At 39.7% G+C, this 121,896-nt stretch overlaps 1 protein-coding gene across 2 annotated transcripts; it reads left to right on the top strand.

The window, feature by feature from the left end:
• Positions 1-3,363: 3,363 nt before the first annotated feature.
• DISP1 (dispatched RND transporter family member 1) lies at positions 3,364-93,330 on the top strand. Of its 2 annotated transcripts, XM_058802206.1 has the most exons (9): positions 54,488-54,666; positions 61,836-62,372; positions 71,491-71,571; positions 77,233-77,262; positions 81,219-81,342; positions 82,320-82,447; positions 82,902-82,999; positions 85,069-85,166; positions 89,644-93,330. In XM_058802206.1, exons 1-9 carry the CDS (start codon positions 54,656-54,658, stop codon positions 93,289-93,291), a joined length of 4,755 nt encoding a protein of 1,584 aa, XP_058658189.1. In that variant the 5' UTR covers positions 54,488-54,655; the 3' UTR covers positions 93,292-93,330. The 2 variants fall into 2 exon arrangements, with proteins under 2 accessions (XP_058658188.1, XP_058658189.1); XM_058802205.1 differs by lacking the exons at positions 54,488-54,666; positions 71,491-71,571 and adding an exon at positions 3,364-3,440.
• The last annotated feature ends 28,566 nt before the right edge of the window (positions 93,331-121,896 follow it).

The following is a 121,896-nucleotide window of genomic DNA, read 5'->3' as shown; positions in this document are numbered from 1 at the left end:
GGTACAGCTCGACAGCCCACTCTCCAGGGCCGTTCGGGCCAATGACACACGCAGACATTGTTGTATTTGCTACCCACAATTAGCATCTTAATTTAGAATCTGAGATCTTCAAGGGGGGATTATCTGTACTGGCCATTAAGTGATTTCTCTGCAGTATTATGGGGAGGTGACATAACTCTGTCATGTGCATCTCTCAAGTATATGTGTTACAGTAAAAGACAGACAAGGGTGTTTTAAGGTTAAGAACTATTTCACTGGTGATGAGAATAATAACTAGCCATCACTGTAAAGAAAGGCATGAAGGGATAAAATACATAAACCTGAAGTTAGTTGATCTCTGGATAACCTTTCATCTTTTGTCTCTTCCTCAAAAATCACCTTGTTTCTTTTTGTAGATGGATAGAAAGACCTGTCACTCCAAGCCTTGCAAATTTACTTTGTAAATGAAATTGCCATTTGGCTTAGATCTGGGGAGCCACTCCTTTTCAGTAGAGCTGAAAATGAAGGTGATAAATTATTTCAGTGCTTTGTTTTTAATGAGACCACTATTTTACAAAACAGTCTAATTAATTACAGAGAACAGCATAGCCAAAAATAAATAACTGATATAACTACATATGTTTGATTTGCGAGTGCTATTGATTTTAATTTAATTATTGTAAAAGAGAGCTATGCCACAATTTAGTGCCATAAAAGAAAAAGATGAATTTGTATACTGCTAGATTTATATAGAAAAATATTATATTAATATACCTTCTACTGGTGCTATCTATCAATGCATTAATTATAGCAAATCGATCTGATGAGGAGAAATTCGATTAATTACACCATCTCTTCCATGAGTGGGCACTAGATGGCAGTAAAAGATAGGAGCTGGGGTGTGGAAATTTTCTTGATGTTCGTGCACTTCAGTGGAGGATCACTACATTAATATCCTGTAATCTATTCTTTGGAGGGGGGAGGAAGAAAGAAAGAGTCATAGGAATTACAAAAGCTTTATTGCATGACTCAGTTGTTTCTAGAATCTATGGAAGAAATTGGTACAATTAGAGGCAAAGTGGCAGAACATGATATTCAGTGACCAGGGCTGACAGCAAAGTCCTTTGCAGATGGGAGAAATGTAATTTTCTCTCTCTCTCTTGGTCATGTTGCTTCACAGAAAAATCTCCTCCAGAATTCATATGCTCCCTCCATGTCACCACAGCGCTCCTTGAGTGCAGTTCTAGTCCCAAACTTGATGGTGTTAAAAACATCAATTTTAACAACATTTTACACTCTGATTCTGACCCATCTGACCAAAGGCAAACCCTTGGGCTGGTGGAGGAGACACAGCAATGGTTGTGTTCAGGAGGAGGCCTGGGTCAGAACTGGAGATTACAACGAACCCTCAATAAAAACCACTCCAAATGAACCCCAGGGGGAGTATTAGCAGGGAAGGAGGGGATTGGAGTCTGACTCAGGCTGCAGACTCCAGCTCTCAAATCACTAGCAGCCTGACCCGGATATTTCACATGCTTCAGAAGGGTTTTTGGAGAGCCAATTACCCTCAGGACAGGATGAAAGTGAAACAGCTCATCATGTGCAAGGGATCACTGCAGATTATCCCATGTGTTACTATGTTTTTAAAAATTACAAAGACATACTTTTATTCCAACTACAAAAGGAAGCGCTCAAAGGTTAGGAAACTCTGCATCTGTGTTTTAGCCCATTCTGTGCACTAAATAAGACGCCCTTTGGGACAGAAAAGTATGCAACCACGTAATTAAAAATTGAGGCCTATGCACAAATTGGCACAACTCGTCTGGAGCAAGCTTTTCCTAGGAAGTCAGCACCAGGTTTATCCGTATAGATAATGTTGTTTGTGCAATTTTATGTGCAATATTGACATGCTTTTATACATGAAGAGTGTTATGAGTAAAAAGTTGTTCATATTTTTAAAAGTTGCAAAGTTCACAAGTTAAACCAATTGCTGCCAAGTTGGAGTTCTAACTATTTATTGTTGATAATTTCATGTTGTAATCTCCTGTTAACAGTTTCCTTTTATTACCAGTAGTGCCCCGAGCCGGCCCGCCGCTGCCTGCCCGCCCAGGAGCGGCGGGGCCCCGGCCCCACCTTTCGGCCCGTGCCGGGAGTAGCCCGGGGGTGCCGCGGGAGCGGCGGGGCGCCCGTCCCTGAGCGCGGGTCCCGGCCGTGCTGGGGGAGCCCCGTGCGTGGTGCCCCAGGGGTGCGGACCCTTCCCGAGAGCGGCGGGGCGCCCCCCGCTCAAGCGCGGTCCCAGCCGCGCCGGGGAAGCCCCGCGGGGGTGCCCCAGGAATGTCCCGGGAGCGGGGACCCGTCCCGGGAGCGGCGGGGCGCCCCCCTGCCTCGGCGCGGGTCCCGGCCGCGCTGGGGGGGCTCCGCAAAGACCGGTCCAGGTCGCCGTGTTCCGCAGGGGCAGCTGCTAGCCGGCGCCCTTAGCCGGGCGTCGCCCTGCTGCTTCTGGAAGATGGCATCCAGACGGTGAAGAGGAGGGGGCATCGAATCGGCATGCAAATGACATTGGATCCAGTATGAACGGGAGAAACCCCTCAGCAAACCTAGCCAAAGCCCCCTAAAAACAACGAGCAAACACAAAATTGACTAATCAAAGTGATGTCTCGACGTGAGGAACAGAACCTAGTATCCGCTAAGACCCTTTTTTACCCCTCACCCTAAATACAGATGTCGGCTAGACAGAGGACTCCGAATGTTGAACCATACGCAGGATATTTCCTGTGAGTTCGTGAGGACGTAAGCCCCAGCTCCCCACACAGACCAGCAGACAAAGCTGCGCTCTTCCTCGTCCCCCGAGTCACTTTTGGGAGCAGCGGCGGCACGAGCGAGGACCCGTCGGTTCTCCCCACTCGAGCTGATCCTTTGTAATAAAAGCAGCATTAACAAGGAGAAAAGTCTCCTGCCCGTGCCTATTTCAAAGAGTGGTCCATCGCATGGACTCTGATCTGTGTCACTGCCTGGGATGAAACTGTCTAGGGGTCACTGTGGCCCTTGTGGTGTAATCGCCTAAGAGTAAAGGGAAATCCTTTAAACCCCAGACACGACTTTCCGACAGTTTCGATACATTATTAAAAGTGTGTCTATTAGGCTGTGGCTCTTTGGGGAGATTTGGACATGCTCCATTCATCGCAGCCACTACCCCAGGAGCTGGGCAGGCTGCTAGAGGCGGAGCGGGTCTTCACGCCACGCTCAAGATGGCGGCCCGCGGGAGCCGGGCCGGGCCCCACGCCTTCTCCGCTCCGCCGGCTGCGACTTCCGGAGGGGGCGGGAGAGGGCGTCCGTCCCATGGTAACTGCGCCACGGTGGGGACGCTGCGGCCGCCTTTCGCTTCCTGCCGCCGTCCGGCCCGCGAAGACAGGCAGCCGCCGCCTCCGGGGTCGCGCTGCCGGCAGCCGCCAGGTCGCGAGGTGAGAGGAGCCCGCCAGGGCGGGCGGGTCGACCCCGCGGGGCGGTTTTTCCGCGCCGCCGAGGTACCAGGTCGGGCCGGCGGCGCCGGGGGAGAAGGAGGAGGTGGTGGCGGTGCTCGTGGCGGCCGCGGTGGTGGCGGCGGCCGCGGCCGCCCTGTGCTCGTGTAGCGGGAGAGGAAGCCCTGGTCCAGGGGCAGCGCCCCGGGGAGCCGCGCCCGCGGGACAGCGGCGGCCCCGCCGCGGGGAGAGCCCTGTTGGGGGCGGCGGTGCCCTTGTGTCGGCTGAGCCCTACCTTAAAATATCTTGTAAAAATGAATTAATTCTTCACCTTCACTTCTGAATCTTTTGTATTTATTTTACTGGGATCTGGAGCCTTTTTTTTCTCCTTTATTTAAAGGTGTTCAAGCACCTAACTTTTTTCGTTCACTACGGGCTGAGATGTGATCAGCCTTTCGCGTGCTCCTGTCCTGTCCTTTGTTCAGACACAAGGTGCTTGTAGTTGCCTATTTTATTTGTTAGGAGCAAAGACGCTTCAAGAGCAGGTATACAAGCAGTGGTTTCGAAAGGGAGCTCATATGGCACCTTTGTCTTGGGAAATAAGGATACGGTTATTCCCGACTTGTCGTCGTACAACCGATATTATAAGGTTACTCATTGCTTCCAGTGGCGGTGGAAAACGCTGGAGGTGTTGGAGAGACCATTAGGGCAGAGGTCTGTCCAGAGAGGTGTGGAAGCCTCTTCAATTTCTGGATTCAGTGCGAGCAGCCAGTTCCGATGTCTTTTGTGGAGTTGGCACCTGCAGCCAGTTCAGGAGCTCTCGCTGTACCCCACTTCCGGAATGGCTTAGTTGCTGCATCAGGGACAGCTCACCTGCTGGATCTTCACATCCTCATCCTGGGAGAGATTGAGAGGATACTAGAAGTTTAATGAAAAACTTTTCTGTGAGTAAGGCAATATGACACTCCATCTCTTTTTCTCAACCTCTGGAGGAGATGGAAAAATAGATTTTTGCAGTATGGTTGATGGTTCACGTTGCATGGATGTAAATGAGAACCAGCTTTTCAGGAAAGAGATGAAGAGCTGTAGAAACTCAAAGTGTGTCTGTAGCATGTGTGTGATTTAAATGAACAAAAGCTCTCTGATCAGACTTGCAAGTAGCTTGTTATAGAATATCTGGCATGGATAAGCTGTGAAGTAGTAACAAACATTTAGGGCAAGGCATCTGTGTTGTCAGTGAGTTTATAAAAGTGCTCAGCTTTAAGAGTGTCGACTGGTGGAGCTACAGGCAAAAATGGGTGCCAGGAAGCAGATGGCATGAATTGAGACTGGAAGGAATGAGGGATTTCTTAACTGAATAAATTAATAAGAGCCTGAAGCAAGCAGCCTGCAGGGATGGGCGTGGAAGAGATCTAGTGTCAAACAGCCAAGGTGGGGCCAGGGAAAAGTGCATTAGAAAAATATAAATATTTCAGACGTTGGCATGGCACTAAGGCTGCCAGAGTTCAAGTGTTTGGACAATGCTCTCAGACACACGGTGTGATTCTTGGGGCTGTCCCATGCAGGTGTTGGACTGGATGATTCCTGTGGTTCTGTTCCAACCCAGGAGATTCTGTGATTTGTAGTCTCTTGTGGCAGATATTTAAGCTTGTAATCAAACCTTCACGCTATATTAGAATGTATAAAACATTTACAGATTGTATTTATTTTACTCATGTTTATGTTTTTTTCTGAATATAAAATAAATTACTTGTGCTTCTTCAGTTTTTTAGTAGCTCCCAGAAACTAACTACTACTGGGGGACTGCTGTGCTGATTGCTGAATGCTTGTGTAAATTGAAACACAAAGAAGCAAACATCCAGGTGGGGGCTTTTTTTCTTAAGTAATTGTCTTTAAATGTTAAAGTAAGGAAACAAAACAGCCTTTGACACTCATGTCCTGTTTCAGAACAGTGGTTGAACTTTATCATTGTTGTAGAGTAGGATATTTTGGTGGTCATTAAATAGAAAGAAAAATCAGATTCCACAGGAAGATTTGTTTTCTCCTTTAGAATGAAGGGAGTGATATCCGGTAGTAATATCATAGCCTAGTTGGAGGACAGTTATTTTGAGATTAGAAGCTCAAATATGTATGTTGGTTAGAAGCAGATGAATGTTGAAGTGGGGACTTGACACTAGAGTGGTGCTAAGTATGGAAGAGTGCCTTAGGCACCTTGTGCCATCACTCAGGGGGGCTTTTCCCCCTTTTGGGGGACACAGTATATATGTAGGGAATAAAACTCAATGATTGGCTTTTTCCTTTTTTTTTTTTTTGGCCTGCTTTTGAGCTCACTGTAGCGAAGTTAAGGTTGTTTGCCGGTTATATGAAGTGATAAATAAGGCCACAGCCATGTCTGTTGGCCTTCAAGGCACCTGGGAGAGGGCAGTGTCAGTGGCTGGGCTTTCCTGTCTGTGGGAGCCAAAACTTTGCTTCAATGGATTTGCCTTCTCCAGGGCAGGGGCAGACACAACTTGAGGATGAAGCTTTCTTAGCAGAGTCTCAACATTGCTGAGAATGGGGTTTTTTTCTCTTCAATTTTTTTTTTCACTCCTTCTTTCCAAATACACTACCATCACACATTCCTGGCTCTGTTGGAGCATGCCATTTGAAGCTATTTTTGACTGCTCAGAGAATTACTGTAGCAGGAACAAAGGACAGTAATTGGGGCCTTGAGAAGAAGGTCCCAAGGGGCCTTGAGAAGAAAGAGATGGAATTCAGATTAGTAGCCTCCAAAAAAATCTTGCCGTAGAAGAGGTGAAAAGTAAGACTTTGAAAGAACAAAGGTAAAAACAACATGTGAAAACACTTAGTTCTCAAAATGTTACCCTTTCACATGAGGAGGCTTTTTGAATGGCTTTCATAGTAATGTTTCTCATATGTTGACCATAGATTTATTTGGACAGTATGCTTGACTTTTTCTCTCAGCCTTTAACAGAGATGATTGATTTATTGGCTTTGATAGAGGGATAGAATTACTTTCAAACTTCAAAATACATAAGAAGCACCTCAGGTAATTAACAAGCCTACATCTGTCTCTCTTTAAAGTGATCAATGGCATGAATTTGGTTTGGTAATCATGGCTATTTTCTTGTTCAGCAGCCATATGGTATTTCTGAGTTTAGTGTAATTTCCTGTACGTGGTTTTTTTACAGAGTCTACTGGGCTTTGGTGTGAAGTGCAGCAAAAATTAAATACTGTGGGAAGGTGTGAAAATGTTCTTATATTAAAAGAGAGAAAAAAAAATGTTGTTTTAACTTTGGGGTAAGAGTAGATTGTAACCTCTAAATCACACTTTCAGGGAGACTGTTATGTGAAAGCAGTACAAATTTGTAACTGCTGCTTGTATGACACTGAAGTTTTTAATGCAAATAATGATCAACAGACCAGTGTTTAGTTGTAAACAAAATACTTTTTAGCTTTTCTGTAAAAAGGAGACCCTTCTTTCAGTATTATATCCTTCTAAGGGGTTTTCTTCTTGAGGTGATACATTAATGCTGTTGTTAAATGTGTCATGACATTAATAGAACAGCCACAGGAAATTTCCATCTTTCTGATTTTTTGAGGCGTGCAGTAATGATAAAAGTGTGAATTGCATCTGTCACATGAGAAGTGGCTGAGGGTTGTTTAGTCTGGAGAAAAGGAGGCCCAGGAGGACCTTACTGCTTTTTACAACCACCTGAAAGGAGGTTGTTGACAGGTGGGAGTTGGTTCCTTCTCCCAGGTACCAAGTGATAGCACAAAATGAAACAGCCTCTGGTTGCTCCAGAGGAGGTTTAGATTGGATATTAGGAAAAATGTCTTAATTAAAAAGATGCGTCATGCATTGAAACAGTCTGCCCAGGGAAGTGATGGAGTCACCATCCCTAGAAGTGTTCAAAAAACACGCAGGTGTGGTGCTTACAGAGGGGATTTAGTGGTGGACTTGGCCAGTGTTTGTTTAATGGTCAGACTAGATGATCTTAGAGATCTTTTCCAACTGTAATGATTCTAAGAAACTTCTGAGAAACTTTCTGGGCATCAAGAAGCATAGTCCATCTGAGCTGAGCAAAGCTAGAATTACAGAGAAGTCTGGTTGGGAAGCTCAGAGCTGTTTCTGAAGCAGTTTTATAAAGGTGGAAAATCCTGGGTTTTTTTTAAGCTGACCTTTATGCTTATAAATAGCAGCTTAAATTTCTCTGTGGGAGATTCTCCAGCATGCAATATTAACAGAAATAAATCTGTCTGGGAGAGTTGTGGGAAGGGGAACCAGTGTCAGATGATGATCTTGGAAGGAGATCTGGAAGTGGAAGCATTTCAAGTAAGGGGAGTGGGGCAAAGAAAAGCAGCAAAAGTGGTATTGGGAAATGGAATGGGGCAAAGCCCGGGATCACAGAAGAGTAAAAGTTGCTAATGGTGTTGTAGACTAGTGTAGACCTTGTGAGCATAGTTTTCTGGTTAGTAAAGGTAGCATTGAGGAGAGACAGAGAAAGAAACTGCGTGGGATACAGTCAGGTAAGTGCCATTTAAAATTACGTAGAAATACATCTGAAAGGCACCAGAGAAAAAATTAGTGATTGTAAGGTGCATATTCTTGGAGTGTGTGGAAGGAAATGAGAATAAGGGCATCTGGAGCCAATTCCTATGAGGGGGGAGAACCTTACTGCAGAGGTGGGGAAGTAGAGGTCTTGTGATATGGAGACAGCCTAACACTTGCAGCCCCAAATGAGAGAAGCTGTATGGTAACCTAGGGGCATGTCAGTGTGCCATGCTGGGTGTTCTCATTGATGCAGAGGCCAGAGTGCTGCTCACAGTGTGTGCAGCTTATAGAAGCTGTGAAAGAAACATTCTGTCGCAGACATTTCTCCACAGAAATATTTTCTTTTGGATTTCTGTGTCTTCTGGAGGACAGAGGCCTCAGAAGACAAGGTAAACAATTATTATCAGATGCTGTGGAATGTAACAGAAGTTTCCTGATTGGCTCATTTTCTATGTTTATAATTAAGGGCCAATCACAAAGTGCAAGCCAGGGGACTGCGTCCTTGGCCACAGCTTTGTTTGAGATTCTTTGCTATCTATTCTTAGCTAGCCTAGCTGCTCTGCAAACCTCTCTCTATATTCTTATTAGTATAGTCCTAATGTATTATTATATAATATCTTAATAAAACAAGCCTTCTGAGTCAAGAAACAAGATTCACCGTCTCTCTCTCACCAGCTGCGACCCACTCAGGCGCAGTAATATCTGGTGACCCGACGTGTCAGAGCAGAAATTAATTTGATAAGACCAGAGGAGCAAAATTGCTGCACTGGGTAAAAATCCTGTATGTGTAGCATTTGATGGTTGCTTTGAAGTGACCACAGAAAGTGGATTCAAGCCAGGAGCTGAAGAACTGAAGATCCTGATTTGGACAGAGTTCACAGCCAAGGCTGACCACAAAGAGAATCTTCTGGAAAACCATCAGGAAAGATGATGGAAAAGAGCAGCAGACCTGTGGAGCTGGCCAGAGCAAGCTGGACTTTTGAAAAAGGTACTGTGGGCTTTTGTATCCCTGATGAACCAGCCCTTCGTAGCTTGTGGCTGTTCGTATGGCAGACACATGCCTTGCTGGAAGAGGTTCCTTTTACTCCTTCAGAGGAGAAACTTATTGCCCTCTGGAAATATTGGTGCAGAGAAGACGGTTGCTTTTTGTCAGAAACAGATATCTATAAATTCTTTAGATGGGCAAAGCTTTTTGGGTTCTTTACTGATGTCCTGTACGCTTTAGATGTTTTTGTCTGGGAGTGCATGGACTCGATTATCCAATGCGTCTACAGTCAGGGACGCATGTTGCCTTCTACCTACCCAGCATTTATAAAGCTCTTCCCAGTTTTGAAACGCAGAGCAGCGTCTTTTCAATGGATTTCTAATTGTTATGGCCAGGCTCCGTTTTACCCCCCCTTGGCAGAAGACGCGGTGGGGGAGGACATTTTTCTTCCCAGCCCCCCCTGCTTCACGGTGGGGGATGGCAAAATTTCGCTGGGCGAAGAAGTTTTTTTTACTCTTGCTCTGGAGCATGCTCAGATGGAGTTTTCTCCTTCCCCCCCTTCTCTCTCTCCGGGGGGATGGGAGTGGCCGCTCAAGCCACAGCCGGCCTCTCAGACTCTGCCTTCAGACATGGGGGCGGCACCGGTCTCTGAGGCTTCCTCCATGGCCCTGCTAGAGCCGTCACTCCAGGAGATCCCGCCCCCGCAAGAGCCTGTGTCGGAGAAGGCAGAAGAGACAGCACTTCCGGCGATTGACTTGTTGCTAAGCAACAGCGATGCTCCGCCGCTTCTCCTAGCTCCGCTGCTGCCTGTCTGCGCTGCGACAGAGACTGCGACTGTGCCTCCGCAGCGGACCCCGGGGACAGCGCCGGCCCCGTGCCGTGCCTGCCGCCGTTTTCAGGGCCGGGGGACGCGGCGGCGGCGTGTTCCTGCGCGTCCCCGCCGCCTCAAGCCGAGACAGTCCCAGAGTCAGTGGCAGAAAACGGTGTTGAGCCCGCGGGACTCTCGGAGCAGCCCACGGCTGATCTTACAATCAGCGTGGTTCCCTCCCCAGTTCCGGCTTCCCCCCCGATGCTTCCACCGGACGTCCCAGCGGCTTTGCCGTTGTCAGAGACTGCCATGTCACCGGCGGCTTGTTCGAGCCTGGGCCGTCCCGGGCCAGCTGCCCCAGCAGCCGCCCCGGCGGGGGGGTCTCTCCTTCAGTGGAGCGGGGGCTGCCCGCCAGCTGACTCTTGCGGCAGTCCAGCTGCCGGTTTTTAAGATCAGTGGCGGTTTGGGGGGTGGTGTTTCCGTTGCTGTCCCATGGCGGCTCCCATCTCTGCCGCCTCTCCTGCGTCCTAGTGGCATGGGGGGGCAGGTGGATCCTGAGAGCCCTGCCTCTGGTCCCCAGCCCGGGGGGTGGTGCCGTGTTGCTGTGGGAAACAAACATTCCCAGACCCGAGATGAAGATTCTCGGGGCAGCTTCTATTTCCCCACTGCTGGCATGCCTCAGTGGTTTTGGGGAAAGGAAGCGTCTCACTACCCGTGCTGCCATTGTACTGGCAGCAGGGTTCAGACCTGTGGAAATGCAGAGCCTGCTTCATCGGTTTGGCCTGGGCCGTTGGGCTCAGAAAGTTCCTGGGCTGGCCCCACTGCGTGGCCTCCTTATGTTTTTGGGGACTCTGGTTTCTCCTACCAGTCCTGGTCCCCCTTCGTGAGCCAGTTTTGGGGTTCCTGGTCCAGCATGGGCCAGGGCCCCCAGGGCCTTTCCTTCTCTGGCACTGCTCTGCTCGGGTGCTGCTCTTTTGCTTTTCAATTAAAAAAAAAAAAAAAAAAAAAATTAAATAAAAAATATTGAAAATAGCGGGCAGCAGCTCTGAAGCACTGAAGCACTGAAGGGCCAGAAAAGGACATTCTAAAAACTGTTTAAATTGTTTTAAATTGTTTAAAATTGTGTTATGCTGTTTCAGGACAAAAAGGACTCTCAGATGTCCAAAAGAAACAACTTCAGCTGATGGACTGTTCCTGAAACTCAGCTGCATGGACTTGAATTCTCTTTGCATTGTTTTTTGCAATTTTCTTAGATTGTAGGATTGTTTTAGTGATTTGTGAGTATTCTATATTTTATAGGTGAAGGAATTTCCTGTTCATTCCACATTAGCATTTTTCTTTTATTTTATACAATTTAGAAAGGTGAGATGTCCCAGACATTTCTCCACAGAAATCCTTTCTTTCGGATTTCTGTCCACTCAGGTGCAGTAATACATTCTTTTTGTTCTCTCTGTTCTTATTTCTCCCCCCATCTTTATCCTCTGTAGGAGACATAAAAAACTTGCTTTCATGGGTTGGTACAGTCAGCATATGACTGGAAATAACGTCTTTCTGCATCCAAATTTCTGAAGAAAGGTCTTGCTGTGTATCTTTTTGTATAGCATTGTTGTTTTTGTAGAAACAGATAAACACAGCGTGATAAACACATTCTTGTGCTGTCTATAGTACAACATAACTCTTGTGCTGTGTAACACAAATTAGTAAAAATTACTGAATTAAGCCATAACTAATAGCAGATGGAAACTGTGGTTTAGTCTTGTGTAATCTTTCCTTGTTAATGAACTTCACATGCAGATGAAATGGGAGGGAGATAGGCTTTAATAAGGGTAAATGTTTGCCGTGTCATCTGAAAACACTTATGCTCCTGGGTGAAGCTTGTGTGCTCAGCAGTACTCCTTTCTTGTGCAGAGCCAGAGTGTTTAGAAATTAAACTTGTTACTCCTGGGATGACAAGAATATATCCCTCTCCTAGAGCTTTAATTCTTATCTTTCCTCTTTATGTAACCTGGGTTGTTCAGGGGCTGTAAACAGCCTTGTTTTAGACTTTGTCATTGCCATCCTTGCATGTGATAAGGCGTGCCTGCTGGAGCTGAACCAGGAAGTCAGTCTCAAAGGCACTAAGGTTTATTGCCACAGCTAATACTGGGCTTGTGCCTTGCTTTTTTAAAAGCATCCTGTCTGCTGTTAACTGAGTGTTTGGAGAGAGTCTTGAGGAGAATTGTCTCAGGTTTCACAGTTTAGGTACAGCATCATCTTCCTGTGACTTGTACATGTTCTGGTCATGAATATGCTTGAAAAATATTTTAGATCTAAAGTGACTCACTTAAGAAATTGTTTCTTTGAATGCATCTCTCTTTAAGGCTTCTTTTCCAATACCTTGTTTATTTGTAACGTAATTTTTCTTTTCTTTAACTTATAGAAAATTCATCTGCTGATGAGCTGCCTTTTGTGAAGTGTTTGTGATTAAGTATTTATAGATAGGATTGAGCATCGGTAGTGAGATTTGAGAAGACGCATTTTGTAAACACAAAACCCATTCTACCTGGAATGTGAGTGGAATGGTACAGCTAAGATTACATTTGTGCTTTGGGGTAGTGTTGGAATTAAAGCTGGGAGTTTTGGAGCATGTTTGTTAGTTTTTTTGCAAAGCCTCAATTGTGGTCTTCTGCACTTTCTTATTACTTGTTGTAAGACCTAGAGGGTGCTTGATACTTACAAGCTTAGACTTAAAATGCTTTTAGACTTGATGTGAACTTAAAAGACTTTCTTAGGAATTTTCTCCCTGTTGTGTTTACTGAAAGTAGTTGCTATGCTCAGCAATACAGCTGATAAGATCCATTTCTAATTGTAAAAGTATTTAATATTGAAATACCCCTCTTGGGCAGCAGTTCTTGAAGTTGCATCAAAACTGGGTGATGTGGAGATATGTTTGGGTGGGAGGAAGGAAGAGGGGATTTTGAGAACTAGGTAATTAATTAAAGATTGCTGTGGTTATGATGTTTTAGGCTTAGAAAATTACAGAATGCTATGCCACATACTTTGAATATGCAAGTTAAAATATTTTCTTTAATACATATGCTGTTCTAAATAATTATATAAAGCTGAAGGGAATTTTTGCCTTGTGGAATAAACTTTACCCTAGTCTTAAACATATGTTCTCACTTATTGTTGATAGCTTCTTTACTACTATAAAAAACTACAGTAGGTATTGCAAGAATTCAGTAACTTAACCCTTTGAAGTTGAGTCCTGTGAAATGTATGTCATGCTGATAGCTTTATAAAAACATAATGCATTTAAAACCAAAATCCATTATTAAAGCTAAAAGTAAGATAATTTATATAGTTTAGAACTCACTTCTGTGGCAGTGAAGTCTAAGATCTTGAATAGTCCTGTACACTTTCTGGGCCTGAATTAGGCATCAGGTATTTTCTTTGACAGTGAAACTTTACAAACAAGATTTGCTTTAAGGGTTTTGAAAATGTCATTGTGTAATAATGTTTATGGACCATGACAGCTGAAGAAATTAGTTGTGGATGACTGTGAGCTGTAACTGGGGGGTTTTTGTGTTACTGCTTAACTGTTGCATCAGTAAACTGCTTTTCTTTGGTGTCAAACAAAGCCAGTTTGATCTGCTGCAAACTGAGTACTTTCGCAGCTTTTTCTCTGTTAAAAAAGTGATGGAGGTGGCATTAGTGGGAAAACAATTATTTGCTTTGTAAGTAGTGAAACTGAGTTATGACTAAGTGTACTGATTGGCCTGGCCAACACAAACTCCAGACAATTTTTTTTTATGGCCTTTCCATAAGAGGGTTACATGGTGGTTTGTTATTTCCCTGTACATGGCTGAATTTTACAAACCAAACCGCTTTCTGGAGAAATTGAAAGGGGGTGTGAATTTATTTTTTTAATAGATTTTGATCACTGATGTGTAGTGTTGAGTGGATTGGGGAAGGCTTGTGCCTCTCTTAGCTTCTGTTACTTTGCAAAGCTCTTTAACTTCTCCTCTTTTATGGCTTTACTAATTGCATACACAATAAAGAAGTTACTGACTTGCAAAAAGATAAGATTTTCTATTTTTGTTTTTACTATCTAGGTAGGAGAAATTGCATCTCTTTGCTTGTGCCAAACATGATTTTGTTTTTTCTTAAACTGGCATCTTATCCTCAAACCTCCAAAGGCAATTTGAATATGCTGTTAAGAGTTCTTAGCTGATTTTAGAACTTAGGATGCTGTGTATCTGTAGAATCTACAAGTTGAAGGCTGCTAAAACTTTAAAACCCACAAACAGAAGCCATTATAACAGGATTATGAGACTCTGAGATGAATTCTTCATTTTGAGTGCTCTCTCTTACCTGCTGTTCCTCTCATCATTGCCCTCTCTGGTTCAGGGAAGGCTTTGGTAGTCAGTGCCTTAGTGTAAAAGATGTAGTAGGTTAACATTTAGTTAACTGATAATAATGGGTCTGAATGATAGCTCAAAACAGTTTTACTATTTTACTCTTCAAGAAATAACACCAACCCTTCTGTCAGCCCCGTTAAGAGTGTGGGATCTCAGCACCTCAGGATGGAGGTGCAGAGAGGCCGAGACCACCCTTGGGGGGCTCGGGAGTCCTGGAATGCTGCCAGAAGTGTCTGGTGGCAGGGCTTTGATCCTACACAGGAGACGAGACCTGTATGAGGACTGGGAGGAATTCACTGGGTGTATGGTGAAGGGATAAGTTAGTTAAAGTGTAAAACACAGAGTTTAGGATTTTGGTACAGGGGGGTCTAAAGAAGTAAGATGGAGGAATTGGGGCGTGTCCTGTTCTTCTTCTTCTTCTTCTTGGCCTCCATCTTCTGTGGTGGTGGTGGCACTTTGGGATTGGTTATTACTAAAAGTGCACCAGTTAATAAGGGTAGAAGGTATTGGGGAGAAATGATAAATATTGTACACGTAACTTCGGGTATAAAGATAAGTGACCGCCCAGGGGCTTGCGGCACTGTGCCCATGGCTGACTTGCTGTGCAGACCTCTGTCGGGCTGAAAGAAAATCTTTTAGATAAACAATTAATAAACACCAAGACCGAGACAAGATCAGAAGTCTCTCCTCGTCCTTTGAAGCGCCGGGCTCTTCAAGGCCATCCCTGGGCCTTTCCAGGCCACCTAAACAGCACAGAAAACCTTACAAGTGGCGTCCCTGAGCTATCATCTCCGGTCGTAAATCAGCCGGGAGAAAAATGAAATTTACAAAGAGGATGTTCTGTGGTATCTTGTTTGTTTTTTCTGGAAATTTGTGTTTATATTTGTGTTGTGAATTTTCCCCATTGTATTACAGCTTTGAGCAGAATGACTGGAGCAGAGTAGAAAACTGAAATGCAGCAAGTGAAAAGTTTAAATAAAGTCAATATTTTGGTAGCTGTGAATTGGATGTCGTTATCTCTTCTGTGAGCTGTTTCTGGGTAGCCTTCCATTGCATGTGGCATGTAATAAACCATGGGCCAAAACAAGCACTTGTGGCTATTACACGGAGAAGGGCAGGTGCTTTGTTCCACTGCTTAAATTCTTCTTTTCTCACAGTTACCTCCTTCCAGTGAATTCAGACATGTACAGACAGTTTGCTGAGAGGCTGTCTATAATTTACAATATCAAGTAGTTTTAGGTGTAGCTGTGGCTGCTGTGTGCAGTAGCTGTGCTTCAGTGACGTGGTCATCCTTTGTCCTTGTGAGGTCCTGGCTGGAGGCTACGCAGAGCAAGCTCAAGGCATGGTGGGATGTAGGACAGGAGGCAAGAGACCTCAGTTAGCACCAAGGAGATGCTTGGTGGTCAGTGAGATCATTTACGTTTGCAACATAAGACTTTGTTTTCCCATTTTACCAAACTGGACTGTTGTTAACTTGAATGTGAAATACTGCTGGGTTTTATAAATCGGGATGCAGACAACTAATAAAAGACCTGAGTGGTGAAAATGTTCTAAAAAATCAATTGGTTGCAGCCTTTTTGGAAAAGGTTAAAATGAACTTTCTTCCCAGGAAAACATTTAAAAAATTCTAGACTATATGTTTAGTATACTTGTTTCAGATATATCTTTATTACAGGATAAGCTGTAGTTATACCTGATACAAGAAACAGAAGCATAGGAATTTTGCTTATATGAGGAAGATGATGAAGAACACTTACAAAAGGGGTAATTTGGAAAGCAGGTGAAACTTAAAGGATAATTTAAGGTTTACCTGCTTCCTGGTCACAGAATGATTATCAGTTACCATGTAGACAGATAAAATTCTTTAAGTGGGGAGACAAGCCAGGCTGAGCACCTGTATCTAAGTGGGTCAGGTAGAAAAGAAGCATAAGAGTTCTGGAGTCCACTTGCAGAAATATTGCAACAAATGTGAGCTATTGGATAAGTTTTTCAAGTAATAAATACAAAAAGTGTTAAATAAACATAAATGTGGATTTTCTCAAATCAAAATTCACAACCAGTCAAATCTCCTTTTATGGCATGGTATCCAGTCTTTTTTGGGAGGAACAAATGTGTTCTGAGTTTAGTTAGTTATTCTAATGGCTTTTTCTGTATTATAAGCAAGGACGTTTCTCTAAATACCATAAAGTTGGTGAAAAGCCTTAAATAGTTTCATGGATCACTGTCAGACCAGAGATTGTGGAGACTGAATGCTCTCTGCAGGGTTCTGTCACTAATTTTGACTTAAGTGAAATGTTAAGACTGTGCAGTATTAGCAGCAGATGGTATCAAACTTGGAATTGCTGTGAGTGTGTTGGAAAATGTGGATAGGGTTCAGAGGGACTTGAGGACAGAGAAGAAGCAGTCTGGAAGGGAAGAAACCATGCCTTTTGGATGAGGACAAGATTCAAGGTCCTCCATTTATCATCTTTCTACAGGAAGACCGTGGAGGAGTAGAATGAGTGTTGTGCAGAGTTCTGGGGATGATGCAGTTGAGAAACCAGATATGATTCTGTTAACACAGCTGCTGCAAACAGCTTGGATGTACTGTGACATGTAAGCAGGATGAGTTTCTACAAAGCACATAATTGTCCTTCGTGCCAGGCTTAAGCATTTCACCCCTTGATTACAAGACAGTGTAGAGGAAAGTAAAGAATGAAGTCTTGAAAATGTAATTATTTTATTCACAGAACGATTGAGAAGTGTTTCCCTTACAGAATGGCAGACTACAGAGGGAAGGAAGAGGTGAGGTATAAACACGGAGAGCATTTTTCAGTTTAGTCTCTCTGACAGCAGAACCACTGGTAACGTGCTTAAACTGCAACAGAGAGAGTGGAAATGGAGGCTAGAAAAGAACTGTGACCCACTGAGACAGATTGCTTGGGAAACCTGTGGAATTGCCATTTTTAGAGTGCGTTGTAAGGCACAGATTAACTCTGTCTAGATTGTGTTTTTCTCTCTCAGTCCTGAGAGGCAGGATTAGCTGATTTATTGAGCTGCTTTCTAACCATTAAAGTGTTAGGAAATCCTAGAAGGGTTTCTAGAAAGCAGGGACATTCAAAAAAAATTAGAAAGGTATCAAAGTGGTTAATAACACTGGATGCATGTTAATCACCTTCTCATTTTGTGATAGTGGGTCTTGCTGTCAAAATCACACCTCTGTGCTCCTGCATTTCCACTCCCTGCTCTTCAAAGAAAGTAATATTGCACTCGGGGAGAGGTGGAAAATATTTTTATAGATCTTCTGACTCACTTCCATTTCACATCTGTAAATATCTTCCAGTTAATACACGAAATGTATACTGATGGCTACAAATTTCCAGAATCATCTTTCTTCCCTAGCTGTGTGTAAAATTGCTTTGGGGATGAGGGAGAAATTAGACTCTTGAAACCCCATGGTAAGTTTGATATCAGATTCTAAGATTTCTGACTGCTTAGCTCATTCCTCTGAGTCAGAATTAAGATATAAAATAAACAATTCCCTCATTAGCAGATAACAGCCTTTATCTTGCATGCCTTTTTTTTTTTTTTTTCTCAATCTGGCAATTCAAATGCGTGAATAAGAGGCAGTGTATTCTGATAGCAGGAACTGGGGCCTGGGAGACAGAACTGTCAGTATCTTAATCTTAGCCATGTTGTTGAATTATGATTTGCTGAAAGGAATGTTTAATTCCTGGCCCTGTTTTCCACACACAGAATGTAATGCTGCAGGGATTAATTCTTGTCTGTAGCTGCAGAGTTAAAACTCTCAGACTTGTCTTCCCACATTAAAAGTTAGTATATAAGCCCAAGGTTCTCATTCATGAAATCCTAAGTTGTGTTTGAATTCTTCTGCTACAGTATCCTCAGGTTAAAGAACAATAATTTGAAATTCTGACAGGTTAAAAATATCTAACCTTGTGGTAATTTCCTTAGTTTTCAATATATGGAAAATACAATTTTTTTTCCTCTCCTTTTTTGGTTCCCTGCTGTTGTTGAAGACAGCTCCTTTTTCAAAGACTTCAGATGTATAGTGTGGGTTTTTACTTCATTCATGGTTTATAAGGATACAGAAAGATTGCAGAATTCAAATTTTACTGGAATCCCAGTCCTGTTATTTTCTAAGCATGGAGGCTGCATTGGTATAAGCTGGTTTGTCTTGGATCATTGATATAGCAATACAGCCAAAGGATTTTTTTAAGTTCCTGTAGAGGCTGAGGGCGATGCTGGATGATGTCATTCTGGTTCAACAGACCACCAGTGTTAAAGAGTGAGAGGGTGTGGGGAGTCTTCAAGGCAATGAAATACTTTTTCCAAGGCTTGTATCATCAGGTTGAATTCCCTGTGGGCTTCTTCCTGCAGGTTTTAAGTTAGGTCTGCGTGGACATTTAAATTTATTATTATGGTGTCACCATACAGGGTTTATTGTTCTTTCAGTGAATTCTTTGTAAAAGAGCTGGCATCATTTTTAAAAGGTGTGAAGGTCCGCCCAAAATGAACGGGTGACGAATGATTTTTGGGTGCAAAAATAACCAACACAAGGCACAGGGGTTTTGCAGCAACAAATCAACAAGGTGCAATTTTATTGATTATAACCACAGCTAAATATGCGTTTGGTTAAGGGATCCGGGGAAGAGAAGGGTAAGACAAGGAAAAAAGGAAGGAAAGGAGGTTAGGGAATGGAGTATAGCTACCAAAACGTGATGTCTTCGGGGTCCCGCCGCCGAAACTCGCTGGTACACGTCTTGGGGAGATCTCAGAGGACAGTCGGGCCGAACCCCAATATATATACTGTTCTTGGTTGGGGGAAGGTGACTGAAATTAGGTTTCCATGGAGGGGAGAAGTCCATTGTTTTCATGGCCGAATGCTCACAGGTACATTAAGTTTTCCCCCTCCCTGAATTGGGAGGGAGTATAGTCCCAGTCTCTGGAAGGAGGTTGCCCGGGGGGTGCCATGGGGGTGCCAAAGGGGTGCCAGAGGGGTTCTGGGTTCCTTGACGAGGGGATTCGCATCTCGGTTGGTCCATCACGGTGGTTGAAGACAGGCAGGAGGGGTCTTCTCATGGTGTGGGGGGGGGAGCCACCCCAGAGCTCAGTCCAGCCAGCTCAGGAGTTTGGAAGAAAGTCCAGTTCAATTGTCCAGAAAAGGGCAGCATGCCCCCTTCGAGTACAGCATGGCGTGTTCTGCAAGCATCACTTGTGAACACACTAGATAAGCAGGAGACTTTCTTTCCCAACTGGCTCAGCAGTTTTAACTCTTCGGTAGTCTTTTCTCATGACAATTGTGAGGCAAAAAATGAAGGATTTTCGGATGGACTTCTACAAAAGGTTATGTTGAATTCTCATTTCTTCAGCAAGTTGCCATGGATATGTCAGGTTCTTAATGTTTGTTTACAGAGGAATGAGGTAGAGAAAGTTTATGGTAGCTATTTTCAAATGCATGTTCTGCTTTCAAGTGATGCTGTTTTCACTGAAGCTAACTGGCCAATGAATGTGAATTCTGCTGTCTGCCTGCTTTGAGAAGAGTTAACATAGAGATGTTCATGTGTATATCCTTACTTGGCATTAACTTATCAGTTGTTCAGGTTGCTTTATTCCCACTGCAGTAAAAAGACCCTGCTGATTTTGTGTGCCCTGTGTTGTGTGTTGGTGTCCCTGTCAGTAAGCATTGAAATAGGAAGGCCGTGTGCACACCTAGAACTAAGGAACTGCTGCTGCAAAATGAGCTGCATCTCATACACCTGCACAAAGCAAAGAGGTCCTAGACCTGCTGTGATTGGGAAAAGGGGATGGTGAATTTTTTCTGGCTAAGAACAGGCATAACAAGGAAATCAAGACAAAACTCCAGCATGCATAGATGAAATGCCCACGAGAGAGCATTTGTATGTTGTATTACATAACACAACACGTGAAGTATGTCTCTGGTCTGTTCTCTGCCTTCCAAGTCATCTGCTTTGCTCCTTTGTAGCTGCACACTTACTTTTCTCCCCTTCCAAAATAAGCCCACAAAGATAAATGTGTTTATGTAATCTTTCAAGTCTTGATTCAGAAATACAAACTGCTAACTTTGGAGCCCATGCAAATAACCTGCACAGCACTAGATTCTGCTATCAAGTAACCACTAGAAAAAGTATGCAATTAAACCAGAAGTCAAACTTTAACTTGTTCTTTTCCCAGGTCACACTGGAAGAGGTGTGGGCAGGCGTGTTTGAAAGCTGAGGAAAATTAACCCTCTGTCTCAGCGAAGGTGTCATTAAGTGCTGCTCATGTCTCACTGTAAGCTGTGCAGCCCTTAAGGATGAGACAAACGACTGCTACAGGACACTTGTTTCAGTTTTGGGTCAAATAGCCAAAAGAGTAACAAAAAGTCAGGAGGCAGCATTGTGGAAAAGTATGAAAAGGTGAATATCCTGTTGTGGAAAGTGAAGGATGAGAGAGAAACACCTGTTAAAAAGCAGCTGCTAAAAATGGATGACCACTCTTAGTGGAGTAAAAGAATTAGCAGCAGCTTTCTTGGTAAAGTTGGTCCTTGTGTACGTTCTGTGATTAATTTAGTTGTGAAACTCCACGGCCACAATGACTCTGTTCCCTTCCACTCTGTAATCAAAGGTGGTTTCTTGAATGGGGGAGCATGCCTGGGCGTGGTCAGTCTGTGCCAGTCAGTTCCCATATAAGCTCTGCTGTCAACCTTTTAGAGTTACCTCACATGTAAAATTTATTAAAAGTATTTTGAGAAAAGTGTGATAGTCTTATGCCTTGTGTGTTCCAAAACCTTGAAATGTCTCTACAAAGAAGTGTCTTGCGCGTTTTTAAAGGTGTAAATGAAATACCCTCAGTGTGCTAATTTTAGTGCAGTAGGTCTGAATTTCCAGATGAAGGTGACAAGATGTTCTCTTGCTTCTCTGTTAGTATCCATAGCAATAGCCAGAGATGCCTTTGTGAAGTGACAGGTACAGAGATAGCCATGTTTGAAACTGTTTGTGTTTCACAGAAGAGCTCTTTCATTGCTTTTATAGATGGTAGTGCAAAATATCTTGAGTGGTTCATGTAAGCTAAATACCAGCCCCATTAACCATTGAATGCATGGAAAATGCATTTTCCATTCAGAATGAGCAATGTGGAGTCTGTACTTTCTGCACTTCTTTAGAGATAGAGTTTCATTCCCTGTAGCCAAACATCCAGTCAGGAGTGTGTGCAGGGAGGGAACCCTTACAGAGCAGTGAGACAAGCTGTAGTCTAGTTTCTTTCACATGAGTTCAGCTTCTTTGGGAAGAAGGTGGGCATGGATCTAAGACATGTCCAGGACTAAATGAAGTTGAGAGAATCTTTACTGGAATTGCCAAGAGAAGTGGATTTCTAGCTTCATGTTGTGAGGCCTGATGTGGTACTGGCTCCGCATGCTGCTCTAATATAGCCCATATCCTACAAGTGTACAAACTCAGCAAGATGCTAAAACATGACTGTGCTTGGGAATGAATGTCTTTTGCAGTCTGTGCTTATTTCATTTTATTAGATGTTGTCTTAACAATACTAATCTGTCTCTTCTGCTGATAATCACCAGAGACCAAATGCTTTTGGGTTAGAATGCTTTTATGGTAGCTCAAGCATAATTTCCAAGTAGATTTCTAGATAAAAAGCCACTATGGTTTTTTTTTCTGTGTTGGGGTTTTTTTTCAATCATCTCATATGTTGATTTTGCATACCTTGAGATTGTGCTGTACACAGAAAGGCCACTTGGTCCTAGTGACAGGGAAGAAAACCTAAAGTACTGTGTACATCTCTTCAGTTATCTCAGTTTTCATCAATCCTCATGGCCTGACCCAACAGCCAGCTTCCAAAGCTGACAGTACCAGCCATCAAGATCCTAATATTCACAGAGTAATCTCTATTAAATGCTTTTTGGTTAACACTTAATACACTTTGAGAAAATGCCCCAGATGCAGAATGTTGGGATTAAAAAAGAGATACTTAAATTTTTTTCTCTTATTCTAAAAGGTGTGACTGCTCCCACGAGTGTTTCAATGTGAAGGAAGCTGAGCAGCCACCTTGTTCTTAAGTGCTCCTTGCTTCCCTATTGCTCTTCTGGAACAGGTCATGTGGTTTGGGTTATGTTTGGAACTGAATTAGATGAGGCTTTAAAGTGAGAATGCTCAATATATGACAAGTGTCAAGTTCTGTTTTGCTGGAAAATATTTAGTATTTATCTGGTTTTTTCCTCAATGTGTTTTCACATAAAAGATCCCCTGTCGCGTGCAAGAACTGAAACTTGTTCTATGAGCCATAAAAATCAATCTTAATATTCTGAACTAACGAGACTTAATTCTTCAGTATTGCTGTTTCTTTGTAATCTGCTTTTAGTGTAATTATTTCCCTTTGAGAGAGAAATGATTGTGCATTACTCTGCTTAAAAGAGTCATATTTGAGAAGTTTGTCCCAAACCATAGGTTAGGTTTTAAAACTTAAAAGTTCCCTTTGTATGCAGATGGCATGTGGGAGTCTCATGAGAGTTCGTGATTTGTACTTCTATGCTGCTTTGTGCAAACAGTGCTCGATAGCAGGAACTTAGCTCCAACTGTGTTCCTGCAGGAATTTGTTTTTCTCAATCTCAGGGGGTAGTGCTTGTTTGATGCACATGCTCTTTATTAATCTTCTGTGCTGAAAGCCTGAGAGAAATTGTGATAGGCAGGTATGGTCAGCTTAATGAATGAAGGTATTGTTGTATCTATTTGAAACGTCTTAAGAGGACCTCTTTGCTGGCTGGGCCTGTGACTGTTCTGTTAGGGTCAAAAAAAATTCACACTGAGAAATGTTATTTTGGAGGTTCTTGAAGGGTGTGGTTGAATTCATACTTCTCTTATCCACACAAGAAAAATAATTGCACAAACAGTATGCCATGATTCTTTCTCAAAGTAGTAAAGAGCAGGTATGTGGATTTACAAAATAAAGGAATAAGAAATTATTCTCAGCTGGTTTTGCATTCTCATTTAAATAGCTGAACTATCTAATCTTATTTCCTGTTGCTTTTAGTGATAATTTAGCTGAAACTTGGAGAAGGGATTCTTTGCTTGTGGTGCTTTTGATGTGATGTCCATCATCTATAAAGTTGTGACCAGGTGAGAGACCTAAGGCCTTGGAAGACTTTTATGTTGCATTGGGTTTTTTTTTTTTTTAAACATAAGTATATTAATTTTAAGTATTCTTTTTTTTTTTCCTGTATTATTCCTTTCTTCTCCTTTTGGAATTAGCATTAGAGCAATTAAAAGCTACTTAGTATCAGAATTCTGTATTCTAATTTCTGGGGGAAAAAATCTCCTAAATAGGGAAATCCAATGAATTACTGTAAGAATGTGATTTTATTGAAACTCTGAATTAGGCATATAAAATGTCTCTCTTTTCAATGTCTTGCTGTGCTAGAAAGGAGGATTTTTACACAGGGAGAGTTATGCATACTTTTGAAAGCATGTCAAGAATGTCAGTGTTCAGAAGTAAAATGCACTTTCAAATATAGTGGCAACGCACTTAAAGTGGGTGTTATCAAGTTTACTCACTTGCTCATCAGTTATCTCTAACCTTTACTTTCTTGCTATATATCAGTCTTTACACATTTTCCAGAATAAAAAATTGATGATTTGAGATTCATTCATTTAAAATTTCTTTTTGGATTAGCATTTGTGCACTTGGTGTCACTTCTTGAGCAGGCTTTTTGCTCTGTTTTCTGTTTCTGGCTAAATAGGATAGGTGTGCATGTTAGGGATGTGTACTGGGAAGTCTCTGCTAAGGATTCCTTAGGTCTCTAAAACTCTGGAAGTGCACGGGCAGCCTGTTCACCCTCCTGGCCTAGAAGCAGTTGTTGCACAGAGGCACTGGCATTCCTGCAGACAGAAACACTAAGTTTTGAGTTATAGTGGTGGCGAAGGGAGTCTGAAAAGTGCAAATTCACATTACTGGAGTATTGTATGTGTTATAATGATTCATAGTTAGCAAAAGACCATGGCTTGCCTCAATCATGCATAGCTGGTGTTACACTTTTATTTGTTTTTCCTGATATTTTAGACTTTTTAGCAGTTGTCATTAATCATACAGTTGAACAGTGTGAGAGCTAGCTGGAAACAGGTGGTGCATGCTCCAAATATCTTGAGATACAAATGATGGTCAACAGTGTTGATACTGAAATGTCGATATTTGTGCCAGCTTGTGTTGGTTTTGCTTCAGCAGACCTTCTGTGTTCTTTGCTGTGGAGAAGTACGTACAAAGCGTTCAAAAATGAATGTAGGCATAAAATGTTACTGAAACATCAATTTATTTTGCATTGCTAAGGCTATACAAAACCAGCATAGAATTTGCTGGCTTTATTGTAGAAGGTATGGATTAAAGCAGCAGCAGAATGTCACAACTCTCAGCTGAAAGACAGCTTTGTATGGAGCATTTCATTTAGCTGCAATTCCCACCCCAAATATTCCCATGTCCAGTGAATGTGTGTGTAACTGGGAGATATCACTTGCATAGCACAGTGATATCTTTCACAAGGAGGTACTTTGGAAAGGCTCAAACTTCAGACAGGATCTGGTATTTTGTACCTTATTTAATTTGCAATCGTCTATCCTGTAGCACAACATTAGTTTTTTGTCTTAAATCTGTTTGCAAATGGAGCCTTGTAAAGTTGCAGCTAAAAGTACATAGTTTTGAGTGTTCTGTAATTGAAGACTTTAGAGAAGAAGAAAATTGAGGCAATTAATTGGAGCTCCTTAATTGAATCTGTGGCTGATAGACTCTAATTAAACCCTTTAAAAATATTATCCTGTGTTTCTGTACAATGTTGTTTTGCTATTCAAGTAAATGAGGGTTGATTCAGAGCTTTCTTTTAAACAAAGTCCCTAGACCATTAAGCTGGCTAAAATAAATGTAGACATTTGGTTTTCATTAGTGCTGTAACTGAAACAAAAACATTTTAATGACTGATCCCAGAGTGTTTTGAGGTTTGTGCAACTTTGTTAGGAAGGTATTTAAACTGTAGTATCAGTTGCAAGGTTGGCCGTAAGCCAGCGTTTCAAAGCTGTTTCAAAGCAAGATGTTGGGTTTCCAGAGTGTTACAAAACAGGAAAACTTTGAGAGGGGAGAAGTACTGGAAGGTAATCACAAGAAAATTTGCACTGAAATGAAATTATCTGCTAAAAGGAGACAGTGACGAGGTTCATGCTGTACTACAGCCTGCTGCTTTGTTAAAGAGTTGTTTCAATTATTTGGAAAGAAACATGATTTTGAGCTTTAATACTTACATTTACAAAGCATTGACTTTGCCCAAGAAATTATGTGCAGTTTTAGGTGGGCTTTTGGTATCTTAAACTTGCACAAAATGCGATCCTGCTTCTAAGGGAAAGAATTTAATATATTGCTTACAAGATCTAATTTTAAAAGTACTTTCTGGGAAAATATTTAGGTTGGTCTTGAAAAATTATGGCAGTGAAATTGGACAAACATTAGCATGTGGTATTGGACAAATAATCAATAGCTTTGCATTTGTGGGAGAAGCTGGGGATTGTTAAAGTGCTGTAAGATGAAGATTGCTTATTCTGTATCATGTAGTCACAATAATGTCTCGGGGCAAACCTGCAGAAATTGTTGAAATGTTCTGGATGATCAGGGGTCGATCAGGGCAGCAAGGACTGGATATCAAGAGCTTCATTGTGGCCAGACTGCATTCTTGTGGGTGCTGCTTGGCTTGGGTACCAAAAGTACTGTTTATCAGAACAGTCTTAGTTTTTTGGTGTTTCTGTTTTATTTTTTGTGCTCATGGTTGATTTTGGCCTAAGTGGCAATTAGAAAAAGACTTCTGATGACTTCATTTAAAATATTAGAAATGGGAGCTATTTGATCTAGGGAAAATGACCACTTCTAGCAAAAAACTCCAGAACTTCTCAGATGGAATTACAGAAAGGTTCATCTGAGCATGTTTGAATTCTGATGGGTTCTTTTGCATAGTTATAACCTTAGTGATTTGTCTGTAGTTGACAAAAACCAAGTGTTCTTACAAAAATCCCTCTATCTTAAGCAAGAAGCAGGGATCTGAGAGTTTCATCCCAGTTTTCCAGTTGTTATGTTTATACTCCACTTTATGTATTCACCTTCTAGGCATAGTGTTCTTACGTAGAGATTTTGCATATCATGAAGGTTTTATTTGAATGCCTGAATTAAAGATTTTTACAAATGTCAAATAATGAAAAGTTGCTGTCCTTCTGGGATGGATCAGAAAAGCAGTTTGCCTTTCCTCTTCTCCCATATTCTGTCTGCAGGATATTACTTTGGTGGTTTCACTGTTGGGATGTTCTAGCTGAATTGTCCCATCTCCTAAAGCTTGTGGAGAACATTGTGTGTTTACACCTTCATGTTCTGCAAATGGAAATAAAGGAACAGATGCAAATGAATGTTTACTTTGGTTCCTTTAGCTATAGGTTAGAAATATATTCACATTAAAGTTGGTTTTGCTAGGCCATGTAATAGTCATTTGACCACAAGATCATAATAGAGATAAAAAATTTTGCTAAAGATACCTTGCCTCAGCTGAAGATTTTGGTAGTACCAGTTTTGTGTTGTTCTACACCTGAGAAGGAACAATTTGTCATAATTCAGTTTAAGATAACTTCTTTTTGTGATCCTAAAATGCTAGAAGCTCATCTATAATTACACTCTTCTTTGAAACTACTTCAGTCAGTTTTCCTTTTTTTAATACCTTTCCCCATTCTAATAGTCATTAGAGGTTCTAAAAAATTATTACTTTCAAGTCTCATTTAAGAACTTAATTTCTTGAGAATGTTTAGTTGAGATTTACTACTATTTGGTAGCACCATAGTCTTGGTGTACTGAATGGAAATACTAACTTGGTGCTTGTACTAACATGAAGAGAAACATCTGATCTAGCCTAAGGCATTAAAAACCGTATTAGAAAGGGAAGAGCTGTTCAGTATCATTTCACTGTACCATTAATTCACTACTTTTTTTTGGTATTGTGGTAGTTTGAGGAGAGATGAGATGGAGATGGCAGAAGACTGAATAACTGTGAGAAGGCAGAAAGAAGCCAAATTCTTATTTGTACAAAGTCTGTCAGAGTGCTGGGTATGTATAGGAGCAGTGATGTTTTTTGCAAGTGTGGAGGAACAGAATAAGCAGGAGGAGAATGCACCATTATTAAGCTGGAGAAAAGGCAAGTTGAGGAAGAATGTGGAATCTTACTGTCTCAGAGCGTGTGAAGTTGTTTGACCAGAGGCATGAAAAGCTTAACATGTTAAACAGCAGATATTCACCTCTCTTCTAATAGTCCTTCGGTTGGCATTGATAGTTTAAGCAGCTAAAAGTTCCTGACAACCATAAAAATTTGCAGTGCACTAAACTGCCATATTCCATGGTTAGCATCACGTGGCAGGGAATTTTAAAGGCTGATTGATTTCAAAGACATTAAGGTGCCAAATTTAAATTTTTATTGAATGTTCTTTCGTTAGGAGCAGACAACTTGCTTTGCTTCTGTTGTATTTCTCTCCACTTTTAGTCTGCAACTGGGAGCAGTATTCTTTGTAACGAGACTCCTGAGCATGGAGTTGCAGTAAGAGCAGCAACATCTGCCTGTAATAAGGCTTTGTTCTCTTTCTTGCTTTGTTAGTTCCATATGCCAAATGCCTGGTGGCTTTATGCAGCTGAATCTTGCTCAAAGCATGTGAAGTATGGGGAAGAAAATGAAGGTGCTGTGTGCAAACCCAGGAGATGCAGGCAACTGAGGGGGGAAAGAATGTAAGGTGGGAATATAAATTGCAAGGTCAGGAATGTGTGAGGCTCCTAAGTCTTTGAGACTATGAGGACAGAATTTTCCCAGTTCTGATGAACCTCTCTGTGTGGTTATTCTCCATGTATCTTTTAGTAAGTAGTAGTAGTAAGCAGGGGAAATAAATTCTCTAAGTTCAGTGTCTTTTGATATGGATGGGCTTTTTTTCCACTCTATACTCAGGAAAGTCAGAATGACAGGAGTGTTGTTTTTACTATGGGAAATTAGGATGGAGGGCAGATGAAAATTCTGTGATTGGGAATTGGTTTCTTGATGCTAATGGAGAAGACAAGCAGGGACTTGGGGAAAGATGCTGCAGTACTGATAAGAATGCTTACTTAGAGAGAAGGACCAGAGGGATCAATCAAGAACAATGATGAAGAGGTCTTGGGTGGCAGTTGCATTAAAGGTAAATTTTTACAAATGCATTAACTGACTTTTAAATAACAACATTCAAATGAGCTATTATTATCTCTAAAGAACTGGAAACAGCAAAGTTGAATATATGGGATTTGAAAGCCTATTAAGTAACTGAGGAATCTTTTTACTGAATCTTTTTTTTTTTTTTTCATTGTTCTGCTTGTAATTATTGTCATGTCTGATTTGACTCTGTTAAAAAGCAGGTAGAACAATTAAATTATTTAAAATATAGTGCAGACATAAGTGCAGCCTGCTGGAGAAGTGCAGACCTAATGGATGTGCTTGGGTGGGATGGAAGCTGGGCACAGGCTGTGGAGGGTGAGCAGGGGAGGGTGTGCCACTAAAATTACATCAGTGCTTCACTTAAACATCGATCCTGTCAGTGGAAGCAAAACAATTTCTTTGTGATTCATGGAATTGTTGACTTGGTAGGATTTTTTCCTTTGGTTTACCTCATTGCTTGGGTGAGTAATTAACATGGCTGTAGGAGTACTTGAAATTTGGAATTAACCCTTTTTCATTTGATGGAAGAAGTACTTCGTCTGGGTGAAGATACTGGCATGGTTTCTCTGTAGAAACGGAAAATTTATAGTTTTTAGGCAACAGAACTGGGGGTGAAAGTTGCAAATAAAACTTGCATATGTGTGCTTTCCTGTTCCCATGTTTACATTACCCACTCAACATCTCTAAAAGGCCAGTGGCTGAAAATATTTACCTTCTACTTGTCCAAGCAGAACTGCACCTATATAATAATACCTAAATATTAGAGAGGTACTATGTGTTCATGTAAGCCTTGAGAGTTTTAGTCACTTAATTGCAAAGTAGTTCTATGACAGGGAAAGCAGCGTCCAGCATTAACTACTTCTATGAATTTATTTACTTTGTAGAAATGCAAAAATTGCGATTCTTTGTTTATAAGAGGCATAGTTTGTAGATCAGACAATTTGGTTTCATGGTGCAGAACTGATGATGCAGAAATAGGACCTCTGCCATGTCTGAAACCTACCTTAAAAACGTCATAGACTCCAAAAGTGAAACATTATTCAAGCATTATTTTTTAAAAAATCATAGTTATCGACTTACAGCTCAAATGACTCCTAGGGGAAGCATTCACTATAGAGTTGTCAATTTTGTGGTAATCATACTTTTATCTGAAGAATCAGATGTTTTGTTGGTTTTGAGGCTCATAAAGTTCTTATTTTGTAGATTGAGTCAGCACAATCATTCCTATATTTCAATCACAGAAATGTAAATACCTACAGTTGTTTACACTACAATGTGTAGTATTATAGCTGCTTTCGATGACAGACATGATTTCATGAGCTGCAGAAAGCAGGAATGCCTTTTCTATTCCATAAACAGATATGCTTCAGTATTACTAATGTTTTCTCCTAACCTGATAAATATTGGAGAGAACTCTGTATTGATTTACATGTGATTTCTCCTACTAAAGGTGCGTGCCTGTCTAAAAACATGCAAATGAAACTAACCTGTCTTTAAAATCCTCAAGAAAAGAGACTTCTGGCTCACTTTTCTCCAGCAAGGAGATTCTTAGTTTTCTTTTTCTTGTTGAGTGTTTTGTTTCACTGGCCCACTACTGCCACTGATGACATTCAAGATTCCAGAGGCAAAATTTTAACATGATTAAGCAGAGATTAGAGTTTCTTAAGCATTAATTAATCATGGAAAGTAGAGCAAATCAGCAGACTGTGAAATAGGAATTGGTTTGCCTTGAAGTTTTAAGCTGGAAGTAGGTGTGCTGGAATGACAGATTTCTGCCTCGTCCCCGACTTTTACTTTTTGAGACTTTGCACTGCACTTCTTCAAAAAAGGTCATGAGTAGGAACATAGTCCCCTGCTATTCCTGAGTGCTCTGAGTCTTCTCTGAGAGGAGAGTGAGTGGGGTGATAAACTGCTTTCTGTCTTTCCATTACCTCATCCTCCCACCTCCTTGTTTTTCCAGTATAAGCCAGTGTTGCAGACACTACTTTTTTTTTTCCATCCTCCTACAGTGACCTGATGGGCTGATTGCATGTTTTAATGGTTTGGTACAAAAAGACTAATTCTTGTTTGTGCTGTGCTGTAAAATAAAACTATGCACTTTGTGTTTCTGCTTAGTTTAGTGATTACAGGAGGAAGTGGTGTTTGTATTTTGTCTTTTCATCTCAGAGCTAGATGAGTATCTTTGCAGAGCTCATTTCAAGAGATGTGAGGTGGTTTGTCATTCCCCCTTCTACCTGCATCTACTTTCTGTCCCATCCAGCTCTGCTGCAGTCCATAAGAGCAGGTCCTGCCTAGGGAATGGAACAATTTCTCATATGCATTTTAGCTCTTTGAGTTTAGTGGCAACAGCTGCTTCCATCTGTGTCCATGTGCAAGAAGAGATGTTCAGCTGAACAGGCAGCTTGCCTTTTTATTGTAGTGTGTATAATGCTCACATATGGTCTCAGTTTGCAGAGCTGCAGAATATAACAGATTTTTTATAAAGCTCATTGAGAAAAATAGGACTGTAAGAGTGTGTATGTTTATATTTAAAAACTTTCTGTATTCCACCTTAAAAGTGAAATACTGTTTTCTGTCAAGGTCTCCAGAGAGGGAGCCAGGGCTTTTGGCCTGTATCCCCAGTATTGACAGTGTACACAGACTCTATTTGCGACTGGCTGATATCATCACAGGCAAAGTTTCTGTTCATTGAGTCTTTGCACCTTGGTCTATGAAATATATTTCTGATGCAATATATGTTTGGGCATTGGGATATATAGGAACTGTGGATTTAGTTATTAAAAAAAAAAAAAAAAAAAAGAAACCAAACCAGTAAACTGAGAAGTAGAAATTCTATTTTAGGATAAAGACAAGTGAATTTTCACTTTTCCTTCTAAAAAAATCTGGATATTGTGTAGCACATAAAGTCTTTTGCTTAAACAATGGATAGTTGCCCTACTACTTGTGTTAGCTCTTGCTTTGCAACATCAGCTAACTTGGAGCCCATCAGCCAATTATTTTCTCAAATACTGTGATTAAACACTTGTTTTACTTCTGCTTGCAGACAGAGGGGAAAGAATGGTGTAAGTCTTACTTCTCCATCAGACAGATTAATATACTGACAGTTTAGCTTTTGTGAAGAGGAGCTGTGATTTGGAAAGCTTTGCACTAGTTAGTTCCAACAGGACAGGCTGAGGTGTGATGCTGCCTTAGGTCAGCAAGAGGGAAGACAGACTGGATCTTCAGTCCCCTGCAGTGTACACAGAAGGGTTGAAGAAGCATGGCATAACTAAAGTTTAAAAGCACTCTAATTATGTTAAGGTATTTGGAGTTCTGATGCTTCCAAAGAAGCTTTTGATACAGACATAAGTAATGTTAGCTGAAAAAAATGAAAAGCAGACCTGCTCAGGTATTCTCTCAGTCTCTTATGTTTCCTGTAGAGTACAGATTTTTTAAAAATTAATGTTTTATTCAAATGTTGTTGGAAGTACTGGCTCCCTTTCTGCAGTACCGTATGTTTCAGTGATCAGTATACACATGTGCACTTTGAAGGGGTCTGTATCTAATTACTTTGTTGAAATTCTAAGCAGAGCTGCACTTAAAAATTTACACTGAGATCCCCTCACAAGGCTGATCAGTTCAGACTGTTTACTTTCAATCCAGGTACAACTGCTATTTCACTCTAAGAAAAATTTGATTTCTTAGAGAAACTATGTAGAAAGTGTGAAGTGGCATGGTATTCTGATAATGAGAAACTTTGTTCTGGTCTTTCTCATAATTATCCTTTGCAGAGATGTGATTTTCCTAAATGAGCACAAATACTTTGTACTAGTTTGTTTTCCACATCAAATAAAGAATAGATAAACAAGAGATCATATTCCTGATATTAATCAGGTATTAAGAGTATTAGAAATCTGCCATCAGTTGCACACCTTTTGATTGTTTCAATTACACAGATTTGATTACATTCTGGGTTTTGAGTAAGGTACTTTATATTCATGTAGTAGGCAAGATCAGCAAGATACTTCAGCCAAGGAATCAATCACATTTCCTTGCAAAGCTAATTCATGTGGCTTTCCACACCTAGGACAAACTGCATTGTAGAGGCCTTGACTGGAACATCCTTGGCAATCTTCTGCCCCAGTGATAATCTCTGAGGGGTGTTGAAATAATATCAGGTCATTTTTGAAGGCAAGTCTTCAAAAAGGCAACTATCCATCACTCCTGATGTTTCCAGTGAGTAAAACTTTTTACTCTCAGTTCTGAAATCAAGTTGTTTGTTCAATTTGCATGAGCAGTCAAAAAGTTGTCTGATAACATTTTTTTATGGATGCTGCCTGAAGCTGAGTATCAGCTAGCATGCTAGAGATCTTCCTCTCCTACTCCTAGTATCTAAGCTTTATAGTTATTTTCTTAACTATTTTGTGTGCATATATTTAGTGCTTTGGTATCTTTGTGAGTTCTCAATCCTTGTTTTCAAGTTAAGGCATTTAAAATTTTCTTTGTTTTTAATAGCTTTATGAATATTTAAATAGACACTTGTTGATAATTGTTTTGTTGGTAATGTCTAAACTCAAATATGGAGTGTAGATGTTGTCTGCTTTTACTGTGTTGTTTCAGACATGAAAATTTTTGCTTGAAGATAGTATAGATGAAATAATAAATCCATACCAGTTACTTTGTGGAGAGAATGAGATTGTGATGATAATTTCTATTAAACTTGCTGTCTGAAACATCTTAGTCTAGAAGTCCCAAGATAACATAGTTCTGACAAGAAGTCATCATCCAGAAAATGCAGGAATCAGACAAACCAAAACAGGGGGTCACTGGTGAAGCAATGCAAAAAGGGGAAAAAAGTCATTGTTAACCTTTTTGACAGAGGGGTATGCAGGGCAAATTTTAGGGAGTTGTACAGATATTGGGCTGGTAGTCATTGGACTCCCTGTGTAACGGCAGGATGAAACTTTGCCTATTGGTCAAACTTCGTTGGCTCAAAAAAATCTACAAAAATAAGTGTCAGAAAGCTGATAGATGTCTCTAGCTACCAGTAGTTCCAAGACAGACACCTGTTTTTCATAGTGTAAAATTTTCTGTCTTTTTTCAAGATTGACAGATGAGGAAATTGATGTGACTGTTACTTTCAGATAATGCAAATTATCCACACATCTTATCATTGTGACTTCTCCAAGACAGTCTTTTCTTCCATAACCTCCATGTTTTACAACCATTTCCTTGTCTGCTGCATCCCTACTGGTATGGATGTCACCAGCCAGTGCACATCTGTCCCATCTGTTGGGTGTTTCAGCTGACACTGTGCTGCTTTAATTTACAAAGCATCATCCAGATAGAATATTTGTACCTAGCAGTTTCCAAAGTTAAAGGTAGCTGAAGGGCCAAGACAGGCAAGCTACTGTTATCCACCAATTTAAATGGCAAATTTCATTCATGTTACTGCTGATCAAGAGAAAAAGGTACAAAAAAAGGAGTGGGGCCAAGAGCTGCTGTTGGGATTGGATGGAAATCAGTGAGTCCAAGGCAGGACATGCAGCTCTCCAAGCTCATGATGTAGCAGTACAGGGAAAGCAAGAGATATCCTTTGTTCCATCTTCTTTGGAGATTTAACTCCAAAGAAGATGGAACCAGTGTAGATAACTGGTATCTTGGATTATCAAAATTTTATGTGTCCATGCTTCTCTGGTCTGAGAGTGTATTAATAGGTTTGTTTCTCTTGTCTTCTCTTCCTCCCTGCTCCCTGACATGAGTTGTATGAGGAGAAGGGAGAATCTGCCCTGACCAAGGAATTTCTAAGCATCATCTTAAGCTTCTGTCAAGAGTGGGCAAAAGTTTCTGCCAACACAAACAAGATGATGAACTTGGATGCCCAACATTGCACGTGACAGCAATCTTTGCAGCACATGGATGAAAACAGTGAATCAGCAGTGCCCAGATAGCAGACAACAGCAGTCTTGTGGGATTTGTTAAAACTGCATGTCGTGCAACAGGATTTATGACTTAAAATATTTCAGTTCATTAGGGCTGGTTCTAATGTGCAAAAAAACATGCAAAGGTTTGCATGGTCAAGTGGTCAATAAGTTCTACTTGTTAATCATTCTCAAGACAGTGAAATTTTATGTACAGCAGTTGAGACACAATCTCATTCCATATTCTGATTTATCTTTCTGTTCTGGAAACTAAGAGCAATGTATTTGGATGGATGTCTGTGCTTCCTCTGCCTCGTGATGCATATAACTTTTCAAGTAAAATTTGTCCTGCTTATAACTTTTCAAGTAAAACAGATGTGACTGGCTAAAGACCCTTAATTTCTCTGCCTACTTGGAATCCATTTTGGATTGCCTGGGATATAGGAGGGGAAGCCAAATATTGCAAAACATTGTTTTAAGCTGTGACAGTCAGTGCCTGATTATCTTAAGTTTCCAATGAGTGAGTGTATTGATTGAACCAGCAAAATCCTTGCACAAATACTAGTTTCTCTCAAACTGATTAAAAAGTTAACTCAGACTCTTACCTGTTACAGGCTGCTTTGGGGATTTTGGCCTCTTTTTTGATTTTAGGGAGAGAAGTAAGTTTTGAGGATTTTATTTTTCTCTTAGGTTCCAACCTGATGATGACATGCATTCAGTCTCTTCTCTCGTGTTACTCTTGCTCCCAGACAGGTTCACCCCTTTCAAGTCCTTTAATTTTCTTCGCAGAAGGTTTGTCCAAAAGGCCAAAAGAATGGATTTTCAGATGTGTAAGACTTCTAGATGTACTTCCAGCGATGCTAGGTGTTTAGCCAAGGCCATCACATTAAGGACAAATTGAAATCCTGCTTTGCCATGAGTATTGTCATTTTTATTTTTCTGCTCTCTACCAGTTTCTCCTTATTCTTGTGGCTATGAGCTGTCCTTTAGTGGCTGTACCAGTTTGGGTTGTTCTCCTGCTGAGCTCCCATCACCAATTCACGGTGAATGTCTGAGCTTCTGGCTGGCAAGCTGTATTTTTGATATCCCCCTTGCTGTCTGTTTTGTGGGGAACTTCATTGAACCAGGTGCTCAGAATATGAGGTACTTGTGCACAAATAGTGGCTTGGGCCAAAATCCTCAAAGTATCTAAACATGGTGTAGTGAAAACATGTCTGTAGCTAAAATTGTACAATTCCTTCCTTGACAAGGATCTGTTTGAATCATATTCCTCTTTAGTTCTGTTGATATTTAGGATTTTTTTGTGTGTCAAAACAGTTCAATTAAACTTCAAACTCTCATTGTTCAGATTGTTTCTACCTGCCTGAGACCTATTACAGAATCCCAGATTCATTGGGGTTGGGAGGGACCTCTGGAGATCACCAGTCTAATCCCCTGCCAAGAGTCACCTGGAGCAGATGACACAGGAATGTGTCTAGGTGGGGTTTGAATGTCTCCAGAGAGAGAGACTCCATGACCTCCCTAGGCAGCTCTTCCAGTGCTATTGTGTTAAATATTTGAAGGAGGAACACTTTCTATGACGCTTTAAGGCAATGTTCTATTTGATTATGTACTGAAAGATCAAGAGAATTTGCTTATATTGTCAGTAATAATATTGATATATAAGTTTTGACATTTATTTTTTCAGTGGTAAATGCACTAAATGCTTTAAAAAGCTATTTCAGAATCATGTAGTGGAAAACTGCTGAAGACTTATCTATTGCCTTTTTTTTTTTTGTAACTTAGCTGTTGGAACCCAAAACACGTAGTTGGCCAAATAGCATTCCAGCATGACCTGCTAGCAGGCAGGAGGATTTCTGCTTCAGAACTGCAGTTCATTAAAGAGTTGTAAGCAGAAGTGCTGAAAAAGTTTCCTGTGGGAATGTGACGGGAGATTTCTGATAACCTCAAGGCTGCCTTCCAAATGATCTTATTAATTCTGTGAGTAATCTGGGGAAAACCAGTAGGGTTTCTTTGACTTTTGCCTTCAAAGGTTGCCGTTTATTCAGCTCAGAGCAGCTGTTAGTAACAATAACTCTTGAAGTGTGATTTAAGAAGCCCCCGGAAGTGTGTTCCTGTTTTTCTTTCCGGTACTCTTAGAACTGACAGCTCCTCTTCCTTTAGCCCCTAATTCAGTAGGCTGCTGTTCCTGGAAACTTGTTTGGAATGTTCTAATGAAGTTCTTCACTTGCCTGAAGTACATCAAATGTAACACATGAGTCTGATTCCCAGCAGAGACTTGAGTCTGTGTGCAGTCAGCTGCTTCTCAGGAGTCACTGTTGTGGCTGGGTATGGAAGGATGGGGTTGCTTTGTGCAGGCTCTGAGAAGTTCATGGTTTTAATTTTGCTGGATTAGGAAGGTGCTGTTAGAGTTGTCAGCTCACTTGTGTTCAGTCCAGAACCAGAAAGTGACTTCTTTGTTGCTTTTATTGAGGAGCATCAATGGGAATTTAGATTATAGGACATATGGACCTAGAATGTCATGGTCTGCATTGATGATCGGAAGAAAGGGCAATAAGTGTTTTCATCTCTTTTTGTGAACATGTTCTCTTTTTTATGTAGCTTGAGGTTAGATTTTTTTTCAGATTCCCTTTTTTCATTATCATTAAAATCTTCTATTGAAGAGTAACACAAAGAGCTGATTAAAATTGCTTTTTCTCCTTACACAGCAGCTTTCAGTGTGTTATCATCCCAACTAAAACTGGGCTGCTTCTTTCTAGGTGCCTTTTCTTCTCCTGTTCCCTTTTGCCTTTGCTCTCCAGAGTTGACATCATACATTCTGCATTGCAGAGGGCAAGATTCCTGAGAATAGCGCACTATTTGGAAAGAATTGTATCTGTGATGTGTTGTCTGATGTTATTTATTATGTATGCAGAACTGTTAACTCTCTCTCTAAACATTTCCCATTTTAAGACTGTTCCTTTCCATGCAGATTCACCTTGACTGCTCTTTAAAAGTGGTTTTCCAGCTGAAAATAGGACTCTCACCTTGCTGGTCAGCATTAGCAATGTATTTATTTGCTGCATATCCATGTAACTTTAATGCTATTACAGTTTCCTGTTCAGCTACCTGTCTTACCTCTCTGCTTTTAATTCAGTTTTGGGGAAAACATACGTTTTAAGTCAGATAAAAGGGAAAAGCAGAATAAAGATTATTAAAAAGTTTGGTCCAATCTTCAGTAGTGTTCAACTTTTGGTTACTGCAGTTGGGAGACTATGAAAAGTTTAGCTTTGTTTTCTGCCTAAGATTTTCCTCATAATTACTGGTTTTGAAGCCAGCAGCTGTGTTACTTAATGCATGAAACCCTAACTGTTCAGCTATGAGCTTTAAATGGGAGAGGTAAACAATTGTTTGTTTTTAAATGACTTCCAAGGCAACTGTTATGCCTATTAAAAAAAAAAAAAAGGTTAAGAAAAATACATGCCTACAATTTGTGGATATCCACTGTTATTTTCTGAAGTTCTATTTAAGGGTTTAAAGTTCCAGTGCTTGTTTTTAATATTTTCTAAAGATAGGAGCTTCTATGATAAGTAACTATTGCTTGTTCAGTGGTCTTTTGAGAATTTAAAGTAGTTGCCTGGCTTGATGTGAAATTGTTGAAATTTAACAGTATTGTACTTACCAGTTAAGTTAAAACCCTTTAGAAAGGGTTTTCTGAAGTATTTTTTTTAAGTCAGTCTGTAAAAACAAAGTTATTTTAATGAAGACTTTGAATATTACAGTTTCTCCCTAGTCTTATGAATAAAACTTCAGATTTTGTTTTTCAGCTTTTTCCCTTAAGGGTTAAATACCTTGGAAATAATCTTACCCTAAATTGGAGAACTCAAGGAAAGCCTAATGAAGGAGCATTATGGTGACTGGCACTTGAGTGTTCTGTGAGATGCAAGTGCAGAGTACAGGTCACTGCAATTATTAAAAGGTGAAAATGTTTAATGGGGTCTGTGGAGCCTGTGTGCCCACAGCAGCTCCTTGGTTATTTGTTCAAACTGTCCTGCACATCTGAATTGCTTGCAGTGATAAGTGGTGTTTATGCAGACAGGTATTCTACACAGGGAGATTGCCTGCAGGACAGAGGCAGATTTCTTCCTCTCTATCTAGACTGCTGCTTCTAGAAATTATTCATCAAAGTTTCTGATTCCTCTGATTTAGAAGGCTTTGTAATTAGGGAAATTCAGGACAAGAGGAGATAAAAACAGAAGCAGGAGATGAGAAAGAAACAAAGGTCCATGTAAAGTGAGGAGGAATGGGGCAGTACCAGGAGTATAAGGAGAGATTGCTTTTGATAGACTGGTGGAACTGTGTGAAGTGGGTTTGACAATAACAGCCATTCCTTTGAAATATTTTTGTCCTGTTTTTTTAAAAATGATGACTTGGTTTTTTTCCTGCCTTAGACTGAAAAGCAGATTGGGACAACCTCAGTTTTCTTCCCTCCTTTTTTGATTTGCCCATGTGTTCTGAGTCCCACTGCGCAAGAACCACTTTTATTTTAAGTTTCTTTACATTCCTCTGTCGATTACTATGCACTTGTATGGATTCTTAAGGAATTTTGTAATATGTAGAAACAATTATTTCATTTAGATTCTTATCCCCCAAGTTTTCAGCATCCATAAGGGGGCAAGATTCAACTTTATCAGATGGAATAGACACAAGGAAATGTTTACTTTGATAACAAAAGAGGCTCAGTGCTCACAAAGATTTTTCTGGAAGGATATTCTTTAGTTAGAGTGCATAATTTGACAACTTCAAAATAAAGAATACTATAATATATTTATACATTTATTCACATTTATTCAAAGCTTCAGCTAAAATGACACAATCAATGGCTTTAGCAAGTTTTTAACAGTCTTCTGTGTATCCTTAGCAACAGATTTCTGTTAAGTAGGAGAATATAACTTGGTGTGTGCTTAAAAAAATAGGAAAACTGCTTTTGTCTCAGATGACTCTGTAGTATCTTACATGTTTATATCTCCATTAGATTTACTGTAGCATGACTTTCTACACTATGGGGTTGATTTAATAAACAAACAGTATATGGAGCATTTCTCTTGTAGGTCACTTTGCTGGATTTGTGATGCCAGCAAAGACCAAGCTGACTTCCCTCTTTGATACCAAGGACTCAGTTGCTCCTATGGAGACTCCAAAAGATTCACTAGGCATAAAAATGCATTTTTCTTTTTCATGTTGTTTATGCTTGCATTTTTTTAGTACTGCCTTCACATTTTTGATTAAGCTTTTATTGAATCCTTATCTATAATGACAGTTTAACTTTTCAGAAGATAAATTGAGTGACGTATACAGAAAACTAATTTTTCAGTAGTGCTAAACATTTCCAGCTTTAGATGCAGTTTATTCATATCTACACTTTATGAAAAATGTACATCTGCAGTTCTCTAAGGAATGTTTCCTAATGCCTTTAATGTTTATCATTGTACATAGGGAAGATATACGTAATCCCTCTGTGTTAGAAAGACACCTCAGTTAAAATTTATTAAAGATTACTTTCCCCTGTCAGGAGCAAAGTGTCATCTAAATCCAGTTCCCTCCCATGAAAGCGTGAGAATTTCTGCACTGCTTGGGGTCTGTGCAAATCATCTGCACTACAAAAGAGCCCTGGCTTCTTCTATTTTGGGAATCTGGGAAGGGTAAATATTTAGAAGTGCTGGTGTGACAATAGCAGAAGTAGAAGGAAATTAAAGTGTAGGATCCAGTGCTGAGACACATTTGGCTTAAGTCTTGGGTGAAAAAAACATAAACTTTTTGGTAAATTGGTGAAACGTTACAATTTTCAACTTTGGAGTACAGAATCAGCAGGAACTGTTCTATGTAGAATAAAACACCCAGTTTTGAAAGTATGTCTTTTTGTTCTTATTTAGGTTTTTTGTTGTATTTTTTTTGTTTTGTTTTGTTTTGTTTTTGTCAGACCAGAGTGTGTTGCTGTTCAGTCCCTTTCTGACATGTTGCAGAGGCTAATATTTCACTGAGCAAATACTAGCACTGTTAAGGGAATGAGGCTCTTTATGGAAGACAGCTGCTGGTATGAGAACTTCTTTAATATAAAGCTCAGGGGCTGTAGGTTGAATGAATATATGCAGTAAACTGAAATTAAGGCCATGGCATAGAAATTGATTTCATTATAGAAGCTCTGGTGTTTAGGTTGCAAAGTAATTTGCTCTATAAAAGAGTTTTTGTAGAATCTCTTAGAGAGTTTTCAGCATCTGTTGTTTTCAACAGCTGTTCAATATTGAGCAGAAAGATTCATCTGTTCTCTGCATAGCAAGAAAAATGTATTCTTTATCTTGATAAATTCAATTGAGCTTGAGTAACTCTTTGGATATTAAAACCAGTTTTCCTGGTGTGTTTCACTTATCTTTGGGAGATTTTTGGCACCATGTTCAAATACCTGAATGTGTCCAAAGACTGAAGTCTGTTTCTGCCAGAATTTGCTATGTGACTTATGAGCCTATATAAAGACCGTTATAGTAACTTAAACTGATACTTGACTTGTATTTATGCAAGACGACTTCAAATAATCCTTTAACTTAATTTTGAGCTGTGTTTTTCAGAAAGATACTATATAGAGTTGGCTGGATAAAGAGAACTATACTTTTGGAAAGAACTTACGTATTTTGAAATTAGATTTATATTTTTCATCCAATTTAAAAGCTAAAATAAAAAAAAAAAAACTGTATTTCATTGTAGAAGGAAATAGAGTTTAACATCCACAGATAGAAGACTGCTTGGGTAGCTTTATCTGATGCCTCAGGGCTCTTAGCTCTCACTTGGCTTGCTTCAGGTTGTATAGGTCTTCAGAAAAGGTAGGTTTCCAGTCAGTTCTGTTGGAAAGTTGTCAAGGTTTACCATCACTGTTGTGTTTTAATAATATTTTTTTCATGTCCCTTCCTATAATTTTGATTTTTACGGTTTCCACATGGCAGAAAATTCAGCACAGCCCCTGACAGAGTTTGTTGAATTTTAGATCACCTAATGTCTGAAGGCTAGGAGAAGTTGCTCTGCAAGAGGACCTAGACTCCTGAAATACAATATAAAATAATATTTGGAGATAGTTTAGACCACTCCAAGACTTCAGTGGCTCAGTTTCCTTGCAGACTTTCTCATCATTTTGGTTACCTACTTTAATTAATACTGTTATCTCTAAGTTTCTTTAGCAGGATAAGAAACACTTCAATATTTGAATGCCTGTCCTTTCTTGGCTTATTCTTAATCATAGTATTTTGCAAATTCTGAATATTGAGAGTATTTTGCAGATTCTGAATTAGAACAATTCAAAGAAATTCTTATTCCTGTCAGGTCATTTGCCCAGCCTAGACACTGGAGAATGTATTTTTTTTCAATTTAGTCGCCCAGTGCCAAGAGGAAGTAGAATAGTACAGTCTTGCTGTCTACCACAAAGATATAGAGACTAGTGCAGCACAGAGCATATTTGCCTTCCTTGTTCAGAATCAGGTGTGTCCTATACAAAAGGTGATATTGAATCTTAGAGTTAATTAATCAAGCTCTTTTTCCAGCCTTTTGCATCTTTATCTTCTATGGCTATGTCTAGTTGTTCCATGAGATATATTAGTTATTAAAACAAAACCCCTTAGAATAGTAAGCAGAAAAAAGGAATTGCAAAGAGAACTGAGTTCTTATAAACTGAATTTAGACCAAGAAACCTGCACTCTATGGTAAGTTAGTCTCTTAATTGCAAATTAGTATCAGTCTGCTTCAAATTCAAGGTCTCTGGCAACTGTGGAATTTTGGTAATAGTTCCACGGAACTCTTGACCAGGGTCAGTGGGATTCGATGATCTTTGCATAACAGTGTTCTACTGGTAAAATAAATCACAACAGAGCACATTTTAAATCTATTTAAGGCTTGTGAGACTATAAGAAATCTGTTAGATTTCCGTTTAATACTAATAAACAGGGCTCAGTTGTGACAGGTGACCCTCATTTGGTGTAAGACTTACGAGGACTATTTCATGGAGTTTTCCATTTCTTCCCCAGTAATTCAGTTATAACCCCATTTTACCTATCAATTCCTTATGAACCAGTAGAATTCCAAGTGTTTGTTTTACACTGTGTAAAAACAGACATTTCAGAATGGATTTGGCTAGATTGGAATGACATTACTTCTGGGAGTTCTTGAAGTAACCTCTGACAAAGTAGATCAGAAGTTCAGAGGGACAGTGGGGATGAAGACTCTCACTGCTTGTGGGAGGAGTGGAGAGGTTGGTGTAAGCAAATGTGACATCCAGTCCCTCTGTGGTCCTAGCAGCCAGGCAAACTGGGTGTGCTGGGGAGCACACCTGTGCCCAGTGCTGCTCCTGCCAGCGCCCCAGTGTCCCAGCACCACACCAATGTCTGCACATGTCCTGCAAAGCTGGGATATAATTTCTGGGCAGCTGTGTGATAACCCTGAGATAGGGAAGTCTTGGATTTAATGCTGAAATCCTGCTGAAGGATTTCAAGCTGAGGTTTCTCACCAAGTAGTGGACTCTTCACTCCTCAGCTGTTTACTGGATTGGGATGAAAGGCATCCTTTGTACTCCTAGGAATGCAAAATTTATGGGACCAGAGCAACAGAGAGCACTAGTAAGAGAAACAGGACTTTATAATCTGGTGGTGAGGTCACTTCCTTAGAAGGGGAAAACGCAGGCTGGACTTTGAGAACTCTGTATGTACTTTACATGAAATGGTATACAGAGTTTATGAACTGTCTTAGAAGATTAAGCATAACTAAGTGTAACCTATAAAGTGGTGAATTGAACAATTTCTGTCTAAGGTGCTTCATCAATAATTGAGCAAAACTTCAAAATGGTGGTAGTAAACATAGAATGAAAGTAACGTTTTTGTACATGTGGTTTCTTTTTATTTTTTTCAGATTCTTAATATTGCAAAATTGATTCATTTCATAATAGAATTGTATGTGACAAAAGTTTTTTTTAATCCTATTTTAAACCTCTGCATAATCTTATTTTAAATGTGCTAACCAAGCTATGGTTTGTGTGCTTGCCAGAAAAATCATTCTTGATTTGTGTTATAGTTCAAAGAGATATAAGCATATTTAAAATCAACAGAAAGTCTACATCCACATCTGTGGATATAAAATGTTGATGTAATAGTGATGCATGTCAAAACTCTTCTATTTCTCAGTTTCTAACTTCAAAGTGAAGAAACGAAAATGTATTGTACTACAGTGCATGACTAGATTAGGGTATTAAAGCAGGTTCTTTATTATGTTTACTTATAATTTAGTTGCTTTCAAAAACTCAGTTGTTATTAGCTAAATTTACAGGGGCAGTTTTAGGTTTCTAGGAAGCTCCAGTGACCTCTGTAAAGAGGTAATTCGGTGAACCTGTCACTAATAATTTCATTCTGCAGCTAACAGTAATGGATTTAATCCAGAAATTATGAACTGGGCCACCCTTTCCTGAGGGAAATATTTCTTTCCACCTTTAAATATAAGGAGGAGTGAGCATAAGAAATAAAACAGAATCTGTGCTTTTATTTTTGCAGTTATGAGGCTTTTGTGAAGTACTGTGCAGAATCAGTAATGTGCAGCAGAGTTTTCCTTGAATGACCTCCTTCTGAAGGTTTCACTGCTGCCGTTTTAATGGAATACAGCTTTATCTGCTGTCACTCACATGTTTACATGAAAACTAGCTCCTGATGGCAATGGAGTCTTTGGGGTGTGTTCTGTGCACAAGAAGCCTGACTGCTCTCAGTCATACTCTGATGATCTGAAGAGCATCATGCTCCTGCTTAGTGTTTACAGTGGCCATGCAAGGAGCTTAGTACTGCAGCACTTGAGAGGAAAGTCATAGCAGATGATGATGTTGTTGAACTGTTAACTTCTTTTTTCTGAAAGAAAAAGTGCAGTCATTCAACAAGGAACCTGGGAAAATGCCCATCAGTGCCTTTACCAATTGTACCCCACTATGTTTTAGTATTGAATTAAAATGCTAATCACTGACTTGTTTTCCATCTTGTCCTAATGAAAGAAAGTCCTGTATGTAGGGAACTGGAGTTGCAGTTTTGCAACTGGAGTTGTCAGTGTTTGAACATGGCCCTTTGTTTCTGCTTTGTTATTTTGTGGGAATTCAAAACTAGTTCAGCAATAACTTTTTGTAAGAAAAATTAGAGGCGGAGATTGTGCTTATCCCTGTGATTTGCATTTCTGCCTTTTAGTTATATTCTATGTACTGCATGCTTTTCCTTAAGCATTTTTAAAAAGTTTGTCTTTAGTCCTGTAAAGGCTATTGCTTTTGCAGTTTGTACTCTAATATACACATTTTATGCTTGGGTTCTCCTAAGTGAACTTAAATCATCAGTGCCACTGAAAGAAATGCATTGCCTCCATCGGGTTATCCTTGCCTGCTGTAGCAACCATCCTTATGCCAGCAAACAAGCTTGTGCAAGTATGTGGGGAGTTGAATTTAGAAAATTTATTGGGATTAAAACCAATCTCTGAAGAGGAAGTGTGTGGATGAACATGATTGAGCACATGTTTGCATGATAGGCACTTCCCTCTTAAAATTGCCACCTGGCTCTGAAATTCTTTGTCCTCTGACCCTGGGTAAGCGTTCCAGGTTCCTTTCCCTCCCTTCTTCCCAGCCCCCTTCCCCTCGATATGTGTGAGCAGTTTACTCTCACCCCTGGTTTATAATGTGCCAGTAACCAAGGAGCTCAGGGTCACTCAATGTGCACCAAGTGTTGGTCCTGCCTGGCAGCTGACACTGAGCTGTACTGGAAAGGTGGAAGGAACGCTGGCTGGTGTTACAATCTCTACTAATGCCTAGCAATAACTCTGTGTGCCTTTGAGTACTGTGACCAGATCCATGTGATCGTTTTTTTTGTCCACTGTGAGGAAAAACATGGATGTGTCATACGAGTATGAACAAGTCATGCAAATCCCAAAGGGATGATTCCCTCAAGGTTAGATTATTTTTGGCTTTGTTTCTAAAGCAAACTCTTCGAGAAAGATTTTTTTGCTGGTAGATTTATACTTTACTTGTTTTGGAAAGGGCATATGCAAAGATTAATATCTTCTGACAAATGGAGCAACCTTACTGAGGCTGGTATTTTTTTTTTTTTTATAGCTGACCTGTGAGCTCTTGCTGGGAAGGTCAGTATATTTTGCATGCATTGCTCTTTAAAATGATATCTGCTGGTGATTGTTAAATCTGTAGACTAAACAAGGCTGTTCTGTGAAGTAAGATTTAAAATTATAAAAAGAATATTCAGGGTTTAATATCTGAATACTTGCTATAAAGGTTCAATGGCTTGGTAGTAAACAGATTTCTGAGGTTCATTCGAATTGCCAGTGCCCATGCCCTGGAACAAGTACATGATGCAATTGAGGGAGATGGAAGGGAGGGAATTGCAGAGGGACCAAACTTCCCTTGGAGGCATGGAATGGCTGTGCAGCTGCTGCTGCCTAGGGCTGCCAGGAATCTTCAACAGCTGCTGTTTGCTTGTCTCCATGTCTGATATGGAGGTGCTTTGTTGGTGTTAATTTTGTACAGCGCTGGTACTGCTGGCATATAGCCAGGCACTCCTCTTTGCCAGGATATTAAAAAAAAAACAACCAACAACTGCGCAGTTGTAGTCCCTAATGGCCAACACTGAGTAGTGTTCTCTCAATTCTCATAGCCTGGCTGCCTTTGCAGACTGCTATCAGTCTTGCTGCTTTTGAGTCCTGATCCTCAAATCCTGGGTATGGAAACATCCTGTACTCCTAAATACATTTCAGCAGCTGATCCTCTTTAGATTGCTTAATTCTTGTGTGCAGAGAGTTAACCTGATACTAGAGTTCATACAACCAGTAGAGAACCAAATCCTATTATAATGAAATTCCTAGAAACTGAGCATGTGAAGCCTGTATAGGAATTCAGTAAAATGGTAAAATCAGTATTGTCTGAATTTCTACATACATCACAGAATATATAAAGTAATCTAGTCAAAGTCTTCTCTTGAATTCCATCTTTAAGTAGATATACAGCTGTATTTATTGAATGTAAATCTCAAGAGGTACCCTTAAGCTTGAAAAGCACTCAAGTACCTTGCCTTAGATATTTTGGTCAATACTGGGTCATCTTCTGCATAAGAATCTGGTCTGTTAAATGGATCTCATGCAGAGAAGCAATTTATCTGGGTTTGTATTACAACTGTAATGCAGTGTTTCTGTACCGTGTGCTTTTCTAAAAGATTTTTTGAGTCAAGCATTGATCAGAAAGGTTTGCAATTGCAGTTTTGTACTGACAACACAAGTTTTGTACTGTACAGTCAGAACTGCATGGCTCCAGGGAACCTGTGCACAGTAGAAAACGCCAGATCAGTTTTTTGAGAAGACACCTCAGAACCTTTGGGCATAATACAAAAGGAATAGAGATAGCATAGAAAAATCCATAGGGAAATGTTACATAGGTGTTTTGTAGTTTAGACTTGTCTCATGGTTTTTCCCATAGATAGCAGATGAAACGGAAGCATATCAAGCTTGGTGAAGAGTTTTGGAAGTTATGTGACTTACATGATTGTCAATAACTGTATTTTAGTCAAAGTAGTGTGAAATCACAGGCTTCTGCAGAAATCTGACATCTCCTTCTAAAGCCACGGAGGCTGAGGCTCTGAACAGTCTGGTTCTTGATTTATCTGAATGTATGAAGAATTCCCAGGCTCACATCTGTTTGCTAGGAGACAGCCAGAAAAGATTGACTTCACATTGCAAGGGCTGTGTTTGGGTAAGCCTGTGGCAGGCAAGCAGCCTGGTGGGCAAACATTGAGGTTGTGCTCAAATACCATTTTCTCCTGCCTTGTTTGTCAGGCCTTTGTTAGTGTGTCAATAAAGCTCACTTCAAATAAAAGGTCCTCTCTGGGCTCTAGCAATGCTTGTTTACTTCAAACACTTAGATCTCTCTTTTTTTCTGGGAGAAAAAAAATATTAGCTCTGGTGCTTATTCCACTTTTCTGGTGAAGAAAGGTGAAGGTGTGATGTTGGTTGAGCACAAAAGGAGGGGGAGCTCTTTCATGTATTGTTTGAAGGTTTAGGCAGCAAATTTTGAAAATCTTTAGAGCAAAAATGCTGGTAGGGATTTCCTCTCCCATTAGTTTTACTAAGCCAAGGGAGCTAGGCTAAGCTGAAGGCAATAAGCTGAATGTGCAATAGGTACAAGAAATGTTCTAGAAGTGTTTCAGAATTGCCATTGTTACCCAGTTTACTCTTAAATGAATAGCAAGAACCTTCTACTTAGCTAAGTGAATGAATAGCAAAATGAATAGTTTTCTGATATCTGCAACATAAGAGTTTATTTTGCCCACAGATGTTAATATTGCATAGGCATTATATGGCAATACTTACACAGTTATGTTAAATATGGATTTTACCTTTTTAGTTTCCCTAAATTAATTTCAAAATACTTGTCCCTATCTTAAAAATAATTTATATATTTTGAAAGAATCCCATACATTGCAAGACTTTGCTGTTTCCTGAACTAAGAATATGAATCTGAAAAAAGTGACATTTCCTTCGCTTCCCTAAGTGAAATGGAAATAGTGGTACTTGTGGTTTCTAGACTGTTGCTATATGAATTTCTCCAAATGATGGGAGAAATACAGTTCTTTATTACTTCTTTGATTACAGACATGTTAATGCGGTGGTTATTAAAACAGTATTAGTAAAATACATTTCTCCTGTCTAGGAAAAAAAATTACACTGCAATAGTCGCTTTCACTGCCATCAGGCTAGTGGTTGTAATTTCAATGCTGGTGTTGTACAAGTGGTAGAATTACTGCTTTTTATGTCACTTGTTTATTTTATACTCAGATAAAGCATTCTGTTAGTTTTTCCCCCTGGTCAGTCTGGACTGTTTTACAAGTGACATTATATATGTGTGCACGTACATAAGATACATTTAAGTTTACTTACTTCATAGTGGAAAAGGTACACCTGTGAGAAGGGAATGTGAATGAGAAAATATAACCATGTGTAAACATGTTTATGCAGCTGCATTTTAATGTAACTTATTATTGGAGCACTCTGTTTAGAGAATGAAACTTTTACAGCTGAAGACAAGCTATTAAAAGTTCCTTCAAAATATTGTAAGCTGTAGATAAATCAAAAAGTATAGATGCTCAATTCTGCTTCCAGATTTATTTGGTTTTTTAACAAGTTTTCTTTGTATTAGTATTTGAAAACTATTTGAGATGCTAATAAAACTGTCTCATAAATTTTCCATATTAAAGCTTTTTTGCAGAGTATTAAATCTAATGTTTTCTTCTGGTTTTCATGGTTAATACACAACTTTCAGGGTTTTTTTAGAAATATAAATAGTTTCATCCAATGTGGGGAATTTTAAGACTTAATAGCTTTCCAAAGCTTATTGTGTGATGTGGGACTTGAGTTACTGTGGAACCTCAGATACGCATTTCAGTTCAGAGTACATGTCATTTGGAAACATGAAAAATAAAAGGTTTATGTCTGTTAGATGTCCACCAAAAAAAAAGTCATTAAATCTACATTAGTATTTTTGTTCTGTAAGTAGATAAAACAAGACAGTCTTATATGTCATAAAACTCAGCCTTCACATTTAAAAATCTCAGAAGCTCAATGAAAGAAAGTTAGGGAAATGCTGACAGTGACTTGTTTCAGTTGGGAGAAGAGGCAAGGCTGTAAAATGTCATTATGATACTTTGAGAGCTTTTTTAAAAAATCAATAAAGGCCAAAAATCAATAAAGGAAATAGTTTAGAATCAGGCTCTGTTTTTTGGGGATCCCAGTTGTCACTTTCTCTGGGTCTGGATTGAAGGCACTTGAGATGGTAGTTCATGTTTGGACTCAAGTGTTTATTATTTCATATCTGTAAAACAGTCTCATTACTGTGAGTTCAGCAGCTTTTCATTAGAAGGCACAAAATGGCCAACTATCTCTTGTTAGAAGGTCTTTTAAGACTAAACTGTCCAATTAAGAACTGACACCTAGATTACTTTCCCTTTTAACCCAATAACTGATCCCAAAGAGGCCACAATGCGGACTTTTCTGCCCAATTAGAAAATGCCACCCAAATCCAAGAAGAAGAAGGAAGAAGCAGCATGAAGAAGAAACGCAGGATGACACCCTGTGCCCTCCATCTTGCCTCCATCCACAACATACTAAAAAGCCCAAAACCTAAATTTCTCACCAAGTGATACACCTACATTACTCTCTATAATCTGTTTCACACTTTTGTGGATTGTAGTCTGTCTTGAAGTCTAGGAATCTTTCTCCATGAATGAGGGTCGAAGTCAGTGCTCCCCATGGGGGCCAGTGCACCCCAGAGCAGATAGAGAAATATTCCTGGTGCCTTAAATTTCCACAGTATTTGTTTGCAGATTCATATTGAACTAACTTTTTCATTACACTAGGGACTGAGAGGACATTGTTCTAGGCACTTTGTGAATAATGAAAGATCCTCTTTGCCCCAGAAATTTATTTCTGTGCTTTGACTTTGTGTTATTTAAGCTGATGTGGCCTTAAATGTCCAGTTTCCAGCATATTAAAAAAAGAATGGAAAGCTGGAGAAGGACCGTCAATGTACTTCATGTCCTCTATTGATCAGACAATATTTCATCTTTGTGGAGGCAGCAGTCTGTAAGTAGAGGAGTCTGTAAGTGTACTTAAGGCTTCTGCTTAGGGATATGATGATACTGAATCAGTTTTGCTTATATTATGACCTGTAATTATAAGAAGGTCTGTCTTGTACACTTCAAGGAGAAGAAAAAACTGTATAGAAGAATACCAGTGTAAGAGGATGCAGATTTTAATACTTTGAATTTCAATCACTGCATTTTCTTCATCCTGTATATCAAATATATATACCTACAGATTAAAGTGCCAGATTTTAGTTTCTGGCTACTTTTGTTTTTATATTTTGCAATATTCTCTTTCTTCTTTGGATAGATAACAGAGATTGTCAGTTAACTCCAATGTTCAGAGGCTTCCAAATGCCAATTTTTAGAGTTTCTGGCTTCATTTCCTTATGGACACAGGCATTCTCTTCTCAGGTTCAGTTTATGCTTAGGAGCAGACAGCTCACATTGGCATGTCTGCAGTCTCAAGTCATTTTGTGTCTGTGCCTCATATTTCTGGACCCAAGAACACTTGGTAACACCATGTAGGCTCTTGGATCTCTGCAGGTTGTCAGGGGTGAGGATCAGTGGCAGTAATGACCTTGTAATCTCTGATGGATCAAGCTGACTCAGTCCAATTCTCAGTGCAGTGCTGGCATGTCCTAAGTGCTGCTAGAAGCTCGAAGTTCCTGGTCTGTGCCCTGTGTGCCTCTGAGTAACGTTCTGTTACGTTTGTATTACCTCAAGCATTGCACAAAAATATACTTCAGTATGAAAGTAGTAAATGAATGGTTGGTTCCTACCAAACAATATTTTTCCTGCTATGTTGTTTATTTTAAAAGGCATTTGGTAAATTGCCTACTGTGAGTACTGTGCTATGGCATCTAAAAGGCAACAGAGACTTTTGCATCCAAGAAATAAAAAAAACCCACCAGCCAGGAAATTCTGGAGGTGGATAGGAATTGTAATAAAAATTCAATGTAGCTGTAATAAAATATGTGCAGAGTACATGTGCCACGTGCAGAACTCATTTTGTCATTTTAAACTCTAATTGGTTCTTTTATTCCATATACCCTTATTCTCCCCAGTTCATTAGCAGTTCATCAGAATTTCTACAGCACCTCTTGTGCCCTCTGTCTGGCTTTCAAAGATTTTTGAAGCCTCTGTACTTTTTTCCTGAGCACTTGCTGAGTCCTTCACCACCCATTTGACCCCAGAACACCCAAGACTTCCACTGGCTTTCTTATTAACATGCAATGTTCAAAGTCTTTCAGCGTATTCTGGATCTCTCTTTGGAAGAGTGACACTGTGACAAGAAGAACCTGTAATTAACGTCATATTAAGACAGGTGAGGGCATCCAGCCAGGAAAAGGTTCAAGATTTAGCTGCACTTCCTGTGATGCAAGGGTAGCATCTTAGTCATGGCTCTTGATCGTGGGCAGACGGAGGTCAGACAAGTGGCTGGCACTCAGTGGCATTGCCTGATGTCTTCAGTCTAGGAGAGGCTATGGAATGGTCATGGCCAAGTACTGCAGCTCTTTGTATCTTGTTTGAAGAGAGAAAACTTCATGCATTTCAACACTCTGTCCTGCTTTGTAAATACAAGCTTCAGTTTTTTAGGCTCATTTTCTTGCACAGACTATAGCTCCTTTGAGTCTCTACCATGGTTATCTTCATTATCTTTTTCTGAAGTATTGTATACATAAATCTGGGAACTACTACTTGATTTTATTCATGAAGTATACTGTGAAAAATGTTATTTTAAAATCTCAATTAAAAAAACACAACTTATGATAGAAAAAAAGTTATCATAAGAGATGCTTTTTCTAAGTTAAAGAGTTTTTCTTTGCCTGAACAATCAAAGTACTTGTAAAATGTATTGGCAGATCCGTATACCTATGGACAGAACTTCCTGATACATTGAGGATCATTTTGAATTAAACCAAGGCTGAATTAGTAGTGCAGATGTCCTCCAGATTCCCTGCATAGATGCATTTCCAGGCAGTGAATAGCACAGTTTATAGGATAAACTCATTTATCCTCTCGAGGCTTCCACAGATCAAATCTGACATTCCTGGTCTGCCTTGAATCATTCTAAGTTCTTCCATTCTTTTTCACTGGACCTGCATTCCATATGCTGTAGGGCTTAGTTGTATTTTTAATCACTTGCGAATAAAGAAGTCAGCATTTGTCTGCCATTGCTGAAGATGAATGGCAAGATAAGTAGCAACATTAGAAGTGATGCAGAGGGGGATGTTAAAGGGTGGATGATGGAAATGTCCAAACCAGGAATATGTTGGGGGACCCAAGGCAACCAAGGCTCTGCAGGGCCTAAGCATAGCATGGGGAAAAGGTTTTTCAGCACCTTTTTGAGTTTGGTTTTCAGATACTGTAAGGGCAATGGTCTACTACAAGGCTGTAATTCTAATATATTATACACTATTTAAATCCCATTTGGACAAATACTTTTATTAAGCATATCTCTGAACATACATTATACATTTGTTTTACTATCACCCTTGGGAACAAAGTATCTGCATTAAATTTATGTGCTTAGAAACTAACACTATTTTCTGCAGTACATATAATCTCAAGAGTCTTAATAGACTGTAATCCTTTAGATTTATGTAGTCCCTTTCCTCCTTGATATAAAAGTGGTGAGCAAATAGTATGTGCCTCTTGTCATTTCTTTGAGGTGATTAGCAAATACAAGGGACACAGTATCTGCAGTGAACTGATACACAGTAATACTGACACATTTCAGAAATACTTTTATTAGTAGATATGTCTTTCAAAAATGCATGGAGTTGTGTGACTTTGGAAAAGTAACTTTGAGATTATTCTTCTGGTGCTTCCAGGCTATATTATGTGTTTCAGATATTCAGAAAGTGAATACTGTATTGCCATCCTACTTTCATTTTGAATTATGGTTGAGCTGCCTGCTTTGTAATAGTGCTGTTTTGCTTAATAAATAGATTTGAGCAAAATACATTTCTGACATAAAATCTGTCCTCGATCGTTAACGCTGAATGGTTCTACCTTGGATAGAAAGCAGGTTTTCTGTCAGAGGATTCATTAATGTTAGAAAAATTATGTTCTAGATGGGATACTGATGTTGTGGGGGAGGTGGAGATGGTAGTTGATGCCAGTGAAATTTCCCAGTTTAAGCTCAGTGAGAAAGTCCAGGAAGACAGGTTTAACAAAAAAAGTTTCCCCTTAGAAGTGGGGAAGCAGCACAGTTTTTCACCATGTGTTAAAGACCAGATCCAATTAGCAGGAAAAGCTGCCTTGTGTGATACAAGCTGACTTGTATCACAATTGTAATGCATAATTCTAAGGTCACACTAAGGAAAATTGCGCTTCAGTGTTTCCTTTGGTTAAATCTTTTGCTTTACAAAGAGTAAAGGTGTTTATAGATGAGCAATTCATTTTGCTCCAACTAGTTCAACTTGACCCTGAAATGAGAACTCTCATATTTCAATAGAGAGTAAGGAGAGCACTTCTGAAAGCTAATCAGATGCCTGTGAATTGTGATCTACTTTGGATTTACAGAGACTGATTCACAAGATCTGCCCCAGGATGATACCAGTTCTGAGTTTTGTATCTGAGATATCCAGAGCTGAGGAAAAACCAGGAGTCAGCTCCCAAAACACAAGGCTTGTGAGCCTATGGGCTTTTGTAGTTAGTTTGAACGTAATATCCTAGTAAACCACATACTGAGACCTATTTGTAGCATTTCCTCTGGTAGGATTTTAAGCTCATAGAACACCTCTGCTAAGTGAGCGAGTACCATGTTCCCCACGTTAATACCTAGAACTGAGGTTTTAACTATCTCCAGACTTTGGTAATCTCTATTTTTTTCATTTTGAGTTGTGAACCATGAAGTTTTCAGTTTTTTTGCAGTAATAGTCTGTAATAATTATGTTTGTATTTATAAAGTCTTATAAAGAATTGTGATCTGAGATGTATGTGGAGATGAACTGCAGGTTTTCAAGTACTCCTCTGTGGGGGAAGCTTTTTTAGGTACAAATATCATAAAATCTGGTGGGGTGAAGGCCCTTAAATCCCAGTAGGTATTCTGTTGCTGGAGACCTGTTGGAGATTTGTAGCCACACACCAATATTTGACCTGACAACTAAAGGATGAAGTAAGAGCTTGGTGCTTGGGGGGAAAGAAGCCCTTGCTAGGAGCTAATGAGGGCTGAAGCGAGTTTGAAAGGCACTCTAGATGAGCCCCGGAGCTGTTTTCAGTCTCCCGCCTTCCTCGGCTCTTTCCCTTTGCGGCAGCCGGTGCCAAGGCAGTGCCACTCGTGTTCTCCATGTGGAGAGGCTGGCGCGGAGCCCGCTGTCTGCGCAGCCCCGGTGGGCGCGGGCAGGTGAGGCGGCAGTGCTCGGCTCGGCACCGCGTCCGAACCGGATCCGAGGGGGCCGGCACCGAGGGCGGGGAGCGGCCCGGGGCTCCCGCGGCAGCAGCAGGAGCAGGGAGGAGCCGCCAGGCGCTGCCAGAGCCCGGACCTGCCGCGGGGAGGGGCGGCCCTGGCTGCCGGCGCTCCCCGCTCGGGGCCAGTGTTGGGGCGAGCGGAGCAGCGGCTCCGGCTGCGCAGACAGCGGGCTCGGAGCCGGGGGATACCTGCATCGAGACCGGGCTGCCGCCTCCGTCCTGACCATCTGCCCTGATGTGCGGCTGGTGAGTGGCCAGAGCTGCGTCCCGTTGGGTCGCTTCGGACCTAGCCGTGCCTTCAGAAAGCGCGGGGATGGAGATTTAACTCTGCGCTATTTGCACTGCAATGCTACTTTGTAATGTAAGTGGGCTCCTGGGATTGTGAGAAGCCTTTCAGCTGCGTAGAAATGCCGGAGAGTTCAGCGGAGGACCCTGCCAGCGCTGAAGAGCCTGGTGAGAAAGCAAACTTCTCCCCCCCGCTCCGACTCGAGATCCGGCTCTTGGGGTAGATACGCTGTGATAAAAGTGCTGTACGAGGTTTATCACTGACCTTCAGAGCACGGCTCAGCGAATGGGAGACTTTAAACCCACTCAAGCTTGGGAAATGAAGCGGGGGGAGGGTGGGGGAACCAAACAACTCCCATGTTAATTTTTCGAAGAAAATTATTTTGGACTGATAGTGTAAAAGTGCTTTGCTGTGTTTTCTGTAGCCAAGTGCAAAAATGCTGTGTGTTTATCAAATAGGTGTGACTGCCAGTGTGTACCCTGCCTGATGTGTCCTGACGGTCTCACTGATTCTTTGCCTTATTTAATGTACTGTAGAGGGAGATTATATTAGTGCTCCTATTAAAATTGGAAGAAAAATGCTAATATTAGTAACAATTCTTATTATTGTGTTACTGTGCTCAAACATAGTTTTTAAATTTGGACAGAAAACAAATAGTCTGATTCTAAGAAAATGGTGGAGCGGTTTCTTAAGCTCTTACGTAACATTTATATAGCCAGGGTGCTGGTAGGTATTGCTGGGGTTGTAGCTTAAAGTGTTGCTTTTGTGTCCCTTTACAACTGTAGTAATTTCAGTGTTAGTCCCACAGCATAATGAAGTAAAAAACTGTGGAACTGTCAATGCAAGTAACTCTTCTTACACCCAGAAAGAGCCGTATTTTAATTTTTTCCTATCCTGTGTAAGCACATTAGAGCTTTTTGGATCAGAATATTTGCAATTACAAAAACTTTAAAGTCTTTCATATGGTAATGGAAAGTCAGTAAGTTGTGTAAATAAGATTTAGTGCAATGACAGTGTGGCAGTTGTAAGCAATGTTTGAGGTTCTTTAACGGCTTTCTGGGCTCTTAAACTCTGCTGAGGTATACACCTACTTTCCAGAACTATGCATATTTTTTCTTGAAGTAGAATGGTTCCAATAATTTCTGATTCTAGCTGTATCTCATTCCAAAACTCAGAGTATTTGAAGCTTTTTCAGACTTCAATATATTTTCTTCCATTTTCCCGACATAGATATGCTTTTTTCCTCTTTTTTTTCTAATTGAAACTTTAGAATTATACAAAACTTCTGGAAGAGAAGTCAGAGCTCCTTGTTGTTGCTTCTGTCCCTAGTCTGATTATATCTATTGTAAATTTTGACTTTGAAAAGACTTCGTAGTTAAAGCACTACCATTGATTTCTGTAGTTGAAGCCCTGCAAATGATTTCTGGAAATGGTCTGCTGTTGTTTGTTCTCTGTGCCAGAAGAAGTAACTTTACCTGAAAAGCAAAGGAAATCTGCTTCTGAGGGTCTGAAGAGGTTGGTTTTTCCCATCCTTTGCAGGCTTTCCCAGCTCTCTCACCCCACAGCTGTCTTTGGTGGGTTGGTTCTTGTGCCAGCTTGGCAACACTGGTTGCCAGTGCCCATCTGTACATGAGCCGTGGTGCTGGCATGGTGACATCTGGAAACTCCCTGTCACAGGAGTTGCGGTTCCCGAGCTAGCCTGCTACACAGGAAATGAACTCATGGAGTCTCAGGTTCAGAACAGGACAGCTTCAAAGCCTTGAAGGCTGTGGAGAGGGATGGCAGGGACAGCTGGCTCTCAGAACACTTGGAGGAGGGGAAATTTCCCCTCTACAAACCTCTTCTGCTTCATAATTGTCTGCTAACTACTACCTCACGGAACAAGGACTTAGATTGCTGAAAATTTGCTTGGTAATAGGGTGACATTAGTTGACAATATGGGTATTTATAGACTGTGCAGAAAACACACTGACCATGATGGCATTTCTCAAAAATAGGAGCTGTGTTGTACCATTTCACAAAGTGAAATGGCTGCATTAATAAATACATCAGTACATCAGGTAAATTTGCTCGTTGATGAAATAAGAATTTGAGACTTTCTGAAGCTGAAATGGTTATATTTAATGTACTTGAAATACCTGGGGAAAAAAATGAGAACACAGGGATGTCTCATTCTGGGAAGCACCTGTATTTTGTACAGAGAAAGCTTTTCAGGGAAGAAGTAGGGGTTAACAGCTGAAATGGAAGAGCAAGAATTGAGGTATTGAGCGAAACCAAGCACCAAGTATGACAGCATTGGAGTAAGAGCTGGAGAATTTGAAGAATGTCTAGCTGGGAGCCAGAATGGAGATCAACAACCGTGAAGCATTAAAAAGCAGCTTGACTTGATAAAGACCATTGCAGTGATAGATACGTAGACATCTCCCATGAAACCCAGTATCAAACACCGAGCACCACCTGTTACTTCTCTGGGCATGGAGAAAAAGCAAATATACAAAGAATTTTGGTAATGTGAAGGAGGAGCAAACCCTTCTTTAGAGTGGCTGTGCACTGGCTGACAGAGCAGACAAAGGCTGGAGAGGATTTAACTGAGTTTACAGACTGTAAGACTGTTGGCTACATTGGAAAACTTCATCATCTTGAAGGACTGCAAGGCCATTATGGTATTTCATCTGGAAGGAGTCGTACCAGTTAGCACTGGGATTGTTAAATGTTGCTTATTTTAGAAATGCACTGCTTCTAGAATACAGCTTGTTTAGATGAATTTTTACATTAAAAGACATTTTTGTTACTTTGGACATTATCTCAGAACTATGATGCTTTGTAGCTGACAGGTCTGTGAAGTCCATAAAGCCTGGGCTGGTTCAGCTGGCTGAGTGGTGCAATGCTGACTACACCGAAAAGCTTTAGATAACTTTGAAATGAAATTTGAATTCTTTCCTGCCTTAAATGAAAAATCTAAACTCTTACAACAGTTTAGTTTTGATTTTGTGCAAGTCACAGATTTGGAGTATTTTTTTTTTTCTTACATGGTTAAAAAAACCCTCAACACTTGGCTGTTCTCTCTGTTGTCTTCTAAAAATCTATAAATTATCTGTACTAATATATTAGGTTATACTAAATTTCCACTATGTCATTCCTTCTTGGATTTGCATTTCTATCATTCCCAATTGCAGGCATTGAGTCCAGATGGGATTTGTTGAACCAATGTTTTTTTAAGTCTGGTTGGGTTTTTTTGGTTGCCCTTTTTTTTTATTTTTAACTTTAAAGAAACTAAAATTAACAAAAAATTCTTTCAGTTGCAGCCAAAGGAGCAGGTGTGGGGAACACCAAATCCCACATAGTTGTACGGGATTACTTTGTTTCCCGAAGGGCTTGCAATGCTTGTCTACTGGGCTGAGGTCTGTTCCCTGTTAGCTCCACATATAATAGATGGATTACTCCATAAAATTGTTAAGAATGAATATCGCCACTGCAGACCATGGTACATTCCAGATACAATGCTCTTCCAGGAGTTGTTTTGAACTGCGTGGCTCAAGTCCTTTCTGAGCAGTTACTGCTATCAAGAGTGCAGTAATTAAAGACAATTCTGGTTTTCTTCCCTTATTAGTCCAACTGGCATAATTTCTACAGAGATGATCACATTTAAAATACCTCGTGTCCAGCCTGAGATGTGGAATATATTAAATGTATAGATTAACACTTTTTCTAATTGTATTTAATCTTCTATTAAGTAGAAGATTCTGCCTGCATTGGAACCTGTATTTTCTACCATCTAATTGTTCAGAGTACCTGTCCACTGCTTCAAAGCTTTCAGGTGTAAATTTTTATAAGTCTGAAACCCCCACTCTGCTGGAGAATGCCAGGTCCTAGAGCAGTCTGAGGAGTGCAGCAAAAATGAACTTCAACATTGAAGGAATTCAGAATTTTCAAAGACTGAATTTTCAAAGATTCCTATTTTTAGATTCTTTTTTTCATGGTCAGCATGTTCTTAGATTTCCCATTCCATGTCATCTTAAAAATCTTACTATGCTTTTACTTGTCACATCTTAATTGGCTTATTTATTAATCCTCTAAAGAAAAGACTCTCCGTTAACTATTTCATTGGGCCAGTTTTACATCTCTCTAAGTTCCCAGTCACTGCAATTATGGCAGAGGAGACAAAATGCAGTGGAGAGTTAAGAATATATTTTGGTGTGACAGCTGCAGGTGAAGTTTTGCTGTCAGTGGATTTACAGCCACTTGTGTAAAGAGGGACATAAATGAAGTACCATATTACAGAATTTTTAATCCTCTCAAACATGAATGAAACAAAACTCAGATGACATTAGCCTGGTCAAATTCAGTGACTCAAAAGAGAAAAGTTACCAAACCAAATGAAAATGTACAGCCCAGCTTACATTCTAGAGAACTGGTTTGAGTCCCAGTTCTTCATAGATGTGACTGAATAAAATATTTAATCAGATGGCTACCTTAGCATGCAAGGTACTCTTCCTTTAATGTGTTATTGGAAGAACTTCAAGGCAAGCAGGTGCTTCCATTGCCTTTCTAAGAGTCCATAAAAATGAACAGAACTCAAGAGTTCCTCAAGGCTTAAGAAAAAAGAATTAATTAGCTCTATCTGTTAAAATTTTAATGTTTGAAATGGTTCATTAATTGTTTGTTCAACAGGAGAACAAACGCAGAATTATATGTTGTGGTACTGAGGATCTTTTCTTTATTAAGTAGTTCTAAAACATTTCTGAACAAAAGGTGCACAGGTAGCTATTATATCTGTGGAAAATAAAGCCTTTATCTTTGATCGTATTAAATGGAGGCTGCTGAGCTGTCTGGACAAAAGTTACAATTGTCATGTCAGTGTTCTCAAGGGGCACAGATACACTGAAGGGCCAAGGCCTGTGTCTGTGGTGGGGTTGTCCAGCAGTTGCGGGCACGATGTTGGGCATCTGTGTTTGGCACAGAGATGTGTGGTTTCCTTCATGAAGTGGTTGAAAACAGCTACTAAAAATTAATGCTGTAAGTGTCCTGGGTTTAAAGCAAAAGAATGTGTGTCTCTCTTCCTGAAATATCAGATATTTGCAGTCTCTCTGTCCCTTCTGTTTGATTATTACAGTAGACAGTAATTTTGAGCAGTGTACAGCAGTTTCAAGTGATGATATGGATGGATCCAACTAACTTAGAAACTAATGGAGAAGCATCACTGTGCAGCCTATCTTTATGTGAGTGAATGTAAAAATAAGCAGCCAGAAATTCCAAAAATGCTGCCAGACACCTGGAGAGGAGCTTTGTCTGCCTCAGTGTCCAGCTCTCACTGTGTTCCCTGAGGTTTGATGTTGCCTGCAGTGTGAGAGAAAACCAGACTGCTGATACACAGTGGAATTTCACGTAACTGATACATCTCTTCTGACCAAACTGAAGTTTAGCCAGCCCCTTGAATTTGCTCTCTATGCTCAGCAGAAAGTCCTCCTTGGGCTTGACTTGCCTGGGCCAGGGGAGGGGGTACCTGGCAGGAATGTGTGGAATTGAAGGCTGGAAAAATCTGCTTGTCAAACAGCATATTCTCCTGTTCTGAGTGGGTATCTAAATAAAAGTGATTTCCCAGGGCATCTGGCTCTGCACATGGTCTAGAACAAATAGCAGAGGATTAATTTTCGTTTCAGAAGTTGGGGATTTAGCTCTGTCTCAGGGAGATGCTACGGGGGGGGGGGGGGGGGGGGGGGGAGGGCGGGGGCGGGGGGGGAACGGGACATTCCAGTCTGCAAAGCACTTTGCTCAGAATTAGCATACAGGCAATTATGCTCAGCTGGCTGGGCAGGCTTAGCTCTCTGAGCATTCAGCAAAGGTATCAGGGAAGAAAATGAGTTAGAAACTTCCTTGCTTATCTGCCTTAATCTATGTATGTTGTATCTCCCTGCAAAGTTCGGTTGTCTGTAATGCAAGCCTTGCAATTTGGACTTAAAATGATGCTAATTAAATTCGGTATTAAAAAGTCAAAGCAGTTGAAATTAAGTGATTCTATTTTTTCAGCAAGTGTTGATTTATTTTTCTAAGTAGCACATAATTAGTGTTGTTCATGCTCCCTCCTCCCTCCCCCAGGGTAGCAAACTCTTATCTGAGCGTGGTGTTTGACCTTTCATGTTATTTATCAAAATAATGATCTCCAATTTACCTTTTTATCTTATTAAAACAAAGTTATAGTTAAGATGGGAAAAATTGACTGCTGTAAGAACCTCACACAAGCTTTGATCTTGAGCTGTAGTCACTTCTACAATGTTAATAGTTCTCATTTATCTACATATTGCCTGAAAAACCTTAGGAGAAAATCTTTTCATATCCTTTATTTACGACACGTTACATTATTAGTGTACTCTATGCACTGCCTTTAGAGTACATGTTGCTGGGAAATGAAAGCTTCTCAATCAACAGTAATTCAATCCTGGGATTATTTTTTGTCAACCTGGTAAAAACATGTGGTTGTATTCTATCTTTTTAGTATTCACAACAGTTCATTTTGAGCTTCTGCTAAAGATCTAATCTACTATTCAGAAAATTTGATATATCTGCTGAAATAGCTTGATTTATTCAAATAAGGCATTTCAGAATTTCTTTATAAACATGAATATGCCTTGTTTTTAATAGAAATTGGAAAGGAGGTTACTGAAACCAGCACTTTATTGGTTATTAAATAATCTCTATTGTGTAGGCTTGTCTCCTGCAGTTTTTCAAAGCACACAGGTAAATTGCAGTGCAAGGTGTGGTGACATTGTTTATACCAAAATGTGTTTTTATAAATAGTGGCTGTTAGCTTAGTTTTGTGCACAATGATTTTGCTCTGTGCATGTCAGCCATTACTTGTTAGCTATGACACAGACACTGACAAATCTCTATTCATTTGATTTATAACTTGGTGTAATCACTGAAAATTGACATGATTTCACTCTTAACATTTTGTTGAACAAATTTAAGTACTTTAGGACATTCCTGGCAGTGTGCATGGCTCCTTTCCCTGTTTCCCTGTGTTGCAAAAGGTAAAGCTCAGAGCAAAGCTTTACTCATGTTAATTTAAAGTTAATTATGAGCATCTGAAAACACTGCAGCTCTCTAAACTACGCTTTATTTGTTTCCTCAGGAACATCACATGTCCACTGAGAACTCGGAGCATGGCTATGAGCAACACCACTGACTCTGTGGTCCTGAGCAATGGCAGCATCTTGTCAAATGCTGCTGGCCCAGGGGTTGTTGCAGTGAATGACAGAGACATCACGGTCCAACAACTCCCATCCAAGGAAACACCAAGATCAAAACCAAGTCTAAATGGCTGCCTGCAACTAAATGGAACAATCAAACCATCCTTTCTGCCTTTAGACAACCAAAGAACTCAGCAGATGTTGTCACAATGCTGCCACCCTTGTCCATACCATCATTCTTTAAGTAGCCATAATAGCAAGCAAGAATGTCATTCAGTGGTTGGCAGCTCAGCATCATCTCCTATGACCTCGTGTTGTATGCAGCCACACACTGAGTACTCAGCCTCTATTTGCCAAAACCACAGCCCTGTCTATCAGCCTGCCTGCTGTCTTCAGCCCTCCCCATCCTTCTGCCTTCACCATCAGTGGCCTGACCATTTCCAGCATCAGCCTGTGCAGCAACACCTAGCCAGAATCAGGTAAGCAGGTTGCATTATTTCTTAGTTCTCAGCATGGATAATCTTTCCCTGAACTATTTTGTTTTCTTACAGAAGTAGGAGATCTGAAAGGAAGATGAACCAAATTTCTTTCCCAGTGATTTTACAGATCAATTTTCAATGCATTACCAAGTCATTATTTCCAGGAGAAACCAAGTCAGGAGATTTGTTTTGCTGGGCTCCATGAATATACCTGAAGTGAAATAATTCTTTCTTGGGAGAAAAAAAGCACTGGTGTTTTTTTTTAATTCGTGGGGATTGTTTGTAAGCTTATTAGCTCTTTCAGAAGACACAGGGTACACCTCTATTGTGTAAAACAAACCAGCAGAGATAGCTAAGAATACACTGAAAGATCTGGTATGTCTGCACAGTCTAATCAAAATACATATTTCCTTAAAAAGATGCATTGAAAAATATTTTCAACAATTCTATTCTCAAATGTGCAGGGTGTTTTTTCTTTGTCAGGTCAGCTGGTTCAGTGGGTTGCCCTCATGTCTTTTCAGTGTAGGTTATCTGCTAAACTTCAAAATTGTGCTCAGATTGAGGAATTTGGGATTGTTCCAGGTTTTAGTCCTTTCTCTTTTCTATTTCATAAGAATCTGCCTCTTTGTATTTGTTAGCTTTGGAGTTCCAGAGCTTCAGGGAGCAACAAACACAAGAACAATCTTCTACAGCCTCCTGGTCCTGGGCAAAATCAGCCAATCTAAGAAGCAACTTCTAAAAAGCAAATTCCCATTGAAGGAAGACACTTTGAAGCTTTTAAGCAATGTTACTATTTTTTCTGAGTTGCAGTTGGGCTAAAAGGGGTGGATTTTCATGGGAGCATTAAAACTACCCTTCTCCCTGTTATCCAACATCTGCACCCATATTCAGGCACTTGGAGCTGTGAGTGTTTCTCAGTCAGTTACAATGATTTTGTCTTGATGAAATACATGCACTAATTTTAAACTCTTAAAATATCGGACGGGGAAAAACATGTAATGTGGAAAAACTCATAGTGAATAAAGCTTTTTTCCCCTAAGATAAAAACAGATGAAAATAGGGACGATAATACAGAGCACAAATCAGCTTTCTCCTGCCAGTTATTCCACTTAGAAATGGAAAAAATCTTAGTTGTCAAAACTGCTTATCAGAGCATGTATTTTCCACCCCATTCGTCAAGCAAAGATGTTGTATAATTTTGTATACAAAGGTATGCGGGAAGTTGAACTATTGTAGGATCAGTTGTACTTTTCAAACTGTTGGAATGGTTGCATTCATTTCACTGTTTTTCTCCCTGTGCCTCAGGGTTGTTAAACGTCATCTGTATTCCATAGTCATGAGGAAAGGAACAAATGCCATCCATAGTCTGGGTTTCTGGCTTTAGTCTAGAAATAAAAACAGTGAAAATTTCTTCTGGATATGATAAAATAATGTTTTCAGTCATGGTTCACAGATGCAAAAACTGTTTGAACTGCTCTGATCGGGCTCTTGAGCCAAGACACTGTTTTTTTCATCTTCCTTGCCATACCATACACTTCTACAAAAATGCACAGAAATTATGAACAATGATTTATGATAAATGGTTTGTTTTACTGCTAGCAGTCGAAAGATGCAATCCAACCTTTAAAGCACCTATACTTAATTAACCAGCTCTATCTGTTAGCATACCCTGCATATCCCTATCAAATGATTACTGTACTGCTTCCATGCCTTTTCACTCTGTAAACTGCCCATGGCTGCATTAATGGACATTGTATACTGATCTGACTATCACTCAGCATGGAACCAAAGACTTATTTTCTCTCTTCATACTCAGCAAGGTGTGTCTAAATACAATAGTCTGTCATTGCATTGTGAGGTTATCACCCAGAAAGGCCACTGTCAATGTAGACATGTGGGAGATGGTAAAAACTGGGAGCAGCTGGATGCAGTCTTGCTGGTGGATGGATGTGCACTGAGGAGGAAGCAAACTGCCTCATTTGTAGCTCCTTGGCAGGGCTGAAAAGAAGTGATAAATGTGCATTTATTTTTATGTGTTGGGGTCGCTTCCTGTAAACAGAAGACTAACACTTAGGTGTGTGATATTTGAATGTGATCATTGTTGCACACTCTTAATTTTTTTGCAGTTTGAGCTTATAATCTGCACAGCAGCTTCTTCTCTAGGTGTTTTTATTACAAGGTTCATTGGAAATCATCCAGCTTTATGAAATGTGCATGTTTCAACAGGGTTATTTAAAATGCAGGTTCTTATGCTCTACATTAGTTAAATTCAGTATGTAGTCAAACAACACTTAATTTATCTTCTTTCTTTAAAAACAAAAGCATTCAAATACTGTTATAATTTTAAGAAGGGGGAGAAGTTGTGATTAGATACAGGAGGGTGAACACTCTTTGCAGACTGTATCGCCTATGCTTACAGCTCTGGGTAGGTAACCAATTGTTTCAGCACAACAGGCTTTGTCAGGTTTTGAAGCCCAAGACTTAACATTTGCCAGTGACCTAATATTAAAGGAATGTGGCTCTGGTATATCACTGCAGATTGAAGTGAGTAAAGACAGATTGAAATAATGCCACACTTGTTCTATCCTCTTAAAGCTGGCTGGATCTGGAATTTTGAAGCATGGCACATTTAATTCTCTTCAGTATACTGTTGGATGTTTTTTTTGTTCCCCTATCCTGCCCTTTTGGAAAGCTCATGCTGAAGTATCCGTTTTTGTTGGAATGCACTTTATGTATCTCAAGAAACCTGGGAGCTTAGACACCCTGGAAGATATGAGTGACTGCCCCTCCTTTGCTGCTGCTTCTGTAGTCATCAGAAGCATTGAGTTAGGAGTCCCTAGGGAAAAGTAAAAATGTGCAGCCCAGTAGCATGCTTAGTGGGATGAAAGGAGGATGAAATAAATAATGAACATTTGCATAGTTCTCTGGAAGAACTGAATAGTAGCATTTTTAAAAAGCCAGAAAATAATTACAATCTTACAATCTCTTACAATCTTTACTGGTATTTTTCAAAACTGCTTCTTCATATAGAAATGTATGCATATCAGTAGGAGTGGCAGAGGAAGGATGTGCGCAGATCATTTAGGAAGTTGTCTCAGGATTGAGGAAGGCATGTAATAACGATTGTGATATCTCTGGTGCCAAATTGGATTGCTTCCTTCAGATATGTATGGGAAGTTTTTAGTGGGAAAACACCAGTTAAAAGCTACCTGTGTGCGTCTTAATCTTGATGTCAACTGCTGGAATCTCTCTGATGATAAAATTTAGAAAGCTTAGGTCTGTGGACTCAGAGATAAAACGTAGGGCAGAAGAGGTCAGGGAGCTGTGAATGAACTGCTGGTGCTGCTGCTAAGGAAAATGCTCTAGACTGCCAGTGTGTGCAGTGCTTGCACTTTCACAGCATCAATCCAATAAATTCAAACAAGCCCTCTTGGCTTAGGGTGAACCTGCTTTGTGTCACCCACTGTTTACTTCTTTAGACTATACTGTTGATGCTTTTGACTACAGCAGACAAGTAAGGAAAGCTGTTCTGAAAAGCATCTGAATTATCTGTGGTAAAAAAACAGGCTGAAAGGATATATGGGGTGATCTGCCCATGATCATGCAATCATCTCAAGCTGGAACAGGAAAATAAAATCTGTTTAAAGCCCCACAGAATCCTTACTTTGGATAAAATTTAAGAATTGCTCCTCATCCCCCAATAGCTTACTTTGGAGGTTTTAGCTCCTAAAGCTTAGTTAGTTTAAATTGCTGGATTCAAAGCTTTTGCTTGTTAGACCAATTTATATTCTGAAGAAGACAAAAGACAGCGTCAGGAAACTGGTAAAACATCCAGACTTTTTGTACATCTTGCTTTTAGTTTGATTTAAACCTTCTTTTGAAATGTTTTGGCATTGCAGATTTATGTGATGGTTCTTGGACTCTGGGTTCTGCTGTATCTCAGCATTCTGTACCACACACTGTTCAAACAGTACTGCAGACACAAGTGAATACTTACACTTTATTTAATACTTTAAAACAAATCTCTGTAGAAATGAAAAAGCTGTGAAGTGAGGATAGAACACTACAGCTGCCTCTTACCCATTTTAGATTTTTCCTTCTAGTTATTTGGCATAAAGATTAGAACTGGAAAAAATAAAATCTCCTCTGATTTTTCAAAAAGCAAGGGAATGTTTGTCAAATACCAATCTTAATAACAAGACTTCGTTATGAAACAGTTCCCTGCTTGATTCCAGGAAAAGGATAATGGTTATCTAGTACATTCTGCATGGCTTGCAGAGCTGATTTTGCATATACATGTGTATAAAATATTTTCAAATAGCCTCAGTTCAGGAACATGAACTGTTCACAAAAATTTTTCCACTGAGCTTTTTTAACAACCTATCCTATTTTGAAAGTTGTTAGCATCTGCTTATTTTGATGCATTAAAAGATATTTTAGTTTTCACTTTTTATATTAATTGTATACTAATGTCTTTTGTACAAAATACATGTGCATATAATGATTAAAAAATTAATAAAGGAACCTTTCTGCCTTCCCCTAAGATTAAAAACAGGAATCTTTAATAAGAAACCATTAGGTCAGATTTCTGAAGTGGGATTTCTGAAATGTTTTATCAACCTTTAGCAACCAAGAAGCAAAAGCTGTGACCATCATTTCATTCATTGTTCAGGGTGTTGCAAATCTTTTGGTTCATGTTACAGATCAGGAGTTCCTGAAATAATACAGATTATTTCTCTGTTCTCATTTAAGCCATTTTTTCTATGCCAGAGTAGGAGTTCTCCTTATTATGAAGCATTAACAACCCAACGGCATACTTGGGATTTTGATGTAGTTGAGAAAAAAGAAAAGGAATGTGAAGCCATCTCATGCATCCATCTGAGTCCATATGTGGGATTCTCTGTTGAGCACATGTGGAAAATTAGGTTTTCCCTGTGACCAAATGAACTGGATTTCTTTCTTTCTTTAAAATAATTTTTCATGTCAGTCTAATTTAAGCTGTGCTTCTTCATTTTCACACATTTTTATTTTAGTCTTGCATGATCTCTGAGTGTGATACCTTAAGAATTTTATTCTGGTTTTATTAATTCATTTACTCTTCCCATGATAAATATTGTGCATTGTTGGCTGTGCAAACAACTTGCTCCACTTTCTGGAACTGAAAGCAAAGAGCTGACACACAGAGACTAGAATGCAAATAAAAATGCCATTTATAATTTGGTGGCTGACCAAATTTAAAATAGCATGGCTAAGAAAATATTAAGTGCATTTAAAAAAAACCCCTGTCATTCTGAGCTGTCCAGGGGATTTTTGCAGGCTTTGGAATTGTACTACTTAAACATTAGTGTTTGTCTAGACTTCAGGTTGTTTGGAATCAATCAGTTTTGCCATGGGAAGGTGATGCTTGGTGCTTTGGTGTGAGTGCAGCTGAGGACCAGCCTGGTTGTATATTACTGTGTAGATTCTGCTCCTTAGGGAATTCAGGTCCTGTGTGTGCTTGAATTTCCTGTGCCCTGTATCCCTCACCTTTCCCTGAACAACAGAGGAGCTCACTCATAACTAGCAATCTGCTGGGCCTTTGAACTGCTGTCCTTAGAAGATGTAAAGCTGTGGGAAACTCAGCTTTATGGGAGGGAAACCATAAAAAAACATGGCTCCTTTCTTTTGTACTAAATTGACTGGAAAACCAGCATCAGCTGCGCTTGTTCTGGAAAAGGACTAATTGGCGTGGGGTTTGAGATGACTTTTAAAACTGACCATTTATATACACTTAGAAAAAGCCCACAACATCCAAAATTATGTCAGTTTGTTGGAATATTTTGATGATGTATGGTTGTTTTCATGTACTTTTAATTTAGTAGGAGGTTGTAGTAAATGTCTTGTTCAAATGTGAATAACACCAGACAACATTATTTCTGTCTCTAACTCCTTCTAAAATCACTTGTTCTTCCTCTCTGATAATTTCAATGTTGTCTTCATCTCCTGATGAATAATAATAGATGTCCACACTTTTAATTGGTCAGTGGTGCTTGAACAGCAAAACAAAACAAAACCCCTAAACACTGTGCAAGAGGGGAATTCAGAGGGTACCTGAGCAATTTGGCATTAATTTTGCTACACAAAAATTGCAATGATATTCTACTGAATAAAGAAATCTCTTAAAAAATGGACTATCAATAGAAATGAGGTGATACCACTGACAGATCAATGGAGGTAAGGGAAGTTACAACTAGAAATCCTGCTGATATTTCAGAGAGCTTAGTCTCACTACTGGCAAATTAGGATGTGTTTTGGTTATTTTCTAGTAAAATCATAAATAGATTTATGTACTGGACTGGAAAAGCTGATTTGCATCACTTCTTCCACTTCTCCCATATTTTCTAGCAAGTTAATAGGATCCCTTACCTCAAAATTCTTATGTTACCTTTCCAGTTTATAGGATGTTTAATTTATTCTGTCAAATGGATGAACTTTTGCAAACAGTTTGCTGAATATGGATTATGTTAAATCTGTTTTATAGTCTGTTCAACCTTAGAGCGCTTTTTGGGTGTTTTAGCTACAATACTGGATGTATTTAGCTCTTAAAGGTTTGGTAAATATTTCCTTTTTTTTTTTTTTTTTTGCTTGCTTGTTACTGAGCATACAAAACAAATTTCATGTCAGGAGATCTAAAAGATAATGTTGCATTATATATGTACAGGTTTTCATTAGCACTAGCAAAAGCTAGAGAGCCTTCTTTTTGCAATTACATATTAAATCCTTTTAAATATATTAATTGTGTTAAATAGACATTTGTTTTATGTCACTTAAAAGTGATATAAATGACTAAATTCACAGATATTGGAACAGGACTTCCACACTGAAGGGAAGTATTTGACTAAATTTAGAACAAAGATCTGAAGTAACAGTATTTTCATTTGCTGCAAGAGATTAAATGTGCAGAAAGGTAAAAACTGTTGTTTGTCCCCATGGTTAGATGAATAATCTGGAGAAATTATAAGTGCTTTTAGTCTATCTTTAGAAAAGCTCTCTGGACACAGAAGGTTTTCTGAGAGCAAAACTGAACTCTGTGGTGGCTTATGATCACAAAGTCTTATATCTGCACAGGAAGGAAGACTGAAGCATGTATCAGTTGAAGTGTGATTTATGACACTCCAGGTCTCCCTACTCCAGAGCTAAACTTCCATGTACCTAATGTCAGTCTTTAATACCTATAGGGACATGTACTTCAGCCTGCGTGGACAGATGCCATCATAAAAATAGGCACTCTTGGACATTTTCCTTCTTGGTGGTATCGTGAGATGGGGGTTTTCTTCTGTGTATGTTGTGATTCCTTGAGTCCTTGATTCCTGTTTGTTAGAGAAATCCAAGATGTGGCCGTGACCTTGTGTTGCTCCATTCAACTGGGAAGTGTGATAAAAACAGCTTTGAAATAAGGAACGGACTTTTTGCCAGTAAAAATGTTGAAAACTACTCTAGTCATCATTTAAATCCCAAAACATATCTATTAATTTCACTGTAATTACCAAGAAAAGAGAAAAGACTAATGGTTTTAGACTTGTGAAAGATCTTGAAATAATATTAGTCTGCTCCAAATTAGCTGTTGGCTTGTTTTCAAATAATGATTCATGGTGGTATTTTACTAAGCTTTTTTAAAATTCTCTTTAATAGATCAGAACTTTTGTTTAATTTGCCAGGCAGTGCTCTATGTAGTCCTGCATTCAGTGCTTCAAAAGTTTAAGGAATATATATATTGCTTCAATTAAACCTTTTGAAGAAGTATATACTTTAAATTGTGTATAAACTTTGCTGTTTAAAGTGGGGAAAATCCAGCTGAAGTATGCTTAATGGTAATCTTCTTATTGACAGTGTTGGAGCAGTGTTTAAAAGTGGCTCGTTGGAGAAAAGTTTAGGGAAAGAAGAATACAAGAAAAGTGTTTGGAGGGTGTGTATGACTTGTCTCCTTCATATGCTGTCAGATTTTCCTGCAGAGAAGATGATTTAATTCCTTTTCAAGACAGGTGAACCAAGTAGATGCTATAAAGGAAAAGAGACAGCTTTCCTAGGGGTTGATAATACTTAGTCAGTTGTTGAAGATAAAAGAAGAAAGACATTAGAAGTCAGTATTGCAAAAATGGGTTTCTAAAGAGCCTTTAAATGAAGATTTGGTCAGTAAATCCTGGCTCATATGTGGATACCATCCCTATAGAGCAGTGAGGAAAATGAGAGGGGGGAAAAACCCAACAATCCCCCCAGCCTTGGAAATGACTATAAAAGGATCATTTCAGTTTCAAATGTTATAAATTTATAGAAGTTTTAATTTTAGCATATAATGAATTATACGGGGTTAGAATAAAATAGACTGTTTCACTTGGGAGGGACCTGCAAGGACCACCTGACCCATTCAGGGTTGACCCAGTTAAAGCATCTTGTTAAGGACATTGTCCAAATGCCTCTTGAACACTGACAGGACTGGGACATCAGCACCTTCCTAAGAAGGTCTGGTCAGGTGTTTGACCACCTTCTAGATAAAGAAGTATCCAGTCTAAATATCCCCTGGCTCAGCTTTGAACCATTCCTGCATGTCCCAGCACTGGATTTCAGGGAGAAGAGATCACCTCTCCACTTACCTGCCTCAAGAAGCTGTAGAGAGCAATGAGGTTACTGCTCAGCTTCCTTTTCTCCAAATTAGACAAGTCCAAAGTCCTCAACCCATCTTCTTGGGACATTCCTCACAGTACTGTTACTAAACTTGCAAATGAGAATACATTTAGTTTCTTAATGGGATTGCAGTGACCTTTTCCATCTCTGGTGCCTTGATGGAAACATATTCCCCTGTTGTACTCTGGCATGAGCCAGAGTTTTGTCCATGGGAGGTGTCAAAACTCCCTGTTACTTTTGCAGAGTAGGTTAATAAAGTTTAATATTGATTTTATAGCACAAAGAGAGGGAGTGAAATGCTGGCTTAGTTAAGGATATAGGGTTTGCCTCACTCCATGGAGTTTTATCCAGTGGGCCTATTGTAGGTCAGTAAAGCTTAAATTTCTATGCTGAATTTAAATCAGTAAGAGCAAGAATCACTCAGACAATTATTTTATTGTTAACACCTTCCTTACAGTTGCTTTCTTCGCAGAAAGGCAATCTTATTTGCTCCTATTTGCTGTGAAAGTAGAGCAGATGCTCAGTTGGAACTGAAGAGGTAAGAACACAACAAGAAAAGCAGATGGGAACTTTTATAAAACTTGATGTCTCAACAGTAAAAATGTTAATTGACATCTGTAATACAGTTGCCAAATAGCATATCGATTTTTGGTCTGCTAAGTTGCATTTTGCTTAATTTTAAGCAAAAGAAGAGTCATGTGTACAACATTAAGAAAAGTTGCAACATTGACATTTTAATGGGATGAAATAGCAGTTAGTTTCAGATAATTTCACCCTGATAATTTAGACATTAAAAATATTAAATCCTTTTGGATTATTCCTTGATATTTTATGTGGGGAAAACCCATGAAAGTAAGTTGCATTCTTCCTTCTTTTAATAAAACCTTAAAAAAGCAACTTACCAAAAAATGGAATTCTCTGTCTCCTCTACAAGATCATTTTGCTGTGGGTTGTCCTGTTCCTTAGAGATCTAAACAAGTAAAACTAAGTGCAGACAAATACAATGAACACTGCATGTTTAAAAAAACCATCTAGATAGAATTCATTATTAAAATAATGGAGAACTGCTCATCATAGCAAAAAAATTAAATTGGGAGGCTTATAAAAACTTTTTTGGCAACCTAATCTGTTGGATTTGTTGTCTGAGTGATTGTTAAAATGATAAAGCACATAGGTGCTGCATTTTATATGACAGCGAAAGCTAACTTGATATTTAGGAGCAGTTCAAATTGGGTCAATGACATTCTGAAAACACAAGGATTTTCTTCCTGTGCAGGAATTTAGTTTGTATTGTATGTTCTGATGGAGAATGTACAATATGATCCATATCTCATTCTGTCCTGCAGGGATTTAGCTTATCCAGGAGTATAATAATGACCAAAAGCTATGTTTTATCACTTCTGGTAACCAGATCTACCAACAAAGGGAATAGTTTCCCTCTGGCAAAGTAAAGCATTGAGGTTGAACACCTCATAATCCTTGGACAGGAGAGTCTTTTTTTTTCAGTAAATACTGCTATTTATTGCAATGTACCATTTTTGTCTCCAGTGAATCTTTAAGTGAAAAGCAAGAGTGCAAAATGAATTTGTTGCCCTGTGTAGGGACAGGAGTTGGACTTCAGTGATCCTAATGGATTCCTTCCATCTGGGGATATTCTGTGATTCTGTATTGAGTAAATAATTTTATGATAAATATCAGTAAGCTGTGCATTTATTTTCAAAATTTTTTGCAGCTCAGCACCAAAATGACAATGCTGGATATCATTGCTGGGGGAGCAGCCTCTGCTTCCCTTAGTTCTTGTCTCCCAGAATGAAACAGAGGAGAAGCACCCACACTGACAGTCTCACATTTATCCAATGCTGTTTGTTGTTTCCTTACACCTAAAAATAAGGCACAACAATCACAGGCAGTGCCTTTGTGCTGCCCCATGTCAGGCTGGTAGGCATTAATTTCAGCTTGAAGTCTAACTTCTTGTTTAGGCTTATTGTTTCTCCAAGGAAAAAAGGAGGAAAAGTCTTTCTATATCCAAGTTCCAGTCTCTACATCTGCTCATGGTGAAATAGAAATTAATTGCAGCTAAGTGAAATGGCATGAATTAGAAATCGAGTGTTTAGCCAGGGCAATATCCAGAATTGTGATAGGAATTTTAGGAAGGTAATGTTTGGGTAAGTTAGTACAAAGTTATGATTTGGAATGTGTTGATGCTTTTTAACTGACTCAAAAAATGACTCCAGGTGACATTACTGTCAGTGTAAGCAGGAATGTTCCTATTTAAAATCATATTCATTTCTCTTTCAACCTCTTAGGTTATTGATAGCTGCCTTTTTAACGCTTCTTTGAAATGATGGGTGCTTCACAACAGCTAGAAAACTCTTCAAAGTATGCTTCAAAACACAGCCTGTTTTCCTAATTTTCTATTTCATGGCTACCTTCTGCAGGGTTTCTTGCACCCACTAAGGAAGCAGCAAGCATTAATTCTTTGGGGTGTGAGGCCAAGGGGTTGCTTACGTTGATACCTTTCTCACAACCGAGATTTGTGAAGAAAGCCTGAAAAAGAATGCCTTGGACTATCTAGATACTTTTGTTGTCTTCTGACACATTCAGGTTTGTATTTCCCTGAAATGCATTAGATTAATGAAGCACGCTGCATATGAAGTAAATCAGCCATAGTGTTATTATTAAGTCCCATGCTGTGGAACATGTTTTGAAATATTGCCTTGTGCCATGCGATGTCCAGGTGACATGAAGGTTATTAACTAGATTTAATAATAGAATTTCCAAAAGCTTGTTTTCCAGTGTGATAATTGAAATCAGGACCACGCTCTTCTCTCTGATGTACCCTATTAACTTCCATGAGAACTCATTCAGTGCTGTAATCAAAAGGAAGCTTTGGCTTCCCTGGGAACTCAAAGTCAGGATGTTGCCTCGTGGCACAGCATGTTCCCCTGCAGGAAGCTCAAGCATTGGTCATTATCTTTCTCAGATTGAAAACTATGCAAAGCAATCATATTTTTTATACCTGTGAACTGCCCCTATTCGAGTAGGTTTGTTCACAAAGAAACAAATTATTTCTACTACATCACTGTTCAAAATACCAGTAGAAACCCTGAGGTTAAGTGCTTATTTAGGCTGGAAAGGTGAATAATTGGAGCTGTAGTAGTCCAGTCCAAAGCTGATGAATCCTCCTGATACTCAGTTATTTCCTAGAATAAACTTACTAATATTACAGCAGCCCTTTTTAAAGACACAATTCCTCCCTTTCAGCATGTTACACAGTAGGATGCTGGGCATCCAAAATACATTTCATACTGAGAAACATCTGGGAGTTTCAACCAATCAATTTATCTTTTCTTTATGTATTTCTTAATTGTGTGATGTTCAGACAAAACTTGCCACTAGGAAAGAACAGAAGCAAAGTATGTGTTGAGCAGTGGCTGACACTCGCAGTAAATGGTGCTAGAACAGAGCCTGTCCTTTTCTTCCTCTTGCCCTTTTCCCCTCTTGTTGCAGAGTGTTTATTAGATTTTATCAGTGACTGCAGTTTGTGCAGTAACTTCCTTGTGCTGGTCTTGTCACCACCAACTGTGATTGTCACTTTCTGCTATCAGACTTGTGAGAACTAAGTACAAAGGTAATTTAATACACAGATCAACTTGGCTTTTGTCCCAGCAAAAGAGTGGAATTCAAGACTTCTTTCTCATGAAAACTGATGAGGACTCTCTTTGTCCACACTTTTTTTTGGAGGCTGATAGTGTTGTTTAAACTGGCTCAATGAAAATATAATACTTCAAAAATTAGATACAGCAACATTCATTAAGTGGGAAAGATCTGGTTTTGCCATGCATTTCTGTATTTTAGAGCATAACTAAAGAATTTTGGGGCATAGTTTTCAGGGATAACTTCTCCTATTGACCAGTATAATAAAGTCATCACAACAGCTGCAAGGGATTGGTTACACTGCTGGAATTTACCTGGGTGTACCCAGGTTTTTTCAGTGTATGCTTTTCAAAGCAAAACAGTTTGATAGCAGGTGTGACCTTTAACCCTGCCTAGCTTTGAAGAACTTAATCATCATCATTTGTTCAGCACTGAATATATTTTGCAGGTGCTGGAAACAGAGGGAAATGTAGTTTGGTTTTGATGAGACCAGGGGAGGATGAGGAATGACTGTGTTGGTATTTTTACCCACTTTGTGTAAACCAAATTAGACAGATTTAATTTTAAAGTAGCCCCCATGCAGAAGAAAACAATTTAATCTGCTGATATAAACTGGAATTGTCGTAGAAGCTTTTATAGAGGTCAGCATAAATACAAAGCCTGTACTAATCATTGTTGTTGGATGGCTCTGCTTGTGCCAAAGTGTTGCCTGATATTATTACTCGTGGCAGAGCCTATTATGGCACAGACAAAAACAAATGGCTGGATATATATGGAAATTCAGATCTTTACAAAAGAAAGATAGGAATTAGTGTTTGAATTACCTTACTAACAGTAAGTATGTCTGCTTATATTTTTCTCTCATCAAACCCAGGAGATTATGCTGCAGTTTAAAAAATTGTTATTCCCAACACTGTGACTTTGCCCCCTTTTCCATACAGTCTTGAAGGCACATTCAGCGTGTGCTCTGCCTTGGTGCAAGTTCATAAAAAGAAGTGTCTGTTTAAGCATTTCTCTTCATCCAGAGTCCTGTTACTGTTCACTTCAGATTCAAGTTGAGTGAGTTCTGACTTCAGTACCTGGTTTCTGATCCTCCAGTTTAGCCTGAGTTGGGAAAAGTTGATTTTGTGGTTGAGGCTGTAGATCAAACAGTAAGCAGTCCCCCAAGCCTGCCACAGCTTCTTTTCAGCCTTGGGTAATTTACTGTTCAAAGTAATTTCAGAACTCAGTTTAGTTGAGTTTCTCTACATTCTGGAAGCTGGTCAGTCTGTTGTAGTGGTACCAGCAGCTTTGAGCATCAGTTGGAAAATTGGGTATGTTCTGTACCTCTGGAAGTCAGATTTCTGCACCTAGTCTGAAGGTTGGTGGCACTTCATAAATTTAATCTTTTGTGTCTGCATTCAACTGAGAATCTTTGTCTATACCTTTCATTAATCTGTGAGTTACTCTGCAACTAGAGAATGGTGAATCTGCTTTTCTCCAATTTTCTTGTGGCTGAAAGGAGCAAATCTTAATCTTGTGTAGGAGTAAACAACTCTTACTACTTTGAAGAACAGCAAATTTCATTTCTATTTACTCGATTAAGTTTTCCTGAAAATCTCTGAGGAGCATGACCTGTTTATCTGTGTGTGAAAGCATGCAAATCTATGCTTTTGGCAACCTCATTGTGATGTTACTAAGTGATCTATATTATGCAGGTACCTGCTTCTTAACTCAGTGCTTTCCATACTTTTTAAAAGAAGTAATATTAAATATGTCTTTGGTGGTAAAACAAATCCATAACTTAACTGAAGCTTTTACATGGTTACAGCTTTGGAGGGATTTTATGTCACGTTCTTGAAATGACTTGCAGATTGTTTATGAAGATTTTTTTAAAGTGAAATTTATGTGAATCTTACTGGTCCAGTAGCTAAGAAATTGAAGTACATGCTGAACAGTGTTAGATAAGAATAATTTTCACTTGGGTTTGCTACCTCCTTGTCAAAATAATATACTTTATATTAGACATTTAAGAAGTAACAAAAACTTGGATAAAAATATTTTATAGAGGTATCCTATGGCATTCTACTTCCTGTATTATGGCAAGACAGAATTTATGGCCAAAATAATTTTTTGTAATGAAATTACAAAGGACAACTATGAAGTTTTCTGAATTACACTCAGAACATGGTCTTGTTGATGATTGTCTGTTTCCATCATATGCAAACTTTGTTATGATTTTCAACAGTATTGAATTTTTATCATATTAGTGTATTTGGTCTTTTGTTGAAAACTGGAAAAGCCTCAGGAATAGTGATCCCAAAAATCAGCTGCATAAATTCCATTTTTGAAAACCCAGCTGCCTGTAGCTGTAATTGTTCTCTGAACTACTTGTTTGCAAAGGCTCAATTGAATATGATTGTAGGCCTTTCAAAATAATTCATAGCCTAAAATATCTGATTTTTGTAATTTATTTTCTTACATATGAGAATAATTAAACTAATTGGTGTGTGCATGCATATTTCATGCATTCTCAATTACTCTCTTTTTTCTTTTCTTTCAGGCCAGCCAGACCATTGAAGTTACCAAAAAGGTAAGGTTCAGTGCTGTCACAGCTGCAGTTTGTGGAATTACAAAGGTGGTAGATGAGGTGCTGGCAAAACTGTTATACCCCATACAAAGGAAGAATAAGGAATATTCAAAGAAAAAATATAAGCATTCAAGTTAAATCAGACTTCAAAGTATTTCTTTAGGCAATTGGTAGTAAACTTCTGCAACTGCCGTGGGAAACCAGATACTATCAACAAGGTCAAACCACATTTAGAAGAAGAGGTTTGCAATGGGTCCCTAAATAAACTCTGAAACAAGGAGCCAGGGCCACGTTCTTTTACATCCCTAAAAACACATCTGTGAATTCTACAGGATCAGGAAGGGGATAGAACATGCAGGATATCCAAATTTAGGCTCCATTTACAGACAGAAAAGCAGTCTCCTCATTAGTACTAGGTCATAATTTTAAAATCTATCCAGATTTCAATGCTTCTTGTTTTCAACTATTTTATGCATTTTTATTACAATATGTGCCTGGATACTCCATGCCTCAGTACTTTTTTGGTTAAGGGTTGCTCTGAGAAGTGGCTTTGTTGTATCATCAATAGTGATAAACAAACCTGACAGACAAGTTCTGAAAATTTTGTCATAGTAGTTTTTAATTCTTCTGAACCCCCATGCAATCTAGAACACTGGGTTTGGATTCTATAGGCTCTGTAGAATGGCAGGGTCAGAGAAAATAACAAACCATTGTATCTAAAACTGTCAGTGCATCAGAATGGCAACTAGAAACCATCTCAAGTGAAAAGAATTAAAAACACAATTGTTGGAGTTTATTTATTAAAAACACTGTTGTCCACAAAGATGGACAATTGTCCGTCTTTAGGATTTGCTTTCAGTAAAGAGCAAGCCTGTTTGTTAAATGTCATATAAGTATTTGAGTTACAGAAATCTGTGTGTTGATATGATTTGGGTCATACAAATATCTATTGTTAATAGTGACCTTTTTACAATACAAAAACTATATATGGTGCATTTCTGTCTCTGTACAAACCTGAGGAGTGGTTGAACCTGAGAACATCTGTATATAGGAGCTGAATTGAAAAGTTTTTCACTATCCACATATTATGCTTAAAATGGGAAAAGAACCTAAACATTCTCTTTTTTACCTTCTCCTTTCAAAGAAAACATTTGAGGTCTTGGATCACCTTTAGACAAATTGCTTTATAACAGTGGTGCTTTTAGTAGTGCTAAATATAGATTGAATTACTGTATCTCCTAAGCATTTTGAGTTACTTAGAGCATGAATTAAAAAAAAAAAAAAACAAAACTAAAAACAAATCAAACCTTTTTTAGGTGTGTGAAAAACATCAGGAAGAAATAAATTATTGAAAGCTACATTTTAATGGTACATAGCTAGGTCAAATTAGTACCATTCTAACAGACTGAAAACAGTGAAAAATGGCATAAAAATGGTATTTCACTCAGTGTCAAACTTACATGAGTTCAACATTCAGTGCTGGAATATTTTGGATGAAACAAAACCAAGAAGGTGTAAGTGTGGCTGTATGTCTAGGTCTTTGCACGAACAAAAAATAGTTTTAATTAGGCATCCAAAAGGAGGAGGTTATATCCTGATTTAGAAAAGTACTAGAGAATGTTCTTAGCACTAAAGATATCCTTTCTCAATGTGATTACTCCACTGAGGAATTGATTTAAGCATTTTCAGGCAAGTGGCCGTTTATGCCCAATCTGTCAGGGTGGTGCCTTCCTCCTCACAGAGTAAAAAAAAAGTAATTAAACTCATGTTATAGCTTTTTAATGAATAAAAAAATTCAAAACCCACCATTTCTTTAGCCATGTACAGTGGGTTGGGGTTGAGGCTGATTTTAGGCAACTTGGTTGGTTGGAGCTGGAGCCCTCAGCAGCATAAATAATGCTCAGACAGGTAAAATTAAAAATAGAGTGGTCAGTCCTCTTGTCAGCCCAGGTCAGCTCTGCTTATCTTTATTTCAGTGTGTGGTAAAAGAAACAAGAGAAACTTGCACGTGTAAACAAGTACTTCACTGTTTTCTGTATGTGGCTTATTATCACATTAAACACTTACGACAGAGTTTCTTTTACAGCTGAAAGAATTTACCCAATTTAAGAGTACTCAGCTGAGAATGGAACTGTAGAGACAACATGTCAAAGTGGTAAATCTGGCACTAGTAATAAATAGGAAAATAAATCTTTTGGGTATAACTTTTATGACTTCAGAGCAAATATCTGTAATAATTAGTCAGTCTAGCTTGGAGTTTAGAAAAACATTTATGTTGACGGAAGGAGACCCAGACATCAGTTTGATCATCACAGGCCCAATTTTATTGATCAGTACGGCGGGTTAAATACAGTTAATAATGAGCTTCATACATATTGCAAAAGTTGAGCTCAGGATTGGTCAGTTACATATCAGCACCTACGCCTACTTCTGCATTCCTATGGTTCTACTTTTGATACTTTTCACATATTCTCAGGATATATTCAGGAATAATCTCTACTCCCTCTCCTCATGTTGCAGCAAGGTCACTGCTGACCTTTCGTTTCAGCTTGCTGACTGCTGACTTTCTTCCTTCAGCTTAACCAGCGGCATTATGTCAGTATGGCCTTTCTCAGCTAACCAATTATTAATAAATCTCTCCACACATTTAGTCCTATAAATAGGAAAATTCTGTTAGGTCATTTACTTCCCTTCTGCTTTGTACAATTGCTCATTTGGCAAGCTGCCCCTTTGTGATTGACTTTAATGAAAATTTTGACTTCAGACTACTTTTCAGGCTTTTGCTAATTAGCTTCTTGTGTGAGCATGTCAGAATTATTCCATGTTTACTTAATGGGAAATGGAGAAACACCCAGTGCTTTGGATTTCTTTGCTCCTCAAAGCTGTACTTAGACCCCTAGAGGTGCCTATTTCCACATGCTACGGAAAAACAGGAATAAGCTTGCATATGCCATTGATTTTGCAGTCAGAGCTCTGGGAACCCACTGGGAACCTGGAGTGGGGAGATGAACAATCCCTCCCTTCTTAGCAGCAGGACAGAAAATTTCGGTGAAGCTGATAATTGTATTGTCATTAATTAACAAGTTGCTCTTAAAACTGAAAAAGAGCCATAATAGAAATAAGTAAAGGAGCTCTCTGCAGTAAACTTTCATGTTATGCTGCTTGAAGTTGAGGAGGAAATATGAGTGAAGATCTTGATCAATATTTAATGTTTACAGAGACCATTTGTATAGAAGGATTCATAGCCTGTAATTACTTTTCTAATGCCTTTATGGGACTTCATATACTCTCTTTGCTCCCAGTATTAAACAGTGTTGCTTTTGAAACATTAACTCTATGAATTCAATTCTTTATTGTAAGAAAAATCATTTAGAAATGAAGATTTATTGATTTCTCCTAATTTTCTGAACATTTCTCTTGAATTAACAAAAATACAAATATTTTACAAAAATAATGAAAATTAGGTTTGCATATAACAATTCTGCCACTCATAAAATTTAGAATGAACTAGGTGTTAAAATCCAAGGATGGATGTTATGCTGTAAGACTAGACACTTAATGTTAGTTTATATATCATCTTGCCAACCCCTTGCATGTTTGAACTATAACAGATTTCATGAATCACGAGTATGTAGGGTTTGAATTTTTTTTTTGACTATTTTTAAAATAGAGGAAGTGTTTTCTTTGGGTTCTACTTTAAAACAGATCTTTTTCTTTCTTAGATATTTTTCTTAAAATGCTTAAGTTTTGAAAAGATCCCAAATAGTGACATTTTCTCTCACTACATTTTTGACAAATTGTCTTTTTCTAGTGGCTTGCAATCATGGATAAACTTGCATTTTTTGTCCAAATCCTGGGGAAAAATAATAGTCTGATCTGAAAAGCTCTTGAGAGAAGTATAGATGAGTTCTGTGTGCAGCTTTTGTTGCTGTAGCACCTTTCCTGCTCCTCTCCCATAGCTACGCTGCGCTCATCGCCGACTGGCCTGTGGTGGTCCTGGGCATGTGCACTGTGCTCATAGTGGTGTGTGCACTCGTGGGAATATTAGTTCCAGATCTTCCAGATTTCTCTGATCCACTGCTGGTAAGTCAATTCCCATCAGTTGTCCTGTCAAATAAGTATTTTTCGTTTGCTATGTTCCATTGGAATCAGTAAACAGCAAATGCAAGTACAGCAATTGATACAGTATGAAATCTTGACATTGGAGCTGCAAATGATAATACAAAGCTGCAGTTGCCATCAAAGAATATTACCCACTAGTTTCCATGCCCTCTGCATTTTGCTAAGATCATGTGTCCTTCAAGAGAACTGCTTCAGCTTGAATAATATAAATTCATCCCAGTTTTAGATGTACAGCACAGACCATACGTTCTAAATCAGGTTTCAAAGAATGAAGGCCAGGATCTGTTAAAGGAGAGGATATTCTAAGTCCCTTCTGAGGATAGTGATAGTCATATTGAAAGGATAGAAGTTCTTTTTATCAGATTTATTAAATATTGCACTAATTTTTTACTTTTTATGAGTTGTCTTAAGCATGAGTAGCTTTCAGGATTTTTTTAATTGAAAATAAGGCATTTAATCATTATCCTCAAATAAAAATAAACTGTTCCTGTAAGTTATTGGTATTTATAGTGTAGAATGTGTATCTGTACAAATCCATATGTAATTAATATTTCTGGAAAAGAGCCAAGTTGTTAAAATTGTTTCAAAGTCACTTTCAAAATTATTTAAATATTTGCCTTATTCTTAATTAAGAGTGATAATTGAGATACAGAAGAGTACTTTGTAGAATGCCTTTCCTCTGAAAACCAAGTGTTGAACATTGGATGGACTAAATCATCTCAGGGAGAGCAGTAGGATGGGCAAGAATTCTTAATCCCTTGTCACTCTCAACAATCAGTCATTATTTTGTCATAAAGCATTTTACTTCTAAAAGTAAATGCCTGGAGTAATTATGCTTCATAGTGAAAGCTATCCATCATTTTGATCGTGTTTCCACTCTCCTGTTTGAACTGAAGTATGAAAAGCATTAGTGGAATTGTGTGCTTCTCTCCCCTTAGGGCTTTGAACCCAGAGGGACAGCCATAGGACAGAAACTGGTCACATGGAACAACATGGTGAAAAACACAGGGTACAAAGCAACACTTGCAAACTACCCTTTCAAATATGCAGATGAGCAAGCTAAAAGGTAAGACTTTATAATAAAAAAGTAAATTTTGTTTTATTGGTGGTTTTGTACTTATTGGTGGTTTTGTACTATATCATGCTTTCACTGGTACGCTCTGAAGTTAAAATATATACTGCCACTGATTTCAATAAATACAGAATCTAATATTCTACTGTATTTAAGGCCTTTCATACCAGGCTAGATATTTCCCACTGCAAGCTTTTTTAAAAAAAATATATAATTGTACTTTTCTCTATGGATATTTTTGGTACTGGACTCAATGTCCTTTCATTTGAAGTCTCTTAATTTAAAGAAAAAAAAAATTATTGTTTCTGGTTTTGTATCCCAAAATCACATTGCTAAAAATATGTTTTCTCAGGTGTAAGAGCTGTTAAAACTCTGTGACTTGTTTGGATGGTGCTTCTTTTAATGATTTCTTTGCTAAGGTAAAGTGAAACCCTTTGTTCTGGTTTAGTCATCAAGATGACAGATGGTCAGATGATCACTATGAAAGAGAGAAGAGGCAAGCAGACTGGAACTTCCACAAGGATACCTTTTTCTGTGATATTCCAAGTAAGTGGAGAAATGATACAAGGAGAGCTAAAAACTTCTGACAGTTCAGAGTTTTCTGAACTCTTCTCTATATTGTATGCTATATTAGGTAGATTTTTTAAACTTAATATATAAACACAATAAATACCTTCTTTCGCCATGCAGAAATCTTGGTAAAATTGGACCGAAATGTTTCAAAGTCGCTTTCAGAATTATTTAAAGATTTGCCTTATTGGTTCTATTCTACTGGCTCTTTCTCAGAAAAAACTGTATTTACTTGAAGTGCTTCCTTGAAGTGTTTCCATTTCCTGTAAGGAATTTTATTAGTTCTTGATAGTACTGAACATTGTAAAATCAGTGTTTTGTGTGTGGCTAGAGATGTAGTTCTTAATTCACATTTGGGAAGAAGTTATGTTTTGTCCATGCCATTAACTTAATTCTAAAAAACCTAAAATCAAAATACTTTTCCTGTGTATCCACCAATTATATTTTGGACAGAATGTAGGGGTTTATGTATGGAAAAAAAAATTGGCACAAAAAAACCCAATGAAGAAAACATCCCCCTCAAAGAAACAGAAATAAAAATAAAATGTCCCCACCTTAAAGCACTGTAGGCTATGAAGCTGACTAAGTTAAACTAGAGGACAAAAAAGACAAAGTCTTTTGACTTTTTACAAGGCACACTGCAGAACTTTGATAAGTCCTGGTCTGGCAGAGAGATGTAGATCATGCCTCTATTCATAGAAGGACCTGAGCTCTTTTGTGGCTACTTCCACATGTGAGGACTGATAACTGAGCACAGAAACACAATGGTGAAATTATTTGTGTAGATTACTTGGTCTAAGAGAGCAATGACCAGGGAAAACTGGGGTGAAGAACAGATTTATTCTTTTTTTTTCAATTGCAGTATAGTCTTACGTCTAAGTGAGAGGATGGGAGCAAAGTCATCATTTCTGCTCCTGTGAACAGAACCAAATTAGCATATCATGAGTGAGGGACAGAAAATGTACTTGGTACTCTGCTGAGCATTCTTGAAGCAGAATTGACTCCTCTTATCCAGGCTGCTGTTCTGCACAGTCTCACTCTCTTCCTTTCCTCTGCTGTTTCTGCGTAGTCTCAGTTTGTGACAGTCATGAAGGAATTGCATTTGTCTCGGAAAATTTGCCAGTCCATTATGTAAAGAAAACAGTTGATTTCCTCTTGACACACTTTTGTCATTCCTGGTATCTTTCTTTGTCTGCTCCAGGACCTCTAGATTTCAGTTCCCTTGATCATAAAGCATTGTTGGAGATCATGAAGCACTGCCCCTGAGTCTTTTCATTGCAGCCTTGTGGAAGGCAAAAATTCTGCAGCTTCACAGCAGTGGGGAAAATTCAGCCTTTTGGGTTTTTGGAATACTTTATTAGTGTGATCATGTTTCTTAACCCAGAGTACCATACTGTGTTAGGCAGATGTGTATATTTGTGTTTGTGTATTTGTTTCCCTTGTGAGCTCTGCAGACAGATCTCATTGCCACTAAGTAATTATTTGCTTTCCTAAATCTGTCTTCTGATAAATGTGATTTAATTTGTAATTTAAGCTCCATGTTTCTAAACTGTAGAATTCTTGAAAATGGCCTCAAGGATATCACAATTTCCATTGCAGTCATTTGCTTCTAAAGCAAAAACATTCTTGTAGAAACAGCTTTATAATTATTATTTATATTCCCAAATGACATACTAAATCAGCCTTTGATTACTGTTATCAGTGTACTGCCATTATACTGTGCCAAGAATTTAATAGTTTGCTGATTAGATCTTCTGGTTTTTGTTTGTCATATTTCAGAAGATAGTTTGCTTAAATAGAAGTCTGTAGAGCTTCTGAGTGGTGTGTGGTATTGCAGATGCCATATTTACTGTAAGCACCTTAAGGAAATGGAAACTTTCACGTGGAGTGAGTCTTACAGATAAACAGCTCATATTGAAAAGGAGGTGAATTCCCATGACTTAATGAAGATTTCCCATGTGCCATTTGAATGGTGGGATTTTGCCTCAGCCTTTGATACCAGGCCCACCCAAACAATCAGTAAAAACCCCCTTCTGTAATTTCAGGTGATCGCTATTCACGAGTGGTATTTACATCAACAGAAGGAGAGAATTTATGGAATTTGAATGCAATTAAGTCAATGTGCAATGTAGACAACTTGAGGGTAAGTCAATTTGGCATTTGTTTCACTTGCAAATACAGAGCATACATTTGAAACTTTGGTTTGCTGCCCACTGCCATCCAGTAGCATATGAGAAGACTTTATGTGTTTCAACTTCTGTCAAATGATCAGTGAATATGTATGTATATGCAGTTAAAAAACAACTTTCAGTTTGTAGATCAGGTTATATATTGGGGAATTTCTTTGAGTTTTCTACTAATAGCATCCAGAATTGGGTAGAATAGGGTTGCTTCAGGAAAGAATTATCTTAACTTTTACTTTGTGTTTCCTTATAAAATATTATTCTATGGAGTTTTGTTCTTGGGTCCCAGCAAATAATTGATTTTTCTTGTGTTTTCACCTCCAGGTGAACTAACTATAATCTCGTAATATATGCTTTTTTCTCTGACACCCAGTGAATCACTCAAATTTGTTTTTGTTAGTTTAGAATAGTCTGTTAAATGGACTGCAAAGGAACTTAGGTAAAATAGCTAGATATACTAATTTTCATTTAAACTTTATTTTATCTGTAAAATGTAAGCTTGTCACTTGCTGGAGCAAACTCCTTTGAACTGAGTAACAATGAACTTTTGGTTCACATACTGATGACTTTGCATGGAAATGAAGCAATATGTTTTTCATCTGTTAATACTGAACAAATTATTTCTACTTTGCTCTTCTCCAAAACAAAAATAATCATAGACAATTTAATTCATATTTCTCATTTATTTAATAGGAAATATTTTCATTATTGGATTGATCATTGCCTATTAGACAACTGTATTAATTTAGCAAATTCCCAAACTGTTTTCTCTACAACAGCCATCATTTGCTGGCTTAAAATGTTGATCTGTAGTGGTACTTTGTATAATGAATCTCCCTTGTCAGTCTGCTCACAGGCATTTTGTCCTGGTTGGGTCCTTTGGTGGAAGTGAGTTTTGTCCTCACATGCTTGTTAAATGTTCCTTATTTCCCCATCAGAGATGATTGCACTGACAGGATGGCTCATGTGGTTTTATCCCTTTTTTCTTGCAATCAGAACGAGCCAGATGAGCAAGAGTACGGGATCTAAAGCAGCCCAGCTCAGTTTTGAATGAGCTGAGCTAGGGAGTCATCACATCACCAGTTCAATCAGGAGATGCAGGGGAGAATAACCTTTAACAAGGGTAAAAATTGAGGCTGATTGAGGGAGGAGATGCTAATCTGTGCATTTACTGTAGACAGGTTCAGTTGCACAGGCAGCTGATGCAGGTAAATCCCAGGTAGTGCAGATCGTTGCAAAGCAATGCACTCTGAATTAAAAAACATTATTCTGTTTAACAGAAGATAGTTAATTATCTCTGAAGAGAATCTCTCTAATGATTGCATTACTACCGAGAATTGTTTCTTTTGTTCCTCCCAATCTGCTCACTTTGATAAAAATGTATTATATCAAAAACGGCTATACCTTCTGAGGGAAGGATGAAACTACTTTACTACAACAAACAAGGCCCATAAAACCAGCTCTTCCTTTGAAATAAGAGCACTTCAGAAAATTAAATGTTTTGATGCATCATCTACACCCACAACTGTGTAGATATTTATAAAAAATTTTGTTGTAAATAATGACCTTGCAGATCTTTATTTGTAAATTACTTAGGAATAAAGTAATTTAACACCTCGGCTGAGCAGAACAACAGTGCATCATGGTAGCAGCATTGATTTTTAGCTAGTTGGTATGGAAAAATGAGTATGGTTAGGTTTTGGTATTTTTGCTGGTCTGTGCATATAAATTTATTTTAAAAATTAGATACTCAGAACTCAGAAAGGGATGAAGTTTTTTTCATAGTTTCTTTTTAAATGCTTGTTGCTTATGAAAAACATTTTTAATTATTTGAACACTTTCTGGCAATTTTTAAGTACATCTGACACTTCTTAGAACTCACAAAGCGCTGTGATTATGTCCCACCTTTAAATGCTAAGTTCTGCTAGCAGCCAGTCCCTAGGGAGGCAGAGGATGCTGACTTGCACTGCAGTCATAACAAAAAAATCTATGACTTTGGTGACCTTCTGGTCTTACAGACTCATTTCTGGCTGTAGTTATTTTTGGTTTTGACCTCATGCTTGTTCAGGGCCACAGTTCTGTTAAATTAAGTGGAAAATCTTTCTGTATTCAAAGACAGGAAAATCAGGCACTGCTTCCTGGAAGTGCAAACCTTTGAATTTATGTATTTTTCTGATGATAAGCAGGATATCAGCACCAACTAATATTGGCTTTAGTATGGGACTAACAGCATGTCCTCTATGTATTAATTGTATTCCCATCTGCTTGTAACTACTTTAACTATAGGCTTTACTGACATTTAGGGGCTCTACCCTGCAGCAGTTCAGCATATGCAAGTCGTATAATCATCATGGAAACTTTATATACAAAATAGTTATAGGAAGTGTTCTATTTTTTTTACTTCTTGGATAAGAAGAGCTTTTTTTTCACCCATTAATCGCAGAATGTTTTCCCTATAAACTATAAACAGTTATTTTATAAACTTTAATGACTATATATTCTGTCTTAAGACTGCTTCCCCACAGCAGTGGATTTGTGATTCTCTGTCACTGCAGAGAGCCATTTGAGCAGATCTGCCCACAGATGTTTGCAGGTTGTGCAGTTTCATTTCCTTACTTGTTCCAAAGTAAATTGAAGTGGTGCCAGTGACAGAGCAGGTCTGGAAACACCAGAATGACCTTTCCAGTTCCTTTGGATCACCAACAAAGCCCAATGCTACAATCTATTAACATTTAACGTAGTATTTTAATGAACTATCAGGAGCTAAATTTTGTATTTTACTTTCTAATTTCCAGCTACCACCTCATGTTACTTTATCTTTGCCAGCAGTTACTTTGCCAGTGAATGTTTATGGCCTGCAGCAAGTGTAGAACAGTGTATAAACGTCATTGTCCCATCTTGAACCTGAATACATAGAGAAGACAATCAATCCTTTCCTCCCAGTTTGCTTATTACATCCTCATAGGACTAACCTGGAGATGTGCCATGAAAAACACAGATATGCTATTCCAGTGCTTCCTTTCATTTAGTTGATTGTTCAGTTTTTCCTGAGTTTGCATATGTGAGAGTTTTTATCTGGAAACAATCAAATTTGAATTATCCTGGGTTTTTGGAATGCCAATTTGTTATTATTCAGAAACTGGTTGACAAAATTTGGTCCATATTAAAGCTTTTATAACTGCTGAGAGAATTCCCAAGTGTATTTTTCGGTCTGCATTACGAAGGATTGCTAATAATAAGCCTGAGCAATTTTGCTGAAGAAAAAAAAAAGAAAAAAGAGGCTAAGTGGTTTCTTTCAGATCACTTAAATTTAAAGCATACATGGACAACTGTTTCAGGATACACTCCTATAAAATCTGAAGAACATGGCTTTATTTATGTGACTGTATTAATATGTGTAATATTCAGTGTAACTTGATCAAAACATAACTTTGACATGTATCTTAACTATTTGAAGGGCTAATTCTACTTTGTCACATATAACAGAAGTTCTGGTTTTGGAGACTTTTATTCCTTGTGCTCTTCAAAGACTGAGTTTTTTCATCTTGAGAGAATTTCCCTGATCTAACCTTGTTAGAGTTTCATTTCTGGTTTATAGTTACTTTCAGTTTGTGTAGAAGTGTCTTGAGGTGATTTAGCTAAGTCGTGCTCTTACTGTCTTCAGCTAAATCTGGAGTATTGTGGAAGTGAAAGAAAAATATCCCCATAAGGGATTAAGACTCCCTTGTTTGAGGAGTATCTTTAACCAGAATGTGCCGTGCACTGTGCGTGCAGTGTTCAGAGGCGTGACCTGTTGTTTTGGGGTGCTTCATGACAGTGGAATTACCTTGTGCTTTGGAAAACCTGCATGACTCAGGGACATGCAGTGCCTGGGTGGCAGGCAGAGCTGTTTGGGGACAGTGCCTGCCAGATGTACAAGAGCTGAAAGAGATTAATAAAATCAGGGTTGTAGAAGAGAGATCAGGTGATGGAAGTTATGGTAAAACTGTCACATCTTTCCTTTCAGGATGGTAAGTCCTTGCCTCTCCTAGGAACTTCAGGATATGATTACAAGCAGAATGAAACTTCACTGATGTATGGCTGATTGTGTATTCTCAGGAGTATAGCATGAGATAATAGAAGAGAGTTAACAGTCCTCAGACTGGAAAGAAACAAAACATTTCAGTGGATCTTCAAATAATACTCTTTAACACTTTTGCCAATTCTGTGCCACTGTGAAAAGTCTGTATACTGGCTGGTTTAGTCTGCTGCATGTAAGAGGATACTGATCAAAAGCAGTGTATGTGGAAATAAGAATTTAATATGTTAACGCCAAATATTAACATAAACTGAAGTTTCATAATTTAAAGTAATTTTTTGGGTTGGGTTTTTTTTTTGGGTTACTGAATGTTTCAGACTGTTACTTTAAATTGGATTTGTCTCCCTGTCTTTATACAGATCAGATCCCATTCCCAGTTTGGTGATCTCTGCCAGAGAGCCACTGCTGCTTCATGCTGTCCCAGCTGGACACTGGGCAACTATATTGCTATTCTGAACAACAGGTCATCATGTCAGAAAATTGTTGAACGGGATGTCTCTCACACCCTAAAGCTGCTTCGCACTTGTGCCAAATACTACTACAATGGAACCCTGGGGCCAGACTGCTGGGACATGAATGCCAAAAGGAAGGACCAACTCAAGTGTACAAACGTGCCTCGAAAATGTACCAAGTACAATGCTGTTTACCAGATCCTTCACTATCTAGTGGACAAGGATTTCCTAAGCCCAAAGACAGCTGACTATGTATTACCAGCTTTAAAATACAGCATGCTCTTCTCTCCCACTGAGAAAGGGGAAAGCATGATGAGTATTTACCTAGATAACTTTGAGAACTGGAATGCTTCTGATGGTGTAACAACCATCACAGGGATTGAGTTCGGAATAAAACATAGATTGTTTCAAGATTATCTGTTGATGGATACTGTGTATCCTGCCATAGCCATTGTAATTGTCCTGTTAGTTATGTGTGTGTACACCAAGTCCATGTTTATCACACTAATGACTATGTTTGCAATAATTAGTTCCTTGATTATTTCTTATTTTCTCTATCGGGTAGTGTTTAATTTTGAGTTCTTCCCATTCATGAATCTCACGGCATTGATTATCCTCGTTGGGATTGGAGCAGATGATGCTTTTGTCTTATGTGATGTTTGGAACTACACAAAGTTTGATAAACCTCATGCTGGCACCTCTGAGACAGTGAGCATCACATTGCAACACGCTGCTCTTTCCATGTTTGTCACAAGTTTTACAACTGCTGCTGCCTTCTATGCTAATTATGTCAGCAATATTACAGCAATCAGGTGTTTTGGTGTTTATGCTGGCACTGCCATTCTGGTTAATTATGTTTTGATGGTTACGTGGCTGCCTGCTGTAGTTGTATTACATGAACGATACCTTGTCACTATTTTCAGTTGCTTTAAGAAACCTCAGCGGAGGGTATGCAACAACAAAAACTGCTGGACAGTGTTGTGCCAAATGTTCCACAAGATTATTTTTGCAGTCTCAGAAGCATCCAGGATATTTTTTGAGAAAGTTTTGCCATGCATTGTTATCAAATTTCGGTATATTTGGCTTTTCTGGTTCCTTGCCTTAACAATTGGTGGAGCATATATCGTGTGTATAAATCCAAAGATGAAACTGCCATCATTGGAGCTCTCAGAGTTTCAGGTGTTTAGGTCTTCTCACCCATTTGAACGATACGATGCCGAATACAAAAAACTTTTTATGTTTGAACGTGTCCACCACGGAGAAGAGCTCCACATGCCGATTACCGTAATCTGGGGTGTCACACCTGAGGATAATGGTGACCCTTTAAACCCTAAAAGCAAAGGAGAGCTGCAGCTAGATACCAGTTTTAATATTGCTAGCCCAGCTTCGCAGGTTTGGATTTTACGTTTCTGTCAAAAGTTAAGAAATCAAACCTTTTTTTATCAGACAGAAGAACAAGACTTCACAAGCTGCTTCATTGAAACATTTAAGCAATGGATGGAGAATCAAGACTGTGATGAGCCATCTCTTTACCCCTGCTGCAGCCACTGGACCTTTCCATACAAACAAGAAGTTTTTGAATTATGTATCAAGAGAGCTATAATGGAGCTAGAAAGAAGCACAGGGTACCATTTAGATAGCAAAACCCCAGGGCCTCGCTTTGACCTTAATGATACCATCAGGGCAGTGGTGTTAGAATTCCAAAGCACCTACCTCTTCACACTGGCTTATGAGCAAATGCATCAGTTCTACAAAGAGGTGGACTCATGGATTTCAAGTGAGCTTAGTTCTGCTCCTGATGGTCTTAGCAATGGCTGGTTTGTGAGTAACCTTGAATTTTATGATCTTCAGGACAGTCTTTCTGATGGTACTCTGATTGCCATGGGCCTTTCAGTTGCCGTTGCATTTAGCGTAATGCTTCTTACAACTTGGAACATAGTCATAAGCCTTTATGCAATCATTTCAATAGCTGGAACTATTTTTGTCACAGTGGGTTCTCTGGTTCTTCTTGGGTGGGAGCTGAATGTGTTGGAATCTGTCACAATCTCAGTGGCTGTTGGCTTGTCAGTGGACTTTGCTGTTCATTATGGAGTGGCTTATCGCTTGGCCCCTGACCCCGACCGAGAGGGGAAGGTAATTTTTTCTTTAAGCCGTATGGGTTCTGCTATTGCAATGGCTGCCTTGACTACATTTGTAGCTGGGGCAATGATGATGCCCTCAACAGTGTTGGCATACACTCAGCTTGGCACTTTCATGATGCTTATAATGTGCATTAGTTGGGCTTTCGCAACATTCTTTTTCCAGTGTATGTGCCGATGCCTTGGGCCCCAGGGCACTTGTGGCCAGATCCCACTACCAAAAAAACTGCGGTGTAATGCCTTCTCTCAGGCCTTTTCAGGTGCCCAAGGGGGCAGAAGTCAAAACAAATCTCATCCTGTTAGCAAGTACCAGATGGACTCCAGAAGCCAAAAACCAGAAATGGAGCACGAGCACTATGAGCTTGAACCTCTGGCGTCACAAACTGGAATCTGTAACCCTGCAGAGAAAGTGACATATGAAGAAACTCATATCTGCTCAGAGCTTTTCAGCAGCAGGCCCCAAAACTCATCTGTGCCTGTGCATCCAGCATATAATAGTGAAGTGAGTAAAGGCATCAGAAACATTGCTAATTCATCTATGCTCCAGACCTCCATTGACCAACACACCATATGCCCAATTTTCTCTCAGAACCGGCAGTGTAGCTGTCCTGATACGTATAAGCAGGTGACAGTGAAGTGGAGTCCACACTCCTGTCAGCAGTTAAGTGACACCTTCTGTTACCAGTGTTCTCCCTCCCCAGGGACTGTGCAGATCCAAAGCTCTGTAGTTCCTATAAATGCTTTACAGCAAGCTGCCGAGGGTTACGTTCATCCAGTCCAGCATATCCTGCACTGCGGCTGCCTTCAGGGAAGGCTCAAAAGAACGATGACACAAAACTCTCTGCCTAAAAATTTTTTCCTCCAGTCTGTGCAACAGTTCCAGGCACATCAGAGAATAAACAGGACTGATACACATGCTCATCAAAACCCAGAAGAAAACATAAGAACTGTTCCAAAGGTGATGAGCTCCTCACAGTTCCTCTGCCGAAACGCGGCACCTCTAATAGTGCGTTGCTCTGAATGTGAGAACAGCATCCAAAATAACCTAAAGGGATTCTGTCAGCAGACAGGTAAGTGTGATGAAAAGGGTGGTACAGAAGCAAACAGGGTGGAAAGCAAGAAAGCCTCTCTGGCAAAGCAGAAAAAGAAAGCTGACAGCAAGATAGATCAGTGTTCTTTGCAGAATGACAGAGTTTTGAAAGCAGAACACAAAAATGATAAAAATCACCTGCTGGCCAAGTCAGGGAGAGAGGCTCGCTCCGAGGGTTGCCATGAAAGTTCACACTGTTGTGGCAAGGCAATTGCAGTAAAGTGCAATTCTGTTGACTGTCAAATGCCAAACATCGAAGCCAATGTGCCTCCTATGTTAATGCGCCCAGAACTTTCCAATGAAAGTTTGTTAATAAAAACACTATAATAAACCTTTAATTTGGCAATCCTGCGTCTTTCTTTTAAAAGTAAGTTAAAAGCACTAGAAAGTCCTGAATAAATATGAAATATAATTTGCCTTTTGGAATGAAAAATGTATTTTATAGAACAATAACATTTATACATTTCATAAAGCCATTACATGTAGTAAAACCTGATGTTGTCCAGAATGTTTTTTTGCTATAACTCATAAGGTGGATTATGCTTCATGTAGATTTTGTTCCAGGACATTAGTGCTTGATTTCTCCTTATAAACCATCTCAAGAAATAAAGCATTACAAAGAAACTCTCCCTTTTCTGAAGCCAGGGCTTGTGAGATCAATAACATTAGGGGCAGACTGAGATTGCACATTTCCTGAGTACATCATTTACCTTTATTCTTCTGCTGCCTTGGCAGGCTTCTGCACACTTTGAAGCAGCAGCAGAACTGTATCTGTGTTCTTTCAGAATTGTTTGACAGACCAGCTCTGCAGGGTAGCCTGTTAGGGGAATATTTTTAACTATTTATCCTAACAAAATCTAAAGAAAAGCTCCTTGAGGTCTACAACATTTACACTGCCTGTGTTGCATTTCTATATACATAGTGCGGTAAAACATTTTAAACTGCCTTTCTGGCAGTTACTGTATAGACTTTACCATTACATACCAGAGAATACAGGTGGAAACAGTAGTCAGTGAACATTATTGACTTTTCAGTGATCACAACAAAACTACAGTTTATGCAGCTGACAGATTTATGTGAAATCAGGACTTGTAAAATTGGACATGAAGTGCCTTGCAATACTGAACTTTTTCCCACAGAGTTAATCTACTGTGGAGAAAGGCGTAGTTAATGCACAGGCTCTAGACTTACTTCCAACAGTAAGTATCAGATTAAGTCAACTCAAAAGGCTCAGAAACATAAATTTAAATATTGTGTTCTGAGTGTTCTATCTGGAGAAGTTCCCAGATGAATATTTTGTAAATACTGAACTAAACCATGTAACCAAGATGTTGGATTTCAGATGTTGCATCTGTGTAAGACTAAGCAGGGTTTAGTAACATGATAGCTATGGGTAATCATAGGAATACTTGCTGGTCTTATCACTCCAGGAGCGTGGATTTGAGAGCTGGAACGGGTACCATGTCATAATTTCTGAGTATCTTAATGACAAATCTCCATTTCATTGCTTGGTTATGCTGGTGATGTGGATTTATGAGACACAGAAGATAGATTTCATGGGCTGATGTGATATCAAGTACTTGGTGTGTAATGAATCACTGGAAGAAAAGCCTGGATAATCCTGTCCTAGTGTACATGTTGGAGGCATGCAGAAGGTTCATATCATGCAACAAACCACTTACATTTGGCTGGGAGTAGTGATGTTAGTGCTTGTATGTCCCAGTGACTGGAAGAGGTTGAAATCTACAGAAAAACCTAAATTAGTTTTACATAGTTTAAGAGTATCATTGTTTCTTAGTTATAAAATCAAACTCAGTTTTAGTTACCTTGGAACTTGTCACTCAGTTTAGAGCCTGATTCTTTAGCCTGTAACGAGAGTTTTCTGTGCCCTACAGACACCACTAATTAAAACCTAACACTTGTAGTGCTAGCAATCTAAAGAAATTTAAGGGAATAAGAAATAAACTGGACTGTTGCTGTTGTCCAGCTTTTTTTCTGCCCACCACACCTGCTTGAGTGTAGTTTGTCAGACCTTGTCAAAGCAGCATGTAATGCTTACTACAGTGCCTGTCACATGAGCTGTCATTCACAGCTTTGAGACATGGGCCTTTGGGGAGGTCCCTAGCCAATGTGTCTACAGAACAGAGAACTTTGTCATCTGATGAGCTCAAAATGAGATTTTTCCCTAAGCCAGTTTTCCATCCTGCATTCTGAGTAAGGAAACCACCTTTGATTGCTTGTATTAATAACTTTTTGAAACGGTGATGTAGTGATAGAGATTATTGTTATGTTTCCATAGTGATTTTATATGTTCTGAAAGGCTGATACAGTGAGAAAAATGGGGCAGATAAAGAGTTCTGGTGTAATGCACTCTTAGGAAAGATTAAAATGAACTAATGTGCTTGGCTAGTGAGCTGGATCACTGCTATATCTGCCTTTTGTTGTTGCAGTAGTATTAATCAAGTTATAATAAGCAGGTAAGCTCAGCTCCATGAGCAGCCTCTGGCCTGGCTGACAAAAGCTCACAGCCAATGGGAGCTTTCCTAGGATGCAGGCATCCTACTGGTTCAGAGTCTGGAGACACAGATATAGACCAATGACCTGTCCCAGCCTGGGAGTTTGGAAGGGGATAAAAAAGTGCAAGACACAAAAAAATGATGTTGTTGTCTGATGACCAAAAGGGAGTTTATCTTGTGTTACGTATCAGACATACGGACATCATGGATGCTTCTTAGTATTTTGTGACTTTGCCATTTCCTCCCTGCAAACTGCTTTGTCTTTTCCAAATCAGTTAGCTGGACAAGGAGCAATCACTGGCCTAGATAAGTTTGGTAGTTATGGATGTAGCACAGTGTGTGTGTGTGCTGCATCTGTGTCAATTCAGGTGTAGACTATAAACCCAAGCCAGTGCAACTCCTGGCTTGGGTTTTAGAGCCTACACCTGAATTGAAGAATGGAAGAGAATAGGAATTGGTTCCAGTGACAGATGAAGGTAGATGAGGGTATGCATTACTCCCTAGAAAATCCAGGAGAGAAATGAATAAATGCTAATAATAAAGTTTTTACAGGCTACTGGGAGCAACCAAGGACAGGTTCTGTTCCACTCCAGGAAATTTTAACAAGAACCATTACATCCTGCTGAAATATCTCTCAAAGACTTGCCAGTGATGGCCAAGTCCCAAGGGAAGCTGATTATGTTAAAATACTGGAATTTCCATTAACTAATTTCCTGTTACTGAGGTCCTGCCTTGCTTTGGGGTTGCATGGGGATGTGGATGTGTGCACACCACACAGATTATTCAAGGAAGGAAAGAAACTTTATGTGAGAAGACAGTGGTCTCTTTGTGGGTCTTAAGTTGCTGGTATGCTTTCTTCAGGAATAAAGACTACAAGCTAGAATCTTCCCAAGAGTGGGGCTTGTATCTGAGACCAACTCACTCAAATTTGCAGGGGGGAAAAAATTGTATTTAACATAATGTAATATATATCTTAGTTATCTGTATTGTCCTTGAGATCTGTGTTTTTCAGGTCATAATCACATTTATAGTTTAACAAAAAAGATTTTAAAAATTACAGTAAGTTCTTTAAAATATTAAACCTGGCTCAATATAAAATCACTAGAAATGCAGCTACCTCATACAAAGGACTGGAGGCTATGTAGGTAGCTGATAAAGTAACATAAAGGAGTTTTAAATTACTGTTTCATTGTGTTTTTAAAGAAAATTAAAACCCATCTTTTTACAATCACCCATAGTCACTTTAATTTGATCTTTTTGAACTGATGTGGGAGAATTGCTTTGAAGTGCTTTGAATTAGGAATACCACTCATAATGCCAGATGGAGTCCTGGCAGTTAGTCTGAGAGAGCTCTAAAAATACAGGTTGATGAATGACAAAAATTTTAGCGCTGTAAGAAATGTCAAATTTGATAAAATTTGCATTTATTTTATTTATACAAAAGATGTTATACTACTTAATACAGGTAGTAGATGGGTGATGCAGGCCAGAATCACACTGGCTTCATTGAATTGGACCTTAAATTTTTTCCACATGCTGGCAAGGTGTATTAAATTTTACTTCTGCCAATAACACCTGAAGTGCCTCTACATGCAGCATTTGATTTATGATGGTGAGCTGAGGTACACCATCCTACTAAGTGTTGCATATTCCCACAGTGCAAAACAAGGCTTGCCTTTGCAATAAAAAGCAATAATGGAGAAGTTATAGTCTGGAAGAAAGGCGAGAGCTTATCCAAGTTCATAACAAATATCTGCAGACTCATGAATTTGGATCCGGTGACACCATTGCAGAGTTACTCTCACTTTAACTGTGTTATCCTTTGACTATTTATTCACTCACTTTATCAGAAAAAATCTCAGAGGTCTGCAGAGCCTGTGACATAGATCATGCACAGCTTAGAGTGGCCGCAGATTTTAGGTAGTACTGTCTGAATACTAAGTAGTCTGAAACCAAGGACTCTTGACTTTGCTGTTTCCCTTTATTTGGCAGCCTGTATTCCAAGAGTTTTTCCTAAGATCCCCACCTCAGAAAGTTGCATGGAGTCATGTGTTTCCTGGAGACACATAATTTGGGGTATTTTGGTGCACCTGAAATGTATTAAAGGTAATATGTCCAGCTGGGTTTTGGATTCCATTATTTTAAGTTTTGGTCAATGTCACTTTACCTGCAAATGGATAGACATATTCCAGAGGAGTGGCTGCTTGTTGCTTTTATTTAAATTCTGTTAGTTAGAAATGTATGTTGAGTCTAGTTCCCAAGATGTTAATTTAAAGCTAATGCCTATATGTCTTAAAAGCAGCAGGATAGCGCTTGCTCTCTTGCTGAGAGCTGGCCTCAATTGGTGGCAGTGTTCAAAGTTGAACTCTTCCAGCAGCGAGTCTTTAGAGCATGATGGATGGCTTTGCTTTGAGGCCTAAACAAACTTTCTTAAACCCTTGTAAAGCCTTAACCAAAATTGTCTGTAGATTAATCTTAATGGCAATTCTAGAAACGTTTCTCTGTGGCTTAGGAAAGGAGCAGATCATTCATGGCTGACTAGTTAGTTATTCTTTCTTTCTTACAGTGCCCTGATCCTTGGAAAACAGTGTGACTAAAATACACACTCAGTATTGGCAGGCCCTTAAAAATTTGACCTAAGCCATGTCTTCTGTGTAAATAATATTTTTACAATATTATTCAGTAATTGGAAGTGTTTAAATGGTAGGATTTATGATGTACTGAAGTTTACTGAGTTTATGTGTATTTGAAGTAATTTTCAGGACAAGAGAAGGATAGGTGAGGACAGCTTGTCTGACAAGGTGGCACTTCTGGTTGTCTGCTCTTACTCAATCCTCAGAGCAGGTCACTGGTGTCACCTGGCTGTGGTGGCAGCATTCAGGAGCTGACAGAGGAGCAGACAGGTATCTGCAGTGTGGTGGGGAGCAGAGGGGCAGCAACTGCAGCAGCCTCCTCTTCTTCCCCTCCCTCGCTGGTAAAGTTCTCCACTTGGTAATAAAATCCCCTTCAGTGTGTTGTGTCTTGGAGCAATAATTCATCTCTTGTTTTAGTGGTATAAATCAGAGGTAAGTTAATTGGAGTTATTTGAGCTGGGTTAGCATAAGAGAGGTATCACAACTGCTGAGTTATTGGCTCTCGTAAAAAGTCCAGAAGTGTTTGGCCCAAAATCCACTTTTGAGTAGATATGTTTATGTGCAAATGCAGAACCCATCGAAGTTCTTACAGTCCAGGTAAAAACAAACAGAAATTGGCAACTGAAGACATGTGAATCTCTGAAAAGATTTGACAGCACAGAAAAGCAGATTTAGCACTGTTGGAGTCATCCTGCAGTACAAAATTAGATACTCTCCTTCACTTTTTCTTACAAAAATAGTCTGTTTTTATATATATATATATATATATATATATATATATATATATATATATATATTTAAATCTGTATTTTTAAAACCTATGTTTTAAATATGTCTTCTATAATATATGATAGTATTGTCCCAAAATTTTACAAGTGGCTTGGCTGAACACCATTTTTTCCCTAAAAAATGTTATTTTCAATCTGATGGAACTTGAACTCATGACAGTCACATCAGCAAGGTTGTGCAAGTCTATTATTCACCTTTTTCTCTACTCTGTGTTCTTAGTTAGGGTTCTGTCTCAACTGACCCTGAAATTTTGAGCCTTTCTTAGGTGCCCCGAGGGCTTGCTTTGTTTCCTGACATAGTACTGAATCTGTTAAGAGCCAAATGTAGCTTGTTCTGTCATTAGTGTACATTAAAGTAATTTCCCTGTATCCCATGGGTTCATGTAGCAGGCCTTCTCTCCTTTTGTTGTTGTCTTTTGTCTCGAGCTCCTGAAGTACAGCTTCTGTAGTGGTGTAGAATAATCTCTTTGAGCCTTTCTTATTAGAGAAGCTTTATTTACATTTGTGGAGTATAATGTATCAGCTTTTTAAGACTTCGCAGCAGTATTGCACTATAAAATAGGGCAGAAATAGAGAGGGCTGTGTTGCACTGAAACTCGCTTGAATACATGGAGCAGTAGGTAGTTCCATTACATGGAGGTGTTTTATTTTGCATAGCACTAAAAGAGTATAATCCTCACAAAGACAGGCATTATAAGTCTTGTAACATAAATGACAGATAATAACTTACTCTCACCTTTTGTGTAGCATAACCTTCACACAAAGAAACTTAAAAGAAGTAATTCAGGAAGTATTAAGCAAAACAACATAAAATTGAAAAGTGCTTAGATTACAATGGCGTGCCAGGAGGTAAACTGCTGCTTTTTCAGTTCTAAACCACCTTGCTTAATATGTCCCAGGTGAACATCATGCTGTTTTTCAATGAGAATTCAAAAAACTTTCCTCTGATAACTCTAGACAGTATTACTTTCCAGAGATGTTTGAGTATGCAAAATAAAAGGACTGGGGAAAAATTCCTTACCAAAATAAGGTGCTGTAATGAAACTATCATGCAAGAGTTAATCTGGCTTTTTCATCATTTGCAGTTGAGAATTATTATGGAACTTGAACTAATGCATTTTGCCTGCAAGGTACTCAACCCTGTACACAAGAATTTGAGACAGCTCAGTAGGTGCACTGGCTAACTTAGATAACCTTCAATTATCATAGAGCAGGGGAGAGAGAGAGAATCCCAAATCCTTACTTGTATTTAAATACTCTTGTACACTACACAGAGGGATGAAATGTATTGAAAATATGTTTAAAATACAATATTTGAGATGATAGTAACTTTTATGATTTCAGAGTTATAAGCATGAAACAGAGTTACAAATAATAGCATGTATAATGTGATTGATTAGGGAATGGAAAGTTCTGTGCATTTGAAAACACCAGTATTTGAAAAGGGAGCATTCAAAGAACCTGCAGTAAATCAAAGAATCACTTAGGTTGAAAAGACCTTTATGATTATTGAGTCCAAGTGTTAACCCAGCACTGCCAAGCCACCACTAAACCATGTCTCCAAGTGCCACATCTACGTGTCTTTTAGATACCTCCAGGGATGGTGGCTCAACCACTTCCCCAGACAGCCTGTTCCAGTGCTTTACAACCCCTTCTGTGAAAAAAAAAATCCTAATATCCAGCCTAAACCTTCTGTGGTGCAACTTGAGGCCATTTCCTCCTGTCCTATTATTTGTTACCTGGGACAAGAGACCAACCCCTGGCTGCAAGCTCCTTTCAGGTAGTTGTAGAGAATGAAGAGGTCTCCCTGAACCTCTTTTTCTTCAGGCTAAACACCCCCAGCACCCTCAGCTGCTCCTCACAGAATTTGTGCTCCAGACCCTTCACCAGCTCCATAGCCCTTCTCTGGACACACTCCAGCCCCTCAATGTCCTCTGTGTAATGAGAGGCCCAGAACTGGATGAAGCATTTGAGGATTCACTCCTCCCATCCAGATCACTGATAAAGTGATCGCTAACATTAAACAGGGTTGGCCTCTGACACAGAGCCCCGAGGAACACCTCCAGAGACTGGCCACCAGCTGGGTGTGACTCCAGTCACCACCACTCTGGCCCTGGCCACCCAGCCAGCTTTTACTCAGTGAACAGTGAGCCATGAGCAGCACAGGAAAATGCTGTGGGAAATGATACCAAAGGCTTTACTAAAGTCCTGGTATGTACATCTACTGCCTTCCCCTCATCCACTAAGTGGATCACTCCTCATAGAAGGAGATCAGGTTGGCCAAGCAGGACTTGCCTTTCATCAGCCCATGCTGGCTGGGCCTCATCCCCTGGTTGTCCTGCTGATGTAATGGGAACCCAGCTGATTTACTTCATGGTTTTCCTGGCACTGAAGTCAGACTGACAGCCCTGTAGTTCCCTGGAGACTTCTTCAGCCCTTTTTGGCAATGGGCTTAGTCATACTTGCCAATTTCCAGAAAACAGGGACCTCCTCTGATAGCCAGGATTGCTGGTAAATGATAAAAATGGCTTCGAGAGCACATCCACCAGCTCCTCTGGTACCCTCTGAGGGGTCTCATCCAACCCCACAAACTTGTGTGTCTGAGTGGTGCCGCCGATCTTGTTGGTGCTTGTACAAGTACCTCCAAATAGTTTTCAGTGTTATAACTCCTATATACTCCACTTGGTATCTGTTACACAGGTTCACAGGTACATCAGTGCAGTGAATTCAGCCTGTTCAGCTTATGCCATACACTGGTTTGTTGCGATTTCAATCTCCCTTGTCCTTGTTCTCCAATGGACAAGGCAGATTGAAATCTCTACTTCTGTAATAACATTCCTGGCTTAAATTCCTATTATTATAACTGGTTTAATGTTATTATTACCTCCGTATTTTTATAAATGGGCAAGACCAGTAGAGCCATATAAGCTCTGATTTAATTTACCAATTTTAGTACCTTGGGATTTTATTTCATGAGGCCTTTAAAATAACGAATTTGAAAGGCTAGGCCTGGATGCATAGATGATTTAAAGCACCTGAACTTGCAACCTAAAAGATAAGAGCTGGTTATAATAGAGCAAGGGACCAACCAGTTCTGAGGGCTGCACCTATGCCAGTGTATGTCTGCTTTTTCAGTGGGTTTCCAGACACAGAACTTGAAAAAGACCCACTGTTATATCTCTCCTATTGCTTTGAGCAGAGGGAGGGGTTGATCTCAAGCAGCAGAGTGTGTGCTGTGGTCTGTGCAGCAGGGGGCCATGCAGTCCCTGAGGATTAGAGCTCTCAGCAATTTATCTGTCCGATACTAGGTCTAAATTTGCCTTATGTCGCTTGCCATTGTGTTACCCTGCAAGTTATTCCCCTTCCTTTGGGCAGCTGAGAGCGGCTCCCTCCTGGTGCTTGTGTTCCTCAAAAACCTGCAGTTGCTGCTGCCTGCAAGGAGGCCCCACTGAGGAAGAATCCCTGTTGCTCCCAATATTATGTGCAGCCTTGTTGGAACCCCTTGTTAAGGGGAAGAAGTGCTGGTGGCATTCATTTATTTCAGTGGCCTTGCCCCAAAGGTAGCCGTTAATTGTACAGTCACCTCCTCTGCCTCCTGGGGTCTGGGAAAAGAGCAGGGGTGCTGTGAGCTGCTGAGGTGGACTGTAAATGTAAGGGCTTTGAATTTAAACCTCTTCTGTCTTCTGATCTCAGAAATCATCCGGACATCTCACATCTGCTGTCTCACTTCTGGGTTTTGATACACTAAAATAGTGTATTGAAAAGCCTGATTGATGTGACACCCTGCTGGAGTTTTCAGTTTCTGCAGTTGGTCCAGTTTCACATTGCATTTTAAGACCAGAAGAGCAAGATTCATGTCAGATGTTGCTGCTGGTGTCTTCCCCCTTCCCTCCACCCCAGCCCATGCTATCTGGAAATGTGTCTGCCCTTCCTTAGGAAGCCCAGACACTGAGGAAGCCACAGCCTCTTCATGTTTTTAGGTGTGCCTGGCTGAATATAGATTTCCTTAAAGCCATCACAGCTCTTAGACTGGTTTGTTTTTACTTCAAAGGGTCTGAAGTCATATTTCAGCATATTGAACTAGATGCAACTCTTGTAACCTCTCCTACAGCGGGAGAGGGGAGAGACATACAGAAGCTGTGTCAAAAGACTTAGTCCTTCCATCCCTTCTCTGCAGAAGAGTGGCTGATTTCTAGCTAATGATCTGAACTGGGAATTTGACTCATAGCTACTGAATTTTGCCATATAGTGAATTAGTAAAGGAGATCTTGGAGCTCCAGCCTGCCTGGGTATGGGTGCAGCACCTGGAGCTGATTGCTGACCTAAGGAAAACAATGTGCATCCTGGGCTGTGCTGTGCTGCCTGAAATCCCTCTGTTCTCACTGCAAAATACTCCAGCTACTAACTATGGAATAGTAACATGAGACATACTCTCCTCGTCTTCTGCAGACAACCAGTTCAGGTACAACTTTCTGGAAGCACGTGTGTCTTTTCCCAGTGACTGTCCAGAGAGCCCAAGGTCCTAATTCAGGAGCAGCAAATCATACCTAACTTGGAACATCACCCTCTGAAGGTTTTCAGAGGTTGCGATGTCTTTTTTTTTGATTTTTTTTTTTTGTTTTTTTTTTTTTGTTTTTTTTTTTTTTTTTTGCTAACATTGCAGCATAGGCTCTTTCCTGTTAATTCACAGACAAGCAGATTGACACGTGAAACTGGAATAACATGAAAAAGCACAGGAACAGGTGACATTCTTTAAGGCTGCAATATGTCAAAGGGGCTTCCATAAATCTTTCTGTTTGACCAGACAAAGGAAAAGGAGGACAGCCTTACCTGAGATATGTGCTCTGCTCCCCTTAGCTACCAAAGGAATCCAGCTGGGACAACACAAGCTCTGGCCTGGTTTATTTATCCTGCCTTCCCACTCAGCTCCCAGGTATCTCTGTGCTGTGGAAATTAAATCATAAGCCAGTGGTGGCTCTGTGGGAAATCATCCTATGCAATGGTCTTTAGGAGTTGCCTTTTGGGGACAGCGCATCTCCTTTTCAGGGTAACTGCTTACCTGTGTCATGATAGGGTTGAATCAATAGTTGTGGTAGTCCCTGGCTCTGAGCCCCAGCTCTTGTCTCTTGCCTTTCCTGTGTTGATGCTTCAAATCCAGTCCATCTTCATCCCAACACTCAGCCCTCAATCATGTGCTGGCTTGGGAAAGCTTGATTCAGTTGACCAATCTATTGTTCCCATTTGTTTGCGTGTGTAGTTTTTAACAGGAGAAGGGTGTGGGTTTTATGCATGGCATCAGACAGCACTCACCCAGCTCAGCTGGTACTACTGTTCTGCGTGCAATGTGCATCTTAACAAATATTGTGTGCTCTTTGTAAACTAAAACTCTGGATTTCCAGTTCAGAATGTTCCAGTGTGTAAATACAGATGTTAGGAAATACAGGTGTTCTACACTTGTTCTTGGGAATGAGCAGTTTTCTTGCACACCTCTGTACTTTTATGTCAGTGCCATCCATTTGATTTAGATTTTGAACAAAATCTTTCGGACTCTGGAATTTACAGTCATCCTTTCTGTGATGAGAATTTAAATGGGAAATAGTTTTTCTGGTAAAGTTCTATCATTATATACATATATGTAAGTGTATGTATAAAAAGAAAAGGTAAATAAGCAGGCACACCTCTGAATTTCTTTAAATGTTACATCTAGTCATAAAAGTTGTGACTGTTTAAAAAAAATAATTTTAAAATCTTGTTCTTACAGTGTTTACTCACAGTCTTTAAGCCAGCTGAAGCTTTGAGACACATCAGCATACTTTACTTGAGAAAGGTCAGGTTTATGTTAGTTTCTAAAATTCTAGTCTTTTACTCCCAGCTTTCTAAGAAAGAAGGCACTACAAGGTATCTGCTTCATTTCTGCAATATCAAAGATAGGGCAGATGTGAAAAGAATGCCAAAATAGGGTAGATTTGGTTTGGTTGTCCAGCATTTTTAGTTCTGTATTTCTTCTGCATCCTTTTGTGGATGTTCCAGGATTCGTAGGGCAGCTCTGGAAGGAACAGTTATTAAGAGATGGATAGATGAAAGAATTAGGGAGAGCTAGGTGACTAATATTCATATTAACTATTCCTGATTCAGAATTTGCAGAGCTCCAGGTGAAGGCAGCATCCCATAAATTACATCTCCACTGTGATTGTATGATTGTAGTTATTAAAAACCATGTATAAAATAAAAAGGCAAGCCTAATTCTCAGGTACTGGGTTAAATCTATAGTACTGGCAGACAGTTAAATCCTTCTTCTGCCTGATAAATAAAACAGAGACAGAAGTGGCTGTTTAGAGGTGTATTTAATATTGACTGCAAGAATAAAAGGGGAGAGAGAGAGAGAGAGAGAGAGAGGAGAGCGTGAGTTGCAGATTTGCCTCTGAGAGTCTATATTGGTTCCCCAGGTGGTTAGGGGTCTTTAATGTGTTGAGTTAGGAAGAACTGCCCTGGAACAAGTGGAGTTAAGCAGTATGTGCAGAAGTGTGACATGGGGCCCTGGTGGATGTGCAGACAATAGGCTGCACAGTAACTGGAGAAATGCCTTCTCACACACCTGTTACTGTGTTGGCATGGATTGCAGCATGCAGCCATCTGGGGCTCCTCTGCCAGCATTTCAAGTGGAAAGGCAAAATTCCTTCATTATCTCGGTCTGGATTGCTGCCCAGCCTGGATTTTGCACTGCTATACAGAAGGGGTGAGTGAGTTGTCTGGTCAAGATTTTTCCTGACACTGCTCCCAGGTGTGGCTGTTTCAAGAAAGGTTTAAGTGCTGATTGTGTCCCCATTGTAATCACACTGAAGTGTTGTATGGGTGAGGGTGGGGAAGCTATCTTTTCATGTCTGGTGATCAGTTTGTCCCCTTGAAGCATGACAGTCAGTACCTTTGGCCATTTTTCATTAGCCAGAGTAATATTAGATACTATTCTTATTCCTCCTAATGTCTAATCCAGCTTTTGCTCCCTGCCAGAGGCTATCCAGGTAGAAGGGAGAAGAAGAACTAGGAAAACACTGTACTGATATGGTGTGACTGATGTTACCACGAATCCACATCAGTAATTGCAGGGTTTTCCTGATCTAGTTTCTTTTTCCTGTTGGTACTGAACCTAAAGAGGACTTGAAATAATTCTTCAATCTTGTGCTTGCATAATAATTATTGATATTCTGAACAATGAAGGCAACAGAATGATGTGCCATCAGGAAATGCTAAGGGTTGTTGCTAGGGGCCTGACAGAATCTTACGAAATACAGTGCAAACAATATTTCTTCAAGTAAAGCAGGAAGTCAAAACCTTCCCCAGGCCTTTATAGTTCAAGAATTCGTTCTGAATTTTGCCAAGAGAGCAACTTGTCTAAGAAGGCGGTTTCTGGAATAAATCAAAGTCCTTTTTGCCCTTAGGGTCTCACTGAGATGTTCTTCTCAGATACCAGCTATGTGAGAGATGAAAATGAGTTTGTCTTCCTGACTGACAGCTGTTGTACCTTGTCTTTCCAGCAGCCTGGAGAGAATTTACAGAGTGACAGGCCTGGAGTGAGTGGGGTTGTCAGAAACTGCAATATTTGGGAGTCTTGATCTTTAAGGGAAAACTTCAGAACATGGCTGTACTGGAAAACTCTAAAGAGAAACACAAATACAAGAAATTTAGCCATTTAATGAAACAAACTCTGTTTATCTATTCTGGGAATTACTGTCTATATCTGTGTCCGGCCATGGATTGGCAGTAGCAAATGTTTTCTTCTGCTTGCCATTCAGTGTGGGGCACTAGGCAGGAATAAGAAACAGTGAGCCCTGTACCCCACTAAATGCCATTTTAAAAAAGAGAAGCTGGAAAGAAAATAAGAAATAAACAATCAATCATGTTATGCTCTTTGTTTTCAGACTGATGCTGAGTGATACCTAAACCCAAGGGCTTGAACCTCCAAGATTATTGTTTGTTTCAAATATTATTGCTATGATTTTATTCAAGTGCCATTTGGACAATTTTGAAATGTCAGAAATGCTTTGTATGACTCAGTGTTACTACAGGGCTTGTGATGTGCTGTGGATAGAAAAATTATCTTTAAAAATGTTTCAGTTTTGAAGGCCTTTATATACAGCATAAACACCTTACTAATTCAAAATATGTCACCAGCATTTTAAAAGAAAAAGTCCACATTTCTCTGTGCCTGCTTGACATTTTCTCTTTTTCTCTCTGTCTTTCCATTTTGCCACTGAAAATGTGTAAGAGGAGGGAAAGAGATAAAGTAAATCAATCAAACAAACAAACAAAAGAGACAAGAAAACTGAAGCTTCTTTAATCGAGTGTTCTTTTTTTTTTTTTCAGAAGATGATTCTGAATATATGATTTTTGCTGGAAACAAGTATTTTAAATGTTTTCTGAAATGAAAAAAGAACCCAAATCTGATAAGAAAAGCTTGTTTTGTTTAAGACTTTGATCTTTTCCCTGCCCATGGCCTTTGTCTCCTCTTTTGTAAATCACAGGCTGGGTCTTTTCACTCCAATTTGGGAAGAATGTCAGGTATGCCTGTGTCAAATTGTCCACATAATTTTCTCTGCTTTAAGGCACACACTGACATTAAACTGTCTCTGTGTAACAGCATCCACCCATCTGGTTTATCTCTGACACCTCAAGGTGAAGCCTCCTTCCACACTTTTCCAAGTAAAAATTAAAACCAGTAACTGCCCAGACATATCAGCTCTGCCACGTGTGCCTGATGTTTGGCAATGCGAAACCTTGTGAGCAGAAACGGCAGAGGAAATCCAGCTCCAGTGAAGTCTATATTCCTGGTATTTTTAGCACTAGACAATATGAAAAAAAAAAAAGCATTTATTTCTCATATATTGCCAATCTTTCTATGTGGAGATGCCTGGACCTCCCAAATCCTTCAATTTCTTTCCTTCTTTTCTCTTAGGAAAACTTGCTACTTTGTCCAGATGCTGGCATGCACACAGTTTATCAGCACTAAAAATATCTACGATCACTGGTTTCAGTGAATTTTTTGGGGGCAATTTTGATTCCCATCAAGACATCTGTACAGCATTGTGCCAGGTTCCCTTGCTGTATTCCCTAATTTCTGTTTGCAGCTTCCCTCCCATCTCAAATTAGCCTATCCCAGTAATACTTAGTTCTGCTTCTTTGCTTATTTCCATGTGTTATAAATGATCAATTGAAAGCCAAATTATCCAAAATGTGAAATATTTATCTTTCTGCGCAACCAAAATACAGTCATCAAAACCACCACAGCCAAAGAGACAGCGTCGACCCCGGGATCGGCGCTGGGTGAACCTGGATCCGACCTCTACCGTATTGAATCCCCCCTCATTCACGAGAGCTGCTTCTGGTGAGAGGTTTTATACAGTTTATTGTGCCTGAAGGAGTCCCAATTTCTTTTGTAACTCTTCACATTCATAGTTGTTTCTTTCACTGTGCAGAGCTGGACAAAGGCCGTCTCCTGGCTGATAGCCAGAGTTGGTCGAGTTCGGGGGAAGTCATGTATTCACATGTATGATCCTGGCGTCCCTGGCTATCTTGATTGATGTTATCTGCAGGACAATGATCGCTCTTAGGCAGTTTCTGACTACTCGAGATACCGGTGATCATTGTGCTGGGGGTGTCCATTCTTATGCTAAAGTGTCGATCATTATCTAGCTGTGTCTGGGGATCTTAGTACCTGAATAGACATCCACTTTTGGGCCATGTGTGATCAGAGACATGTTCGGATTTCACCATCTTTATAAAATACATTCTTTGATAGTATGAATTCTTTCCAACATATATTACACATGTTTCACACAAAACCTATTTATGATATTTTCCTTGGCAAAGGCACTTGGAAATTAGGGGTGTTATAAGAATAACTCTGCAATGCGATGATTTTTTTTAATTTTGACCAAATCTCCCTCCATATGAAGCAAAAGCTTTTCCAAGTTGAAACAAGACTGGTCATCACGACTGTACTGTGAAATTGCAGTCACAGAAAGTTACTTGTATTTCCTTCTGAGGTGTTCAGTGTGTCCAACCAGTTCTTGGACAAAAACTGAGTTTGATGACTCCACTGAGCAAAAATGGAATTATTTGATTTTTCTTCTGTTATATATGAATTAGCCAATTTGATTAATAAGGAGAATTTCTTCCATAATAATATACCATTTTATTATGGAAGAAATAAAAGTAAAAAGGCCACAAGCAAAAATCAGATCGGCGCTGAACCAGGCTAACAGCGTTGGGTGAGACAGGAAGGGCATTCTGACTCTCCTCCTCCATACAGCACAAAGAGACAGCTCTCATAAAGACTTTTTTATACATTTCTAAGCTCCACGGGTTGCTGGGAAGGGTTTCTTTCTTTTTTATTGTTGATTTTATCCTTTTAGCATATTCATGTTCTAATGAACAAAAATTCGGTTAATATTTTTTTCTGTGAGAAAAAGTTACCACTACTGCTGGGCTGCTGCCTTTGTTATTGTAATCACGGGTCGTTGTCGTTGATGGTTGTTTTTGTATTAGTAAAAGCCCTGGCTGGGGCGAGTTAATGGCCCTTCTCCGGAGACTGTAACGGGTGGGGACCTTCCCAAGGCTAAGTTTTACCTTTCCCAGAATAGTGAAGACACCTGAGAGGTGGGGGGGGTTATGCAAAGTGACTCCCAAGACCAGAATGCTTTGTGAAACCCCCGACTCCAAACCCACGGAGAAACCCCAAAAACAACGAGCCACCTAAGAGCTGAGAGACTGGAGTGATGTCTGGACATGAGGAGCCGAGTGCTGAGCCTTCAGAGACGCGGAACACCTACGGACCCTCTCACCCTAACGAAGGGAGTTGACCCCATCAGTGAGACCAAGCTGACGGAGTGGGAGGGGTACGATCTGACGGGAATACCACGCCCCAAAAGCTCCCAGCGAGGACTGGATTCCCCCAGCTCTACCCCTTGCAGACCCAGCTGTGCATATCTTCCTGCTCTGAGTCACCCTGGGAGAGACGACGCGAGACTGCAGCCCCTCCGAGCTACCCAATCCTGAGCTGATCACTTTTAATAAAGGCATTAAACAGGAGAAGAAGTCTCCTGGCCCTTGTTTATTTCACATGTAGTTTTTGCATTCTTGCTGTCACTCTTGCTGAGAGTTTCCTGTAACTGTTGGAGGAAAATCTCCTGCAATATACATTCTAGGAGACACAAATTTATCTTATCAATGATGCATATCAAATGCATATTGCTGGAGTTTGATCAGACAAATAATCCTCTGGAGTCAGCATTTCTGAGATGAATATTCAGGCTAGGATTTTGGTGCTATTTGCTGTAATCTCATCAGAGGGAATTTCCCAGAACTCTCCTTTGATATGCTAGGATTTTCATCTAGCGAGATTACTGTAGTCTCAGCACAAGTTTATACATATCACTTATTACACTTCCAAAATATTTTGTGAAATAAACAAGGGCCAGGAGACTTCTCCTTTTTAATGCCTTTATTAAAAGTGATCAGCTCAGGATTGGGCGGCTCGGCGGGTCTGCAGCGTCTTGTCGTCACTCTCAAGGCAATTCAGAGGAGGAGGATATGCACAGCTGTGTCCACCAGGGGCAGAGCTGGGGACCAGATCCTCTTGGGAGCCTTTAGGGCTTGATCCCATAAGATGGTACCCCTCCCATTCCGTCAGCTTGGTCTTACCGCCCGGGTCAATTCCTATGGTCAGGGCGAGAGGGTCCGAAGGTGTTCCGCGTCTCTGAAGGCTCAGCACTCGGCTCCTCACATCTAGACATCACTCCAGTCTCTCAACTCTTAGGTGGCTCGTTGTTTTTGGGGTTTCTCCGTGGGTTTGGAGTCGGGGGTTTCACAAAGCATTCTGGTCTTGGGAGTCACTTTGCATAACCCCCCCCACCCTCTCAGGTGTCTTCACTATTCTGGGAAAGGTACAACTTAGCCTTGGGAAGGTCCCCACCTATTACAGTCTCAGGAGAAGGGCCATTAACTCGCCCCAGCCAGGGCTTTTACTAATACAAAAACAACCATCAACGACAACGACTCGTGATTACAATAACAAAACACGCAGAACTTCGGCAGCGACAGTGATCTGGCTGCCTTTTTGTAACTTTTTCTCACAAAAAATATTAACTGAATTTTTGTTCATAACATTTTGGATTGTCAGCGTGGTGGTTAAAGCAAGAAACATGGGGATTGTGATGATGGCCCAGACTCTGACTTTTCCAATGACTTGTACTACTCGATTTCTCTGTCCTCTCAGAGAAATGAGCCCAGGGGGGAGGATAATGCTCATTATTCAGGAGGTTTACTGTACTCAAGAACTGCAGGCTACTGTTACATGCCATGAATTGTGAACAGTTCACCCAGACATTCCTAATCTGTGCCGGGAAGGGACTACCTGGTTACTAAAGCCCTCTTCCCTAGAATCCCAAAGGAAAAATATCAGTGGGATGATATGGCCATGAAAAAACAGAGAGAAAATGTGCAGGCACATAAGCACAATTTCATGTTGTTTTTCATCTTGGAAGTCAATAATTTCATGTTGGCTTCCAGAGCCAGCAGGACTGAGATTGGGTCTTGTCTGTACCTTGGACTTGTCTTTTTTAAAGCACAGATTGAAAACAACAGCCTGAATTTTTGATGGTTTGCTGTTGTTGTTCCCCCCCCCCCCTATGAATTCTTTAATTATTCCCCATAATTTTGTAGCCAATTCCATTTCACACCTCACACTTTGCAGCTCTTCAAGAGCCCTGTACAGTTTCGACATGCTTGGAGATACTTCACCTTAGATACATCCCATGTGTCAGATATTGCCTGGAAATGAGACAGAAAACAATGGGTTGGAGTGTGATGACTTCCACATGATATATAAATTTTATATGTAATATGTAATGCAAAGTAATTCATGCTTAGGTGGAAAATGTATAAAATGAAAATTGTAAAATAAATTAAACATGTAACGAAAATCCAATGAGCCTCTGACCATGGACAACCCCGAGACAGATTACCACATCGAAGTTGCAAAACTCCTGGTAGCAGCAGTAAAGAATGCCTCCTTAACAAGTAAAAGGACATGGCTGGTGCAGAGATGGGCTTCCCCCAGAACGACCCAGGAACACCCAAGGACAATCAGTACTTGATAGGTATCATCAATCAAGATAACAAAGTCCTCAAGAACATACATCTGAATAGGTGACTTGACTTCTGACATGATCAGTGTCTGCCTCCACCCAAGAAACAGCAATTGTCCGGCCCTGTACAGTAAAAAGAAACTTCATACATATGCAGGGTGACAAAAGAAATTGGGGTACCTCTGCCTCGGGCATAAAGATGTATAAAACTGCCCTGCTGGAGATGGCATGTGTGAACAGAGGGAGGTCCGATGTGATAGAGGTTGGATCGAGGTTCACCCAGCGCTGATCCTGGGCTCAATGCTGTCTCTTTGACTGTGGCTTTCAAGGACTGTGTTTTCAGTAGTGAAAATAAAATCTTTTGCCTTCATTAATTTGGCTGTTTTGTTGATCATTTATAACATTATATGAATTTTATACAGCATGTGATAATAATGCTATATAAAAAGTTATCACAGACGCTGAAAAAGTTCCACTTCCTAACAGACCTCTCAAGGTACTGTCACTTAAGTATGCTGTGATTCTTTGCCATCCCACTTTGTCTAAGGAGAGTTACAGATGTGCTTAAGTTTAGGAACAAATTTTGCTTTGTAGCATGTGCAAGTGGAGTGGAAGTCACAGAAGCCACTGTGTGTAATCCAAAGCCAAATATTTTACTCAAAACTCTTAAGAATTTTGCCTTTAAGTGCACTTTATCGATTACCTGGTTCTTCCTGTTCCAGTTACAGCTTTTCTGATTCTTTCTCTGATAAGTGAAATCACATTATGAAATTGCATTAGTGTGCATTGAGAGAGCACCAGTTATCTCATCTGACATTTTATGTATTGATTGAAATGCTGAGAGACTAGAAAATCATGACTTATAAGAGTACACTGAAAAACTGAGAAACAGGTGAGGGAAGGTCACAATACATGAGCAGTAAATGCGGTCTGAGCACACTCAGATGAGTCTGACAGGCTGACAGGGCTATTCCATGATGAGAAGGAAGGAAAATTGGTGGGGGGATGGGTGGGGTGTCTCTTATTCCAGAGTCCAATTTTGGTTTGCTTAGCTGTTTTATTTTTCTAGGTGGTGTAATAGATGTTGGAAAGAATTCATACTATCAAAGAATGTATTTTATAAAGATGGTGAAATCCGAACATGTCTCTGATCACACATGGCCCAAGAGTGGATGTCTATTCAGGTACTAAGATTCCCAGACACAGCTAGATAATGATCGACACTTTAGCATAAGAATGGACACCCCCAGCACAATGATCACCGGTATCTCGAGTAGTCAGAAACTGCCTAAGAGCGATCATTGTCCTGCAGATAACATCAATCAAGATAGCCAGGGACGCCAGGATCATACATGTGAATACATGACTTCCCCGAACTCGACCAACTCTGGCTATCAGCCAGGAGACGGCCTTTGTCCAGCTCTGCACAGTGAAATGTGAAGAGTTACAAAAGAAATTGGGACTCCTTCAGGCACAATAAACTGTATAAAACCTCTCACCAGAAGCAGCTCTCGTGAATGAGGGGGGATTCAATACGGTAGAGGTCGGATCCAGGTTCACCCAGCGCCGATCCCGGGGTCGACGCTGTCTCTTTGGCTGTGGTGGTTTTGATGACTGTATTTTGGTTTCGCAAAAAGATAAATAAATCTTTTCACATTTTGCATAATTTGGCTTTCAATTGATCATTTATAACAGTGGTCTCACCAACCAATATGGAACAAACCCCACTGATTGTAAGAATTTGTACTAACACCTAATGCAGAACTTCTTATTCAAAAATAGTTCAGAAAGTTAAAGCAGCAGAGATGCCCCAAGGTGATTACCTAGCAGGCTGCTGGGGAAGCCAGGAAAACCCCCCAGCACTCTTGAACCCCAGTCAAGAAGTCTGTCCTTTTGGCTGAATTGCCTCTAAACATGGGACCAAGGAGTGATGTCAGGCTTATATTATCATCTGCATCTTGGAATAGCTGGACAAGTCACATTTAACTTAAGCTGGTTTCTGAAGCATGCTTGGCTTTGTCAGCCCACCAGCCTTGACCACAAGATATATTTTAGGGGAGGGTTTTTTAAAACAAGATTTTGCTTTAATTGCTATTTACACGTTCCACCCTTCACCCTTTTTCAGCTGCAGGGAGATCTTGTTCTATTTTAAAAGCTCAGGCAGGAACTTGATGGTAGAGACTGCAGCCAAATCAAACAGGAATCTCACCAACCCAAAAGAGGGTTGGCTGATAATAAAGGCTATCTTCCCAAGCCTTTAAAGCTCACTTTTTCCAAAGACACTCCCTTATCTGAAGCTTCTGGCTTCCCATGAGAGGGTATAAACATCTTCCTATGCAGCAGGGTATCCTTTGACATTAAGAGGAAAGCACTACTCAAGATAAGTTGAAGAGGCTTTTATGTCTAATCTCAGTAAGCAGAGGCTGTGAATGTCTTTTTATCCTGAGTTGTTGAGGTTTGTTATGTTTTTTAGGCTGGGAGCACATTTTGCTTGGAGTTGTATTACATCCCCCATTGCTTTTTTTCCTTTTTTCCAGATGAGCTGTCAGTGCTCTATGTAATATATGGTAGAGATAATTCATGCTATAGAGTTAGATATATGTGTATATAAAATATTATGAAAATGCAAAGTTATGCCTTTGACCACTCTGGCTGGCAACAGAGTTCTATTTTCATTGTAACCAGTTCCTGGACAGCATTAGGATAATATCAGGTCTGTTACCTTATGAATGGGACAGTCCCGGGCCATCACAGAGGATTTCCTCTGGCATCTACACCTGGGAGATAGCGTCTGGACCTTCCTGGACCATGATTAATGGAATGTCTCAAGGAGCTCACAAGACCTGCACCTGGGCATGATTACATCTGTGGTACTCAGGAACTGGTATCATTCTACTACACGTGAATGCAGCTTCTGCCTGGATACTCAGACATTCGTCTGAGTCTCCGGATCCATCTTTGTCTGCTCCTGCACATGTATGGATCCAACTCTACATGTGAAGAGATGCAAAGAAATATGTGGTCATCCCTGCCTCAGGCAGAATAAACTGTATATAAGATGGCCATTGGAAGCACTTGGGGTGAACCTCTGTGAGAATGCTGTCACTCTGTCAGCTGGAACCCTAGTTCACCCAGCGTCTGCACCCAGGGCAGATGCTGTCTTGGCTGTGGTGGTTTTTCAAAATTCTATTTTTTATTATCGATCTTATAAATCTTTGTTAAATTTTTCATAAATTTGGCTACCGATTTGATTATTTATAACACTGTACTTTTTTGGTCAAGACTTGTGTGTTTACTTGACATCTTCAGTGTATAAACCCAGTGCTGTTTGCAGGGCTTCCATGTAGCCAATTCTGCTAATATTTTAAGGCTCTAACTAATGTGGCTTGAGGGTAAAGGTTTTCTGACTTTAGCATTGTACCTTGTTCACAGGAGCAAATTCTGATGACATCCTTTCATTGGCAGAGGTTTCAACTTTGTCAATTCACTGCTATTCCTCATTAGAGGTTTTTTAAAAGGTGTCAAAGATTTTATTCTTTTTTTTTTTTCATAGCTGTTGCGATCCCATGAATGAACAGCTTGTAGAAAGTCGAGCTCACGTCATAGAAATGCATCTTCTGTGACTGCTGAAGGCAAAACCCCTGTGCTCCCTTTGCAGTAATAATCTCCTCTTCCAGGAGTACAGATCTCCAATGCGCTCTCCAGGACCTCTTCACCAATCCTTTCTCAGCTTCTGTATCCCAACCACCCTTCTCCTGGTTAATGCAGAGTAAATGAGGTCTCACTCAGAGCCTGTATTAAGTGACCCCACTGCTGTCCTAAAGGATGGAGGCTGAAGGATTTTGGGAGGTTCTTTGTGCCAGCCCAGGGCTGTACCACTCTGCTTCTGCTGCCCTCCAGCCTGTTAGGCTGGGAAGACACTGGAATTTGCCTTCTCCTCCCAGCAGCAGTGCCAAAGGCTTTTCTGTTCTGCTTGCTGGGAGCCAATTAGAGAGAAAACAAAGACCTTTCAGCCTGAGATTCACCCCTGTGACTTATCAGCAGAGCTGTCTTTACTCAAAGGCGGTCCTAAGCCTCCTCCTTCTACCATGTGGATAGAAAAGGAGTGCCTCACACCTTCCCAGCAACTAGAACACTGGATGTACCCTCATATTCCAGACACTTTAATATCTTTCAGAAGGAAAACATCCCTCAAGGCTCATGGTGTGGGTGTGTTTTTAGATAAAGAACATGTATCCAACCACTATAATTAACCTTCCATTTAAAAACTTCCAGTTCCAAATCAGTTCCCTACAGGCTAATTTTTCTGTTTGTAGGAATGCATGAGTGATGCACAGATGCTCTGTCAGGACACTTTACCTATTCATTAAGTTTGATTAGATAGCATTTGCACTCTGACATCTAAGAGTGTGCCACTTTCTGATATAATTAGTGTTCCTCCAATTAGGATAAATGGCTGTTTCATTACTTTAAAGTGGATCATTAAAGTGCCATTCCTGTCTCCTGCCTCTGGAGCTGACATGCGTACCTGCACACTCCTTTTTGCAAAGTCAAACCTAATTTCAGGAGGCTAACGGGGAAGGTAATGTACCAGGGAAGACATTGCTCAGGGCTCCTGCTGAGAGCAGTTCCTGGGTAGCTGATTTTCCTGTGTGCTTGAGACTCTGATTTGAGAAACAGAAGTGCCTGATTGCCAAGACAACTTCGGAAGAAGTTCCTGGAGACATCAAAACCTCGAAATTATTTAAAATACATATTGATAAGCTTTTGTTGCCAAACAAATTTCTGTTATGACTGTGGAACTGTATTATTGTCATAGGAAAAACAAAGACATCGTGCCTCATCAAGACCAGTCTTTGTATTTTGTATTCCCATCCCTCATTCCTCCACAAGGATGTCTTCTCTCCATGGTCAAGCAATTTTCTTAGAACCTGGGTGTAGCAGCCCTTTTTGTTTCTCCAAGAGGCCTTGCAATTCCTTAATCATTACATACTACTGTGTTAAAAACATCATTTTCTGAGAACTAGAGTGCAGATTTCTGGCCCATATCAGAGAATTGTGGCTCACATTTTGGGAAGGAATAGAGACATCTCTTTCATAAGGGAGATTTTAGTTGTGAGTGACCATGCAGGTCCCTTTCTGTAATTTTTTCCTTTGTAGATGTGGAATTCATAGACAGCTGTATATTTTAAAAATGCTTGAGGTCACATCTGCAGAAAAATAATCTTGACAATTTTGGAGGCTGTAAGTCAGAAGCTGGTCCAGCTCTGAGATCATCTGATTTGTCCCATCAAGATCTAATACTGTTTTTAAAAATTTCTCAAGAAGGGCTAAGATTTTGGAAAACAGAGATTATACTTCTTACTGCAGGATTAATCTACTCAAGAGGTAATAAAAATGCATTTTTAAAAAAATTAAAATATCTGTGGAAGTCCCTGTGTATCCTTTTATTGATGAAGCTGGGTCAGACCTTAGAATGCTTTAAATGTAAAAGGCCTATTTGTTTTTCTCTTCACTTTTTGTTTTTATCTAGTTTTCTCTGATTTTCAAGCCCTTTTGTTATCTTCTGACTCATGGTCACTGGTTCTCTTTTTACCATACCATAATTGTGTAAGACTTATCCTCCCAGTTCATCCAGTTTACAACCATCCACATATTTCTTAGGTTCACATCTCAGATGAATCATGAAAGCCAGAACATCCATTAACCAGTTACCAACTTACTGATTGTGTTTATTTCTTGTAAGTCTGGAAGAAAAAACCAGTCAAAGGTGTTTTTCTCATCTTCCTTGAAGTCAGTGGGTATCAAGCAGGTGGGCTGCAGCCTTTATCCCCTTCAATGACTTCTCAGTGGGTACACTAAAACATGCAGAACAGTCACAAAAGCCAAGTGGGAGCTGGGCAGGAGGGATTAGATCTTGAGGAATTTTATTTAATTAATCTTTCTGCTAAAGTAATCACATCTCACTTTTCAGACTCTTACCCTTCTGGGTCATGTTTTCTCTATCAAACTGTGAAGTAACACAAAGAATTATATAGCCTTCTTGGTATCTTTGATTTAAAATAAAAACATAAATAATTCTGAAGTGACATGAAAGTATAAATAGATGGGGTAAGAAAATATTTACTGCTGAGTAAACAGCGATCAGTCTGTCAGAGACATATGCAGCTGCTGGATCTCGGTGGGAGGCAGCCTGAGCCTTGCACCTTGAGCCCCTTGTGACAAAGGTTTGCATTGATCCCAGATGCTACTTTGAAAACTGAGGCTCAATACATCTGTAGTCTTTGCAGGAAGTCAGAATGAATCCAGCAGCTCCTGTCTCCAGTCTGTGCTGGTTTTGCTGTGGAGGGTGTAGCTGCAGTTCCAAGTGAAGATTCTGGCTCCAGACGTGCATTCCAGAGCAGAGCCGTATTTTGCAATACCCCATTTGGTGACTAAAGCACCAAACACATCAGGGTAGATCATCAGGCATTATCAATGCATTTATCCTGAAGCTATTGAGATGAGGTCTAGCCTCAAGTTCAGAGGTTCAGGCAGGACGTGGTGCTTTGTCATGCCAATGAAACACAGTCAACAGGATATGGGGAGATCTCCAACCTCAGTAAGGGCTACCAAAGGGTCACTGGAAGAAAAGCTGCTTCTTTTGTATGTGAAGTACGAGTGTATCCCTTCAGAGTGTCTCCTGCTAAGCTTTTCCTTCAAAGGGGTAAAACAAAGGTCAGGGAGCATTAAGTTATTGAGTTTAAAAGTCTGGATTCTGAGGCCATCTGGGAAGTCTACAGCATGGCAGTAGGAGAGGTGAGGATTTGCTGAGGAGAGTGGTTGTTGTGCTGCTGTTGATGCAGATCTGTTCACTGAATTGTATCACCCATTGCTGTGTCTCATGAATGTGAAGCATAAGCCAGCTTCTGGATAAATGTCCTGCTCCCATGGGAGAACAGACATCTGAGAAATACATTTCTCTGAAAATTGAGAAGGCAGAACAGCCCAGCCACAATGATTACTTGCAGCAACCTACTTTGTAAAATATTTTTTCTCCAGAAATTCCTGATGGTCCCTAATTTATGGTGTCAGGCCTCTTTCCTAAGGGCTTGCGAATACTGAGTACATGCAAACTTGAGATGAGTAATGGATCTTAATTTTGGACCATGCAATAAATCCATGGAGAGTAACTTGAGTGGCAGAAATGATTGTTTACTGATAAGAGTGTCTTTGGTGCAGCACTCTGAGGTCAGTCAGTGGTGTCTGTGCAGGTGTCCTAGGCTGTCTGTTGGGTGAGAAGGATAAAGCTTGTAGAGTGCCATTGCTGCCTCCTCTCCACAGTATCAGCAGGATTGACTAAAAAGGTGCATCTCTGGTGCCTCTGCCAGATCCCAAGTATGTTAGAACTCTGTAGAAAACTGCAGTTATTGTTTTTATTCCTCAGGCTTATACAACTGGGCAGCCCTTTTATGTTTCAGTGATTTTAGGACTGTTATACATATCTTGGCCTAGTGGAGTTGTGCAGAAGAGGGTGCTGGGCTTTGCAGCTGTGTGCACTACAGTGCTGTAACATGAACAAGATAGTTTAGTTCTGTCCCTTCAGCTAACTGTAAACTATGTTATAGGCAATCCTCAGGCAGGACAAACTTTCCTGTGTGCCCTTCCTCCTTGCAGGGAACAGATGTGTCCCCCGCGTGTGCACTGTGATTGGCCACCTGCAGCCTGGCATGCCTCTCTCTTTGGGGTCAGGCTCTTGGCTGACTGCATCAGTCTTCACCAAATCATTTACTACAGCCACTCTTAAGCATATTATAGGCCTTCCTCTTTATTGCTCACCTTGCAGGTAGCCTATTCCTCCTCCATGAGGCATATGCTCTGAGTTCTGACAGCACATGTGGCCTGTGGAAACAGTCACAGGGCCAAATCATCTAAATATTGTAAAATTCCAAGACCCAGTCCAGGTCTCCTAAAATAGCATGTCTGTGCAAACTTCCTGGGGATTTTTAAACAGCCTTCTGATGTATGTGCTGGGGTATGAATGGACCTGTGGATTTCTGAAGTGTCAAGGGGGTGAATGTGTGTGCAGCCAAATGAGAATATTATCAATGAGTCTCTTCAGAGAAGAACACTGATGAAAAGGACACTGTTAGCAAAAAACAACCACAGAAGTATGAGCAAATACTCAAAAGGAAGAACACCCAGGGGGAGTGGGTTCCCACTTTCTAGTGAACTACATTATTTTTTTTTCAGAAGTCATGCTAAATAGGAAAGATTTTCCAGTTTTAGCAAAAAAACTGAAATAATGTCTGTCCTTAGTGTAAGTTCTCTTGGGTGTGAAGACAAGTCCCAGTGTACTTCTGTGGCCATAGGATAAGACTATGGATTTGTCTCCTAAGAGGAGTTAAGTTAAAAAAAAGCTAAGCTCTTATCTGTTTTCTGTGTTTACTTTGCTTCATCAGCATGTTGTTTAATTGTCTCTCAGTTTTAATATCTTTACAATTATAGCACCCTCACAATATAGATCTTGTGCTGTCTTCTCACAAAAAAGATGAAAAAGTGAGGCATGAAGAGGGTGATTTGCACAAGTTTCTTTAAAAGTTGAATTTGTTTCCATTATTTCAGATTATTGGCCTCTCATACTATTCTTTGTCTTTCATTTGGTCATCTACAATATGAATAGACAGTGAGCTGACAGGGACAGTTCCCTCTGTAGTAGTGCAGCTCCTCTTCCTTCACACTGATAAGTTCAATTGGCGTCAGATATAATTTTCCTGCAGCTGTTGTTGGTAGTTCTGCTTCTCTGGGTTCTTCAGCTCTTTCAAATCGGACTAAAGATCTCTCCTAACCTCTGCCTTGAGTGATTTGTTTCCATCTTCCACGAGGAGAATTGTACAAAAATGGGAAACAGGGCAGAAAACTGCACAGGATTTTCTAAAGCATGTCTCAAGTTTAGGAAAAAAAAAGAAGAAATTCCCCCTTTATTTAAACTAACCACGCTCTGTCATTCCCAGCTGTTCTCCATGTCACATTCCAAAATTATTCCTGATAAAGAATTGTAAAGAGAGAACCAAGCGAAATACCACTGGCTTTTTTACTAACCAACAGCCTATATTTTTCCTCTTGCTGGATGTGGCCCTGAAGGGTATCGAGGGATTTGGCAAAGGTGAAGTGTGTTCTGGGTTTGTCTTTGTTCCACACCAGCCTGTATTTTCCCTCATGCCATGAGGTTTGTCAAGGGCACCACTGGCTGCTACAGCTGAAGACTGAGCTGGCATTTCATAGAAGGTCCTGCCTCTGGCAGGAAAAGTGCAGCTCAGACTTCAGAGACATGAGGAAGGGCTGTGATTAATCCATGGCTTTTCTCTGAAGCCTGGTAGAGTATGGTGGACATAAGCGGGTAAATGTTTTGCAGGTCTTTCCTCACTTTTATTTAATCACACAGACATTCATGGTACTTGTCAGCTGCTCTCAGTCCTCCCTTGCAGCACAGGATGGGCTTTTCCTGGGTGGCTGCAAATCTATTTATAACAAAAGATGTTGCAGGGATGTTTGATGGTGCAGAACAAGGAAAGTTACAAAAAGGAGTTGCAAAGCAGTTAAAGCTTGAAATTAAGGAAGCTGACACTGAAAATTGCAAGATTGTTTCCAACAGGCAGTTGGAATGTAGCTTGAGGGCTGTTCTCCCTAGGAAAAGAATGAGAAATTCAAGCCCTGATCTTTTGGAGCTGAATGTTTGTCACGAGGGCTGCAGATGCTAGAGCTCTTACACAAAGTCAGTGATTCACCCTGGCATTTCTCACCATCCCAAAGGGAAACCTGGGTGTATGAGCCTGGGGTTTTCCTTTCTGATGAGTTAAAGTGGACAAATTCC

The sequence above is a fragment of the Ammospiza caudacuta genome, chromosome 3 (assembly GCF_027887145.1).
Source record: "Ammospiza caudacuta isolate bAmmCau1 chromosome 3, bAmmCau1.pri, whole genome shotgun sequence".
Lineage (NCBI taxonomy): Eukaryota > Metazoa > Chordata > Aves > Passeriformes > Passerellidae > Ammospiza > Ammospiza caudacuta.
Note: the sequence above shows the minus strand (reverse complement) of the source record. Positions and strands in the feature narration are given on the sequence as shown.

Excerpts from the sequence above, each read along its gene's own strand:
- DISP1 (XM_058802206.1), top strand. Across the intron at positions 62,373-71,490 it reads CAACACCTAGCCAGAATCAG|TTGCTTTCTTCGCAGAAAGG; the intron begins GTAAGCAGGTTG and ends CCTTCCTTACAG. Across the intron at positions 85,167-89,643 it reads GCAATGTAGACAACTTGAGG|ATCAGATCCCATTCCCAGTT; the intron begins GTAAGTCAATTT and ends GTCTTTATACAG.